The following is a 144,179-nucleotide window of genomic DNA, read 5'->3' as shown; positions in this document are numbered from 1 at the left end:
ACCTAGATATGGACGGATGACATGTTTGAATGCTGAACATGTTTGAGTATAGTGAGGGATAGTTTTTATAGGGAAAAACATGCTAAAAAGACAAAGCAATGTTTTGTGAAAATGGGGAATAAAATTAAAAGAAAGTTACTGAAAGAGAGAAAGCAATATATTATATTTTTTAATTTGAAAAAGAAAGTCATCTTACTTTATGTAAGAAATAGGTGCTATTATTTGTGTCGACAGCCTGACCATGCACACGGCATAAAACCGATCCACTATTAATGCTTCCAAATCTGGGTGTTTGATATACCTAGATATGGACGGATGATGTTTGATATACCTAGATATGGACGGATGACATGTTTGAATGCTGAACATGTTTGAGTATATTGAGGATAGTGTTTATAGACAAAAACATGCTAAAAAGACAAAGCAATATTTTGTTAAAATGTGGAATAAAATTAAAAGAAAGTTACTGAAAGAGAGAAAGAAATATATTATATATTTTTAATTTGAAAAAGAAAGTCATCTTACTTTATGTAAGAAATAGGTGCTATTATTTGTGTCGACAGCCTGACCATGCACACGGCATAAAACCGATCCACTATTAATGCTTCCAAATCTGGGTGTTTGATATACCTAGATATGGACGGATGATGTTTGATATACCTAGATATGGACGGATGACATGTTTGAATGCTGAACATGTTTGAGTATAGTGTTTATAGACAAAAACATGCTAAAAAGACAAAGCAATGTTTTGTTAAAATGTGGAATAAAATTAAAAGAAAGTTACTGAAAGAGAGAAAGAAATATATTATATTTTTTCATTTGAAAAAGAAAGTCATCTTACTTTATGTAAGAAATAGGTGCGATTATTTCTGTCGACAGCCTGACCATGCACACGGCATAAAACCGATCCACTATTAATGCTTCCAAATCTGGGTGTTTGATATACCTAGATATGGACGGATGATGTTTGATATACCTAGATATGGACGGATGACATGTTTGAATGCTGAACATGTTTGAGTATAGTGTTTATAGACAAAAACATGCTAAAAAGACAAAGCAATGTTTTGTTAAAATGTGGAATAAAATTAAAAGAAAATTACTGAAAGAGAGAAAGAAATATATTATATTTTTTCATTTGAAAAAGAAAGTCAACTTACTTTATGTAAGAAATAGGTGCGATTATTTCTGTCGACAGCCTGACCATGCACACGGCATAAAACCGATCCACTATTAATGCTTCCAAATCTGGGTGTTTGATATACCTAGATATGGACGGATGATGTTTGATATACCTAGATATGGACGGATGACATGTTTGAATGCTGAACATGTTTGAGTATAGTGTTTATAGACAAAAACATGCTAAAAAGACAAAGCAATGTTTTGTTAAAATGTGGAATAAAATTAAAAGAAAGTTACTGAAAGAGAGAAAGAAATATATTATATTTTTTCATTTGAAAAAGAAAGTCATCTTACTTTATGTAAGAAATAGGTGCGATTATTTCTGTCGACAGCCTGACCATGCACACGGCATAAAACCGATCCACTATTAATGCTTCCAAATCTGGGTGTTTGATATACCTAGATATGGACGGATGATGTTTGATATACCTAGATATGGACGGATGACATGTTTGAATGCTGAACATGTTTGAGTATAGTGTTTATAGACAAAAACATGCTAAAAAGACAAAGCAATGTTTTGTTAAAATGTGGAATAAAATTAAAAGAAAATTACTGAAAGAGAGAAAGAAATATATTATATTTTTTCATTTGAAAAAGAAAGTCAACTTACTTTATGTAAGAAATAGGTGCGATTATTTCTGTCGACAGCCTGACCATGCACACGGCATAAAACCGATCCACTATTAATGCTTCCAAATCTGGGTGTTTGATATACCTAGATATGGACGGATGATGTTTGATATACCTAGATATGGACGGATGACATGTTTGAATGCTGAACATGTTTGAGTATAGTGTTTATAGACAAAAAACATGCTAAAAAGACAAAGCAATGTTTTGTTAAAATGTGGAATAAAATTAAAAGAAAGTTACTGAAAGAGAGAAAGAAATATATTATATTTTTTCATTTGAAAAAGAAAGTCATCTTACTTTATGTAAGAAATAGGTGCGATTATTTCTGTCGACAGCCTGACCATGCACACGGCATAAAACCGATCCACTATTAATGCTTCCAAATCTGGGTGTTTGATATACCTAGATATGGACGGATGATGTTTGATATACCTAGATATGGACGGATGACATGTTTGAATGCTGAACATGTTTGAGTATATGGAGGGATAGTGTTTATAGACAAAAACATGCTAAAAAGACAAAGCAATGTTTTGTTAAAATGTGGAATAAAATTAAAAGAAAGTTACTGAAAGAGAGAAAGAAATATATTATATTTTTTTAATTTGAAAAAGAAAGTCATCTTACTTTATGTAAGAAATAGGTGCTATTATTTGTGTCGACAGCCTGACCATGCACACGGCATAAAACCGATCCACTATTATAAGTATTAATGCTTCAAAATCTGGGTGTTTGATATACCTAGATATGGACGGATGTTTGATATACCTAGATATGGACGGATAACATGTTTGAGTATATTGAGGGATAGTGTTTATAGACAAAAACATGCTAAAAAGACAAAGCAATATTTTGTTAAAATGTGGAATAAAATTAAAAGAAAGTTACTGAAAGAGAGAAAGAAATATATTATATTTTTTGATTTGAAAAAGAAAGTCATCTTACTTTATGTAAGAAATAGGTGCTATTATTTGTGTCGACAGCCTGACCATGCACACGGCATAAAACCGATCCACTATTAATGCTTCCAAATCTGGGTGTTTGATATACCTAGATATGGACGGATGATGTTTGATATACCTAGATATGGACGGATGACATGTTTGAATGCTGAACATGTTTGAGTATAGTGTTTATAGACAAAAACATGCTAAAAAGACAAAGCAATGTTTTGTTAAAATGTGGAATAAAATTAAAAGAAAGTTACTGAAAGAGAGAAAGAAATATATTATATTTTTTCATTTGAAAAAGAAAGTCATCTTACTTTATGTAAGAAATAGGTGCGATTATTTCTGTCGACAGCCTGACCATGCACACGGCATAAAACCGATCCACTATTAATGCTTCCAAATCTGGGTGTTTGATATACCTAGATATGGACGGATGATGTTTGATATACCTAGATATGGACGGATGACATGTTTGAATGCTGAACATGTTTGAGTATAGTGTTTATAGACAAAAACATGCTAAAAAGACAAAGCAATGTTTTGTTAAAATGTGGAATAAAATTAAAAGAAAATTACTGAAAGAGAGAAAGAAATATATTATATTTTTTGATTTGAAAAAGAAAGTCAACTTACTTTATGTAAGAAATAGGTGCGATTATTTCTGTCGACAGCCTGACCATGCACACGGCATAAAACCGATCCACTATTAATGCTTCCAAATCTGGGTGTTTGATATACCTAGATATGGACGGATGATGTTTGATATACCTAGATATGGACGGATGACATGTTTGAATGCTGAACATGTTTGAGTATAGTGTTTATAGACAAAAACATGCTAAAAAGACAAAGCAATGTTTTGTTAAAATGTGGAATAAAATTAAAAGAAAGTTACTGAAAGAGAGAAAGAAATATATTATATTTTTTCATTTGAAAAAGAAAGTCATCTTACTTTATGTAAGAAATAGGTGCGATTATTTCTGTCGACAGCCTGACCATGCACACGGCATAAAACCGATCCACTATTAATGCTTCCAAATCTGGGTGTTTGATATACCTAGATATGGACGGATGATGTTTGATATACCTAGATATGGACGGATGACATGTTTGAATGCTGAACATGTTTGAGTATAGTGTTTATAGACAAAAACATGCTAAAAAGACAAAGCAATGTTTTGTTAAAATGTGGAATAAAATTAAAAGAAAATTACTGAAAGAGAGAAAGAAATATATTATATTTTTCATTTGAAAAAGAAAGTCAACTTACTTTATGTAAGAAATAGGTGCGATTATTTCTGTCGACAGCCTGACCATGCACACGGCATAAAACCGATCCACTATTAATGCTTCCAAATCTGGGTGTTTGATATACCTAGATATGGACGGATGATGTTTGATATACCTAGATATGGACGGATGACATGTTTGAATGCTGAACATGTTTGAGTATAGTGTTTATAGACAAAAACATGCTAAAAAGACAAAGCAATGTTTTGTTAAAATGTGGAATAAAATTAAAAGAAAGTTACTGAAAGAGAGAAAGAAATATATTATATTTTTTCATTTGAAAAAGAAAGTCATCTTACTTTATGTAAGAAATAGGTGCGATTATTTCTGTCGACAGCCTGACCATGCACACGGCATAAAACCGATCCACTATTAATGCTTCCAAATCTGGGTGTTTGATATACCTAGATATGGACGGATGATGTTTGATATACCTAGATATGGACGGATGACATGTTTGAATGCTGAACATGTTTGAGTATATTGAGGGATAGTGTTTATAGACAAAAACATGCTAAAAAGACAAAGCAATGTTTTGTTAAAATGTGGAATAAAATTAAAAGAAAGTTACTGAAAGAGAGAAAGAAATATATTATATTTTTTAATTTGAAAAAGAAAGTCATCTTACTTTATGTAAGAAATAGGTGCTATTATTTGTGTCGACAGCCTGACCATGCACACGGCATAAAACCGATCCACTATTATAAGTATTAATGCTTCAAAATCTGGGTGTTTGATATACCTAGATATGGACGGATGTTTGATATACCTAGATATGGACGGATAACATGTTTGAGTATATTGAGGGATAGTGTTTATAGACAAAAACATGCTAAAAAGACCAAGCAATGTTTTGTTAAAATGTGGAATAAAATTAAAAGAAAGTTACTGAAAGAGAGAAAGAAATATATTATATTTTTAATTTGAAAAAGAAAGTCATCTTACTTTATTTAAGAAATAGGTGCTATTATTTGTGTCGACAGCCTGACCATGCACACGGCATAAAACCGATCCACTATTAATGCTTCAAAATCTGGGTGTTTGATATACCTAGATATGGACGGATGATGCTCTTTCACCCGAAGACCCTTATTTTTCCATTTGATCTGTCACCCAAAGACCCTTGCCAGTTCAATTTGAACAGCAACTTGGTTTATCACTGATTTTGCTGCTTATTTTGAAAAATGAAGACATTTGAAGCCATTTAGAACTAGAAATTCGATTCATTTCGAGGTTTCTGTGGCGCTGTTTCGGTTCTCACCCAGATTCCATTTAAAAAAGGTTATGTTCTCACCCAATGACCCCGATGATATTTTTTACATTTTGCTCTCACCGAATGCTTAAAACCATGCTCTCACCCAATGACCCCATATTTTTTACATTTTGCTCTCACCGAATGCCCCTTATATAGTGCGGAAGTGCCTACTCCTATATCCATTTCAAATTGAAGTGAATCCCCAGGATTCTTCCACTCCAATGTTCAGCTGATGACTATGAGTCGATCAGAGCCAATTGTTTCAGCTCACCCTATGACCGTTAAAGATGGTCAAGATCCTAAAATGGGTTCAGTATAGGGTCAGATGCTAAATATTGGGTCTTTTGGAGCAGAGTGTTGTAACAGTAGTGTATTGGGTGCAAAAATATGCATTTTTGGGAGGAATGGCAAGGCATTATGGGGTCGGGGATTGCATGAATCTCATAATATTAGAGCATTAATTGCCTTTTTGGAGGAGAACAAGAAAAATATGGTGCTGGGGAATCTTGGGAAGGCACTAGTAAAATATGAGGTCTCATACGGTGGGGTAAACGGGCCAAAAACAAAAAACATAGGCCTACATACAAAAAACAAAAACAAAAACAAAACAAAAACAGGGGGGTTTTAGGGGTGCGCATGTAAGCCTATTTATTGTGGTACAATAATGGGCTAAAATTATCAATTTGTCATTACAATGACATTCTGAAAAAGAAAGAAAGAAATACAGAACAAAGAAAGAGATCCGATCTATTTCTTGTGTCTATTTAAGTGCAAAGAGAACAAATATCTAGCTCATTTGACAAAGATTGTTTGCTCGTCCATCATGTCATTTTGTTTTCTCAAAAGTGACCAGCATACCCGCCAGCATACCAACTTCGGTCTGCAAAGGAAAGAGGCGCGATCTGATGACGCTTCAGTGTTAACAATGCACTATTTTGTTTGTACATACTTCTCAAATTCAGAAATCAAATATTTAGAGTTATATTATGCAGAAGAATGAAACTTGAAAGAGTGAAAGTCCGAAAATCTACATGCGAATTCCAAAACGACTGCAACGGAAGTCTATGAACAAATTAGGCAACGCGGTATTAAGGACATAGGCACGATCTGACGCCTCAATTCTGGTTAACAATGCATTATTTTGTTTGTATAAACTCCTTTCTTAAATTTCTCAAATTCGGAAATCAAATATTTCATCAAGGGTGGAATGACAAAAGACCGAAAAACCACATGCGAATTCCAAAACGACTGCAACGGAAGTCTATGAAAAAAAATAATTATGATAAAAATGATCGTTTTTTTTTTGTTTTTTTTTGTATGTTATTTTTGCATGTGTATAGGCTTATACAATGCTTCCAACATTCAATGTTTGAAATTAGATGCAATAAATTTTCTTAATGCCTACCGGTATTATTTATACTATGCCGGCAATGATACCAGTATTCATTTTTATGATAGGCCGATATCGTAAACACCAAAGAAAGCTTGGTCAAATCACACGTGTGAAATTTTAAACGACTACAACAGAAGTCTTATTGAACAAAAATTCAAATTAAAGTATCTTAAAGTTGAACTGAAAAATGCTCTGAAAACCATGAAAACTTTGCACCTAATTATTTTGAAATTTAATGTTTACTTGCGAGTCGCGATATGCTTTATTTAATACAGACCATTGATGGGGGCCATATCCGGGAGCAACGATCCGTTCGTGCACTTCCTCCTCTAAAATCAATAACCCATTGAATCTGCAATACTCTCATATCGATGATTTAGCCGATTTGAGAGACTCTCAAATCGATGATTTAGCCGATTTGAGAGACTCTCAGATTGATGTTTTAGCGCATCTGAGAGACTCTCAAATCAATGATTTGGCCTATTTGTGTGCTCTCTTCTTTACTCTCAGATCGTGGAATTCTACCTCGTTAGCTACCTGCCCAAACACCCGGGGGGGGCACTTCAATTTGAAATGGATATAGGTGTAGGGCTGACACTTTCGCACTATGGGGCATTCGGTGAGAGCAAAATGTAAAAAATATGGGGTCATTGGGTGAGAGCATGATTTTGGCATTCGGTGAGAGCAAAATGTAAAAAATATGGGGTCATTGGGTGAGAACATGACCTTTTTTAAATGGAATCTTTGGGTGAGAGCCGAAACAGCGCAAGAGAAACCTCGAAAATTGAATTTCTAGCTCTAAATGGCTTCAAATTTCTTTGTTTTATCAAAATAAGTGACAAAATCAGTGATAAATGAAAGTTGCTGTTAAAATTGAACAAGTAAGGGTCTTTGGGTGACAGATCAAATGAAAAAATAAGGGGTCTTCGGGTGACAGAACATGTGTTCGTAAAAAAATATGGGGTCTTTGGGTATTAGCGACGCTGAAAAGGGGGTCTTAACAGCCCTACATACGCGTCACCTCCAAAGTTGGAGTGCCCCCCCGGCCCAAACATTGACGCCTGTATATGGGTTTCTAACCAAAATAAACCCATAGTTGGTCATTTTAAAATAAAAAGTGCCAATTCCAGTTTTGTACTATATTTCACCAGTTTAGCTTCATTATGGCAAAAAATGTTGTACCATAAACTTATTTTGTCAGCAAAAGGTGCTGAATTCACTGGACTCCACCAAAGTATTTATGAACACTTCCTAACCCCTGCCTGGACTGCGCTGGGGCTTCGCCCCTGGGCCGCACCTGTTCAATATTCATACTCGCGCTCCGGCTCCGCGATCGCAGAAAATATTTCAAACAACAGTTCACGTTCCCAGAAAGGAAATTTTTTTTCGCTGCCCTGATCATGAGAAATATTTGGACTCAAAATAAAAAAAATATTTTGAGCTTAGAATGTGAGAGTGATCAAATTGTATTTATTATGCAAATAAACAATTCCAATGGGCCAGTAGCTAACCTTTTGTTGACCATTGAAGGTCGCGCATTTATACATGAATGAACATGAAAAGAGCTCTAGGCTCATGTGTTATCGTGAACATAGGGGAACGGCGGGTAATCCCACTCTTGATATTGGTTTATTCTATCTTACGTTGTTTTAATGTGTAGTAATAGGCTTCAATGAAAGGGTGTTCGGGATTACCCCACTCTCCCCTATAGTGTTCTCTTCATCTACTTACGTCATTCAGCCCAATGCCTTGAAAATGATTTCGCTTCGAACGGGGGAAGGACCCGTACAAACCGAACTTTGACAACACAATTTCTCTTTTTTCAGGAGAAATATTATAAAAAAATTGCAACAAGTGTCAACTTGTAATGTAAGAATTATTCTTGCAATAGATGCCCTTTTATAGAAATCATTGAAACACTGTTCTGATGTAAACAATGGTAAGATATTCAAGCAATTTTAACTATTAACAATAAATTATTTCCAAACTTTATCTGCTTTGATGACAAGCCAGTTAACACACAACTAAGAAAAATTGATCACCATCAAGTGCATTCAAGTACTAGTATGCGCTATTGTGACCGTGAAATTTCAAGTATACACTAATGTGATCGCGAAATAAACATATCTGGTAATCTCTCCGGTTGTGTACTTAAACCAACGTGAACCAGAGGCTGCTATACTCATGCATTCTTGAATATTCCTATAGCTATTACCTCTGAGAACCGCCCAGAATGGGCAGGCAACTGGCAATCAAGTTTTGATTTGATCCCTTAATATGAAACATATTCACAAAAATTAGATGATCAACTAGTATTTTTTTAGGTTATTTATTTTTTTGTTTATTTCATTCAGTTGAAACCAAAGCCCAATAGTGCTCAGAGGCAATTAATTTAAAGCAATAATGTGTGATTTGCATAAAGAATAGATTCCTAATTAAATGTTTGTTTTCACTGATCAAATTATGCACTTTTAATTTCGAGCCAAACAAATGAGGTATAACGAAGAAAATTGCGATGTCATTCCAGCGCCTACAATACGTGTACTACGCTTGTCGATCGTATTACATGTAATACTGCACGGAGCATTGCGCTCGATGTGTGTATACATAAGCTGACATCCACGGGACATGTTAGTAAGCACTCAACCGGTGAACTCTGAATAAAAGCGGGTTTCCCCGGTTTTAATATAAAAAGTTAAATTTTACTGTTATTAAAGCACTTCTTTTACGTGGTATTTTAGTACACCACTGGTCATTATAATTATGCAAAAAGTAGAAATCCGAGTAAAATTGAGAGCATCGCTGTGAAGCAAATCACACATTATGGCTTTAATTAAAGGCTCTGGTATAAGCGTTTGGGCAGTATTTTTTGTGGGACATGCGTGCACATCAGACATGTCGAATTGCATTCTGGATATGAAGAATGTCCTTCTGATATCAAATAATTTTGATTTTTTTGAAATTCAAAATGTAATACACATTTTTATGGCAAATGATTAAAAATTTATATTTTTGTATTTAACAGTCCTCGAAGTCAATGATAAATCTAATGATATGTACTTAAAGTGTATGTAGCTGGGATGAAAAGCTGATGATGACTTGAAAATATTGACCTTTCGTATTGAAGATATGGATTATTTTCCCCCAAACACCAAAACAAATTAGGTCTTTTTGGAAAAAAAAAATTGTATCTTCAATATGTAAGGTCAAAATTTTCAAGTCATCGGCTTTTCATCCCACCTACATACACTTTAAGTACATATCATTAGATTTATAAAATTTACTTTGAAGACTGTTATATATCAAATATTCAAATAATATCAAATTTGAATAATTTGTCATTATTTGTATTATATTACGAATTCCAACAAATCAAAATTATTTAATATCAGAAGGATATTCCTTGTATTCAGAATACAATTCAATATGCTCTCATGTCCCACACAAAAAATACTGTCCAAAAGCTCATACCAGAGCCCTTAAAGGGATGCCAACCAAATATTTTTGTTCACTTGAATGAATGTACTTACCAGACCTCGATTTAAGCCATATCATCACATATTGCACTGTAAAACTTTCCTGTTGCACTCCAACTAAAAGTTTGTTGCATATAGTTACGCCCCACAAATACTCAGTAGGTCCGATTAGTTTTGTTATTCAACAGCGCAGAGCTAAATCTTCCCAGCCAATCTGCTGTTCCATATATATAGCCCTCATAACACCAGCGGATTGATATCAACACCCTAATAATAGCCTGCATTCCTTAAACTGTATTTGTGATCTTCATCTTGCATGTACCGGTATGTAAAATTGAAAAAAGAATGTGTTTCAGATTCTGCATTATGCACAAATATTTGAACCAAATAGGACATTTATTGTAGAAAATTGAATGTAAGTTTACTTTTAATATACATAGTATTTATAGTTTTCCTGCCTTTTCACGCTGATCACGCGATTCACACATCATTACCTGCTGATCTGTATGTTTACTTCTTTATCTTTCCATAAAATGTTTGTGAATTCATTTAATCGAGATGGCCATGAACTTTGTTTTTAAAGGCACATACATCTTCCAGGGGTTCACTTTACATTATGTATAAATGTATTCAAAGATGCAAAAAAGATACCCCTAATTAAATGATTAAATAAAGAAAATGTTGATTAAGAACTTTTTTACGCATTTCAAATAAGGATGCTTTTTCATCAAATACTACTACTAGTACTACGGCATATTAAAGAGGATTCAAAAAATTTTAATGCATTTTGCCAGTGCTAGGCAAATTTGTAGGAGAGCGAGTTGGCGCAGCAGTTGTTCCCTCGCCTTGCTCCATTGAGGTCCTGGGTTAGGTATGCCCAAGGACTGTATATGTGTACTTAGTTATCCTGATTCATGCTCACTCTTGCCGGTTTTCTTTGGGATCTCTGGTTTCCTACTGCTTTCAAAATCGGTGATTAGTTGTTTGGTTATCAAAAACTTCCTTCACCCAATGGAATTTGGGGAGCTGCAGAGATAATTGGTGGATGTTACAATCTAAGTGAGGATAGGTTTGCAACCAGTCTAGTTGATGCGATCTGATTGTGATGATTTTAAAACATAATATTTAATTTCTGTCAAATTTAAATTTTGCCATTCTTTACCAACAAGTAATTTTAGTAATATTTGTCGGGAAGGTTTTCTGTCCATTTTAACCCCAAATAATGAGGTAAAATGAAAAAAACAAACACTATCTTGGCAGTTTCACTTGGAGCTCTGGGAATATAATGCCGTAATCGCAACAATAATGATGACATTCAAAATTGCTCTGCTGTTCCCAAACACAACAAATTTGACTGGTTCCAATAACAGTATGAGGGTTCAGAACCAGAAAGCCCTAACTTACTATGACCAGCTCATACAAAATGAGCTTCAAGTTGACTCCTTGATTTGGTCTTCAAAAATCAATATTTTTCCACAATGTCTTGTTTTCTATTGAATTTTGTCATGATTAAAGGACTGTATCTTCTATAGTGCCCTGACGACTTTGCGCTCATTTTGTGGGAGTAGGTGACTGTGAGTTGAGGTTTTCTGGTTCTCAACCCTCAAGCAGGAACAATGGAACATGTGTAAAATATTATACAAATGTGACAAAAAATGCATGTTCATTTTGAAAGATCATGCATTATGGCTTTAAAACAAAACCATGCTAAAATAAATAGAAATAAATAAAATGATCAATAAAAATAAATACAAACACAATTGTGCAAAGATTTTGTGCAAGTCTAAGTTAAGTCTAATTATCTTTAATTGTTTGACTTATTACGAATTGTGATATTTATTGATACAACCTATACACTCTGTAAACAAAGCAGTTTGTTGATGGATCAATGACCTCATCCTCAAGTCGTCCGCACTTTTTGTCAACCAAATGGAAATTTTGCATCAAAAATCCATATAAAAGTAAGCCAAAATCTTAAGTGGGTTAACCCATTTCTAAATCACATTTTTGATTCGCTTATAAGGGATTGAAATAACTGCATGAAACTCGGTATTAATTGGTGTTTCCACCACTTAGCCAAGTTGCAAATTCCTCCATCAAGCCGTAACCTTTCAGAAATGCTCCTGTCCAGTGTTGTTGAACAACAGAGGCAGACAATCCTGCTTTTGATTTGATTTATGGATAATCCAGGCAAACATACATACAAAAGCAGAAAAAAACCCAAATAAATAAATACAATTAATAGTCAACAGGTCCCTGGCGGATTCCCTAGTAGCAAACGAAATCACTTTAAAGTGGGTCTCCGATAACCCTGTTTTTAAACACATTGAAATTCCTCTCAAATCCTTCTTCTTCCGAGCATTTAAAAATAACATTTTGCATTAAATTGAACAATTTTGTAATAAAATCAATAGTGTCAATTATTGGAATGCATATTGTAAGTGGCAAGCTTGTCATGTGTGCTTGCAATTATTTTTTTTCGCATGTAGTGTGTCAATTGGGATAAATTATCAGCTTACGTAGGCCTATCTACTTAAGATGATTTGCCTGCCTGAAAATATTGGCTTATCACACATCTACAAAGTATTCAAAAATTGAAAAAATAGGAACATTTAGAAGACATTTAAAAATGTTCATAAAAATATTTTCCCCAAAGTAGATTTCAGAGGATTTTTGACTGTTACTGTGAAATTTTCTGCATCTTTTGATGTGAAAAAAAAAATGAATAAATTAATTAACCCTAACTGAACCAGATCTCACTAAATCTCACTAGGTATTATGGTCTCAGATTATAAAAACCACTGCTCATGCATGCATCCCATGTGACTTGATGATGCAATCAGCCTAAGTCATACCAGGGAATCACAGTGCCCGGGGTAGCATAACCTCCATGGCTACAGGTCGGTGATCTTCTGCGTGGCATGCGAGGGGTCCGAGGTTCGAATCCCGGGGTACCAAGTGATTTCTTTCTTCATCTTCTCTCCTTTTTCATTTCTTCTTTCCCTTCCGATAGCAAAAAAACCTTGTGTTTAGTTAGGGTTAACAGATCACTTAAGTAGTGATGAAATTAGACCATTGCCTTTCAAGTTTAAAATATCTCTTTTCTTTCATTTTTGTGTTTGTTCATATGACAGTTCTGGGCTACAGGGTACAAAATAAAAATCACTGAAAAAGTAGTTATGTATAATATGGGAGGGGCTTTAGGAATAATGAACTGTTAGTTTGTTTGTTTGATATGTGATGTTTACTTTTGCATCATATTTGTCATGCATGTTTTTCCATCAGGTGAAAATCCCCATGACCTTGTAACAATGTTTATCCATATTGTTATCAGGATATTTTTATTTTTATAAAAGTTATGTTCAGTCGGTCGCTGATAAAATTCTATTATCAACGTTGTATTTATAAACTTTGATGATAAGGTGGAAAAACAGTGGCGTGATCGATGGGAATTGTAAATAATAAACATAACTTTTCACCAGGTTCGCCATCGCAAATAATGAAGGAGGCAAGTAGAAAAAGTGATCCTGCCTGGGAATTAAACCCAGGACCTCAGGTTTATGTGACCTGTGCCTTAACCACTTGGCCATGGGAGCTTTGTGATTAGGCTGCTTGTAGTTCAAACCTATAAGTGGTCACTTAAACTTACCTCCTCCACGCAAGTAGCCCATAGTAGCAAGGGCTGTAAAGGTGAGAAATAAATTATTTTCAAATTATATGTAGCTTTTGTGTGTAGAAGACAAATTTCCCCAGACCTTTTATAAAATCACCATGCACAATTTAGGGCTTAGCCTACCAAATTCGGAAGAGTTACCAAAGTCTATGTTGCCTGTGCTGGCAACATGGTGCCTGGCCTGGCAATATTTCCTTGGCAGGCAGGCGGCAGTCGGACCAGACTGCTCATATTTGTAGAGGCTGGATAAGACAAGTTATATATATGAAACACCAGTGTTTAAAGTGGTCAAGTGCCCCTCAATCATGTCTCTCATGGTAATAATAATTTGATTTTACTAGGCAGGATAGGCCTATAACTCAAATAATGGTGTTACACTGGTCCATATTAATGTGACACTTTTATCAAAGACTTCAGACTTGCAAATCAGCATAGGAGTCTCTCTCCCCTTCCTCTCCCCTCCCTTTCTCTTTCCCTTTCCCCTCTCTCTCCTCTCATTTTCTTCTGTTTCTAATTTTTCTGTCTCTTCCCCACTCCTACTCTCACTTGTTCAGTCTGAAAGTGTTACTGATTTCTTTTTGTCTTTATTTCTTTTTGTCTTTATTATCTTAATTCTATTAGTGGTTGTATTGGTATTTTTAACCTCTTCTCTTCTCTCCTCTTCTCCCTCTACCACTGTTATGGGTTTTTTATGCCCCCACCGCGAGGCATACTGTTTTTGCAATGTCCGAGCTTCCGTCCGTCCGGAGGCTGTATCTCGGGCATGGATGGGCGGATTGACTTCAAATTTTCAAGATAGGTGGGTCATGGTCAAAAACTCTAGCTACTTTTTTTTGGGTGGGGTTCAAGGTTCAAATTCTTCACGCGCATTTGTATCATAAACTTATTCGGTCGCCAAAAGGTGGTGGATTCACTATACTTCAAGAATTTTTCCAACCCCATTCTCCCCCCAATGTCAAAAAGAAATCTACGCCACTGCACTCACCCTCTCGCCCATTTCATTAACATAATAAATCACATATAACCATTTTCTTGTGACATGAGCACCATTATGCCACTTCTTCTTGGCAACACTGGTTAGTATATTTCGATGCTAGACTTCTTTACAAGCAACTTCCGTCTTTACGGGAGTACACATTAGTCAGTGAAGGCGTTCAATTTCTTGCCAATTTAAGACTGTAAAATTTAGATACTTCTTTATCTAAATGAGCATGTACCCTCTCACATCGAGTTTTCAAATCAAGAAAGTTACACAAATTTACAGTTACTTCAACTTGACAGTGAGTGATAAAACGCTAAAATAAAAAGATTGGTAACACCAAGGAGACTAACACGTCAAAATTACAATGACATCAAAGTGTAAACGAAAACAAAAAGCAAATAAAAAAAAGATAAAAAGAACCACAGTGGTAAAACCACCGGTCAGAAGATCCAAAGGTTGCTGGTTCAAATCCGACTGAGTGCACTTTTTTAATCTCATTATGATGATTATGAAAACACCATATTAAATTTTTTCTTGTGTTTGTTCTTCAGATGCATGTTCAGATTTCTAGGAAAGGCTACCATTCATCAACATTATGCTATGTGTTGCAAGAGTATGTGCTTCATAAACAGGGTATGTATAGTTAGTACTTGTCAATGTTTCAGAAAAATGTTTTGCTTGAAAAAGGCAAGAAAAACATGACCACAATGCATGAATTATAAGTGTTGAATTACATGTGAAATCATTAGTGTAACCATAAGCTTTGCCTACCCTCTGCAGTGAGTGTTCTAACATTCTCAAATCAGAATGGTGTTTACAAACTCTTGGAAATGATTTCAGCCACATCTTATAATCACAGGCTCAGTAGGTTTAGCATTTAATGTCCATGATGTTTCACATTTTATTTTAATCCACACTTCAGTGATAAATACTTCATACATTTAAAAAGCATTTAACATTTTTATATTTCCCAAAACACAAGCAACACTCACTATCTACAATCAAAGAAATTAATGTTGGTACACTCGGGCATACTAAATGTAAATCGCCACCCCTCTCCCCCAGTTCAATGTTGATGAAAGCACTTTTTCCATTGGGCTCTCCAGTCTCCCCAACATTGATTGAGGGGAATGGGGAGGGAAGAGGAAAGGGAAGGTATGTACTTCTCATCAAACATAGTTATACTAATTTCACTTAACTCTCAGAGCGGCAATGAAGAGTTCCAACATATTGTCAAGGTGTACCAACTATTAAATTCCTTGATTGTCCGAGGCGAACGCAAAATATGACATCTAAAATTCGTTTTTGTCTCATAACTCAACAACAGAATATCGTATGAACTTCATATTGCACACGATGTAGGAGTGGACCATGTGCTTTAGAATGAGTATAAAATTGTTGATAAATAGATTGGTTTATTTAGGAAGTGGTCACTGAAAGCATCTCCTATGCTAAATTACGTCATATTTCGTATTAGGCTCTAAACGGCAAAATATGCATCTAAATTTCGTTTTGAACTCATAATTCTACAACGGAATGTCATATGAACTTCATATTGCACATGATATGGGAGTATACCATATGCTTTGGAATCTTAATAAAATTGTTGATAAAGAAATTGGCTTTTTTTAGGGAGCGGTCAGTGAAACAACCCATACCCTAACCTACACGAATTTCATGCTTAGTTCTCTAAGCTGTCGCGCGCAAAGTTAGTTTTTTGTGCTATATCTTAAAAACGGGAAGTCATATCAAACTGTTGTCACTCACAAGTTTTGGTAGATACTCTCCTATTGAAATGTGTTACAAAAATTTTGACGGCAAAGAAATTTGTTTGTTTAGGGAGTGGTTATTGAAAACATCCACAATGCTGAGTTTTATATAGGCCAAATAAACACGTTTTCTAACAATACGCGTATATTAACACGCTGTTGCATATTTCTTCTTAATTATCATAATTATTTTAGCACGAATTGCTGTATACGAATATTTGGTTGTCCTAATTCAACGCCTAATTATTGTTGAAAACAAATAATATAACAAAGTCAGGAATTGGTCATAAATCATTCATTACATAATTATGTATTAGTTATCTTCAGTAGACAGCATGATTCAATGCGTATACGTAACCATGGTAACCGCGTAATAAGAACTTGAACTGTTAAATGTGCATTATACGTTGACCTCATCTTGTTTTGTTCTTTCTTCATTTATTTCCATAAATGATTGTTAATATCATTCACCATTTTATCTTTAAAAATGTATATATTATAACTGTATTGATGAAAGAATAAAAGGTACAGTTTCCATCCATTTCAAACATTATGAACCGGTAATTTAAGTTATCAATAAGGAAACACTGGAAATATAAATAAATAAATCAAAAAGACAATTATATTAAATCAACGAAAAAAAATAACAACATTGTCATTCAGATAAGTTTGGCCAAATTAAAAATTAACAATTCCAATACAAGTAACCTTTTGAGTGGGAAACAAAAACAAATTGCGCCAAGGTTTGAACCGTGGACCTCTCGATTACGAAGCGACCTCTGCTACCATTAAGCTACACGGATCGATGTGAAAATGGTCTTTCATTTGAAGTCATAATGATTGTCATCATAAAGTTGCAGGGTCATTCAAGCAAACGGTATACCAAAACAAACGCTATTGAATTCAATAGCAATTGCACGGTAATCCATTATATCATTAGAAAAAGAATAGACAAGTTTTTTTTTGATGGATTATCGAGGCATATCGTCAGTTACTGAGCAACGTCATTATATTTTGAGCTGTTTCTGTACACAATATGAATATATATCGTGGATTACCGAGTCAATTTGCAAAACTTCATGCAAACTTAATGCATAATTTATTCAGTTTACACAATAGTTAGAGAAAAAAGTATTCAATACGCGTCATGGTTTAACATCTTTAACGTATTAGTACAATGATTCAAGTCTTTATCACAGTTGTACGTAATAGTCCAATGGTGTGGTATGTGGCCCATGATCTGGAGGTACCGGGTTCGAACCCCGGGAATTTTTTTTATCTCTTCTTGATAGAGTTCAACGCTATTCTCTCAATGAATAATACCATTAACAAAACCTTAGTATTTTGTTCGTAGTCATTTTTTCTGTGTTGTCAAACTCTTGTTTTGAGCTAAAATGCATAATTTCACCATTATGCAGCTTATTTGGCCTTCGTCGGTTTTCACATAGCTTTACATGGTGTGCTACATATTTGCATTGTGTTTCTCGTAATTGAGTGAATATCGTACTGTACATTTGATAGAAGTGGAAACATATCATCATAACAAAATGTGTAAAATTTGGTTGTAATACGTGCTTTTGTTTTAAAGATATAGACCAAAAACCAATTTTAGATGCAGTTTGCACCCATCACAAAATGTGTTTAATTTAGCATAGGGGAGGATTTCAATGACCACTCCCTAAATAAACCAATTTCTTTATTTACAAATTTATTATAATTCAAAGGCCTATAATCCACTCCCAAATTGTGTGAAATATGAAGCGCATGCGACATTCCGTTTTTGAGTTATGAGACAAAAACGAAATTTATATGAAATATTTTACATTCGCCTCGGACAATCAAAGAAATTAATGTTGGTACACTCAGGCATACTAAATGTAAATCGCCACCCTCTCCCCCAGTTCAATGTTGATGAAAGCACTTTTTCCATTGGGCTCTCCAGTCTCCCCAACATTGATTGAGGGGGAATGGGGGAGGGAAGAGGAAAGGGGAAGGTATGTACTTCTCATCAAACATAGTTATACTAATTTCACTTAACTCTCAGAGCGGCAATGAAGAGTTCCAACATATTGTCAAGGTGTACCAACTATTAAATTCCTTGATTGTAGCTTCTTATCTACTATAATATGAACACAGGCTTTAGACACGAAATAGTGAAAGAAATATATATATATTTCAGTATATTTTTGTATAAAAGGGTGTTCAAGAAGTGGGGAGGTTGAGAATCTGCAAGTGGACCCATCGCTATACCAATTGTCCACGGAATTTGGACCCATCACTATACCAAATGTTCAAATTTTTGGCAGAATTTAACACAAATTGCAAGAGTTTTTCCCCGGTGGGGGGAGTGTTTAGTACAAATAACCAACAATCTTGCAATGTACCCTACTACGATAACTGCCTTTGGTTTTTTTTTGTAATTTTGAGAATAAAAATGGTTCAAGCATGTAATAATGCATCAGTTTCAGTAGTCATCCTAATTATTTCTGATTATTCCCTTTGTTCTACTTATGCAAACAGTGGTGAATGAATATGTTTTTAAACATATTCATTAAAAAAAATGCTTGCTTGAACCATATTTTGTACTTTGTTCTTAAAATTACATAAAAAATTTACCCACTGTTCAAATAAAGCATACATTGGTTTACATACAATTATATTATCAGGCTGATGATATGCAATATAACATGTTTGTATACATATTAATTATAGGTTAATAAACACGTATCACTTGTTCGGAGTGAAATTGTACAAAATAATGCACGCGTACTGAGATGTTGATGCGTTAATGCACAAGCTTCCGAAGGGAGGAGTGCATTAAACGCATCAACATCTCAGTATAAGTGCATTATTTTGTAAAATTTCTCGAGCAACAAGTGATACGTATTTATTTACCTATTTCATACACGACCAAAAAGCATGTGATTTTTGCATTTTTTTATAACAAAATTGTCACTAAACATGTTGGAAAATGCAAACAAATATAAATGCATCCACCCGCAAGAAAAATGAACGCATCTGAAAGCACTGCGCGTGCTACATGGAGTGCCCTGCCCATGCAATTATACAATATTTATGCACGGCTAGTAATTTACTAACGCTTGCTCTGATTGGTTCTCGCTTTCTAGGAGTGTATGAATCAAAAATGAATAACATGTTTTTATAGTTATTGTAATCAGTTTACATTTTCCCATTTAAGCATTATCCAATTATTTATATCCATAAAAATATAAACTTGTGGCTTACAGTCACTACATTTAACTTGAAGTTGAATATAAGAAACTTATACAATTGGCAAATTATATGTACCTACTCAAATATGTAATGTTTATGAGCATGCATTGCAATACTTATCCAATTCTAACAAATGTGGTTTCCAACATTCTTACAGTAACTTTATTTGATATAGTGTACAATATTTTACAATCCTCCCTATTGCAAACATAATATAAATTATGTAATAGTTATCAACTCATTCATATCAATTGAACAAAATGCTTTCAATTTGGCCTAACCATTTTACCATCAAGACATGCATGTGTCCTCCTTCAATGCAGTTATTACGATTTATATATGTACATTATGGACCCTTCAATTTACATCATGTGATAACTAGTCAATAAAATGTGATATTTATATTACAGCGACAGCAATGTGCTTATAAACAATATTAAGGGACTGGTCAATCAATAATGCTTGAGAGAACTCTACATGACCATGCGCATATTTTTGGGGGGGTTTTGGGGGCGCCAGCCCCTGGGGTAAAAGCAAGGGGCGGCAAAAATGAAGGGGCGGCGGAAGAAGAAGAGGCTTTAAAAACAGGGGCGGCAAAAATGAAGGGGCGGCAAAAAGAAAAAGTAAATAAAAAAGGGCGGAAAAATTTGATAAAGCAATAAAAATTGTAGACTTGCTCAAGTCCTTTCGGACCTGAGGTCTGTGATATGATATCTTGTTCTTTTGTTTTGTTTATATGGCCCTGGTCACTCCATCGCCAAGCCACAGTTCTTAAACATGTCTAAAATAGGCCTACTAGAAGCTACTAGAATAGGCCTATATACATACCAAATTACTTAGTATTCTATCCATTGGTACTTGACATGTATTACCCAGCCAGTGTCCAAAGTCCCTGATCATGCTGGTTATACTATAATATTTGTTGTGTGCCAATAATCTCTAGCTATCTTTGCTAATTGCCCTAATCTCTTTTTTAAGTGCTGAAGATTATTAGGTGTGATATGTTCTCCCTCCCCTCCAGCTGTTTTATATAGTGACATGCCTTCAAGGAGTTCTTGCTGTTGTCCGAAAGTGCACATTTTAGCCAAAAAAGCATGTTAATCGCGCATTAGGTCTATACCCAAAACACGTGTTGTAGGCCTTTCTAGTTTTACCGCTAAATGCTCAATTTTTCTTTAAATGAAAGAAAGAAAGTCACATTAATAATTAATTGCAAGGGTCTAGTAGCTAAAAATTGTGTAATAATTACCCCCCCCCCTTCATAAAAACAAGTTTGGGAGAGTTTAAGGACCCGTGCAGATTTATAACCTTTGTCACATATTTTGACATTTTGTTCAACTTTGAAGCCCCCTAACGGAATTATATAAAGCACGATTTGCATCTTATTCGATTTAAAATTACACATTAACATCTGAAGTTGACCATAGATGACTTGTGGCTATATTATTTTTATATCATAAAAACCATGAAAACACTAGTAGTTCATGGATTTAACTGTGGCTTTTGTTTATCAGCATAATGACAAAATATCTCAGAGTAGTATCTGTGTAGAAACCACTATCTTAGAAGCACTTACGCCTTGAAATCAAGGCTATAAAATTTGTGAAAAAATGGCACTATACATCAAAATGTGCTGCTTTTTAGGGCGCTAGCGCCGGAAACCCTTTTTTTTTTTTCTTTTTTTTCAAACGACCGAGAAAAAGATTGGGTCAACCTTTTCGGGCTGTTGAGGAAGGGGCGGCAAAATTGAATTTTCTTCAGCCCCCCGGGGTTGGGGCGGCCACGGTACGCCACTGATGACCATGTCACAATTGAACAATGGTAAGGGACTGGTCTATCAGTAATATTTGAGAGAACTTCATATATAACCACATCAATATAATAACCACATCAATATAATAACCTTATTGCTCCTTATATAAGCATAAATCCTAAACACATAAATGTGTTCAGAACATTTTAAAAATTTCTTTAAACAGGAAGCCCCGCTTGGTCAGTTCTCCACAGAAGAACTTACAATACACCTGTTACTTTGATGACAGACAGAACAGAATTTACATGGATAAATTATAACCTTGACTAATTCCCCAAGGAACTTGAACCAAAAGTGGGGCTTTCACTTTTCAAAATTTGTAATAACATTTAAATGTTGGGTTATATAAAGGTTATAAAAACATTTAGTATTAAAAAATGTTCTTGCAGATGTTTTAGTCCAATATTTTGTCAACCCTTAAAAACAGTACATTATGTTGCAACATTTTGCAGCAACTTAAAAAACACATTTTTAAATACTATCAAGACGTATTATACCCAACATACGCCTATTATATAACCCGTCATTTAAATGTTTCCCGGCAACTTTTAGTAACCTTTTACAAAAACACTTTGTGTTTGCTGGGTTCAGAGCCAGATATAAATATACTACATGTGGTTCGAGTCTAACGATCAATTTCCCACAGCCTGTGATTGGTTAGTAGCATGTAAAAGGAAAGGTGATTAATGTGGTACCTTGATTGGAGAAAAGGAAATCATAGAAAATAGTGAAAAATGGCTATACTTTTACAAGGCAAAAAGCAACTTTTCTATACATTATTGATATATGCTGCATTTAGGAAAGAAAGCTTCTTATTTATATTAAGACCTACAGGGTGTCCCAGAAAAAATTACCGAGTGAATAAAATTGAACGTAAGTCAAGAAATAGACATTGGAATCAACCAATTTAAAATGTAGCGCATAGCCTATTTTATTGTGCATCACATACGAAAAGTTAATTTTTTTCAGTTGACGGGTTGCGAAGAAATTAACAATTACATAATGCGCGCATCAATGCAGTTCATTCCAAGTTTGATCAAAAGGCGCTTTTTTCATACTCGCTCACCGCTTCCTAACTTTTTGTGTATCTCATTAAATTTAGTACACATTATCTATTTTATAATCCAATCATGTTATGTTATTCATGCTTTCACTGATGTTGAATAAAAGATTGTCTGAAAAAACTTTGATTTCTGCAATTTGAAGCTGTCCAACTTTATTTAAGGTATGCAAATATGTTTCAACTTTCAAAAGAACATTTGAGCCAAGAATGACAATGATGAAGTGCTTACAGCTTTACGTGTGATTTTTGATACCATGCAACAATAATGTTGAAGTTTAAAAAAAATTAAACTTTATATTACAACAATGTTCCAAAAACATTAATGTGTGTAAGAAATTTTTTAAGCCAGCTGGAATTCTTTATGCAGTAATTCTTTATGCAACATTTATATCAACATTAACGAAAAAATTACCAGTACCTAGCATCATTTTACATGCAAACTTTCATTTTCAATATCGGGCAGGTTTTTAAATTTGAACAAAACCTAATTAAATGTTTTGCAATAAACAGATTATTTAAAATGAACGAAAAGGATTTCTGTGACAGTACAAAATATGAAACCCATTGACAGTTAACCACTAGTGCGCATTGTGTTGAATGATCTTTCTTTCAAACTTGGAACGAAGTGAATTGACGCATGCGTTATGTAATCGTTCATTTCTTTGCAATCAGTCAACTGATTCCAGTAAAATTAGCATATAAGATAAGAATAAGATGGGCTATACGCTGATTTTTAGATTTTTCGAATCTGATGTCTATTTGTCGACTTTCGTCCAAATTCATTCGCCCGGTAATTTTTTCTCGGACACCCTGTATAACTTTGGAGATGTTTGAAGGTGCAAAATTAACCAAATGGCACACTGTTTTACCATGTTGCATTCAGAAATTTCATAATCATCATAAGAAATTGTTTGATTGACAGGTGATGTCAGATGCAAACTAGTCTTTTTAATTCAGTCTCAGATTATAACAATGACCCTCAGCCTCACATTAGAAAATTTCTTCTTTCGACGAAGATAAGTTAATCTTGATTAATTAATTAAGCATGCATACATATTACGCTGAACGAAGACCAAACGAAGACATTGCGCACTGTACACATTTCATGAAAATTAACAAAGCTCGAACGAAGCTATTAACGCCTGGCTATTATTTAAGCCGGCAAGGTCACTTGTCACATGATCACTTTCCTTCGTTGAACGAAGCGAGCATACACATTACAAAATTAGCTTCGTCAAACAAAGTATTCCTTCGTTGAAACAACCTTTTTAGCTTCGTTGAACAAAGCAATTTTAATCTTCGTCGAATGAAGAAAAGTGCATACAGGATTGACAAAATCTTCGTTCGAGGTTCGTCGAAAGAAGAAAATTTTCTAATGTGATCAGGGTCAATGTTGTGACTTCCTAGAGTTTTAATACTTTGTTCATTTATACATTATACAAAGCATGTGTAATACCAATAATAATAATATATTATCTATCTTACTTCTTCTATTCATCTACTGTATTTGATACATGACATTGTGCTATTCTTTTTGAAAACCACACTCCCTTTGTGGCAGATTTTAGAATTCCAACCAAATTCAGCTGTTCATATTATTCCACATCCAACCATTTTTATCAATAAAAAGTGGAAATGGTGTGTAAGATTTTGAAATTCCACACAAAATTGTCTAAATTTAGGTTAAATTGTGCAAACTTCAACTGGATTTTATAAATTTATAGCATTTTATTTAATACTCTGTAATTTTGATTGTGATTTTCTGTCTCAACATTTCATAGTGAACATCTACAACTATTTATCACATCATATCTACTGCTGACAGCAATTCATTTTTTCCACAGACCAATACTCTGGAACGTAGATCAAGATATCATTGCCACAAGACCTTCAGAGACATGAGAACAGAAATTAGTAAACCTCTCCAGCAACCTCATAGCCAAGTTCCTAAGAGAAAGATGCAGGAGTGACACCAGCAAAGTAAGTATAGTATACTCACTTTACCTTTGACAAGTTACTGAGTACATGTAGCTTAGTGATATACCGATAGTGAAATAAATTTATTCTATTAGACAGAAGAGACATCATCTGCATATTTAAACAGGTAGGTTTAAGATTTTCTTTGAAAGTGTCATTGAATTACAACTGCAATGTTCAAATGGCAAATTAATCCATAGTTCAGGTGAAGCAGCATGAAAAACCCAATCACCATTATGAAGTCTGTGAAGTAGTACGTGAGATGAAGTTTGTCTGTTGATTGAGAAGAATGTGTGGGTGTGTATGGAGAAAGAAAATCGCAAGATAATCTGGAGACATTTTATGTAGAGATTTCAATGTCAGTGAAAGGATTTGAAGTGAATTTGTTGACAAACCGGCAACCAGTAGAGTTCTTGAATTTGTTGGCTTTAGTAAGTATGTGTGCGGTGGCATTTTTGAGTGAGTTGAAGTTTGTGAATACTTGCAAAACATGAACATGCAAAATGAAATGCAAGACCATTATAATTCCAAGTATATCATGCCAGAAGGCCGTACTGGGTTGTCATTTAGTGGGTTTAAAAATTATATAAAATAATAAAAGAAAACAAATAAAAGAGAAGTCATTGAAATATAAATATATTTGTCAATATTAAATTGTTAATATTATTTACTTATTCACCTCAGAAATTTCATGAAAGTTAATCGGTGAATCAATTAAACATTGTCTCAACATATAATCTAAAGAATTTTTTTTTGAAAATGATCATGTTTGAAAACTAAAGAAATCACTAATTTCTACATAGAATTTTTATTGAAACAAAATGAAATGTTTATTTACAAAACAATAGCATTATCTATTACATAGATAATTTAGATCATGTGTTGTTGACATGTATATGGGCTTAAATATGTTTCAAAGTGTTCCAACCAGTTTCCAAATTGTACAAGTTCGTTCACTGTCCTTAATGTTGTAACCAGTTTCAAAATTGGACATGTTTGGTTAATTTTCTTAATCTTCCAACCATGCCATGAAATTTTCTACTTGCTGAGAGAGGTCAGGTACATGTTCAGTGCCAGAATATTTCCATCTCCATCCTTAGTTGAGAACTTGCGGCGGCATATGGGACATTTGGCCTGTGACAATGTTCCTGTGAACTCAGTAACATTTGAAGCCTGGCGGCACAAAGGGCAAGTGAACGTTGCCACTTGTAGAGCTTTCAGTGACCTCATCAGTTTCTCAGCGACTTCTGATCCATGCTTATGATAATAATCTTTCTCTCGCTGGCTCAAATCATCTAATGTCCAGAAAACATCAATGAACTCTAGACCAAGCACATCAGCATTTTCAACTCTGAAGAATCCCATATCTGCCCAGTGGTCTCCCCATGAATTCATCAGACGGAAGCATTCACTGTTGAAACTTGTCAACACGACTGCATGTCCACTGGTGTGGGCATTTGGTCTCCTTTTACTGATGTCGAGATCGCACTTTTTCAAAATGCCAGTTGGATGATGGTGGTAGAATCTTCCGAATGTGGTCCATTCATCATCGGTGAGTAGAAACTTTGCCACAACTGGACGCTTTCTTGTAATGGCCTCCATGGCTCCATTGACATCCACTTCTAGACTTTGTAATCTATACTGCGGACAGACTCTCCGTAAAATGCGGAAAGTGTTAGCACCTTCTATGCCATACCGTTTTATCAGGTCATCTCGAAGCTCATCAAAGTCTGGATAGCCATCGTCCCGGCCAAGAATTCTGATCATAGAGAGATGAAGAACTGCTGCTGAAGCGTTTGCATAACAGGTCCCACCCACCTGTTCATGTGCTCTGATGCCAGAATTCTTTTGGTTGATGTAGACATCAAGATCGACAGACACAAGTAAATCAGACAATGTGTCCTGGCAACAGACAGCGTTTCGAGCCAGATTGCAGACATCTTTCAAGTTGTCAGGGTGATTTACATGCAAAAATAGCTTTGTATCATTGTTAGTTATATCAATCTGCCATCCATGTTTGATGAAAATTGCCCTAGTGACCAACTCTGTCGGTATCTTGGAGCTCAAGTTGAACAGGAATCTTGCCCCTTCCTCCCAGCCTGTATCAGCAATGCTGTAAAGTCTTCTTGGTTGGACCTTTGATGATCTGTAGATGTAGCAACTCACTATGGTGACCATGGCATCTCTTAGCTCAGACTGAATGAAATTAATATTGCCGTCATCTGTTGGGTCTCCGTCAGAGAGGACAAATAGTAATCTGTGATGATTTGGGTATGTAGATATTGATCCCAGCAATAAGTCTGATGCTGTTCTCAATGCTGAATATAATGGTGTCCTACCATAGATATATGGCTCGACAATCTTCAGTAATTCCCGCGCCCTTTGGGTTGTGAGCTCTTTTTCATCGACACATCCATGAATAATATCAGCCGCATCTTGTACACCAAATACAGACCTCTCACTCACATCTTTCATCAAATTTTCATTAACTTCATTTACATCTATGGATGTCATGGCCTTTCGGACAACCTCTTCGACATCTTTAGTAGTTGCCTGCCGGAATTCACTTGCCTTGGATGCATAATTCTCTTGTATTTCATCTTTAAATGTGGCACCGAGACCTGTACCAACAGCTGCAACAGCTCCAGCAGCAATAAGGCCTACCGGACCAAACAACGCTCCACCTACTATAGCCACTCCTGTACCCACACCCATGCCTCCCCCAACAACTGCACCTGTGTCCCAGTCCTTGCAGGCCTTGGGTAAATACTCGTCTACAAACTTTCTTGTAAACGCCCGGTCTGACCTCAGTTTTTTTAGGATTAACTGAGCTTCATTTTCAGACACTGCCTGTCGTACGGTATCCTTCGTTGCCCATTTTCTTATTGTTTTTGCACCATTTTGCTCCAGTATTTGGAAACTCTCTTCAATGGTCTGGTATTCAGCAGGGGCCCTATCAGCACTCTGATGCCTCTGGACTTCTTGGATTGTCCCTAGAGTGTCAAATATTTCATTCCCTTCACCTTTGCTTGCTCCAACACCAATTGTGAAAATGTGATTTGTCTTTGAGACATCATGTTTAACAAGATCATCGATCACTGTGAATACTGAGCGTGCCCACGTTCCTCCCTCTTCATCCACTCCGTCACCAATGCTGCTTTCCATGGAGCGAGAGACATCTAGCAGGGCTCCGATAAAGGTAGACATTGTGCCCAATCCTGAAATTAAAATATGCTGATTGGTTAATGGACTTAATGATTAATATGAACATCACCTAAATCAAATTATATAATGCATAAAAATACTCATTTGATTGGTGGATACTACATCACCTGACATGACATATTTATACTATTTCCCCGATATTTCACAGCAGGGAAAAAGGTTTCCATAAAAAAGTACTATTGACCAGTTATGACATCACAGCTGGTCAATAAGCACACCCACATCAACTTGTTGGCTATGTGTCCAACCAATCTCAGCCCACATGTGAGATTGGCTGGACACATCTGTATGGTGTTCACGATGCCATTGTGTTGTGCACTTGGGCAAGGTGCATGCCTCACTTGCCTCTCTCTACCCTGGGGTGAAATATGGAGCTGTTACTCTTAGGAATATTGTCCATTGAGCACTGCCCAAAGGTATGAGCATGCCATGGACATTGTATGGCAGCTGACATATTGTAGCAACAGCGGAATAAATGTAAAGCGCTTTGATACATGTGAAATGCGTTGTATAAATACCAGCATTTAATAATACTTTTGAATGGGTTTTCCCTGCATCGCATATCTGCTGCATTGGCATTGTCATACCACGATGTCCCCATCACCTCAGATAAGTATATTTTGCACCATTTCCCTCATGAGCAGTTGATATTTTTACACTATGACAGAGGGATATAGTGATTTGTAAGGATCTGTGCAATAAATGTGAGCCCTACTGGAGGATAAAATTGGGGGTGGGGAGAACATTTTGGAAGGAGAGGAAGCAATTAAATAAGGTGGGAAGTGATTCATCAAATGGAACACCTTTTCAGTATTATATGCTCTAAAAAGGCATCGAAAACAGTACAACCATGACAACAGCATTTGCACAAAATTCCCCACATGCTATATGCTCACATCATATCATAATAGCTCATTCAAGAGTTGAAATGGGTTACTCAAAAGTTGACATGTGCTGAAAGGGGAGGGGGTAAGCAGTTTTTGGGACACCAAGTGGGACAACAAAAACTTTTGGCAAAACGTTTGGAAATTTTAACCTCCCCAGTGCTCATAATTATTGCACAGCCCTGACATGGCTTTGGCTGTGCTATGTTCCTAAGGCCAACTTTTGCTTGCAATCAATTTTTGGTTAGGTTGAGAGACCCACAGAAATTCTGCACTCTGCAAAAAAATAAATCCTAACCATAACTTAAACCAGTGTGGCAGATATTCTACCAATGCGTGTTATGTTATGGTACATGAATGTACTTACCAAATAATAAGTGTACAGGATGTACAAATTATGCTTGCTGAGTGTCAAAGTGAACTACATCCCACAATTCGGCCTGGTTTAAGTTGATATCCTGTAAGGTAGAGTAAAGTGATAGTCAACGAAACAATATATGTTTTATACTATACTATACTATACTATACTATACTATATTATATACCTCATATATAGATTCCTCTCATCTGATTGGTTGAATGTGCAGTCATTGAATTAACTATGCCCTCTGCCTATAATCTTAACCATGTCCCGAATGAAGCAGTCAATATTTGTTTTATATACCGAATGGATATGTGGATGTTGCGATTGCACAGTTTGATCGGGACGCATGTGACCGGTCCATAGTTCATTTCCATGGACCGGTCCATAGTTCATTTTGAGGGCATAGTTAATTCAATGACTGCACATTCAACCAATCAGATGACAGGAATCTATATATGAGGTATATAAACTATATTATATACCTCACCTAAAGATTCCCGCCATCTGATTGGTTAAAAGAGCGGGCATAGTTTTGACTATGCCCGCAAAAGTAACTATTCCCCGGGCATAGTTCTGCGTGTGCGTTTTTCCCACCGTAAAATGTTATTACGCACGCGCTAATATTTGCGCGCGCTATAATTACGCGGAAATAGCAGATTGTAATCTGTGCCGTTCGCAATGAAACTATTAATTTCTCTTTCCAAAATCGATGCTTTTAACCAAACAGATGACAAGAATCTTTAGATTTGGTATATAAAACAAATATTGACTGCTTTTTATTCGGGGTATGGTTAAAATTATAGGCCCAAGTGATCTCAAAACCATGACTATGCCCGAGGCGTGGCCGAGGGCATAGTCATGGTTTGAGATCACCTTTGGGCCTATAATTTTAACCATGCCCCTCAGTCAATATTTGTATAATATATTATATACCTCATATATAGATTCCTGTCATCTGATTGGTTAAAAGTGCAGTCATTGAATTAGCTATGCCCTCCTTTTTAACTATTCCCCGGGCATAGTCATTTTCACACGTGTGTTCGCATTACGCTCGCGGCGCCAACGCGCTGCCTGCCAGTTGTGGTGACGCGATCGGTGCATAACGAAAAACTTTCTTTGTAAATTTTACCATGGCCTAACATGAACAATAAAATAGGCCTTTTAACCAATCAGATGACAAAATTCTATATTAATGAGATATATAAAACAAATATTGACTGCTTTATTCGGGTCATGGTTAAAATTATAGGCCCAAGGTGATCTCAAAACCATGCTATGACCCGAGGCGCAACTAACAACATTGTAATTAATTTCATAGAATTTGTACACATAATATATTTTACATTTAACATGTATAGTCAGATACATACCCTACTCATACATTGTACTGTATCAGTTTACACTTTAAAGGAGGACCATGAAGCAATAAACACTAATTGAGTAGGGCAATTAAAGTAATGTTGAAACATTTTTTTAGAATAGATTTGAATTTTTTCCCACAAAAGTTTTCAATTTCAGAAATGTTGCATTTTAATTCTGAGCCCCCAAAATGTTGATCAAAATGTTTGTAACATATTCTATGAATGTATCTATAGCGGACCTCTAATTTGCATATTTGGATAATTAATAATCATTTAGGCAAATTAGTTTATTTATTAGGCAAATTAGAGTGCAGCTAGACAATAATTTATTAGAACACATTAGAAACACTTTGACCAAGTTTCAAAGCCATTTTCTGACAAGTTCCTATGACCCCAATGTGAACCTATTTCTGAATTGAGAGTTAAAAGTTGAATGAAACAAAAAGATATGAACAGTGGTGGATCCGGGAATTTGGGAAAGGGGGTACACTCAAAGTTTTTACTGTCAACTTTTGAATGGCCGCGAAGCGCCATCGCATCGCATGATGCCGGGGGTGTCTGAGGGGAATGTGCCCCCTGAGAATTGGAAACTTGGTGGTCAAAATAAAGGCCTAATTGAAGCTATTTTGGGGACCATTTCTGTCATCATTACTTAAAGGGGCATTTCGTGATCCACAGCCTCATCCCCCACTTTTCTCAAAAAAAGTTGAGATTTTTATATCACTGGAAACCTCTGGCTACATAATGTTTATGTACAAAATATTTCTTGCAGATTAATTCGTTTTGCAAAGATATCGTGAAATTTGAATTTCGTTCTGGTGCACCAGAACGAAATTACAACGCATTGTCTATGGAGCAGTGTAATACACATAATCATGCATAACTCGCAAACGCAAAATCGGAATCAACTGAAATTTTGGGAATATGCTTTTTTCGTGGATATGTACTGAAAAATGTCATAAAAAGAGGATGCTAGGATCACTAAATACTCCTTTAAAACAAAAACTGTATGGTGTCCAAAAAGAAGCCATGACGTATCTATACGTAGGGGGGTGTCTGATAAATTGGAAAAATTGCAAAATAAAGGCTCAATTGAAGCCATTTCTTGGAGCATTTTGACACTGATGTTGTTATCATTGCTTAAAACTATAAGTGTATACAAGTGTCCACTTTATCCATATGCAGGGGGGTGTCAGAGGGGAGATGTACCCCTGAAAAAAAATTTGGGAAAAAAAGGCCCAATTGAAACCATGTCATGGACCATTTTGACACTATTATGTTATCATTTAAATACTTTTAAGTATACAATAAGTGTACAGTTGTTCAAAACAGGAGCCAAAACGGACACTTCTTTATCCATAATTTTCAAAATAAAGGCCCAATTGAAAATATTTTGTAGACCATTTTGACACTATTATTGTTATCTTTACTTTAAAAATAAGTGTACAGGTGTCTAAAACAGAAACCAAAATGGACATTTCTTTATCCATACGCAAGGGAGAGTGTCTGTGCCAAAAAATTATGTGGAAAAAGTATGTGGAAAAAAATATAAAAAAAAGCCCAATTGACGCCAATTTGTGGACCATTTTGACGCTATAGTTAACCATCTCCACGCGGGTGTCGAATCGACTTCAGACGGCAAGTTTAAAAACAAATTAAAAAAAATTTCGGAACTGTAAATTTTCATGACCATATTTGGAATCAGCATGAAAAATGCATTGAAATGAGTACAAGCAAGCCTAGTATTGGTTCAGTGGTTCTTGAGATAGCTCTTGATATTTTGAGAAAATCTCAAAACTTGGAATTTCTATGCGGAATGCAATGGTCAACACACAGAGCATTAAGTTGTTGTCATTGCTTAAAACAAAAAGTTTATCCATACGGGATTACGGGGGGAGGGTGTCAGTGCCATAAAAGCCCAATTGACGCCAATTTGTGGACCATTTTGACACTATAGTTGTTATCAATATCATTGCTTAAAACAAAAAGTTTACGGATTTCCAAAACAGAAACCAAAGTGGCCACTTCTTTATCCATATGCGGAGGGACGATGTCTGGAGAAGATGCGCCGTCTCAGTATTTAGAAAAAAAATTCAAATAAATGCGGAATTGAAGCCATTTCGTGGACCATTTTTACACTATTATTATGGGATGTGAATGTTCAGTACCAGTCGGAGTTTTTTTTCACAGAAGCTTCTTTTTTTACATGAGAGGGGGGCATGGGCTGGGTGTGCCTGGATCCACCACTGGCATGGGAGGTTGTTGATCATGATCAAAATGCGATGTAATTTTAATTTTCTATGGAAGATATGAAAATATCTTCCATAGAAAATGTAAAAATGAAAAGCAAAATAAAGGTTGTTTTCCCAACAAAAATGAATTTTTTTTAATGGGGGGGGGGGGCACAGGCCTGATGTGCCAATGCCTGGATCCATGCCTGGGTATAAAGGAGAACTACTAAAACCCCTTGACATACTTATTGTGTCTGTTGAAGGCTCGCCATATATCTAAGGATTGCAATTTCACTAAATATGAAATTAAGTTAACTACATGTAGGATTACAGTTGAGGTTAGGGTTATTAGGTTAAATTTAATACAGATCACCTTATTTCAAATTCGACATAACAAGCCTTGTTTTGGATTTAACAAACCTTCAACATAGCGACTTTAGCGAGCTATGTTGCTTATAAGTATACTTACCAAACAAGTGTGCAGATCAAAAAAACAAATGACGTAGGCCTACATGTATAACTGTTGACAAATTACTAGGACAACGTTCTGAACCTCACAAACACACAATGGCACACTGGTCACATGCACCTACTGACACCATACATGCCATAGCGCTGTTGAATATGTTTCCATGAATGTGTCAGTTTCTGCAGTCATAAAAACTCTTGGGGATGATGTTCATATAATTTCAGCATCCAAAAATAGATCAAGTGATAAAGTCTATCAAATACTGTAAGCATAGTAGATAGACTGATAATAAATATTTTATAGCCTGGGAATTCCCACCTACTTGCACCCTGTCCAGGGGTGTTTATGTATATAGCATTTCATTGCTTGGGATTTCCCCACAATTCAAATGGTCATGAACTTTGTGTTAAAGGTGCATTAACTAATTGTTTTGTTCTTCTATATACTACATTATAGTATCATAATAATATAGCAAAAATATTTCAAATTTAAATGAAACATAATAGAAAGCAACTTCATTATTATATTTGGTTGATCTTTTGAAGACCAAACTTAAAATTTAATATGCTAAGAAAGTATGAAAAGACACTGTGCAACCCATTAGGCCCTTCGCACTTGATTATTAGTTTCCTGTTTACCGCCCGCGTCCAAAATTGAAAATCTCAAAATAATTAATTATTTTATTTTTATTTCTAATTTTCTCCTTTAAAATAACTTTCAACTAATTCTACTTGCATTTTCTGACTTTAAATAATATCAACAATATTGTGAATGAACAAAGAGTACAACTCCACCTTCACTTATTTATAAAATCAAATATTGTTGTGAAATAATTAAATGCCCGCTCTAGTCAAAATGAGTCAATAGTTGCATGTAATAGTTCAAACTAAATAAAGAAACTAAAAGATAATTAATAATTAATAATTAAAAGTCACCTTGTCCCTTTTTCAAAATCTTTAACAGGAAACTAATAATCAAGTGCGAAGGGCCTTACAAAGAATATATTTTTTTTACAGTACTAACAATTAGAGTCATGCAACTGGCAGATTTTGATTAAATCTAACTAAAAGTATTGTTGTTTGTGTATAATAGATTAGATTGCGATATTACTGATAATTATTAGGGGCTGTGCAATAATTATGAGCCCCCCCTCGCCCACCAAAAATCGCTTGCCCCCCCACCTCTCGGACCGCCAAAAATTTTTTGTCCCCCCCCCTTGAACATGCCAAAATTTTGTGATCCCAATTTGCAAACCTAAGATGGTCTAGATGCATGTTGCGAGCGCAGTGAGCAGGAAAATTTGCATATTTAAGCGTTTCCGTACTGTTTTCCTAAGCCTTTTAGAGTGTTTTATTAAAAGGCGCCTTGAATGTGTGCCAAAATCGCTTGCCCCCCTTGGCTTGCCAAAATTGCTTGCCCTCCTTTCGGCTCACCAAAATTTCTTGCCCCCCCCAATTTTACCCTTCCCCAGGGCTCATAATTATTGCACAGCCCTTAGCATTCTGTAATTGGATTCTAGGCAAACAGTTATTTTTGCTGCAAATATAAATACACATATGTTCATTTCAAGCTATTTCAGGTGTTGTGTAATAATGTGTATAGGCCCTACCCACAGGGTGTTGAACTTGATTCTTAAAATGGTATGTCAAAAATTGCTTATCCACCTGGCTGTGCCAAAAATCTTTGCTCCCCCCTTTTGATGTGCCAAAAAACCTGTTCCCCCTTTTTGATGTACTAAAAAATCTCTGCCTCCCCCTTTACACATGCAAGATTGTGGGGAACTCAAATTTAAAACCTTATATTGTCTTATCATATAATGCAAGGGAAGTGAGCACAAATGTGTCCCCAGTTGCCCCCCCCCAATAAAAACCCAAAATTACAATATATTTGAATTTCCCTATTGAAATTAACTTTGCCCCCCCCCCCCTCCAAAACAATTCCTGGCACCACACTGCATGTCACTATGATATCAGTATTAAATATAGCCGTATCAGTACTCAATACAACGAAGTCTGCAATTATTTCTTTTTTCACATATTCAAGAGGATTTTGCAAACAAACTAACCAATGCAATTATGCAGTTGTAGCTGCCTTTATGTTCAAGTTAATTAAATACAAAGGAAATGGTGTGAAAGCATAGTTCATGGCCATTTGGATTTAAGTATGAGATGTCCTGGGGAATTCCCAAAGACTCATTTTTATGCCCATTCTATACAAAGACCCATTTCCGGCCAATATGGATTATTTACTTTGATCAGTATCATACAGAGAAGATATCATACTTTTCCCATAATGCATCTCTCTCATTTCAATCTTCTGTATGCCTACTGATTTGCTATCTATAGTGCAACATGGGTCAATAGTGACAAAATGTAAATGAGCAGAGTACATCCAGATCTTGCAAATTATGTTTATTTCTTGACTTAAACCCATGTTTAGCCAGTCTATTCAGGGGCAGTACAAGTAATCATGTGTAACCCCAGGGTAGTCAATTCTCAAAATGTTCTGCCAAAAAAACCCTTTGACCATGCAAAAAAATCTTTTACCCCCCCCCTTGATGTACCAAAATCTTTGCCCCCTTTTTACACATGCAAGATTTTGGGGAATCCAAATTTAAAACCTTAAATTGTCTTATCATATATATGTGAGTTCAGCAAGCAGGAAATTTGGCACATTAAAACATGCTCCTAATATTTTCCTACACCTTTTTAGGGCATAATATTGAAACAGTGCCCAAAACATCTGTGCCAAAAATCGTCCCCCCCCCCCCCCATTGACCTGCCAAAAAATACTTGCCCCCCCTTTCGACCTGCCAAAATGCTTTAATTGCCCCCACCCATATGGCCTGCCAAAAAATCTTTTCCCCACCATCGGGAGGGGGGGTACACATGCGCTAGGATTTGTTAGGGCTGGAGGGGGACAAAGTGTATATCAGGGGTGACAAAATCAACAAATTTTGAATGGATATTTTTACAATTTTGGGTTTTTACTTTGGGAAACTGGGGGGAAGAGTTCTGACTGGAGGGTCAAAAGGCCAAAGGCCAAAAACAAATTGTTTGGTTGCCCTTCCAAAACAAAAATTTGGAGGGTCGATCGTTAGGTCGATCCTTTTATTATTTTTTTTTTCATGGACTCTTCCTCGAATTTTCCTCCATTTTGAAAAGGCTAGTAATTGACAAATGCTAAGATCATTTTATGGCAAAAAAATTGTGTGTTTTTGGACTGGATTTAAATGGAAATACTACTTTTGCAAAGGATCTTGGGAAGGGTAATAGAAAAAAAATTGGCATCAATTGATCACGTGCACTGTGCCGTCAATAGGGGAATTCCCAGACTTAAACAGCTTTATTACGCCTATGCCGGGCACCTATGAAAAGTAAACCCAGTACTTTTCAACATATTATACATGCCTACCCATTTTATTTTGTTCAAGTAAGAAAGATATGTGACTATTTTGCATAAACTGGCATTTGGGTCACTAATATACATGTACATAATGATTCTGAATTCTGAATATACATGCATGATTCTGAATTTTACATGGCCATATACCATGTGCATGAAAAATTGATTAAATATCAAGCCGCATACCACAGTGTTTATGCTGGAGCAGGCCGGATTGTTACAATTGGGACTGATCACTCGACATTGGATACACCTGCTTGATTATAAAGACAACTTTCAAAATCAAGCACAGTAACCTTATTATTTTTCAGCTCATAGGCTATACTTCAACTCAACTGGTATATAATTTGTGGGTTCTTCCTCAGCACTTGTATGTCGTTTGGTAAGTACATTGTATATTTATTTATTTATATATGGGATTGACAAAACATGTGCCAGTCATAAGATATGGTTTTTGAGATTTGGATACTGATATGTATTTTAAAGGGAGTGTTACTTTTTATCGAGTTTCGAGTTTCGAGTATCGAGTTTCGAGTTTCGAGTTACAATTTTCGAGTTTCGAGTTTCGAGTTCGAGTTTCGAGTTTCGAGTTCGAGTTTCGAGTTTCAAGTTCGAGTTTCGAGTTCGAGTTTCGAGTTTCGAGTTCGAGTTTCGAGTTCGAGTTCGAGTTTCGAGTTCGAGTTTCGAGTTCGAGTTACAATTTTCGAGTTTCGAGTTTCGAGTTTCAAGTTCGAGTTCGAGTTTCGAGTTTCAAGTTCGAGTTTCGAGTTCGAGTTTCGAGTTTCGAGTTCGAGTTCGAGTTCGAGTTTCGAGTTCGAGTTTCGAGTTCGAGTGACAATTTTCGAGTTTCGAGTTTCGAGTTCGAGTTTCGAGTTTCAAGTTCGAGTTTCGAGTTCGAGTTTCGAGTTTCAAGTTCGAGTTTCGAGTTCGAGTTTCGAGTTCGAGTTTCGAGTTCGAGTTTCGAGTTCGAGTTTCGAGTTGCAACCTCAGTATCAACATTGGGATCATAAATATTATCATTATCATCATTCTCATTATCATCATTCTCATTACAAGAAACAAACCTTCTTTTCTAAGCCTTATTGCTTCATAATAACGTTAATGTTTCATAATAATGGTTTATAAAAAGTACGTCTTATGATAGCTTGATTGTTATAATACAATTTTATTTACTGTGTTTATTTGCATTTCAATGTGCCCAGTCCCGCTTTTGTGACGTTCTTTCTTCCTTTCTTGCTTCTTTTCCCTTTGTTTCTTTCTTTCGCCCCTCCTCTTTCTTTCTTTCTTTCTTTCTCTCCCCTTCTTTGAATCTCTCTCTCTCTGTTTTCCTCTTTCTTTCTTTCTCTCTTTTCTTTCTTTCTTTCTTTCTTTCTTTCTTTCTTTCTTTCTTTCTTTCTTTCTTTCTTTCATTCTTTCTCTATTTATTCATTTAATTCTTTCATTCTGTTTCCTTCCTACTGTTTCTTTCTTTGATGATTCAATCTTTCTTTCTTTCTTTCTTTCTTTCATCCTTTCTTTGATGATCATTTCACACACTTTCTTTCACAATGTTCAAGAAAGAAGGAAAGAATTTCGAGTTTGACATTGTGAAAGAACGAGAAAAAAGGAAGAAAGAAAGAAAGAACAAAAGAACGAAAAAAACGGCATTGATGGCGACTAATGGCTTTAGGGAGTTTATTCCATTCCCTTGGGCCAGAGACAGAGAATGTATACCAGCTGCTCTACATGCCCTAGGCTGACTAAGCAGAGTCTTATCGGAAGAAGATCTCAATCCTTCTCTTCCGGAGCACAGGCTGAAAGAAGCTCACAATTAGGGGCACGGCCCTGAGAGCACTTGAAAACATAAAGCAGAAGTTTAAAAAGAACAATTCGGTTCTGGATTGGAAACCAATGCAATTGAATGAGAAGGTTGGAGGTCTAGGTACCAGTTGAGCGAGGGACAGAGAATATCAAACGCACCTTGAGTGATACCATAGAGGATTGCATTACCATAAGATGTAGCAAGGCGAGATGTTAATAAATAAACATTTGTACATAAATTAACACGGAATAAAGCTAAATTAACTTTGAAATATGATTTTCTCAAAATCAATTGATTTTACAAATGATCTACCACAAAAAAAAAAATGTCGAATGATACCAGCCTCTTTCGTCACGCCTAATAATGAAATTGCTGTTGAAATATTAATTTAACCATTTTTACACTCAAACGGTACTCATCGTAGGCCTATGCATGGTTATAAATAAAAATATGTAGGCCTAGGTCTAGGTATAATCATTTTCAAATAAACGCAATCTACAGCTGCTATAATAAGTTCTCAAGAAAGTTTTTATATTTTTTTGCTTACGTTACTTGAATTCAATGTTGTTTATTACTAATTACCCACAAATTTATTTTAACATACGTCAAGTATATTCAAATAATTTACCTTTTTTATTTTGATAATTTCATAATAGTTTAAATCATAACAAACTGACAAAAACAGTTATGTTTTATCATTTCAAACCTTTACACCGCGCGCTACTTGACATGTACATACGGAAGTAAATAAGGGCCATGTGGGTTCGCTTTGTAGCGCAAGAAGTCAGGATCTTGTGATCACAAATCCCGACTTCTTGCGTTCCTGACTTAGCCAGTTTGAAATAAAGAGATAGTAAAGATATAAAAATAAAGAAATAGTTAAGACAACTCAGGATCTCAAGAACTCATGAAATCTGTTCAACTTTCACGGCGTTAGTATTTTAATTGTAAGCCCATCCACTTTAGTTATCTCGAGATCCTATTTTCATGACTTAAAGACAGGAACTCGTGAACTCAAGCCGCGCTTGAGTTCCTGACTTGACTTCAAGTCAGACTTCGTGACTTTAAAGAACATGCTGTTCGAAGAAAATCGAAACTTATTTAGGCCTATATATTTGTTGTTGTTTTTATATAAATATTGAGAACATCCAAAAGTACAAAAAGTTACTACTACAAATTTGGGCAATTTCGACCGTAGCCCTCACCCAGTGTTGCGATTCTCTCATTTCTTCTTCCCCTCAAAAAAAGGCGTACGTGTAACATCTACACAAACAGGCCTATAGGCAGGATTTTGGATATTTTGAACAGCTCAAATTAGCACGAAGAGCTGTCCTTTGTGAAATCTTCTTTTTACTTGGGATCTTCTTTGATATTTTACCCCCCCCTCCATCACCCCTTTTTGGTGGATTTTCGCCCAGTATAAAATTAAAGATAGTTTGTTGAGTATAAATTTCACTGTGCATGTGTTTGAATATAGTTGGGGTTTTTGAAAATTTTACCCATTCATATTTTGACAACTAACCATGCAATGCACAGTGTAAATTGAATCTGTCATCACTGCTCAGCAGGTAGGCCTTATTCCTAATTATTTTGAACATGGAGTTTTAACTCGAAATTTGAACAAACTGAATATCGAGTTTAAACTCGAAATTTGAAAAAATTGAATATCGAGTTTCGAGTTCGAGTTTCGAGTTCGAGTTTCGAGTTCGAGTTTCGAGTTCGAGTTTCGAGTTCGAGTTTCGAGTTCGAGTATCGAGTTCGAGTTTCGAGTTTTATACAAAAATACAAATATCAACTTTAGATGATAAACAACTTTATCATCTAAATCAACTTTAAATGGACGGGTGTGTGCCTACCGGCGTCGAGAAGTAGGGACCTATCGGTATTAAATTATGTTTTTAAAAAAGGGGGTTATATTGGGTACAACAAAAGAATAAAAAATACATTCATACATAAAGATATTTATAAAGCGTCTTTAATATTTATCAAAGCGCTGAACAACGAGAGAAAAGATGTGAAAAAGAAACACAGATGAAGCTAACTGAAAATAGGGGGTGGAATTATTTTACAAAATAACAGGTTTTATTTTTCTGCAGTGCTTAAAATATGTACAGACCCTAGATAATAAACTATCAAAAAGAAAAAAATCAAATCAATAAACTAACCCCCCTGTACATACCCCTGAAGATTTGAAATTAAGGTTGCCGAATTCGGAAGACTTGCACTGTACAAAAGTATAGGGAATTTGTGACCTTCGGAATAAAATTGTTCAAATACAATTTATTTGCACAAATGTGGTTAATTTAAGGGTCTATAATTGTTTGGCATACATAAAAACATATATTGTATGATATTTTGCATTTAATATTCAGTCAACAGAGGGGGGGGGGGGCACATACCCCAGCATGTATTCATTCACACAGATCTCAGTTCATTGAGCTAAGTACTCACTAAAGTCGAAGTTTCTCTGTTTTATATTGTAACTATCCTACTTGGTAAGTAGAACACCAACAGCAGCATTAAAATCACCAATGCTTACTTCAGCCTTCAGATAAACATTCAAGTTGTTGGCAAAGGTAATTAATGGCAGGTTCTTGTAATCCCTTTTCAGTCTACATAATCACTACTTTTTGGTATTGACAGAGCAGTATCCGGGCTTATCGTACTTCAAGAAAAAGTCTTGACACCTTTTCCTCTTCTTCTATTTCACTATCTAGGTTCTGGTCTACCGCATCTGCAGTTGTGAAAGGCCCACCGGGATCTTTCAGTTTCTGAAGATCCTTATTTATGACTGGAATCTAAAACAGGAAGCACTTACCAAGGAAGGTCTAAATGTCAAAGAAATTGCAAATGTTAGGGTGGATAGAAGAAATAAGGATCTTCAGAAACTGAAAGATCTAGGTGGGCCTTTCACAATGATGCAGATGAGGTAGCCTTGATCAAGGCTTCCTCCTTACTTTTTCTCTATTCATGCTCTTCATTGGATCCATGTATAATCAGTGGTAGAAGTAGGCCTATCATATACTGGACTCTCTAACATTTTTAGTCAGGTCAGATTTTTGTGTAGGCATGAGCTAGGGAGGAAGTGTGCCTTGTGGGGTGGGCGTGGTGGCATTTTGCTCAAACACTACCCCTGCAGTGCACAGTATGCCTGGAGTAAAGTAAGATAAGAAAGTCCACTATCTGGCCTCAACAATTCAAATGTCAAATAAATTTTTACAAAGTTATGATGCTAAATAATTATTTCTAAAGAATAACTTTTGAAACAGAAATTTTTGTGGCAAAGCTTCCATGAATTTTACATTCACTAACTATGGACGCCAAAGGACTTGAAACAAGTCTACAGATGAGGTAGACCGACCCGGGGGCATTTCAATATGAAATGTATCATAGATAGTGAAGTCTCCTTCACTATCTATGAATGGATAGGTGTGGGGCTGGCACTTTCACACCAAGTGGCATTCGGTGAGAGCAAAATATAAAAAATATGGGGTCATTGGGTGAGAGTGTGTTTTTTGGCATTCGGTAAGAGCAAAATTTACAAAATATGGGGTTATTGGGTGAGAGACGGACCATTTCGATCTAAATTAGGGAGGCATTGGGTGAGAATATGACCTTTTTTAATGGGGTCGTTGAGTGAGAGCCAAAAGAAGCCTCGAAAATTGATTTTTTTTTTAGTTCTAGGCCTAAATGGCTTCAAATGGCTTGTTATTTCCAAAGAAGTAACAAAATCAGTGATAGATGATGTATTGCTGTCCAAATGGAAATATAAGGGTCTTTGGGTGACAGATCGAAAGGAAATATGGGGTCTTTGGGTGACAGAGCATGTGCTCATAAAAATATGGGATGGGCTGAAAAGGGATTACAAGAACCTGCCATTAATCACCTATGCCAAAATCTTGAAGGTTTATTTGAACAATGTTACATCAAAGGCTGAAGCAAGCATAATTTGGTGATTTTAATGCTGTGATGTTCTACTTTACCAAGTAAGTTAGTTACAAATACAATATAAAACAGAGAAACTTTGACTTTAGTGAGTACTTAGCTCAATGAACTGAGAGTATCTGTGTGAATGTATACATACTGGGGTGTGTGCCCCCCCCCCCGGTTGTTTGAATATTATCATACAATATGTTTTTATGTCTGCCAAACAATTATAGACTCTTAAATTACAACATTAGTGGTAATAAATTGTATTTGCACAATGTTATCCCGAAGGTCACAAATTCCCTATACCTTTGTACAGTGCAAGTCTTCCGAATTCGGCAACCTTAATTTCAAATCTTCAGGGGGTATGTACAGGGGAGTTAGAATTATTTGATTTCAAAATCAAGTTGATTTATATGTTAAGATAGGTCAGCTACATATTTTAAGAGGTGCAGAAAAAAAAGTTGGTGCTAATTCCACCCCCTACTGAAAAGGTGAGTTTTCAGTTTCTTTCTCAAAACTGGCATTGATGGCGACTCACTAATGGCTTTAGGGAGTTTATTCCATTCCCTGAGGAAGGGGGGTGAAGGGGGGTAGCAGAACGTCCAGCCAAACTGATGAAAGTCCAAATCGGTATTTTGCCTCTCTATCCCATAAAAGAGTGTAACGTAGGCCTACCCGTAGGTTATATACATTAAAAACTCTATATTCCGGTTTATTAGTACAAAGCAGTAATATAGATGGATGTGCTTGAAGATTCGGTCATATTGTTCTCCTTTTTTGTATGTCGTATACATGCAGAAATTTCAAATGTTAATTTCATAGAAATTAAAGAAAAAAGTGTAGTTGTCATCCTTGTTGGGTTTTGGTTATGATGCTGCATCTCTGACCATTTTGTGAGAGGTATGTGCACGTATTTCGCGTATGGTGCGTATAGACGCAATCCAGCGTGCATGCACGCTAGTGTCGGAGACGGAGATAACACGTAGTAATTAACTATGATAGGTAGCTCCGAAATAGAAGAGACGCATAGGATTAGAAATCCCCGTCATTTGAGTTTTTTTATAAGAGACTTCATGTTATGGGGAGATCTTCGGTTTCTGTGTCCACTTGATGATTAAGACAAGGTGGGTCGCATGTACTGAGACATGTGACCGGAGTATAGCTGGATACTACGACTCTCAGGCTCCGTTTTGGAGTCTGAAAACTGTTACTCAGTGAAGCATGAATTATATGTGATTCACTAGGGGTTGTTACCTTGTAACATTTAACAGGGTCGAGTCCAGGCTATATAGCAGCTTGCTAGACACGTGTTTCTGGACCATGTAAACGGAATACGATGGTCCTTCATCAGTAGCTTGCTGGAGGCCCTATTTCTTTGGAACCTCTTTGGAGAGCTTGTCTATTCCTGGTTTAGGTGGATGCTTGGGTGACTTTGTGTTTGGTATAGGTCCGTAGGCCTATATCTGTTGCCTCTTCCCTGTGTATATTCGAAGATCTTCGTGAAGTTATAGGCTATCTATTTTGTTGGTGGTGGAGTCATGTTGTCACCTAACAAGGCGTTGCGTAGGCCTATATGTCTTCGTGCATATTTTCTTAATGTTTACAATTAAGAAGAGTTGCTGGATACCTCGTCTCTTCAAAATCTTCAGATTGAGATATCTATTGTATGTTGGTGGATTCAGTATCTGAATCCTCGATGGCTACAAATTTGTTGAAACCCCTACTCTCTGTTTCCAGTTCTTGAAGTTGTTGTAAGGTGGGTGAGGCGGGAGGGTGCCCTCGTACCCCATGAAGTCCTCATAAGTGTGATCATCTTCTTCTGGAGATGGAAGTTTGGCCTTTACTAGTGAGTCCCGCAGGTTCTCAGCTCTGCTGTAGGCTATCATTGGTGGTTTGGGGAATGTTATTTTCAGCTTCTGATTGTTGCTGATAATATTCCAATGTTTCTGTATAGCCTGTTTTATGCGCTTGCCCGCGAAATGCGGGGCATATTTGGTTTTGAAAACCAAAGGTATTTCTCGAGATTTTGGTTTCTCCTCGAGGAATAAATCGCGGTCTTCAAAGTTGATTGAGGAACCCGCCTTGAGAAGTTCAGCTTCGCTGTAGCCTCTGGTGGAAAGTTTCTCCATGAAGAAATCTTTCTTTTCCAAGAATGTTTCATAGTTGTTATTATTTCTTGCGTATCGCATGACTTCAGCGCGTACGAAACCATCGAAAACTGGCTGTGGGTGGCATGATGATCTATGTAAGAATTGTCCTGTCTCTGTTTTCTTTGTATGACATTTGATGTCCAGGATACCTTTCTCTTTAAAGCGTTTGCCTTTGTATATGACCAGGTCTAGGAATTGGATGGTGTCCTCGGAAGCTTCATATGTAAACTTCAGAGTGTCGTGGAAGGTGTTCACCTGCTGGACGAAAGTTTGTAGGTCTTCTAAACTTCCCGTCCAGAAAACTAACGTGTCATCCATATACCTGTATAAGGTGTGGATGTGTGTAGTCGATTGTAAGATCTTGTTTTCCAATTCATGGACTACAAGGTTACATATGCTACCTGATGATCTTTGGCCCATAGGTACCCCTGAGGTTTGTAGGAAGTATTCGTCATTGAATTCAAAAGAATTCCTGTATAACACCAGGCGTAGGAGTTCTGCCATGTATTTCATATCTGGAATGATTGGGTCGTAATCAAAAGGGTCCAGATTTGCGAGTGTCTCCAAAGTAACTCGAAAAGCTTGATCTTGTGGGACCGATGTGAACATCGAAACCACATCCAGACTGGCTAAAATGATGCCTTGAGGTAGAGTCAAGTTTTCGATCTTCCTGATGGTGTCCCCTGTATCCTTCAGGTAAGTGGGTTGGGATCTCACCACTGGTAGAAGGTAGAAGTCTATGAGTTCTGAGGCCCTCTCCAGTGGAGAGGAGCAGTTGGAGACAACTGGTCTTCTTACAAATCGTACTCCTGGTGGAGGGGTTTTGTGGACTTTAGGTAGCATGAAGAAAACCGGGGTTCTCATTTGCCCATTAAATGGGTCCAGGTAGTCTGTCAAAGCTATGTCGATTTGTTTTTCAACATACATTTCGCAGGCTAGACTGTGTAGCATGTCTGCTGTAGCCTTTGTTGGGTTATAATCTAGTTTTAGGTACTGGTCATTTCTACTTAGTTGTCGGTATCCCTCTTCTAGGTAGTGTTGCTTAGATATTACTGCTATACCTCTACCTTTGTCGTAGGGTTTGAGTATTATCTGAGTGTTTTTCTTCAGAGTTTCCCATGCCCTTTTCTCATTTGGGTTATAGTTGGGTTTGACTTTCTTGGTTGGGATTTCGGACAGTTCCACTTTAAGATTCTCGAAAAAATCTTCCAGGTCATTGCACATGGTGGGACCTGGTTGCCATTGCGATGGAAGTCTGAACTTGTGTCTTTCAGGCCATTTACTGAGTGAGGCGTGGTACCTTATTCTCATAATTCTTATGAGGTCATTACAATCACGCATGATGGCGTTTTTGCTCGGTTTGTCGGGAGTAGGGATGAACCCAAGACCTTTGGATAGAGCTAGGATTTGGTCGTCCGAAAGCTCATAGTCCGATAGGTTAGTAATGAAAGCCGAGGCTCTCTCTATTTCTTGATGTTTTTCTTTAATTTCTGCGTGTTCTTGTGGTTTAGTCTTGAGCACCGTGATGTTTTCTTAATTTTCCTTTGGTGGAGGGTGCGTTTGACTCTGTTGTTCCTCGCCATGTGAGAAAAGCCGCTATCTTTCTGTATAGCAAAGGCCCTGATCCTGATAATTGATTAATTTGTTAAAGAAAAAAAGTTTTTAAACTTATTTTTAAAACAAATTAGTTAATTGATTAACTTTTGAGTCCGTGGACTACAAAATCAATCTTTTTTACGTGTCTTGTTGCTCTAGTAATTTAATATAGTGAGGGAAGGGTGATGGTGATATGTACGCTTCCGTTAGAAACCTCCGTTCTGAGGAAGGGGGGTGAAGGGGGGTAGCAGAACGTCCAGCCAAACTGATGAAAGTCCAAATCGGTATTTTGCCTCTCTATCCCATAAAAGAGTGTAACGTAGGCCTACCCGTAGGTTATATACATTAAAAACTCTATTTTCCGGTTTATTAGTACAAAGCAGTAATATAGATGGATGTGCTTGAAGATTCGGTCATATTGTTCTCCTTTTTGTGTCGTATGTCGTATGTTATATATTATGGGCCCCAGGGCCCCAAATGTTAAAACAAGGGGCAACAGATTGACAAGGCTAGCTATAAAACTACAAGGGCACTAGAGCTCATATGTGGCACATGTATGGGCCCTAAGTTGAAAATTGCCTTTTGCCCATTTTTTTGGCCCCAGATGTTCAATTAAGTCTAGGGGCCCCAGAGGCCCAAATGTTAAATCAAAGGGCCGGTCGTTTCTCAGCAAATAAAGGAGCTACAGGGTTCAGATTTGGTACACTAATAGGTCTTTAGCATTATATTGTTATATGTATATATGAGACCCCATGCGTCACATAATATGGGCCCCAGGGCCCCAAAAGCTAAAACATAGGGCCGGTCGTTATTCAATAAAGAAAGCAGCTACAATGTCCAGCTTGAGTCTGCTGATAGCACTTGAGAATTATATTTCAACATACGCACATGAGCCCCATAAGTCAAATATTATGGGCCCCGGGCCCCAAATGTTAAAGCAAAGGCCCGGCCGTTTTTCATCAAATAAAGCAACTTTAGAACTCAGAGTTTGTTCACAGATTACACCTGAGAATTATATTGTTATATGTACATATGAGCCCCATATGTCACACCATTGGCCCCAGGGCCCAAAATGCTAAAACATACGGCCAGCCGTTACTCAGTAAATAAAGCAGCTACAGTGCCCAGCTTGAGTCTACTGATAGCACTTGAGAATTATACTTCAACATATGTACATGAGCCTCATAAGTCAAATATTATGGGCCCCAGGGACCCAAATGTTAAAAAAGGGCCGTCCGTTTATCATCAAATAAAGCAGCTTCAGGGCTCAGAGTTTGTACACAGATTGCACCTGAGAATTATATTGTTAATAACACCCATCCCATCCCACCCCATACACGTAGACTAAACAGATTCACAGACAATAGCGTAATTATAATATAGATAACATAAACGTTACGGCTGTTCCAGTTAAATTACATACCCATTGGCTGTTCTATTTAATTTACATACTCCCTCTGGAACGGCCACAAAATAGGCTGTTCCATTTAATTTACATACTCCCTCTGAAATGGCTTTCCCCTAATCAAATTGCATATTGTGAATTTCAATAGCGTATTATAATAATTATATATGGTGATTGGAAATACTATGTGTGAAGCGTTAAGACTGTTCCATTTAAATTACATACCTTTGGCTGTTCCATTTAATTTACATACTCTCTCTGAAATGGTCCCAAAATAGCTGTTCCATTAGATTTACATACTCCCTCTGAAATGGCTGTTCCATTTAATTTACACACTCCCTCTGGAATAGCTTTCCCCTAATCAAATTGCGTATTGGCATTCGGTGAGAGCAAATATAAAAAATATGGGGTCATTGGGTGAGAACATGACCTTTTTAAAATGGAATCTTTGGGTGAGAGCCGAAATAGCGCAACAGAAACCTTAAAAATCGAATTTCTAGTTCTAAATGGCTTCAAATTTCTTTGTTTTTTCAAAATAAGTAACAAAATCAGTGATAAATGAGTTGCTGTTCAAATTGAACTAGCAAGGGTCTTTGGGTGACAGATCATATGAAAAAATAGGTGGTCTTCGGGTGACAGAGCATGTGTTCGTTAAAAAATATGGGGTCTTTGGGTGACAGCGACGCTGAAAAGGGGGTCTTAACAGCCCTACATACGCGTCACCTCCAATGTTGGAGCTCCCCCCGGGTCAGGGCCGTGTCACTAATTGTGAGCTTCCTTCAGCCTGTTCTCCCGGAAGAGAAGGATCAAGATCTTCTTCCGATAAGACTCTGCTTAGTCAGCCTAGGGCACGTAGAGCAGCTGGTATACCTTCTCTGTGTCTGGCCCGAGGGAATGGAATAAACTCCCTAAAGCCATTAGTGAGTCGCCATCAATGCCAGTTTTCAGAAAGAAACTGAAAACTCACCTTTTCAGTTAGCTTCTTCTGTGTTTCTTTTTCACATCTTTTCTCTCGTTGTTCAGCGCTTTGATAAATATTAAAGACGCTTTATAAATATCTTTATGTTTGAATGTATTTTTTATTCTTTTGTTGTACCCAATATAACCCCCTTTTTTAAAAACATAATTTAATACCGATAGGTCCCTACTTCTCGACGCCGGTAGGCACACACCCGTCCATTTAAAGTTGATTTAGATGATAAAGTTGTTTATCATCTAAAGTTGATATTTGTACTTTTGTTTAAAACTCGAAACTCGAACTCGAAACTCGAACTCGAAACTCGAACTCGAAACTCGAACTCGAAACTCGATATTCAATTTGTTCAAATTTCGAGTTTAAACTCGATATTCAGTTTGTTCAAATTTCGAGTTAAAACTCCATGTTCAAAATAATTAGGAATAAGGCCTACCTGCTGAGCAGTGATGACAGATTCAATTTACACTGTGCATTGCATGGTTAGTTGTCAAAATATGAATGGGTAAAATTTTCAAAAACCCAAACTATATTCAAACACATGCACAGTGAAATTTGTACTCAACAAACTATCTTTAATTTTATACTGGGCGAAAATCCACCAAAAAGGGGTGATGGAGGGGGGGGGGGGGTAAAATATCAAAGAAGATCCCAAGTAAAAAAAGATTTCACAAAGGACTGCTCTTCGTGCTAATTTGAGCTGTTCAAAATATCCAAAATCCTGCCTACAGGCTTGTTTGTGTAGATGTTACACGTACGCCTTTTTTTGAGGGCTACGGTCGAAATTGCCCAAATTTGTAGTAGTAACTTTTTGTACTTTTGGATGTTCTCAATATTTATATAAAAACAACAACAAATATATAGGCCTAAATAAGTTTCGATTTTCTTCGAACAGCATGTTCTTTAAAGTCATGAAGTCTGACTTGAAGTCAAGTCAGGAACTCAAGCGCGGCTTGAGTTCACGAGTTCCTGACTTTAAGTCATGAAAATAGGATCTCGAGATAAATAAAGTGGATGGGCTTACAATTAAAATACTAACACCGTGAAAGTTGAACAGATTTCATAAGTTCTTGAGATCCTGAGTTGTCTTAACTATTTCTTTATTTTTATATCTTTACTATATCTTTATTTCAAACTGGCTAAGTCAGGAACGCAAGAAGTCGGGATTTGTGATCACAAGATCCTGACTTCTTGCAATACAAAGCGAACCCACATGGCCCTTATTTACTTCCGTATGTACATGTCAAGTGGCGCGCGGTGTATAGGTTTGAAAAGATAAAACATAACTGTTTTTGTCAGTTTGTTATGATTTAAACTATTCTGAAATTATCAAAATAAAAAAGGTAAATTATTTGAATATACTTGACGTATGTTAAAATAAATTTGTGGGTAATTAGTAATAAACAACATTGAATTCAAGTAACGTAAGCAAAAAATATAAAAACTTTCTTGAGAACTTATTATAGCAGCTGTAGATTGCGTTTATTTGAAAATGATTATACCTAGACCTAGGCCTACATATTTTTATTTATAACCATGCATAGGCCTACGATGAGTACCGTTTGAGTGTAAAAATGGTTAAATTAATATTTCAACAGCAGTTTCATTATTAGGCGTGACGAAAGAGGCTGGTATTATTCGACATTTTTTCGTTTGTGGTAGATCATTTGTAAAATCAATTGATTTTGAGAAAATCATATTTCAAAGTTAATTTAGCTTTATTCCGTGTTAATTTATGTACAAATGTTTATTCATTAACATCTCGCCTTGCTACATCGTATGGTAATGCAATCCTCTATGGTATCACTCAAGGTGCGTTTGATATTCTCTGTCCCTCGCTCAACTGGTACCTCCAACCTTCTCATTCAATTGCATTGGTTTCCAATCCAGAACCGAATTATTCTTTTTAAACTTCTGCTTTATGTTTTCAAGTGCTCTCAGGGCCGTGCCCCTAATTGTGAGCTTCTTTCAGCCTGTGTGCTCCCGGAAGAGAAGGATTGAGATCTTCTTCCGATAAGACTCTGCTTAGTCAGCCTAGGGCATGTAGAGCAGCTGGTATACCTTCTCTGTCTCTGGCCCAAGGGAATGGAATAAACTCCCTAAAGCCATTAGTGAGTCGCCATCAATGCCATTTTTTTCGTTCTTTTGTTCTTTTGTTCTTTTGTTCTTTCTTTCTTTCTTTCTTTCTTTCTTTTTCTTTCGTTCTTTCACAATGTCAAACTCGAAATTCTTTCCTTCTTTCTTGAACATTGTGAAAGAAAGTGTGTGAAATGATCATCAAAGAAAGGATGAAAGAAAAAAAGAAAGATTGAATCATCAAAGAAAGAAATAGTAGGAAGGAAACAGAATGAAAGAATTAAATGAATAAATAGAGAAAGAAAGAAAGAAAGAAAGAAAGAAAGAAAGAAAGAAAGAAAGAAAGAAAGAAAGAAAAAGGAGGGCGAAAGAAAGAAACAAAGAGAAAAGAAGCAAGAAAGGAAGAAAGAACGTCACAAAAGCGGGACTGGGCACATTGAAATGCAAATAAACACAGTAAATAAAATTGTATTATAACAATCAAGCTATCATAAGACGTACTTTTCATGAACCATTATTATGAAACATTAACGTTATTATGAAGCAATAAGGCTTAGAAAAGAAGGTTTGTTTCTTGTAATGAGAATGATGATAATGACAATGATGATAATGATAATATTTATGATCCAATGTTGATACTGAGGTTGCAACTCGAAACTCGAACTCGAAACTCGAAACTCGAACTCGAAACTCGAACTCGAAACTCGAACTCGAAACTCGAACTCGAAACTCGAACTCGAAACTCGAACTCGAAACTCGAACTCGAACTCGAAACTCGAACTCGAAACTCGAACTCGAAACTCGAACTCGAAACTCGAAACTCGAACTCGGAACTCGAACTTGAAACTCGAAACTCGAACTCGAAACTCAAACTTGAAACTCGAAACTCGAACTCGAAACTCGAACTTGAAACTCGAAACTCGAACTCGAAACTCGAAACTCGAAAATTGTAACTCGAAACTCGATACTCGAAACTCGATAAAAAGTAACACTCTTTTAAAGGAGACTTCACTGATTGATTTATTATTATTTTCCTCATTTTACTGCATCTATGTCCCAGATCTAGGTGTGTTGTCATGGTCATTGAAACTGATTTAATTTCCAGAATGTTTTGTGCAGAAATTTAAATGGTCCAGACATCTTACCAATTTCATAGAAGCTGCTTCAAAATTAAAATTAAAATATGCAAATGATAATTTATCTCAACATTTTTTCACAGCAATTTTTAGAAAATTGTATTCTCATATCAAATTAGCTTACGATTTACAGTATAAAAAATTAATTGCTAACAGATTGTTAAGAGGATTATGTTCTCATGCATTTTACAATTTTAGATCTATAATATGGTTTATGTTTTAAATATTGGAAGTGAATTACATTAAAATACAGACAACTGAATTAGGGTACCCATTATTGTTACTCCTGTATATCCTAAACAAAGACATGTACATTGGCACAGTATACATCACCGATAGTTGTGGTATTTGTTCTGTTGGCATTATTAGCTAATTGAAGTAGTACAACATTGTTTTCCGAGAATATTTTTCATCATTTTTGATAAATTTAAGTTAATTTCTATCTTCAATTGACTGTTTTACTTCATTTGTAATGCTTCTACACCTTTTGGATTCAATTAAACACCTCTATGATGTCATTTTATCTGTTGCTAAAAATAATTTTCAAGGTGCAGAAATCAACAGGTTTTTCCCCATGATTTTACCAAATTTTTTATTTGAAATTTTCTCATCTGAAAACATGTTTTGATTTTTGAGACATAGTATTATTATTTTAGCCTAGTATGTAGCTGTATAAATCATTAACTTATGATGGTGGTGATGATGATGATATGACGATGATGAAAACTTATCATGGTACAGTGACATATATGTGACACAGTACAAGTGAAAAAAAATATACAAATTTCAAACACAATTTAACACAGAATGATACAACGGCATCTTATACATAGCACAATTCCAAGAAATTTGAACATGGAATGCAATTTACAAAAATATGAATATTTTAGGCCTATGTCAGGAAACTTCCCAGTTTACATTGACCAAGGAAGGTCAATGTTTAAAGGAGGAAAAATCAAACCTGTCATTGTACATAAATTTTCATGCATAAAATATATTCTAATTTATATTTATAAGTATAAAATATATTTAAATTGTGCAAAGGACCGGGGCAAAGGAGAGGAGATCTTTAAAAAAAACATTTGTAAATACTTTCTTCTCAAAATAGCAATACAACAATTAATACTTTTGGTTCTACATGATGATGTACGTGCAGGAATAGAGACCTGCATATTTTTAGTATTTAGGGAAATCCCATCTGATTTCTAGTTTGGGAATCCCCACTTCAGTGTCTACGTGGCAAGACTGACGGTGCCATATGTCACCACTCAAATATATGCACATTGAGACTGAATGTTTGAACAAGTGCATTCGAGATCGATACAGAATAAAGAGTATATGCCAGACACAATTGTATATAGATTATTCAAATAGATTATTTTCTAGTTTATGGGTAATTTTTCTAAACTTCCGTATTTATATATTGGTGTGGGTGCAACCCCGGGGTGCAACTGCGATTTCCCACAGTCAGATTTTTATTTCAACTTATTCAATTATTAAAAATAACCCTTGATATATAGAAGAAAAACAGTTGGAGATGTCCTACTCACAGTTCATTAGCATAGCTACAAGAGGCCAGTCGAATGCAGATCTGTCGGAACATGCTTTTCAATACGGAATAAATGCTAACCTCATCGTGACATCATCCAAGCAGCAAAGTTCATTTCCCATTGAAAAAGCGTTATCTGACTGATCTGCAGTCGACCATTCTGATAAAGGTGTTTTTTTTTGGGGGGGGGAGGGTGTACTTCCATGTTGAAGTATATGGCCCATTCTCAGTGAATGGGGTCAATTGCATACAAATTTAAGTAACATTGTAGAAACTTGTCTTAAAATTTGGAAGCAGTGCGATCAGATCTATGCAAAAAATAATTATGTTACCATTTTTACAAAGTCTTTTAAAGGAAACTGGGAAGTGCCTTCAGGAAATGTTTGTATTGCTATATGGTTCAATAGCAGGGGCGTATACAGAACTTCAGCAACCGGGGGGGCACAAATTTCTTTTTGAGCTAAAAAGGAAACATGTAAATATAACATATTGAAGCTTAAATTGCCAAATATGGTTTAAATTGGTTCAAATTCACACAAAGCGCACCTAAATTTTTTTTTTAAAGCTGAATTGTCAATATATGAGATCAATTTGGTCAAAATTTACATGCAGACAGGCGTTTCTCCAGTCTTTTTTTCTCCAATTTCTCTGCTCTTTTTTTTTGTTTTTGATGGGGGGTGCATGCCTGTTTACAAAGGGTTGTATGCACCACTGAATAGTGAACTAAAATAAGCAATCAATACTATACATATTCTATGTCAGTAATATTTTCGGTGGGTACAGACATCGCTAAGTTATGGTAATCTAAATTATTGAGGATGAAATAGGCCTAGATCCTGACTTCAACAAATTATGGAAAAGAAAATGCTGACAAATCTTTCATAATAAGATGACACAGATCATGTCTTTTTATATATATGTATTTAAAGATAATGGATATCTAACTTATTTTCAGTGTTGGGAAAAATCACAGTGAACATTGTGTTCTTTTTACTTTTTCTTGCTTCAAACGTTGCAGGTAATGTGTTATAATATTACTCTATAACAGGAATAGACAAATGATATATATCATTTTGTTGTTTCTCTTCAAGAATGGAGTGTCATATTGTCTAATATGATCAACAATTCATACACTCCTATTATACTATTATACTATAGGCCATGTCTTTCTAGGGCCCTTGGTTTTCCACTTTCGTAATCCCCTCTTGGACAGAACATGAAAACACAACAAAGTAAAGATATGTCTGAATTAATATCCAAAAAGTTCACACATTTTACTTTCCACATTTATGAGTTATTTAGGGTTAAAAATGTGTTTTTTCTATTGTAGATGACTTAATATTATGGTTCTTTAATGTTAAGCTATTTCAAGATCCACTAGTATGCCCACTACCGGGGTAGTAGCAATTTTATCTATTTCAATGCAGAAAAATGTGGAAAGAAAAAAGGGTAGATGCCTCATTTAAGACATCACGATATGGTAATGACATGTAAATGAGGTAATCATTACCATATCGTGATCCCTTAAATGAGGCATCTACCGAAAAAAGCAAGGTACACCAACTTGATGTGGGAAAACAAGTAAAATGCAGACTAGACCGTGTGCAGGGGGACAAAAACAGCAAATGTGGGCATAAGAAGTAGGCAAAGTTTGATAGCCAAAAATTACCAGTTCCAAGGCCCACAGAAGTACTAAACCTGCAAAAACAATAAGGATCAATGGGAATACAAAAGTGCACTAGAATGAGTGATGAAAATCATGGTGCATAAACAGGCACGCTAAGCCAAACAACCAGTGTAGGCACAAAAACAGGCAAAGTTCGATGGCCAAAAATTGCCAATTCCAGAGCCCGCAAAAGTGTCAGGAAAACAGTACAAATGTACACTGGAAGTGACGAAAATCACTGTGCACATAGCATTCAAACAAAACCACACAGACATACAAAACCAAACAGACAAAAAAAAAAACCCAGAAAAATGTGACTAAAATGATTTTATTTTTACTGCATTGAAATTAGTCAAATTGACTAAGATAATTGCTGCTGCCATGGAAACCAAGCTACCAATGGATCTACAAATAGTTTAAAATGAAAGTACTGTAATATATCCATAATATTAATGAAGTTCCCACTTTCCAGATACTAAAAAGTTTAGCCTAATAATTATTGGAAAATGACAAGATCATGCATATTTCAGTCCACCTGTGATCATTAAAAGGCCCAATAGATCAAAAACTGTAGCTCACAAACATTCATTGTCATTAACTTTTTTGTTCCAAAACAACTAGGTTGACATAATGACACACTTTTTAAGTCAATAAGATATATATTTACTTTGTCCCCATGCAAATATTACTTTTTAGGTCAAAAATAGCCAAAATAGAAAACAATATGATTTTTGTCAGTTTGTAATGAGTTGTACTGTGACATTTTTATTCACCAGCGTTGGGAATCCATGTGACATGTAACATCTACAAATACATTAGAAATGAAATTTCTACTCAATTTATTTATATTAAAGTTATAGGTGTAGCTATTTTAATATTTGACATTTTTGGGCAAAAATGGTCAAAAAATTTGGATATTAATTCAGACATATCTTTACTCTTGATTTGTTATGTTTTCATGTTTCATTTTGAGGGGACAAAATTTCCAAAATACTCCAGACACTTGATTGATACATAAAAGTGGTTTTAAGGCCGAAATTCGGCCAAATAACGAAGTTCAAAATTTTTAAATTTTTGGGCCAAAATTTTTGAAGGTGCAAAAATGGTCTGAAATTACTCTAGTACCCTTGATGCAGAAAAACATATTATTCAACGTTATAACGAATTGTCTAATTTCTAATCTCGAGCCGACCTCACCATGCTGTCCTAAATGTTATCCTGGCCAAGGACACTGATTAATGTAAATTCAACCCATAGTTATTTTATCTACTTTTGCCAGCATTCAACCTGTTCAATGTGATTTATGCCTATTTTTAATCAAATTCCGAAATAAGGGAATATCCCCCTCAGACCCCCCCCCCCTGCATATACATAACAAGTGGTCGCTTTCGCTTCTGTTTATGATACACTTTATGTTTTAAGCCTATAAAACAGTATTATAATAGTCAATAATAGTTTACGAATGGCTTCAACTTGTTCTAACTAACATTTTACACAATGGCCCTAATAGTGTCAAATTCATACACCAAATGGCTTCAATTGGGCCTTCATTTGCAAAATTTTCCAACTTCTAGGGGGGAACAACCCACCTAAGACACCCCCCCCTCCTTGGGTATCATTAAGAAGTTGCCCTTTTCGCTAACTGCTTTGGACAACCGGCACTTCATACAATAATAATTAATAGTGAAGCACAAATGGCTTCAATTAGGCCATCATTTTCACAAATTTTTGGCTTTTTCAAACTAAAATTGTACACAATAATAGTGCCAAAATGGTCCACCAAATGGCTTCAATTAGGTCTTCATTTTGTAAAAGTTTCTCAGACACCCCTACGTTGCGAAGGCGCAACATGCGGTGCTGTCGCGCCAAAGTATCAATGACTAATAATTCAGTGTCATTGTGTCCCCCCACATTCAAAAATGGATTTATGCCCCCCATACAAAAACACCATAGCTACGCTAATGAACTGTGAGTAGCACATCTCCAACTGTTTTTCTTCTATATATCAAGGGTTATTTTTAATAATTCAATAAGTTTAAATAAAAATATGACTGTCGAAAATCGCAGTTACACCCCGTGGTTGCACCCACACCAATATATAAATACAGGAATTTAAAAAAATTACCCATGAACTGGAAAATGTACAATTGTGTCTGGCATACTCTTTATTCTGTATCAATCTCGAATGCACTTGTTCAAACATTCAATCTCAATGTACATGTATATGTGACATGATCTGGTCCATGGGGGCCAAAGTAGGCATTTTTGAAAATTGAGTTACGATAATTATCACCTTATACAGACATTAGGCTATCATATAATGAAAACACCAAAGGTCTAGCATACTTGGTTCATAAGTTATGAAGTTTTATGATGTGTATTTTCTTATGTATTTTATTGTTTTTTACTCCATATTTTTGCCTTTATCTCAATTTCAAATTTGCCGCCTTTGGCCCCCATGGACCAGATCATGTCACATATATTTACATGTATTTGAGTCGTGACATGGCACCGCCAGTCTTGCCACATGGACACCGAAGTGGGGAATCCCAAACTAGAAATCAGATGGGATTTCCCTAAATACTAAAATATGCAGGTCTCTATTCCTGCACATACATCATGTTGAACCAAAAGTATTAATTGTTTTATTGCTATTTTGAGAAGAAGGTATTTCCAAATGTTTTTTTTTAAAGATCGATCTCCTCTCATTTGTACAATTTAAATATATTGTATACTTAATATAAATATAAATTAAAATATAAACCTTCCATTGTCAATGTAAACTTGGAAGTTTTCTGACATTGGCCTATTCATGTAAAATATTCATATTTTTGTAAATTGCATTCCATGTTCAAATTTTTTGGAATTGTGCTATGTATAAAATGCTGTTATATGCGGTGAAACTTTTGCAAAATGAAGACCCAATTGAAGCCATTTGGTGGACCATTTTGGCACTATTATTGTGTAACATTTTATATAGTTTGAAAAAGCCGAAAATATCAAATTTGCAAAATGACAGGCCAATTGAAGCCACTTTTTTCATTATTGTATGAATTATTGGTTTAAACATCAAGTGGTGGGTGCTAAATAAAGACGCAAAAACGGGCAGTTGTTTGTATACGCAAGTTTGGAAAATTTAAAAAAATGAAGGTCCAATTGAAGCCATTTGGTGCATCATTTTTACACTATATATCATTGCTTTTTAAAACAAAAAAGGGCCCAAACTCAATTTGTAAAATTTTAAATGTTACACTGGCACTTTATAGGCCTAAGACTTGAGATTCCAATTAAAGCATGCATGGATCGATGTTGAATTGAAGCCAGCACGGAGTCCGTCTTAATAGGCCTACTGACTTTGGTGACAAAATGTGACGGGCCCTGCATATCGGCGGGTAGACTTCTCCGTAGTCCACTTGCCCATTTTGCATACTCTGACTATTACATTTAAGCATAAAACTAAAACTAAATATTATATTGATTTGTGTGCAACTGATAGATTTTCACATCTGTATCTGATCTTTTCAGTCACAGCACTCCCTCTGTTTGTTAGCTTCCCAAGTGGACTACTGACTTTGCCTTGCGGTTAAGATTTTTAACACGGGACTCTATGGAGAGTTAGGCCAATTTCTGGCCAAACATATCTTTACTCTTGATCTTTCAAGAGGGGACTACAAAAGTGAAAGATAAAATGTCCATGTCTCATGATCTATGCCCTGGGGGTCACTCACCACTTGACTTGCTACGCACCCATGCCCAAGAAAAACATCTAAAGGGTATGTTTTTCACTACACATCGTCATCAACATCTTTTTGAAGAAGGGGTACTTTTTTCGAAAGGCGCATTGCCATTTAGGGGTCCTTTTTCAGCCAAATCCTTAGACATTTAGGATTAGTAATATGTGACATGATCTGGTCCATGGGGGCCAAAGGAGGCATTTTTGAAAATTGAGTTTCTGTAATTATTACATTATACATTTACTGAAAACACCAAAGGCCTATAGCATACTTCGTGCTAAAGTTATGACATTTTTGATGTATAATTTCTTAGGCCAAAAAAATGGTTTGTCTCAAAGCTCACAAGTGGTTTTTTTTATTCCCAACAGGTGACGTTGGCCCAGCCAACGATTCCCTGGGTATATATGACTTGGTCTGATTGCGTCATCAAGTCCCGTTATGCATGCACGCAGAGCGTTTTTAATAGTGAGCTTTTAGTGAGTCCTAGTAGTTGGGTTAGGGTTAAGCAAAAGAACAACAAAATTAACCAAGATTAAAATAAAAAAAATGATCAATGAACTTCATTGCCGATTCATCGGTTACGGCCCTCTGGTGCATTGCAGTGTTCCAAAGCAAATTGATGGAGAAGAATATCATTTTGGAACAATGCATCAGAAGTCGAGACTCAATGGGCCAGCAATATAGTTTTGTAACGTGACAAAAAAAAAGGGGCAATCACTCGGCTGTTTCATTAACGATGCCCTCGCTACACACAATGCAAAGATTTAAGGTGGCTAAAAATGTGACCCATTTATGTGGCATTTATATATATATATATATATATATATATATATATTCCTTTTCGGCACTTTTTGGATGCTGGTGCGTAGCAAGTCGCATATAGTGTGTTTCTATTGGTCCATTCCGGCATATACCCGCAAAGAGATTAATTTTGCCCAATAGAAACTGACGTTCTCCGGTGTTCTCTGGATAATAGTGGCGAGAGTTTTCCCAGGATATATCCTTCTTGCAGAAGGATATGGTGGAGAAATTATCTGGATAACGCCAATGGAAACTGACATCGTTCCGACAGACTACGCATGCAGGGGAAAACCGGATATTGACACTGTCACATGAGTGAAAACATTGAAAAAAATTGGTATAATATTTGTTTTGTTCTGTTTTCCAGTTCTGTGATCAATGACATCATCATGTCAAATACAAACACAAGTGAAACTGATCAACAGACAGATGATGCAACTAGCATCGTGGCAAGAGACCAAACTAATGTGCAAGGAGGACAACGCATTTTCCATGGCGATCAGAACAATTATAATGGAAATGTGACAATGTATTTCCATGGTGGACTTAAGGACCATGGTCTGAACCCATTGCACATGGAATGTAAGTAATTTGATTATTTGTTCTTTTTGCAGATGATGTTGTTATCTCAGCACTGATTATATTCATTCATAAATAAATCTAAGTAAGGTAAATCATCCACAGTAAAGTGCTCAACCAAGAAGGGAACTGGAATTCACTGGAAACTGATTACAATGCCCCGATTTCTAGCGCGGAGCACTCACGCCGCGAAGTGGTGATGGCGAGCGCGAAGTACAGGACCGAGCATGAAGCATGCGGGGCTAGTGCTTGATATTTAGACAGTTCAATTGGCATAAATCTACAGTTAAAAATGGTTACATAACATTATATAGGCAGGCAATTCAAGTTCATGATGGCAGTCAATTATACTTAACATTGATCAGTTGTAGTTGATCAGGAGATGCTTCTTCCTGTGTCAAGTGTTTATTAGTTCATTTCTTTTGTTCAGTGACGAGAGATGAGGCGCTTAAATATGATGAAATATTTTCCCTCTAGACAAAGTCTGCATAGTTTATTCCAATAGACAATCTTCTCTTTTTTGGCCTTAAGTATACTACACCCCTTGATAAATTTGTGACTATTTTTGCATTTTTCTCAAAAAATAATAACACACTGGTATATTATAGAGGCAATTAAGGAACCCATTTACTACAAGTGGCGTAGATTTCTTTTTGACATTGGGGGGATGGGGTTGGAAAAAATTTCTTGATTTAAATGCGGCAAAATAAGTTTATGTTACAAATGCGCATGAAGCATGCGAAAATTTTTGTCATATTGAAGCAAAACTGGTAAAATATGGTTCAAAAGATGAATATATGTGTGTGAAGCGTGCAAAATTTGGCACTTTGGGGGCTAAAATGGCTAAATATAAGGTTAATTTGGTCAAAAACTCACATACAAGCATCAGCATTGGGGGGATGAGTGTATATGGACCATCACCTCCTTGCAAAATATTTATCCCCCCATCACCCCCGATCTACGCCTACACTATATCTACTATACACTGGAATTTCAGTGACTCAAGACTAGAACTAGCCCCGTTCCACAAACTGCGACACCTCTCGAATAGCGAGTGTAGCGAGCACCGAGCATGCAAGACAAGTGGTACGTTATTTATGATAAGAAAAGAGGTACCGCTAGAATGTACCTCATTTCTATTAACATATATAATGAATCACTTGTCTTGAATCACAGAAATTTCAGTGAAGTAATAGGATTCCTTGCCCCTATAAGCTCCTATAATATAAATAACTTTTGATACCAGTTCAATGTTCGTAATTGTTCATTACAGCCATTCATCAGATCTCAGATGAAGACATCACTGATATCATCAGCCTGCTGGGACGTGATGATTTACACAAGCTGTTCTATGCTCTAGAACTTCCAAGCACAGACATAGACAAAGCAGAAATTAAAGCAGGTACATTGGATGTAGACTTGAAGGCAAGGAAAGTCTTTGAAACATGGCGTCAGAGGAATGGTCAGCAAGCTACACAAGAAAGAATTCTTTGTGCTTTGGAGGAGTGTGGGAACAATGATGCAAAGGAGAAGTTAGAAGATAAATGGAAGTTGAAAGGTAAAAATAAAAATGGTAAATGAACCTTAAGATTTTGCAGTGTCTCCCACTGCCCCTCATAGAATCAAAGTATACAAATTGTTGGTATACCACCATGGGGGATGAGGCTGCTACTTTTTTGTTCAAATATTAATATTGTACTTGGGTTATGATGTTAACATATCTCAATTTTTAAAAGATTTAATTAGAAAGGGTACAGTCAATCGGGTCATGCACCCCTTAAATCCAACAGACTAGCATTCAACTAATCTGCATATAGATTTTTCCCCAATCTGATAGATCGAAATTAAAATTCATTTGATTGAATTCTAATCTCAATTTGCATTATACTATGGTCAGCTTGTAATAGGGGGACTCATAACATGGTGTATTGATGTAAAATGATGTACGCACAGTTGGCGCTCTACATATTTATGTGTGCAGTAACAAAAAAATGAATAATTCTTGCCTATTATGAGCTGATTATAGTATAGTCTTGGATTAGTCTTTATTTAAATCCAAGAATAACCAAAATGAAGACTTTTAACATACACTCTCTAAATGTAAACCAATTGGAAAGAGTGGAAAAGAGAGAGAGAGAGAGAGAGAGAGAGAGAGAGAGAGAAATGAAGGACAACCCCTTTTGAGTGGAAAATTTTCACTTGAAAAAAGTAGTACTCTCAAAAGACATTCTTTCATTTTAGAGTGTTTCCACTCACAAACAGGTTGTCCTTTGTTCAACTCCTTGAAAGAGTGGAAATTCACTCTTTTACATTTAGAGAGTGCAGCACTCGAATCAGTGGGCTCTATAAAGAGGGGTTTACATGAGTCTTTACTTCTAATCACAAGATACATGAACAAATCTGGATATATGGGTGTTTAATGCACGTGATATTCATTTTTATCGTAATTCAGACTCAAGCCAAGATGCAAAACCAGGCGTTAGCGATGTTTTTAATGACCACCTCCTAAATTAACAAATACATTTTTCTATTTTTTTTAAAATTTATCATAAAGCCCTATCTCTTATATGTTTTTGTGTGAAATATGAAGTTAATACAACATTCCGTTGCAAAGTTATTGAGTAAAAACGGAAAACAGATGCAATATTTAGGATTTGACTCGGACAATCCACGAAAAAAAAGGTTGGCACACTATTGTAATTGTAGTTATTGTACAAAAATATTCTTCTGATTTGATTTGGTTCACACCTTTATAAGCTACAATCCACGAAAAAAAGGTTGGCACACTTTGCCTGTCTTTTGGTATATCTCTGCCCCCGCTCCCCCCAATTCAATGTTGGACCAAGCCATGTTGTGAACATGTCCGTGAGACACTCCAACATTGAATGATGGGGAGTGGGGAAGGGTGAGATACAGGGGGGAGTCTGTGCGTCACATATATCGCATGCATGTGTTATTATCCTCTCCAATTGTGATAGGGCACGTATTTCAATTAATTAGTACAGGTGTGCCAACTATTATTTTTGCGGATTGTCCGAATCAATTCTAAAAATATACATCCAATTTCATATTTTGGCTTATAAAAATAAAACCATAAAAGGTATGGCCACCAAATTTTCAGGAAATAATCCTCACATTCATATCAATATATAAAATTCATATTAATATAAAATATTGTGAAATAAGGGATAAGTCAAAGGAATATTATATAATTGCTGATTATTTTCGTAGTTTAAAGCTATCATAATTCGTCCAAAAATATGCATCTAACGTATTCATATTTTGGTTTATCAAATAAAAACCATAAAAGGTATGACCACCAAATTTTCAGGGAGTAATTCTCACATTCATATCAAAATGTAAAATTCATATTAATAAAAAATGTTGTAAAATAAGGGATAAGTCAAAAGAATATTATATGATTGCCGATTATTTTGGTAGTTTAAAGCTATGATAATTCTTCCAAAAATGCATCTAATTTCATATTTTGGCTTATAAAATATAAACCATCATGGCCATCATGGCCACCAAATTTACAGGGATTAATCCTCATATTCATGTCAATATACAAAAATTAAAATTGATCACAAATATTATCGATATTATCGAAAATAATAACTATAAAGAAAAGAAAAACTAGATATATTGCATCCTCAGAAGGCTGCGAAGTCCAGCCGTGACCTTGAAGTGACCTCTTATGACCTTGAAAAGATTTGGAACACAATTGCCTTTTCGTAAAAAATGTTGGCATTACGTTTGATAACAATCTACCTAATAAAATAATTTGACCTTTGTTGACCTCTGATGACCTTGAAGTGACCTCCATTTTGTTTTAAATCATATCAATATTACATATTCTAATTTAAATTTAAATTGGACGATTTTTAGAATTTGACCCATTTTGACCTTTGGTTGACCTTTGGTGACCTTGAAATGACCTCCATCTTATTTTGAATGCTACCGTGATTACATATACTAATTTTCATTTGAATTGGGCAAATTTCAAAATTTTACCCCTTTTGACCCCAAAACAGAACCCTCTCCATGCTCAAGCCAAATCTGATTATAACCCTATATGCACCCAATGCTATAGTCATTTTGGCATTATTCTGATGATCACAGCACTTAATATGCAGGAAAAAGTGAACTTTAAGGTGATTTTCAGTAATCAACCCTATTTTACCTCTTCATGACCTTGAACTCAAAATCCGTGTTTACCCTATAGACACCAGCTAATGTCAGTGCATATGTGTCAATCTCATCTCTGTACTATGTAATCTGTAGGAAAGGAAGCATTTTGAAAGTATTTGGTTATGTGAAGAAAAAATCCCCTTAATGACCTTTGACCCCAAATCTGTGTTTACCCCATAGACCCCAACTATAGTCCATGCCGATGACCAAGTCTCATTGCGCTACCATGTAATCTGTAAAACAAGAAGCATTTTTGGTAAAAATCGCATTTTTAGCCAAAATTACTCATGCGTGACATTTGACCCCAAATGGGTCATGTCAAATGTAAAGGCTGGGGTAGTGGAGCTTTTGCCCAAGTTTGGTTATAATCCGTCAAATAATGAAGGAGCTAGAGCCAATTATGTCAAGGTTGACAGAAGAAAGAAAGAAGCAGAAACTGACCAAAAACAAAAGTCCAGCCGCCGCTCGGCTGGACTAAGAAATCTAAATATATTCAGGGGCTCGAACCCGTGCTTCACTGCGCCTGTTTACAGTGGTAGATGCCGTAACCATTGCGCTACAGAGCTGTGTAACTTCAACAGGCTTAAACTATAATATAATGCTATTCAAGATGCATGTATATAAATATACGCTCTACAGACGATATACAGTCAAACAAATCACACTTTTACGGCATTTGTTCATTATTAAACTGAATATTTATCATATAGCAGGTGTTGGCTGACATTATGCTCCACATTTATTTCAGTTTTGGGCCGGGGTGAAATGACTTCGGGACAAAAACGAACGATATACACGTTTGTAAAAATAAAAAAGAAAGTAGTATTATATTAAAATCCTTTACTCTTCAAAGATGTGTATATACCGTCCGATTTTGTCCCATAGTCATTTATCCAGGACAAAAACTGAACTAAATGTGGAACACAATGTCATGCAGCCAAAACCTGGTATATGATAAATATTCAGTTAATGACATAATTGCCGTAAAAATGTGATTTTCTTGGGTGTATATCGTCTGTAGAGCGTATATTTATATAAACTCATCCCAAAAAGAAAGTATCCAGTTTGATTTTATTCCATAAGTCACAGATGTGGCCTTAAATCAAAACCTACCAAAAGTATGTTACAGATAAATTTATTCCGCACAGGTTGATACCTCATGTGTTCAAATCAATGCAGAATTGATGACACAGTGACCATTTGAATGCACGGTTGTTTGATGTGATCATTTGTTAGTTTTTCAAACAAAACATCATGTACAACTCAATTTTAGGCTTAAACAGTTTAAAGCGGTATTATACTAATGTTTACAGATGCTTTTGAGTCATTTTAAACTTTAATTGCCCCTTATTTACAACATTATTCACTTTCACAGCATTTTTTCAAGCTTTTTCGGATATAAAATGCATCTATTTATGACAAGATTGGTGGCGCTATTTAGATACTGGAAATTACACTTTCAGGTTTTTAATACAAATAATTCCTGTTATTTTTTGATGAAATATGTTTATAAAATTTCTCTGTTGCTTATTTCACCTATTCTACCTGTTTAAATGGCAGTATTGATTACCTAACCCTTGCAAATTAAGAAATGTGATTTATGATAAATAGCGCCACCTATAGTTTGCATTTACTTAATAATGAAGCCAATTCCATATACATCAAACAACCGTGAATGCAATCACCTCCATTTAAAAAGTTGCAGTAATTCCTATTGATTTGGTCCTGCTACTCAATTATGGGCAGCGATAGATCAAGGGCGCATCAGACGTCTCACTGAGAGCATGCGCAGCAGCTGTGTGGCAGTCATTGGTGCAGCAGGAGAAGATGTGAAGATTAGCTAAGATTGAAGGGCAAAACATTAAGGAAGGAGTAAAAGAGTATCTGTATTCAAGTCAAACAGTCTTCATTCGTCTCTGTTATTGTGTACCTTTATGACGAATCTTGAGAAGCAGGAAAACCACATCAATAGGAATTACTGCAACGTTTAAAATTGAGGTTGTTGCGTTTAAAAGGTCGCTGTGTCATCAATTCCGCATCGATTTGGACAAATGAGGTATCAAACTGTGTGGAATAAATTTATCTGTAACATACTTTTGGTAGGTCTTGATTTCAGACCCCATCTTTGACTTATGAACCAAAATCAAACTGGATACTTTCTTTTTGGGATGAGTTTACATGCATCTTGAAAAGCATTATATTATAGTTTAACACGGAATGTCTGGTAGAAGCAGACAGACCGAGGAAAACAAGGGTAGGCAGATTTCTTTCATGTTTTGATGGTTGAGCAAGTGTCCCAAGTTATGCACACTGGTGACATTAAAAAAATCTCACGACCCCTCTGGTACGAGATACAAGACCCCCCTAAAATGACCCCCTGCATCCCCCTTTCCAACAACAAAAAAGCTACAAAATGGGTATTTTCAAGATGATCAAATATATACAATGATATAGAAAACCATTCACAATCAAAAATATACTCTGCAGGTATTAAGTTGACATATTAATCTTAGCGGATATGAAAGAAAAAGTAAAAAATCTAATTGGGTTGTTCCATTTTTTAGGAGGGGTGTTTTCCTATTTTTCACTTTTTGAGAAAAATTGAAAAATGCGTTTTTTACCCACTTTTTGATGCAAAAATAAAAACCTGCATACCTTTTAATTTTTTTATTTTCACATGTAAACTAGTTTCATGCAAGACTAATTAAATAAAGAAATAAAAATCATGGAGAGTATTTCAGTTTATGAGATAGAAGCCCCGGAAGTGGACTACTTTTTCCATATTCTAGCATGCAGATGTTGTAAAGATATTGAGTTTAATTGGTTTTTTGAAGTCTTGATTGTGTATTTTTAATAAAAAGAAATGGTTTCTCCTTTATAATGTCTAAGATGACAATCAAAGGTATTTTGAAGCCTGGACTATTCCATTATAATGCAGAGGTATCACTCTAGAACATCTCAAGTTTGCTTATAATGGGCCAATATCATCATCTAAAAAGCTAGAAAATGAGTATTTTCACGATGATCAAAGATATACCATTCAGTATAAAAAAATATACTCTGTAGGTATTAGGTTGATTCATTACCCTTAACAGATATGAAAGAAAACGTAAAAATCTAATTGGTTTGTTCCATTTTTAGGAGGGGTGTTTTCCTATTTTTCACTTTTTGAAAAAAAGTGAAAAAATGCGTTTCTTACCCACTTTTTGACGCAAAAAATAAAAACCTTCGTATCTTTTAATTTCTTTTATTTTCACAGGTAAACTAGTTTTATTCCAGACTAATTAAATCAAAAAATAAAAATCATGGAGAGTATTTCAGTTTATCGGATACAAGCCCCGAAAGTGGACTACTTTTTCCTTATGCTAGATTGCAGATGTTGTAAATATACTAATTTAAATGGTTATTTGAAATCTTGATTTTGGTTTTAATAAAAAATAATTTGTTTCTCCTTTATATTGTCTAATATGACAATCAAAGGTATTTTGATGTGTGGGTTAATCCATTATAATACAGAGGTGTCACTCAAGAAAGATAGCTTATAATGGTCCAATAACATCAACAAAGGTAGAAAATTGGTATTTTCACGATGAACAAAGATATAGAAAACCCTTCTCAATCAAAAATATTATAATCTGCATGTGTTAAAAGGGCATTTCGTGATCCACAGCCTCATTCACCCACTTTTCTTTAAAAAATTGAGATTTCTATACCACTGGATAATTTTCAATTGGTCGTTTGGCTTTTCATCCCAGCTACATAGGCCTACAAATGAAGTACATATCGTTAGATTGATAAAGTTTACTTCGAGGACTGTTAAATATCAAATTTTAATAATTTGCCATCAAATTTGTATTATATCGTAAATTTCAAAAATCAAAATTATTTGAAATAATGGACTAACCCTTGCTAATATCGCATGTTTGTGTCACCATAGTCATGTGGTATGGAGTAATGAACAAAGTGTTGCAGTTTTGAATTGAAGTCATCACCATATGCAGTTCCTAAAATTAGGAAGAACTAAGGCATTTTGAACATTTTGAACATGGAGACCTGGATATTTAAAAAAAAACATTTTTAAGGGGGTACTACACCCTGTGGTAAATTATGACTATTTTGTATTTTCTCAAAAATAATAACACACTGGTAACAAAAGTTATGTATATTATTGGGGCAAGGAATCCAATTACTACACTGAAATTTCAGTGAACCAAGACAAGCGGTTCAGTAAATATGATAGGAAATGGGGTACATCCTAGTGGTACCTCATTTTCTATCACAAGTATCGAACCGCTTGTCTTGGGTCACTGAAATTTCAGTGTAGTAATTGGATTCCTTGCCCCTATAATATACATAACTTTTGTTACCAGGGTGTTATTAGTTTTTGAGAAAAATGCAAAAATAGTCACTAATTTATTGAGGGGTGTAGTACCCCCTTAAGTCTTTTGTTTTTATTGTTAACCATATTTGTCAGGTTTAACCAAGTTAAAACGAATCTCCTAATTTAATGGCATCATATTGTGGAGATATGAGCATTTAGCATACCGTACAGATATTATCTGCTCAATATCAGCCATTTTACACAGTGGAATATAGCAAAAACCATGACACCCCAGTTTTCTACAAAGACCCCTTTGAAATAATAGACTAACCCTTGTTAATATCACATGTTTGTGTCACCTTAGTCATGTGGTATGGAGTGATAAACAAAATGTTGCAGTTTTGAATTGAAATCATCACCATATGCAGTGATATGGAAGTAGAAGTGTAAGTAACACAAATGCCTCATTTGACTAATTGTTAAAAGTGCCCTGAATTGGTGGATATGTAAGTAAAATACTAAAGAAGTTTCCATGATTTAGAATGCATTTTTGTAAACATCAATAGTGGGGTAATTTATGACAAAAAAATAAAAAATAACAAAAAGGCATTTTCAACATTTAAAAAATACAAGAATATAGTCTCACCTCTCATGATGAAAATGGAACATTCCAAAAAATTTTAAAGCTTGCTGTGCATTTTTATATTGTAAAAATATGTAATATTACATGACAGAAAAAATAAAGTGATAAACCATTGTGTTATATTCAAACAAGTCATCTGAAATGTGTACAAAATTCAATATTTTCAAATTTGTCAGGGGTTAGCAGAAGCCAATTTTGGGGCGGTTTTAGAGGGGTCTTGTATCTTGCTCAGGGGGATATGAGAATTTTTCATCACCATTTTCATGAATACTTTAGGGAACCTAATGAAACTTCAAAATATGAGTAATAAAAAAACCCTTTAAAAGGGTTAAGCAGCATCAAAGGAAATCTTTGAAATTTTGGAATCTGTGATGAATTTTTTTGTAAGGGGGGGGGGGTAGATGTTTTACTGTTGTATTTTATTACTTTTTAAACAATTTTGGAACTCAACATTTCCGATGTTTAGGATCTTTTAAATACTGTCATATGATTATTCTTTGTGTTTATGTGTTAACTTCATGTTTGCTTTGGTGTTTAGGTGTCTTTTACACTTAGTGTGAATTGGACAGGCCTAAATAAACACTTTTCAGTGTTAAAAAGTGTTACAAGTACATTGAATGAAGATTGAATGCTATAATCGCCCCTTGCCAATCGATAAACCAAGTTTTATAGTTTTTTGGACTCGTTACCAGTCTCCGCGCGTACCTATGTACTAGTATATTTCGGACACGCAATTTTCCTGTATGCAAATAATAACGATCTGAATTGCCCTTGTCAAACTAGATAAACCAAGTTATATAGACTCTTTACCAGTCTCCGCGGCGTACCTATGTATATTTCGGACATGTATACTATTTCTCCCGTATGGAAATATAATATAACGATCTTGTCATTTGACAAATATTATTTTTGCAAAGACGTTATTGCCAAAACACAATGTGCAGAATATTTTGTAAGAAAAATGTACTCCTTAAACATACTAATAGTAATAACATGCATGTAGATCGTGCCCAGGAGATCGTGCTCAAAGTCGGGCTACAGAAATGTAGATCGTGCCCGGGAGATCAACAACTATCATTACAAGTTGTCAACTGATAAATTGAACATGATAATGTGATTATGTAGACATATCATCAGTTTATGTAGGCCTATCATAGTTTCCGTAACTTTGAGTAAGAGCCTTAAATCAAATAATAATGACCCCCGTTTTTTTAGTGTAATTATTAAAACGTGATTTTGATTTAACTTTTAATCCAAAGACAAGGAATTAATTCATAATTTCCGAGGGTAATTTATGACAAAAAAATAAAAAATAACAAAAAGATATGAAGGTTTTTTTTTTTCCTCAAAGATTGGGGAAAATTAGGCATTTTCAACATTTAAAAAATACAAGAATATAGTCTCACCCCTCATGATGAAAATGGAACATTCCAAAAAATTTTAAAGCTTGCTGTGCATTTTTATATTGTAAAAATATGTAATATTACATGACAGAAAAAATAAAGTGATAAACCATTGTGTTATATTCAAACAAGTCATCTGAAATGTGTACAAAATTCAATATTTTCAAATTTGTCAGGGGTTAGCAGAAGCCAATTTTAGGGCGGTTTTATGGGGGTCTTGTATCTTGCTCAGGGGGGATATAAGAATTTTTCATCACCATTTTCATGAATACTTTAGGGAACCTAATGAAACTTCAAAATATGAGTAATAAAAAAACCCTTTAAAAGGGTTAAGCAGCGTCAAAGGAAATCTTTGAAATTTTGGAATCTGTGATGAATTTTTTTGTAAGGGGGGGGTAGATGTTTTACTGTTGTATTTTATTACTTTTTAAACAATTTTGGAACTCAACATGTCCGATGTTTAGGATCTTTTAAATACTGTCATATGATTATTCTTTGTGTTTATGTGTTAACTTCATGTTTGCTTTGGTGTTTAGGTGTCTTTTACACTTAGTGTGAATTGGACAGGCCTAAATAAACACTTTTCAGTGTTAAAAAGTGTTACAAGTACATTGAATGAAGATTGAATGCTATAATCGCCCCTTGCCAATCGATAAACCAAGTTTTATAGATTTTTTGGACTCGTTATCAGTCTCCGCGCGTACCTATGTACTAGTATATTTCGGACACGCAATTTTCCTGTATGCAAATAATAACGATCTGAATTGCCCTTGTCAAACTAGATAAACCAAGTTATATAGACTCTTTACCAGTCTCCGTGGCGTACCTATGTATATTTCGGACATACTATTTCTCCCGTATGGAAATATAATATAACGATCTTGTCATTTGACAAATATTATTTTTGCAAAGACGTTATTGCCAAAACACAATGTGCAGAATATTTTGTAAGAAAAATGTACTCCTTAAACATACTAATAGTACTAACATGCATGTAGATCGTGCCCGGGAGATCGTGCTCAAAGTTGGGCTACAGAAATGTAGATCGTGCCCGGGAGATCAACAACTATCATTACAAGTTGTCAACTGATAAATTGAACATGATAATGTGATTATGTAGACATATCATCAGTTTATGTAGGCCTATCATAGTTTCCGTAACTTTGAGTAAGAGCCTTAAATCAAATAATAATGACCCCCGTTTTTTTAGTGTAATTAAAACGTGATTTTGATTTAACTTTTAATCCAAAGACAAGGAATCAATTCATAATTTCCGATGGTAATTTTCATTAGCGAGCGAGTGGTTAGTGAGTGATGAGTGAGTGAATTCTTTATAATGAATCAAAAGTATGTAGGCCTATAATGTAGGCCTATAATAATTATAGTACTCCTAACTTTCATTAGCGAGTGAGTGCTTAGTGAGTGATGAGTGAGTGAGTGAGTTCGTTATATTTGAATCAAAAGTTTAAATCAAACTCATAATTTATATATTCCAATAGAGATGAACTTTCAGGAACGTATTTACAACGTGTCACAAATGATCATTAGTTAAATTTTGTATCATCAATCACGACAAGTTGTCAACTCATGAACTGAGCATGGCCAGGTATATATTTTCAACCAAGTTCTTGCCTGATATCTCCATGAAACTACAGGACAATCATCAACTCATGAACTGAGCATGATATATCTATTTCCAACGAAGTTCTCGCCTGATATCTACAGGACAACCATGATAATTGTGTTGTATTGAGGACGAGGTTCTAGAAATTATCAAGTTATAGGACTGAGATCGAGTGTCAAAAATGTTAAAGACCATGCTAAGGGGTGGTGCAATAATTATGTGTACCCCCCGGGGGGTGAATTATAGGGGGGGCAAAGATTTTTTGGCAGGCCAAAAGGGGGGGGCAAGCATTTTTGGCAGGTCAAAAGGGAGGGGTCAAGCGATTTTGGCAGGTCGAAAGGGGGGGCAAGCAATTTTTGGCACAGATATTTTGGGCACCGTTTCTATATTCCGCCAAAAGGCTTCGGAAAACGTTAGGAACACGTTCAAATATGCAAAATTTCCTGCTCGCTGCGCTCGCACTATATGATAAGACAATTTAAGGTTTTAAATTCGGGTTCCCCAAAATCTTGCATGTGTAGGGGGGGGGGGGCAAAGATTTTTTGGCACGTCGAAAGGGGGGGGGGCGAAGATTTTTGGCACGGCCAGAGGAGGGGGGGGGCAAGCGATTTTTGGCAGACTATTTTGAGAATTCACCCCCCCCCCCCCCGGGGTACACATAATTATTGCACCACCCCTAATCGATAACCAAGGAGTTCAGGTTTGTTTACAAGTACATTGAATGCTATAATCGCGTAGCGTATCGTATCGTAGCGTATCGTATCGTAGCGTATCGTAGCGTAGCGTATCGTAGCGTAGCGTAGCGTAGCGTATCGTATCGTAGCGTAGCGTATCGGCTACCATGACTATCCTACAGTTGGAAAATCATCATACAGGTGGTCTCACCTTAGTTAACCTCTACTTACACTGTCAATACATACTACAAACCGGCTAACCCTTGCACAGACTGTTAAAAAGACAAACTATGCTTATTCTCTTTCTCAGTCATGTACTGCCAAGCAAATCAAACTCATAACAAAATACAGCATGTGCATGCGCCTAACCTGTAATATTCTAGGCTCATTTGAGCTCGATTATCGTAATGTATTTTGAATGGTGTATCAACGAAAGTTGAGGAATATCACCTAATCGTATGCAAACCATTTCAGTGAAATTAAATAGGGAAGCATCGCCTGCGGGCGCTGCTTCAAAAAATGCTGACCCCTCTTTTCCTAGATTTTGCTATATTGAACTGTTTTCTGAGATATGTAGTTACACAGCTCTGTGGCGCAATGGTTAATTACGGCATCTACCACAGGCGCAGTGAAACACGGGTTCGAGGCCCTGAATATATTTAGATTTCCTTTCCTTTTTTTAAAATTATTATTTTACAATATCCTTCATCATATTATATTTGTCATTCTATTAATCTTTGCCAATGTCCATCTTTTTTCTGTATATCTACCTATATTTTACGGCACTGTACAAATATCATCGTAATTGCCGCACTGATGATGTTTTTATATAGACATACATTAAATTGCCCTATCTATGATACGGGTGTAATTATATTAATTTGAAGTAATAATAGCTGATTAAAAATTGCCCATTCCGTTCTTTTTATTTATAATTTGCATTAGAAGCAATTAGATGTAATACTACATTTAAAAATCATTCTTTCTTTTTTTGCCAAAAAGTTCTCGCGTAATTCAGACTCAAGCCAAGACGCAAAACCAGGCATTAGCGATGTTTTTAATGACCACCTCCTAAATTAACAAATACATTTTTCTATTTTAAAAAAAAATTTATCATAAAGCCCTATCTCTTATATGTTTTTGTGTGAAATATGAAGTTAATACAACATTCCGTTGCAAAAATATTGAGTAAAAACGGAAAACAGATGCAATATTTAGGATTTGACTCGGACAATCCACGAAAAAAAGGTTGGCACACTTTGCCTGTCTTTTGGTATATCTCTGCCCCCGCTCCCCCAATTCAATGTTGGACCAAGCTAGCGGGCACTTTCGGATAACTCTGGAAAAGGTACCCGAAAGGTTTCTGATGGGTTTTCATTGGGTGGTCACCGGGAAACTTTTCTTTTTGCTATGGGCGATTACCATCAGTATGCTGATGACTCGCAATATTGTATGTTGCTTTTAACCCGCGTAATCCTGACGACATCATCAAGGCATTAAGGGAGCACACCACTAAATCAATGCGCCATTTGTGCAACCCTACTGAGTTCCGGTAAAATTCAGAAAGTTTTTGAGGTATTATGGGCTGCTCTTTGGACTAATAATCAGAAAGAGTAGCGAATTGTAGCTTAAATGAAAGTGTAAAGCCTGTGCATGAATTTGAAGCACTAAAAAGTCGCATTTTTATAATTATCGAGAAAATAGGTCCGCGTATTAAAAAATGGGCAGAAACGGGTTTACAGTCATGAGAGCATGTCAAAAACAGTGAGGGCGCTGTTTAGCGGCTCCTACCGGGAAAACGAGGTGGAAGACTACCCATACATTGAAACATATGTTAAACTTTCATCGATTTGCAATCGACTGGTTATCATTAAAATTCTCAGAAAGCGCCGAAAAGGCCTCAAAACGAATAAATAAAACTAGTGTTTTTACACGTATTTCAATGGGACGATTATTTAGTGGTGTGCGCCCTTCGAAGGGCCTAGGAGTAAAACCGTGCTTTTCAGAGATTCAGCCCAAATTGAAATGGCTGTTGATTAAATTGCAGTTTTTTCGATTTAAATAGATGGTTTACATGTTAGTGAATATATTTAATGCGTTTTAGATGCAAGTCGTGCTAAGATTATTCCCTCAGAGGCCTTCAAAGTTCAAGAAATTGCCACAAATTGTGTGAAAACAAGATTTCTTGGATTTTAAGCAATTTGGGCTTAAGGTGACAAAACGGTGCATGCCCTTTAAAGCTGCAAATCTTGGTTTTCTAGGGGGCGGGGGGGGGGATTGTTATAAAATCATTAACAGTAGACCCTTGCAATTATTAAACGTAATTTACTCTTATTTAAAACCGAATTTTATCAGAAAGACGGTCAAAAACTATCTAGAGAATTGGAATTCAATGCAAATTTAGAAGAATAAGCATGAATGGTCAAAATGTTGAAAATTTGCCTATTTTCGGAATCCACCATAGAACTTTGAAAGGCTAGTTCTCTTGATGTGAATGTCACAGAGCACTTAAATTTAAAGTGTTTTACTCAAAACATTTTATATTTCAAGAAAAAGATAAAAGAACTCAATTTTATGAACATCAAAAACCCTTGAAGGGAGCACACCACTAAATCAATGCGCCATTTGTGCAACCCTACTGAGTTCCGGTAAAATTCAGAAAGTTTTTGAGGTATTATGGGCTGCTCTTTGGACTAATAATCAGAAAGAGTAGCGAATTGTAGCTTAAATGAAAGTGTAAAGCCTGTGCATGAATTTGAATCACTAAAAAGTCGCATTTTATAATTATCGAGAAAATAGGTCCGCGTATTAAAAATGGGCAGAAACGGGTTTACAGTCATGAGAGCATGTCAAAACAGTGAGGGCGCTGTTTAGCGGCTCCTACCGGGAAAACGAGGTGGAAGACTACCCATACATTGAAACATATGTTAAACTTTCATCGATTTGCAATCGACTGGTTATCATTAAAATTCTCAGAAAGCGCCGAAAAGGCCTCAAAACGAATAAATAAAACTAGTGTTTTTACACGTATTTCAATGGGACGATTATTTAGTGGTGTGCGCCCTTCGAAGGGCCTAGGAGTAAAACCGTGCTTTTCAGAGATTCAGCCCAAATTGAAATGGCTGTTGATTAAATTGCAGTTTTTTCGATTTAAATAGATGGTTTACATGTTAGTGAATATATTTAATGCGTTTTAGATGCAAGTCGCGCTAAGATTATTCCCTCAGAGGCCTTCAAAGTTCAAGAAATTGCCACAAATTGTGTGAAAACAAGATTTCTTGGATTTTAAGCAATTTGGGCTTAAGGTGACAAAACGGTGCATGCCCTTTAAAGCTGCAAATCTTGGTTTTCTAGGGGCGGGGGGGTGATTGTTATAAAATCATTAACAGTAGACCCTTGCAATTATTAAACGTAATTTACTCTTATTTAAAACCGAATTTTATCAGAAAGACGGTCAAAAACTATCTAGAGAATTGGAATTCAATGCAAATTTAGAAGAATAAGCATGAATGGTCAAAATGTTGAAAATTTGCCTATTTTCGAATCCACCATAGAACTTTGAAAGGCTAGTTCTCTTGATGTGAATGTCACAGAGCACTTAAATTTAAAGTGTTTTACTCAAAACATTTTATATTTCAAGAAAAGATAAAAGAACTCAATTTTATGAACATCAAAAACCCTTGAAGGGAGCACACCACTAAATCAATGCGCCATTTGTGCAACCCTACTGAGTTCCGGTAAAATTCAGAAAGTTTTTGAGGTATTATGGGCTGCTCTTTGGACTAATAATCAGAAAGAGTAGCGAATTGTAGCTTAAATGAAAGTGTAAAGCCTGTGCATGAATTTGAATCACTAAAAAAGTCGCATTTTTATAATTATCGAGATAATAGGTCCGCGTAAAAAAAAATGGACAGAAACGGGTTTACAGTCATGAGAGCATGTCAAAAACAGTGAGGGCGCTGTTTAGCGGCTCCTACCGGGAAAACGAGGTGGAAGACTACCCATACATTGAAACATATGTTAAACTTTCATCGATTTGCAATCGACTGGTTATCATTAAAATTCTCAGAAAGCGCCGAAAAGGCCTCAAAACGAATAAATAAAACTAGTGTTTTTACACGTATTTCAATGGGACGATTATTTAGTGGTGTGCGCCCTTCGAAGGGCCCAGGAGTAAAACCGTGCTTTTCAGAGATTCAGCCCAAATTGAAATGGCTGTTGATTAAATTGCAGTTTTTTCGATTTAAATAGATGGTTTACATGTTAGTGAATATATTTAATGCGTTTTAGATGCAAGTCGCGCTAAGATTATTCCCTCAGAGGCCTTCAAAGTTCAAGAAATTGCCACAAATTGTGTGAAAACAAGATTTCTTGGATTTTAAGCAATTTGGGCTTAAGGTGACAAAACGGTGCATGCCCTTTAAAGCTGCAAATCTTGGTTTTCTAGGGGGCGGGGGGGGGAGGTGATTGTTATAAAATCATTAACAGTAGACCCTTGCAATTATTAAACGTAATTTACTCTTATTTAAAACCGAATTTTATCAGAAAGACGGTCAAAAACTATCTAGAGAATTGGAATTCAATGCAAATTTAGAAGAATAAGCATGAATGGTCAAAATGTTGAAAATTTGCCTATTTTCGGAATCCACCATAGAATTTTGAAAGGCTAGTTCTCTTGATGTGAATGTCACAGAGCACTTAAATTTAAAGTGTTTTACTCAAAACATTTTATATTTCAAGAAAAAGATAAAAGAACTCAATTTTATGAACATCAAAAAACCCTTGAAGGGCCTAGGAGTAAAACCGTGCTTTTCAGAGATTCAGCCCAAATTGAAATGGCTGTTGATTAAATTGCAGTTTTTTCGATTTAAATAGATGGTTTACATGTTAGTGAATATATTTAATGCGTTTTAGATGCAAGTCGCGCTAAGATTATTCCCTCAGAGGCCTTCAAAGTTCAAGAAATTGCCACAAATTGTGTGAAAACAAGATTTCTTGGATTTTAAGCAATTTGGGCTTAAGGTGACAAAACGGTGCATGCCCTTTAAAGCTGCAAATCTTGGTTTTCTAGGGGGCGGGGGGGGGAGGTGATTGTTATAAAATCATTAACAGTAGACCCTTGCAATTATTAAACGTAATTTACTCTTATTTAAAACCGAATTTTATCAGAAAGACGGTCAAAAACTATCTAGAGAATTGGAATTCAATGCAAATTTAGAAGAATAAGCATGAATGGTCAAAATGTTGAAAATTTGCCTATTTTCGGAATCCACCATAGAACTTTGAAAGGCTAGTTCTCTTGATGTGAATGTCACAGAGCACTTAAATTTAAAGTGTTTTACTCAAAACATTTTATATTTCAAGAAAAAGATAAAAGAACTCAATTTTATGAACATCATTAACCCTTGAAGGGAGCACACCACTAAATCAATGCGCCATTTGTGCAACCCTACTGAGTTCCGGTAAAATTCAGAAAGTTTTTGAGGTATTATGGGCTGCTCTTTGGACTAATAATCAGAAAGAGTAGCGAATTGTAGCTTAAATGAAAGTGTAAAGCCTGTGCATGAATTTGAATCACTAAAAAGTCGCATTTTTATAATTATCGAGAAAATAGGTCCGCGTATTAAAAAATGGGCAGAAACGGGTTTACAGTCATGAGAGCATGTCAAAAACAGTGAGGGCGCTGTTTAGCGGCTCCTACCGGGAAAACGAGGTGGAAGACTACCCATACATTGAAACATATGTTAAACTTTCATCGATTTGCAATCGACTGGTTATCATTAAAATTCTCAGAAAGCGCCGAAAAGGCCTCAAAACGAATAAATAAAACTAGTGTTTTTACACGTATTTCAATGGGACGATTATTTAGTGGTGTGCGCCCTTAAACAAGATATCATGCTGCATTGCTGACATAAAATCTTGCCTCACCGCCAACTATCTGAAACTCAATAACTCCAAGATTGAGGTTTTCATTGCAGCATCAAATCATTATCTCAAGCTCTTGGACATACAGAACATTCAACTCACCATCGGCGACTCCACTATCAATCTGTCTTCTGTCATTCGCAACCTGGGTTGTCACGTGTCAACGTGTCTCTTACTGCTCATGTTAACATTCTCCGCAGAAATACGCTCTTCCAGATAAAGAAATTGTGGCGTATCCGGTGTTACATCAATCAAGATACCTGCCATCATGAAGTAAGAGCACTGATACTCTCCAGGCTCGACTATTGTAACGCACTCTTCCTTCAGCTCTCTGCAAAAGACATAAGCCGCCTTCAAAGACATCAGAACTCCACCGCGTGTGTCATCTTTGCTGTTGGTCGTCGAGTCGAAGCTCACCCATTAGTCTCATCTCTCAACTGGCTCAGCATTGATAAACGCATCACTTTCAAAATTCTTCTGCATATCTACAAGTCTCTCAATAACCTTGCTCCGAAGTACATCACCAACAAACTGACTCCTACTTATATTCCACAAAGGACTCTCAGATCAAGTAATGACACCACTCGTCTCCTGGCTGATAGATCCATCAGTGTCGCCGGCGATCGTCGTTACCCTGTAGCTGGTGGAACTCATTACCAACAGAAATCAGACTTTCGCCATCGGTCACTCTTTTCAAACAGAGACTCAAAACTTATTTATTCTGAACTGTTTTCTTTTTTCATCACTGGTTTTCTTCTGTATTTGTTTTTTATTGTAAGCGCAACGATGCTTTCTTTGCGAATTGCGCCCTAAGAACTTTGTAGTAGTAGTAGTAGTAGTAGTAGTAGTAGTAGTAGTATGTCCCCTTTTAATTTTGAGCCGAACAAGTGAGGTATAATATGGCTTTAATGAGCTAATATGACTTGAAAGTGCTCATTAATATGTAATTATGTATAAGGCTTGTAACGTGTCAAAGAGATCTTGAAGTTTTTGTAAATAATAATACTACCATAATGTGTGCCCTCAGAGACTGAAATGATTTTTGCATGCATTCTTGTCAAACATTTATTGTTGAGAAATAATGCTTAAAAGGGCATTTCGTGATCCACAGCATCATCCCACCATCTTTCTCAAAAAAAGATTTTTATACGTCACTGTTAAACCTCTGGCTAAATAATGTCTATTTACAAAAAATTACAACACATTGTCTATGAAGCAGTGTAATACACATATTCATGCATAACTTGCAAACGCAATATCAGAATCAACTGAAATTTTGGAGCAAGCTTTTTTTGTGGATATATCTACTGAAAATTTTCATAAAAAAGAGGGTGATAGGATCACACAATACTCCTTTAGAACTTATAAAATCATTTATTGTTGTTTGGTGATTATTTATTGAATTGTTATGTATTTTATGTGTGTTACAGAAACTGACATTGCCCAACAAGGACAAGATATCATGCTGGCATCAACATCGACTGACCAAGACATGTCTACAAATAGAGAAAAGACCACAGATGGAAGTCAGAGGCGCACAAGGCATGACCACAAGAGGGTTTGCCTCATACATTGTAAGTACATTGTATGTTCACAACAGTTAGTTATAGACCTGGTTCAAAATTTATAATAAGTAGCAGGACATGTATATACTTACTAAAAACATAAAGATTATTTTCATGTTAAGGCCAGAGTAATGGAAGACACATTCGTCCACGACCGAATTTGAGATTTTTTGATATTTATCAACACTAAGATGTATTCTTTCACTCGAAACTGATAAAATACTACTTGCTAATATTTATTCGTACTTTTGCTTGATTTATTTCACTCTTTTCAACTCTAAAAAGTCACATGGCTCATGACAGCTTAGTGAATTGGCGCGAAATAATGAGTCAGAAATGCGCGAATGCGAAATATTGTGATTACGCGCGCTATTCGCGTCGCGTGACGCGGCGCAACTCTGCGCGTATGTCTAACGCAGTCAAGGCGCATTCGGTATGGTGTTAACGTCCCCAGACAAACAAATTCCTAGACCTAGAACTTTGGTTCGCGTAGTGAAGCCGACACTGCTTAGCAACGACTTTGACAAAGACGCATACCCGGACGCAAGCAAGCAGATTTGTTCGCGTGTATGGAACATGTTGCTTTTGACGCGAGCGATAATGGCGCAACAATCACGCAAACGAGCCCAGACAAACGAGAACCTAGACCAATGACTTTTACTCACGTAGTGAAGCCCACACTGCTTAGCAACGAATTTGACAAGAACGCATACCCGGACGCAAACAAGCAGACATGTTCGCGTCTATGGAACATGTTGCATTTGACGCGGCGATAACGGCGCAGTAATCACGCAAACGAGCGCGTCAAACATGTATGCGATATTTCTCCGCGCCTAGTAACCCCGTCAATTCGTCAATATCACCTTGGATACGGGGCTTCACCTCCCGCTGTGGTAAAGGATTGGCAGTAATAGGTCTAGGTGGTATGTCTATGCAAACGAGCACGTTTTTCTCTCCAGACATGAACGCTTATTTCTCCGCGTCCGACCACCCGACAAAAATCACCTTGGATACGAGGCTTCACCTACTGCCATGGTTAGTGATGGGCAGTCATAGGTCTAGGTGATATGTCTATGTTAACGTCAGCAAAACAAAAATTTGCAGTCAAAATGCCACTTAGATTTTTTAATTATTTTGAATTTTGGCGCACTGAAAGCAGACATTATAGGTTCATTGGTGCAAAAAGATGCATATTAAGACCATGCACCAGATACAGCTTTTACAAGTGTGAAAGTCTTGCCGTTTTAAAATATCAGGACGTTTTGTGCATAATTTTGACATTTTTTTACTAAAACGTCGATTTCTCAGAGTTCACTTTTGACAATATTGCGCGATTTTTGTGACAAGATAACTCGAAAAATATGCAAGCAAAGGGTAAACTTTTTGCACTATCCTTTAGAGTACATCAAAGTTTAGGGAAGGTTTTCTCAATTTTTCAAATAATTTTTTTAAACAAAAATATACATCATTATGTGCAATTTTTAGCTTAATAGAGTGACAAAATGGTTTTTTTCACATACTTTTTTTCAATATTTCGAAAAAAAGAGACGAATTTCAAAAAAATAAAAAAACCTTCCCTAAGTTCACTTCTCTTCCTCATGAAAAGCTAACTGAATTTTTTTTACTCCGAACGGATTTTTGTCACAAAAAAATTGGGGTAAAAAGTGAATTTTTGTAATTTTTTCAAAAACTCGAGATTTTTGAACAAATCTGACGTCACCATGGGATTCCTTGACTCATTTCCTTTCCAAAAATGTATAGTTTTATATACTTTGGACATACAATTCAGAAAAAATGATGCTCGAAAAGGTCCACGTTCTGTACCATTACTCTGGCCTTAAGGGAAGTAAAGATCATTTCATTATTTTATAAAAAAGATTTGTGTTTAAAATAATATTTAACTGACCAAAATTGAGAGTAAATATCGTAGTGTGTGTCGGCATCCACTACTACAAAATATTGGACTTGCTTATCGCCAAAAACATCATCATGATAGAGGAAAGAAAAAACAAAATTGCCTATCTCTAGTTACCCACCTGGAATTCCAACTGGAATTAGGGTGGTGCAATAACTATTTGTATACCAGGTGATTATGGCGGACGGGGCAAAGATATTTTAGCAGGTCAAAAGGGGGAACCACTTTTTGGCAACTTGAAATATGGGTATAATTTGGGCATCATTTCGATGCTATGTACGTCCTTGAAAGATGTAGAAACATGTTCAAGTGTGCAAAACGTCCTGCTTGCTAAACTCGCATTATGCCTAGAACATTTTCTTTGTTAAAGGGGGCGACTTCCTCTGGCCTTATTGGCCTTCTGGTCATCCCCTCCATAATTCGTTTGTTTGATATTGCCTTTGTTTATTTGTTTTTTAAAATTCATACTTGTGTGATTTCATGTGAATTATGGGAAAATAAAATAAATAAAAAAAAAAATCTAAGATAATCTAAGGTGCTAAATTTGGGTCCCCCAAAATCTGGCATGTATAAAGAAATGTTGAAAGTGGGGCAAAGAATTTTTGGCACAAGTAAGGGTGGCAAGCAATTTTTGGCAGACCATTATGACCAATTTATTCCAGCAACAGTAAAGAAAAGGAAGAACTCATCAAATAGAAGTAAAAGCAAAGAAAGCAGAACTGGCGAGACAACAGGCTGTATACCAATGCGGGCAGCCTACACATGCTTGAAACTAAACATCGATAGAAAAATGAAGAAAGGTGACTTGCAATTTATGAAAAAGGCATCTGCAGAAGGTAAGAATTATATTAAAATCTGTGTCAATGACTGCAATTTTTCCTCACAAACTATCCAAAGAAATGAAAAGGAAGTTCATGTTTCCATTAAACAACTAAATTTGTTGTAACAAAAGTTTATTCATAATTCAAGGATTCTTATTTATTCATCAGCAGTATGAAAAGACATTTCTTCTTTTATATCATGCATTTTTCTTGACAATAGCAAGCTGTGGACACTAACCAAAAAAGGACAATAAAATATTGATGTATGTCAGTGATCAGTGTGCAGAAGAGAGCTAAATATCAAATGGAAAGACCATGAAATCCGGAGTAAAAATCAACTTTGTACATTCTAATTTTCGGTCATGCAAGGTGTTCAGTAGAACAGATGTCACAAGTCATTATTGGGAAGTTAAAAATGTGTTCATTTTAAACATAACAAAATAACTTGGTTTACAGATCTGAAGAATTATGGGATCCCATTGGCAGATATGGGATCTGTTAAGACATCGGATGATTTCTTCAGTTGCCTAGAAAAGAAAAACATGATGAGTGAGGATAACTTATACTTCCTTCAGTTTCTTCTGCACCAGTGTGGAAACCGCAGTGCTTTCAACCTTGTTGATGAATATGCTAAAGGAAGATCAAAACTAAAGCTGAAACCACTTATTCTTGAGAGAATCAAGAGAAGAAAGTCAGGTAAATAATTATCATATTGCTAGTGGAAACAACAAATCCAGCAATGAATATACATTTTCTATATAATTCCACATTGGGTGCTTTATTTAGGAATTGGACAACACAACATCTTTCAGGATTGCTTGTAAATAGTGTCACATGTAGATATATATTTGATAACTTTCTGTAATTGTTTGAACCTTCTATTAATTCAGTTCATAGAGAAAAATGGTTAAATAATTGTTTAAAAGTTTAAGCAAATATGTGAATGTAATGTAGCAATGTAAAACCTGAAGCTAAATGTAGTCATGTCAACCCTGAAGCTAAATGTAATAATGTCAACTCTGAAATATTTTGTGAGTATAAACAAGATCGAAACATCATGGCCAGTTAAAGGTAATTTGTGAATCAGGAAAATAATATTCGCTACCTGGTATCTTATTGAAGTTGAAACAACTTTATTTGCATTATTGTTCAGTGGATATTTTGAACTTATCAGGGATTACAATTTCAAATTGGCTCGCTCATTGTTGTTTTTTGTCTATATATAGTGGCTTGGACACTTGCTTCAATACCTATTGGTCTCAGATTTGAATCCTAGCTTGGCCTTATTTAGAAACAAATACAGTTTGATATTTGTAACAGTTTTTTTTTTTTCTTTTCGTCACCATATGTCTGTAATAAACGCACCCATGAGGCCATGACCATTATTGTATATAAAAAAAATCAGAAATTTTTAGGAATTACTAGAGCTATTTCCATTCCTAAAATGAGGATATGTGTCTTTCTGTTTTGTGCTTAAATATTTTCCATCCAGCATATTAACAAGTGATACATTTTACTTACAGGTAAAGGCAGGAAAAAAGTTGAATTTCGCATAAAAGGTGATTTTAAACATGCCAATAGGGCCGATGCCAGCAAGTTCAAGAAATTAGTTTCTGAAAGTCTTGGTATTCCAAGACGACATATCAATCTTGTAGGCATTGGTAGAGGAAGCATCATTCTAGTGTTTCAGATACCTGATATAGGTATTGAAAGACTGCGACAGGCAGTAAACAAGAAACGTTCATGGCTTTATGAAAATTCAGTGCTTGATGTGCACATTGAAGGAGAAGGATGCATGTGGATACAAGATGACAGTATGGTTACAGGTATTTATTCACATTCGTATTATTTTCATAACATATCTCTTTCTTTATGTTTTCGTCTTTGCTTCTCTTGGCCATGTTCTCTTTCTTATAAAGTTTCTCTCTCTCTCTTTCTTTCTTTCTTTCTTTCTTTCTTTCTTTCTTTCTTTCTTTCTTTCTTTCTTTCTTTCTTTCTTTCTTTCTTTCTTTCTTTCTTTCTTTCTTTCTTTCTTTCTTTCTTTTTCATTCTTTCTTTTCTATGCCTGCCTGCTTGTATGCCTGCCTGGCTGTCTATCTGTATGTCTTTCCTTTCATTCCCTTCCTCTATTTCTTTCTAAATAGGCCTATGTATTATAAGTTGTTTTATTTTTGATATCATATCTATTGTCTTTCACCTTTCAGGCAATGTAAAGACATGTGATCCAACCCACAAGGACAGTGATGTAAAAGAGGAAGATTCAATTAGATATAATCAGCTTAAAAGTAAGAAACTTTAGCATTTTCTTAACCTTTCATATCTTATACCAATTTGAGCAGGGAAGATACATCAAAACTGAAAGTAATGATGTAACTTTTGATATCAGAAGAATGCTGTTTTGATAACATTGCTCTGTATAGCACACTTTATTTGTAGATTTGATTTGATTAATATTAATGTACAGGGTCAGCCTCCTCTACCATGGAAGATGTTTATCCAAAATGCCAGAGAAAGAGACCAGTTATAGATGGACTTCAAACACCTCAAGAGCCTAACATAACTTATCTTCAGCATTGGCAACAGCAGCACGAGAATCAACAGCAGCATAAACAAGATTTTCACGCAGCAGACACTTGCCCAAAAGTAGCTCCATCTAGTAAAAGTAAGTCTTTTGGTCAAAAAAATGAAAATTGTTGGGTTGCCCTCTATAAATGGGGGGGGGTTCTGATTTTTTGGTGGACTTTTTTATTGATTAGCTATCCAAAAGTCATTTTCTAAAGCTTTAGTTCCATCAAATTCAATATTCTACATGCATAAAAGCATATTAAAGTTAGTCTTAAACAACAAGCAGAATGAAACGATTTTTTTTCTGACTGCTGACAAAATTCTACGCAAAATTTAAAACACATATTTGTTGGTGTTGAAATAATGTATAATAGTTTGAAGATCTTTCAAAGGGAAAATATAGGTGGAAACTAACATTTCAGAAGGTTACAAGTTTGACTATCCAAATATTATAAATAGATTACCGAATTCAGAACCATTAGCATCGCTCCAGTGAATATAGTAATGGCAATAAAAAGTTAGTAATGGCAATAAATAAACTTTTGCATGTCTGTTTTTGTTTTTCTGTAAACACAAATAGAATGTGAAGCTGAGGTCATTCATGTAGAACAACAAACTAACATGGATACCAGTAAGAACACAAACCCCCATCAGCAGACCTGCATGGACACCATCAAGACCAACAAATTCCAAAAACCCAGTATGGACATCAGCAAGAACACAGACTCCCAACATCAGCCCAGCACAAACACCAACATGGATGCAGATGCCCAGCAGTCCAGCCATTTTTTAGAGATGGATCCTGGTATGTAATTACTTTCAAAAATCAGGAATTGCACAATGTGGATTGCATAACCCCAACTGTTGTATACCAGTCATGGAATTGTGCACACACACATTAAAGGGAATTGCAGGCATTTATATCATTTCCCATTCAGTTTGGTTTTATTGAAACATCTTTCATACTCTATGAAAAAGCTATATTATGGAAACATTTGTTATTATCTGTTACAACAAAAGGGTATCAGAGAGAAGATGAAGCAAATCATATAAGCTCATTTTAAAACACAACCTTGGTGACAGCCAATGAAAAGAAAATACTTGTCAAATGAGGAATTTATATGTTGAAGAATACCGGTAATAATATGAAACATTGGATTATACTGTAAAGGTCTTTAAAATATTGGCTGAACATACATGTATGATCCCATATTTGTGAATTCATGTATTTGTAGCTTAAAGAAATGGAGTTTTAAACTGTTTAATACAAATTTTGCCAAGAACAATATGTTTGTCTTGTCACTACAAATGTGACAGGTTATTTTGCATGTAACATAAATTTGACAATTGTTTTATATGCCATTCCTGACTTAATTGACACATATAAAATTGTTGTTTCTAGGTCGTATTGATGGAAAAGGAGAAAAACACCTTTCGACACAAGAGGACAACATTCTTGTTGAAGAAGGAAATGAGACATCAAAAGGTCATTGTACAGACACGTTTTCAAGTAATTTGTAATTCTTTTGTTTTCTTAATCAAAAAGCATGACACTTTGTTGGCTTCATATACCATGGCCCATACCATACTCAATATCGTATTGTACACCCATTGTGAGTTCTTTTGTCAATATTCATTGTTAACTTGCTTTCATTATTAGTTCATTCTTAGTCAGTGGGAGTGGTCTATTAGTAGACACATAATCTGATTGGACAATCGCATGATTTTGGGTGTCGCTATCAGGCTGTAGACGACCCCACGCCATCATGAGTGTTGATAACGCCAGTAACACGCTCATAGAGGTGCGCGTATGTATCGCGTTGCATGCGTAGACGCAGTGCGGAATACCCGCACGCGCTAGCAGTACGCGCAACAAAAGATGTGAAGTTGTAAACAAGTTTCGTTCATTTTAGAAAAGGGGGAGTTTTTATGACGGTAACTTTAAAAAATAGTTTACTGTTACTAAAATAATATTTAACTGACTAAGAATGAGAATAAACGATAGGAATTTTTATTTTGCCTATCCTCTACCTATGATAGACGACAGGCAGGTCCAATATTTTTATCGTAGTGGATACCGGCTGCGCCGGCATCCACTACTCAAAATATTGAACCTGCCTGTCGTCTATCACACGGTAGAGGATAGGCAAAATAAAAATTCTTATCGTTTATTCTCTAATTAATTTTACCCATATTTTAGCTCTCTTTAATAATGAATTATGTATTAAATATTGATACAAAGTTCCCATGATTGGAAGCACAGTTTAAGGGCACTATCGAGTCAGGAAACAGAAAATCTTAACAGAATCTAGTTCAGAAATTTTATTTCAAAAGGAAAGCTGAAATTAAAGTTGTTTAAATTTAAATTAGAGAATCTCGTAATTAAAACTTACTACACATATATGTCAAGTTCAATTAATTTTTGCATTTGATACATTATGATCATGCACAAATCGATCCAAACTGCCTATTCCCAAGTTATTTGACTTCAGGATTTTATTATAGTGTAACTCTGTGTGAAATCTGATTTCTATAGGATAATGATACATGTACGTTCCGTACCCAGCCATTTTTGTTTTAATGGCTATAGATCTTTATAAGCTTATTAATTATACGTTCCACCCCAGGATTCCACTCCATTCATATATTCATGTTTTAAGATGCTCTTCTGATTTTCACAGGTTCCCATCAGCAGACCAGCATGGACACCAACAAGAGCACAGATGTCCATCAGCAAACTTGCAGAGAAACCAACAAGTGCAAAGTCTCCCATCAGCAGATCAATATGGACACCAGTAAGAGCACAGACATCCATCAGCAAACTTGCAGAGAAACCAACAAGACCGACTCCCATCAGCAGACCTGTATGGACACCAACAAGAGTACATACTGCCATCAGCAGACCAACATGGACACCAGCAAGAACACATACTCACATCACCAGCCCAGCACAAACACCAACATGGATGCAGAAGCCCAGCAGTCCAGCCATTTTTTAGAGATGGATCCTGGTATGTAATTACTTTCAAAATCAGAAATTGTGTATTTTGCCATCACTGTTATATTTGGAATTATGAAAAGGGTAGTGTGCACAAATGGGATTGCATGCCTCACCCCCACTTGTGGTTACCAGTTGGGGAATCATGCACACACAATAAAGGGAATTTGAGGCGTTTACATCATTTTCTATCCAGTTTGGTTTTATTGGGACATCATTCGGACAAATGTGTGCATGAAAAAGCTATATTATGGAAAAGGCTGCATATTATTTTTTACAGCAAAAGGGTATCAGAGAGGAATTAGGAATAATATTAGCGCATGTACCACAACCTAGGTGACAGCCAATGAAAATAAAATAAATTTACCATACAAGCTGGTCAAATGAGGAATTTACATGCAGAAGACTATGAAACATTGGATTGAACTGTTCGATCTTTAGAATATCAGCTGAAAATATATATATGATCCCGTATTTGTGAATTCATGCATTTGTAGCACAAAGAAATGGAGGTAAATGAAAATTTTGCCAAGAACAATATGTTTGTCTTCTTACTTCTACAAATGTGGGGTTTATTTGTATGACTTTCCCATTTTCATTTTACATAAATTGGAAATTATTTTGTGTGTTATTAACTTCATTGATACATGTTTGTTGTTTTCAGGATATATTGATGGAAAGGGGGAAAAACACCAGAAGAAATCAATCCAAGAGGACAACATTCTTGTGGAAGAAGGAGCAAATGAAACATCAGAAGTCCATTCTACAGAAATGTTTTCAAGTAAATATTTTGTAATCATTTTGTTTTTAAACCAAAAGTCACAATCACTTTAAAGCCTTAATGTACGATCTTTTTAAATTTTTAGATTTTTCTTTTTTTCTTCTAAAATGATAATATGCAATCATTATGAAAGTTCCCAATACATTTGGACGCGAAAAACATTGGGAATTTGCAAAGAAACAACATCATAAACTTCACCTCTATCACTCGAAACATCTCGCACTATTTGGATTAGGACAGCGAGTACGGCCTCAGAGTTAGTCTCCTACGCGGCCAGTTTGGTTACGCTCCCTCCACATGTGGAAAGAGCGTAACCAAGCTAGTTTTGTAGGAGACTACGGTTTGCGATCGTGGCCGACATAAAGTCATAATCTAAAATTATGACTTTATGTCGGACCAACAGAAAATCGTCCCGTTTTACTACAAATAGGACGAATTTGACAGTTTGCTCATAGATTTAAGTTAGAACATGTGTAAGTATTACAAAAATGCCAAAAATCGGTTTTGAAAAAATAAAGGTAAATTCTGAAAAAGATCGTACATTATGACTTTAAAGCCTTAATGTACGATCTTTTTAAATTTTTAGATTTTTCTTTTTTCTTCTAAAATGATAATATGCAATCATTATGAAAGTTCCCAATACATTTGGACGCGAAAAACATTGGGAATTTGCAAAGAAACAACATCATAAACTTCACCTCTATCACTCGAAACATATCGCACTATTTGGATCAGGACGGCGAGTGCGGCCTCAGAGTTAGTCTCCTACGCGGCCAGTTTGGTTACGCTCCCTCCACATGTGGAGGGAGCGTAACCAAGCTAGTTTTGTACGAGACTACGGTTTGCGATCGTGGCCGACATAAAGTCATAATCTAAAAAAATTATGACTTTATGTCGGACCAACAGAATCGTCCTGTTTTACTACAGATAGGACAAATTTGACAGTTTGCTCATAGATTTAAGTTATAACATGTGTAAGTATTACAAATATGCCAAAAAATCGGTTTTGAAAAAAATAAAGGTAAATTCTGAAAAAAGATCGTACATTATGACTTTAATTTGTTGGTTTCATTTACCATGGTACTAATCTTTAATTTTGCACACCCATTGTGATTTTTTTTCCTGCAATATTAATGTTTGGCTCCCACACATATGTGGGGCTTGTCATCTAGATACCTGCCTGTCCGCCTGGTTGTTTGTTTCGCTGCCTGTCCAGGCGAAAGCAAATTCGTTAATCCACTGTGCAGCTCCACCGCAATAACCGATCAACTTCAAACTTGGAATGGTGATAGGATATGCTGGCCTGATGTACTGTATAGTTTTGTGTCATGTTATTGGCATATTTCTGAATATTAATGAGCTTTTTTGCAGCTTAAATGCAATAACCGGTTAACTTCAAACTTGGTATTGTGAATGTGTATGGTGGCCTGATGTGCTGCATAGTTTTGTGTCATGTTATTTGCATATTTCATAATATTAATGAGCTTATTTGCATATTGCATATTATTTGTATTTACAGACCTTTGTTATTTATACACCTTTGTGTGGGGGCCACCTTACTTTACGAACCGCATAATTCTAGTTAATCTTGGTCACATTATTCGAAAATTTTACTGCTAGCTGTTTTATTAGTGTTTCCTGTTGTTCTCTCTTTAATAAAATGAACTATTCAATATTGATACAGTTCGCATTATTGAAAGCACAGTTTGGAATACATGCCAGTCTTTTTTGTAGAGCACCCATTAAAACGATAAAATGAAAGTCAAAGTTAGGAATTTACTTACATAAACATTAAAAATAGAGTTTATCTGCATGATGTTTTACATTTAAAAAACAGTACTATTTTATCTGATGTTCAAATTATTGTAATCAATTGTAAGTCATAAATTTAAAACAGCATTAAGCTGTATACATGCATTCAGAAGGGGGTGCTTTATAAAGGCAGTTGTCACTTGGAAAAATGTGTTGGTAGATGGGCACTAATCATAGGTAAAATATATTGTTTATCTAATATAATGCATCATACCTGAAACCCCCTATCTTCATCAGTTTTACAGTTGGTAAAAGGCCTGATAAGATGATGTTAGATTTTGGGACATTTCATTCAACTTTGTGGTTGATGATATAACACAGGGTGAAGATTCTGTTAGATTGCATTTAGAGAATAAATGATAGGAATTTTTATTTTGCCTATCCTCTACCGTGTGATAGACGACAGGCAGGTCCAATATTTTGAGAAGTGGATGCCAGTGCAGCTGGTATCCACTACGATAAAAATATTGGACCTGCCTGTCGTCTATCATAGGTAGAGGACAGGCAAAATAAAAATTCCTATCGTTTATTCTCATTCTTAGTCAGTTACATATTATTTTAATAACTGTAAACAATTTTTTAAAAGCAAAAACTAAGTTACCGTCATAAAACTCCCCTCATTAAAATGAACTTGTTTACAACTTCACATATTCTGTTGCGAGTACTGCTAGCGTGTTCGCGTCTACGCATCCAGCGCGATACATACGCGCACCTCTACACGGCACCCGAAATCATGAGATTGTCCAATCAGAAATGTGTCTACGAACTAGACCACTCCCACTGACTAAGAATCAACAATAAACCAGTTTTGTAGGCTTGCAGATATTATCTCTAACATATTCATTTTATTGAATTGATTCATGAATCAAATGTCTCTTGCACTTAATGCCGTTAATAATATTCTTCTGTCAAATTATTGCTAATGCAACTTAGATGCATTATTGTCTGTCCAATTAACTTAGACACCCAGTTTTTGTTACTTATTTGAAAAAATATCCACTTTCAAGGAAAGTCATGAAAGAAAAGTGTTAACATTCGCTGAGACCTAACGGGATTTTTGTGTTTCCAAAGCATTGAGTAAGAGTTTACCAGAAATTCTATTGAAATTGGAAGGTTTTTCTCAACATTTTAAAAATAATCCGGTAGAAGTTGGGTACCATTATCTTGGAAGGTCTCATTATACAGATTTGTAGGTATTGTGATTTTGGATAGTGAATGGATGAATAGTAAATTAATTATACTCCTCACCAAAAACATTTGATAAAAATGAAAAATATAATTCAGTTCATAAAATGCAGACAGTGTTTCTTATTGGTATATTTATTTTTAGTGTATTAATGCAGTGATCCCAGTTGTCCCTCAACCAATTACAACAATTCGGCGCGGTATGAATGTTCTGATGTTATTGGTGAGGAGTATAATTCACAATACACTCCAGACACACAGTAACTTGCGCTATCATTTGTTATAATGCACCAACTGTGACATCTTTTGAGTTATAGAGGTTGTGCATGAAATTATTGATTGGCTCCAAACAAAGGATTTGAACCGGTGTCCTTCACCGAAATCCACAGTCCATTCAATCAAATATTATCATCAACCTATTTGATCGTAGTGTATTTGTTATGCGTGTGAGACGACCTCTCGCGGTGATTGCAAACATGCTTTTGTTGAATGCATTTGAGTAGACCGCCATTATTGTGAATTAGTAAAAGGATCAAAGAAAAAGGGTGTCATCACTGATCAATATGCATGACTACAATGTTCAAACACCCCTTACTGTAAATAGATTATCCCATCAAAAGTTTCAAGTCATTAGGAATATTCGGCTGGACCCAGATATCTTGCTGTAAATCGGTCAAAATTGAATAAAAGTAGACAAGGAAGAATATTTTTTCATCGGTTTACTAATAATTTCTGTTAGGTCTGACCGTGTTTAGCAACTTTTCTTTCACGACTTTTTGCTAAAGTGAAAACTTTTTTAAATATATCCTAAAACCGGGTGTCTAAGTTATTTGGACAGACAATAACTGTGCTTTCTACCTGTAGAGAATATCTGCCATTGAAGGTTTTAAAATAATTTGAATCAAAAATATCTTCAGTTTAGTTTCTTTAAGTTGATAAAAAGTGAGATAAAAGGCTATTAATGAATTCTAAAACCCTGCAAAAAACATTACTCTTTGAAACTTTGTCAAATCACAAAAGCACAGAAACATGCTTTCATAAAAGATGTTGTTTCTTTTGTTCACACAGAGGACTCCAATGAATTTCGATTCATTGTTACAGGTGAAACTGGTTCTGGAAAGAGTGCGACCGCCAACAGCATTCTACACCAGTGTGGCCTGTTTAAATCATCAATGAGTGCATCGGCCATCACTAAAACTTGCATGATAGAAAAGGCAGAAATGAAGGATAGGGTCATCTCCATTGTAGACACACCAGGATTATTTGATGCAGATATGAACCAACATAGTCTAGTGCAGGAAATGACAAAGTGTTTCATGATGACTGTCCCTGGTCCGCACGCCATTATTCTTGTCACTCGAATTGGACAAATGTCGCAAAAAGTCCAGGAAACAGTCAGACTCTTTCGTGAATTATTTGGTGAAAAGTGTATGGAGTGCTTGGTGGTAGTTTTCACTGGGGGGGATTCACTTTCTGAGGTCGGTACCACTATTGAAGAGTATCTTGGTACTATAGAGGGAGATGTTGCTGATATATTGAGGGATTGTAACAATCGCTATGTAGTTTTTGACAATACGGTTGGTCCAGATTCGCAAGAAAATAATGATCAAGTAGATCAATTGCTCGCAATCATCGATGATATGGTGCGGACCAATGGTGGAAGGCACTACACAAATGATATGTTAGAAGAAGCAGGCGGAAAGGTAGATGAAAGAGAATGTGAGCTTCATCAGGAGTTTAAAGAGATACAAGCAGGTGAGTATGAAGAAGAACTGAGAAAAATAGAGCAAGAATTAAGCTACCCAAGCTATGTATATAATCTAATGAAGTGTGATAAATTTGATTGGTGAAATGTTTATTGAGATCATTAATTCAAGAAAAAAATTGGCGACATGAAGTATAAAAAGATAGCTCACTTTGGGACAGATTTCTGGATGCAGTGCCAACATGCTCAAATATTAGCTCTACAGTTTTTCATTTTTTTAATGTTGGTTCTTTTCAAACAGGCTCTTTCACAAGAGATATGCCATGTTAGTCCTATTTCCAGTAGCAATTTATTTAAACATTTTTAAGTGTCATTCTCATTTATGCAATCTATATATGCTTGTGAGCTACTTTGGATTTTTGTCTGTCATTCTGTTTGTCTGTAAGTACAATCGATCAAAGATGGACTCCTATCAATTCCAGCCGCTAATAAGACCATCCATTCAAGTCATGATTTTCTCAATTTCACATCCAAAATAGATCACGTCCAGACAACGTCAAACCAAAAGGGAACATGGATGGCACCAGAAATATTTCAAGGAGAAGTATTCTCAAAACCAACAGATACCTTTTCATGTGGGATGATGGTATACGAGTGTCAAACTGGGATTGAGTGTCAAACTGATAGCTTTAAAATCAAAGCTTTGGAAGACAGTGGAAGGAGAGATCTTAAGGAGGAGTTACTGGAAAAAGCTGGTAAGCAAGGGTTAGAAATTGATTTACACAAAATGAAGGCTAAGGAAATATTGATCATAGCCCTAGCTGCCCGCCTAGCTGTAAATGTTACAGTTTAATTACAAAGCCGACAGCCTGCTTTCACTCTTTTTAAGGAAGGATACTGGAAGTGTGTGTCATCGAAGTTTTTAATAGTGAACAAGAAGTCTATACATTACTGTCCAGGTGGATATAACCTAGGTTTGCTGCAGAGGCGGATTTAAGGAAAAGGGCCCTGTCAGCAAAATATCCTGGGGGCCCAATGGTACCTGAATTTTTGTCGGGAGGAGAGTAAGAACAAAATTTGATAGTGATCATTAGTTCGGCCCAATGTTATGAGATACGTGCGCGTAGTGCGCAAACATTCATTCCATTTCATACTATTTGAAGTAAAAGTTGATGTAGGTCTATATTATTTCGGTACATTTCGGTAAATTTCACACTATTCTATACCCAATTCGAGGGTTTATCAGGTTTGTGAGTGTTTAAACGGTACTAAAGAACAAGGAATGTTTGCTTTTCTGTTTTGCGTGATAGTCAAGAAGCAAGCAAAATCCCAGATTAATGGTCATAATCTGATCTCAAGGAATACGAAGCCAATATGTGATGCGATCAAGCAAAATCAGTCGGAACTCGGAAATATTGATTTTGAGATATAGCCAAACAAAGTGAACATTTCCTTTTGTTTTCTATTGTTTTGGGAACTCTATAATCGCTCATTATCTTTGGACCTGGCTGTTCAATTTCAATGGGGTTTTCTGCAAAATGCAGCTTTGTAAATGCTTTTTACTATCCTATAAAAACTGAAAATTTAATATTTTCGAGTTCCGACTGATTTTGCTTGATCGCATCACATATGTTGGTACGCGTGAATTGTGACAGTAGGGGGGATGGGGTTGGAAAAAACTTAAATCCAGGACTTTTTGGCGACAAATTAAGTTTATGACACAAATGCGTGCGAAGCGCGCGAAAAATGTTGCCATTTTGAAACTAAACTGTTAAAATATGGTGCAAAAGGGGCGATGTATCCCCGGATCTACGCCTATGCACCTTAGGGCCGGATTTGCCGTATTATTTGCAGATGATTAATATATACCCTCGGCCAGAAAAAAATCAAAATTAAATTTTTTGACATTGGACACATTCATGCATAAAGAACAATGCATCACCTTTTATTTCTTAATTCATACTTAAATTCACAAATGCTGATGAAAAAACAAAACAGAGTCTTACTTTTCCCTTGCTAATTCTTTATATGTTTACATTCAAAGCTGATGGCGTGAGACAGGATCTTAACACCGACACATTGACAGAAAACTTAGCTAAGCTTGATCTGTCAGGAAGTAACACTCGAGGAGATAGACTGCAACAAAGAACTGACTCATTTACTGATGGATGTCCACAGGTAAATAATTGTTCAACTCTTGCCAATCAGGTCTTCCAGTGGCGTAACCAGACCTGACCTTCCGGGGGAGATTTGAAAATTTCCCAATTTCTGATCAAAAGTTGTAATATTTTTGTGCGAGCCTAAGTGTTTGCCTATTCTTCCCTATTTTTTGCTCTTCTTCCCAGTTTTTGTGTGTCGGGGGGGGCAAACTGCTTCCTCCCACTGGTTACACCACTAAGGTCTTGAATCAGGGTTAATCCCAGAACAAACAAATTATATTTGTCAGATGAAAAACAGGTGAATGGTAATCCTCTAGTTTGACCTAACTGGGAATAAAAGGTAAAATTCCAAATTCAAACAAAAAAGGCTAATCCGACCCTTGCATGCTTTCTTATAACAATAACAAAATAAAATTGCATTCTATAATTTATATTTCTAGTTGGGTCAAACTTAAGGGGGTACTACACCCCTGGTCAATTTTGTGCCTATTTTAGCATTTTTCTCAAATATTATAGCACATTGGTGACAAGTAAGAATGTATATTATAGGGGCAAGGACTACAACTACTGTACTGAAAATTCAGAAACTCAAAACAAGTAGTTATTGATTTATAGATCAAATATTGGTTTTCCCTAATTTTTGATTGTTACTCCACAACTGTTGTCTTTGCTGAAATAAAATTTCCGGTGCAGTAGTTGTAGTCCTTGCCCCTGTAATATACATATCTTACTTGTCCCTAATGCGCTATAATTTTTGAGAAAACTGCAAAAATAGGCACAAAATTGGGCAGGGGTGTAGTACCTCCTTAAGGATTAAGATCAAGCTATTTTGTATGGGGCACATTTTTTTTCAATTTAGTACAAAAATTACGGTAGTTCTGTAATTTTCTGGGATCGTGAATTATAGGTCTGATCAGTGTCCCCGATGTGTGCTTTTTAGCTGGGTGTCCCCGATGTGTGCTTTTTAGCTGGGTGTCCCCGATGTGTGCTTTTCAGCTGGAGCTATGTGATCTGCTTCCTGGGGTACTTTTTCATATCTGTGTGATATTTGTTCTTACAATGCAAGGCTTGTTGCCATTACACTATTATTTGGTTAGAAACCTGGTATGTTTTGTCAGCCAACCTTACTAATAGATTTTTCTTTCTCGACAAATCTTCATTAGTCTACAATTTGGTAACATTCTAGACCTAAGTCTGTTGTTATTGTACCTCCAAATTAACTTTTTGAACTTGCGCATTTTCACAAAATTGTTTATGTCTTGTATTTCAGAATGCAGACGATGTTAAAATGAGCAGCACCTTGAAGCAGGAAGATGTCAGTGTAATTTATTTATTGGCTGCTAATTGGCAGAAATGGTAAGAACTTACTTGTACAGTGTGGATTTCATTTCATTTTACAATGTTGCATTGACTTGTATGGGATCGTACGATGTAAGAAAAAAGCTTTACAACATGTTGAAAATGAAATAAAATTGAACATGAAAAGAACGATCAAATTGAATACATATTTGCGTGGTTCTTACTAATTAAATTTTTGTAGTATTGAAATTTGCAAAAGAATTTAAGCTTAATTTGAACATGTGTATTTGCTGTTGTCACTTTAACTCCTAAAACAATTGTAATAAAGCTTAACATGTAAGCATGGAGAATATCTGCATTTTTTCACTCTTTCTTAATACATTTTGAACAGTAATTTGCAGTTCAATGGAACTGCATGTTATATAATTCTGATACCTAAAACGAAAGTTCTTTCCAGGATTAAAACTACAAATTGTTATTTTGACAGTTCATCAAGTGAAGACCATGTTAAGGAAGGCATTGATGTGTGTACTGATGGAAATGTTGAGAATATGCAGAACTTTTTTGAAGATCCAGAGTCTCCTTCTGAATTTGTGAAGGAGGGACTTGATCTGTGTCTACCACAACTGACAACAACTATACTAAACAGCAGTGAAAACCAGGATTCTAATGTCTTCATATCAGAAATGCAAGACCGTACCAAGGAACATACCCATCCCTGTCATCCTGCTGGAATCATACTACAAAGATCTGGATACTATACTATTCCTTCTCTGGAAGAACTGGCCAAGATGACAGATGATGATGGGATATGCGAGGTGAAGGGTTTGACAATTGGAAGAGAAGGCTATGGAAGTGTCTTCTACCCAGGAGAAACCAAACTTACAGGAATGAATTTGGATGAAATAGGTAACAACTTACAAATTATACACTTTGCAATGAGTTGGTTTTGAAAGTGATATTGTAGGATATCATTTTTATTTGAGAACAATGTTACAGTAGTATGATGGTAGTAAACAAGTTATAGTATAGATTTATATTTGGTGATCAATCTACTACAGAGCATAATAGCAGAGGTCCGATGATACTCAAAGATAAGGAGCTATTTTTGGTTTGATATGTATAAATTATGCACCTGTCGCCTCATGATGTGGCTTACAGCTTAGGTAAGTCTTTTATGCAAGAATAATCTTATTCACCAATCCAACCAGAGTGAACAAGCGACAGTGACAAATAGCAAAAGTTCTCAGAAATGCAACATATTTGCCTTGTAAATCAGTTTAAAATTCTAAACATGTCTATCATTTCTGGTTCCGTGTTTAAAATAGCGCAGGGCCTCAGACCAATAGCCTGTGAAAATCACTGTAGAACTGCAATACGCCACCCGGAGAGACCCCAGGGTGCATGAACATTTGTCATCAAAGTCCGTAACACAGAGACCAGTCTAACTTAAAAATTTTGCAATAATATTTTTCTGATAAATAATGTTTATTTTGTTTTCTACTCTTCCATAATTAGTCCACTTTAATGACAAAGAAATTAGCATCTATCCAGATGAGAGTGTCAAACCCCCTGTTGGTCAGTGGCTCAATAAGGAAGCAGTTGTTACTCTTCATAACATATGGCCATCAGACAAGACAACCAAGCAACCAATCACTGATCTGGAAGTCTTAAAAGACATGGAGTATTCTGAAAGGCTAGAGAAGGCCACAGAGAGACAAGGAGCAGCATTTGTGGATTACAAGCCAGAAACAGGATCATGCATCTTCAAGGTAAGTATCAAATGTGACCCAACACGCACGGTTGTTTGATGTGATCATTTATTAATTTTTCTAACAAAACATTATAATGTTCAATTCTACATCTTGACAATACCAACAGCTATCACACTAACATTCACATATATTTTCAGCTATTTTTAACATAGTTTTTTGTATCTTCATCAGTTATTCATCTTGTTCTGCTTTTTTGTGGTAATTTGTATTCTATAAACTGTATATGGTCAATTCCAGCCAAAGCGGGCCAAAATTCTCTCTGGGGGCCATTTTGGAAATGTTTTCCTTTTCAATTCTAGACTTATCAAATGAGACGATCATGTCTAGTGAATCATCAGGTGGAAGTGCCATCGGATTGAAAAATAACTTTTCTTGCTAGACCAAATAAAGTGTTAAATGCGCATATGCATGTTACCCACGAATTCAAGCATTTTTCACCTGTTGTACGCCATAAAATTTCACTTTCTTTAATATCTTTCAATATTTTATGTGTGACTCATATACACTAGAAATCGGTGAAGACTTTGAACGTAAAATAGAATTTTATTACATATATCTATACAGAAATATTTTGGTTATTACAAATTTTAAGAAAGAACCAGGTGTACAGTTAAGATTGTGTCAATTCTTCGAACTCTTTCCAAAGTGGCTGTCATTTAACATTACTGTATTATTTCGAAAGACTAGCGATCACCCGTCTTGCGCGGTCAGAGTCTTTCGCGGTTTGTAAATTTTTTATATACTTTTTAGCCCATTTTGGACAAATTTGTTGTACCTTTTGGCCATTTTGTACCATTTTTGTCCAAGTTTTAAGTTGTCCCCCACCTTGAAATGTACCTTGCTGCCCCCTGCAAAAGTCCTGGCTACATCATTGAGCGGATGAACACAATTTTATTCAATTCCCTCTTGGCCCCTTGTGGTATGCTAAAAGGACATTTCATCCTTTTGAGTAAATGTTGACTTTATTGATGTGTGACTAATTAGGTGTTCATACACAGTCCCTGGTATTATATAATACTGTGTGATTGTATAATAGGTAATTCAATTACCATCCAGACTACAGGCATAGTATCTTCACACCAATGCCAAAACAGAAGGCCAATTTCAGGCTATTTTAGGCTATGTCAACATTAGTGTATTGTGTTGGTGTGAAAAGTTTTAGGATGCAGCGCGCTGCCACTGCCTTTGCCCTGCCTTTGAAACTAATTAACATAATTTGACACCCTTAACGTAAACAAAAACAAAATTGGACGTTTTATTGGGGTGCGGACAACTTTACTCTACGCAACGCAAAAATCCGTTTTCCGAAATAATGCAAAACGTAGAAGTTTTTAGCCTTACCAATTCGAAAAACTCAGTAATTTATTATAGATTAGAATAAATGCTTCATATAAATATAAAGTTAGATTTTGTATCTCGTCGCAGGATGAGGATCTCGGATGGATTCGTGGGTAACAGCGTCTGGAAAATAGCAATTCCTATTAATTTTTTTAATAAAAATAAAAATACTTTTCCGTATGTCAATAATTCAGGCTGCAATGGCACTAAAATGAATTTTAATCAAAATACAGACTACATGGAATATTTAGAATGGATCATTATGGCATTTTGGGTATAAAAATTGTGAGAATAATGAAGTTGCCAAATTCAAATAGACAGAGCAAACAGTTTTATATTATTATTTTAGTAAAATCATTCCATATTTTCATGCAGCAATATTCTATTAACTCGTGTTTGACAGTTCCTATGAACTAAAACACTATCAATACATTGTTAACTATAATTTAAGTAGGGATTCGTGGGTAACCAAAATGTTCGTGGGTAACACATATGTGAAGGTATGTATTGGTAAGCGGCAAAATAGAAAATATTACAGAAGGTTGGAAACCACCATGCGGTTATTCCTCCATTGTGTTTCAATGATTCCCGTTTCTCTAACCAATTGCATTTACCCAAAAATGGTAATTTAGGATAATCAATCAAAACTTCATGATGCAGCTTCAGTATACCTTCAAGAGGACGCTATTAAACAGGACTGTTTTGGAACCTATTTCGCATGTTTTCAAAATGTTAAGATGCATAAGAAACATATAATTTACGAGTAAATCCTTGGATTCGTGGGTAACGCCGAATTCGTGGGTAAAGCTATAAGTACTATAGTACCGTTTGGGGTTTGCGTTTCTTAGGTGCATAAACTGTAAGTACTGTCAAAATTATAGCATACCCATGGCTTGAATATGTGCTGATTTAAACTTAAAATAAACAATCTCCTTATTTTTCAAGGTTAGCATCTATTCGGGATTCGTGGGTAACACAAGTTTAAACCGTCGTAGATTCTTTTTGAAAGCGGTGAACGTATTTTTACGATTTACAATTTTAAGCGCTTGTCAAACTAAATTCAGTGTCCAAAGTCATTAAATGTTAATTTAAGTTATGGCAATTATATTTGCTGGACTCGTGGGTAACAGTTGATACGTGGGTAACGTCAAATTTGATTTTATGGAATTTTATGGGTAAAACGTATTTGCATAAAATAATCACTTGGACCTCAGAATTATAGAACGAAACTTCGTTTCATGATATAGTCATTTATGGCATATTCACTTAACATTTTTCAGAACGGTCATTTTATTTTTGATACGCGGGTAACAAAATTATTAGCCAAATTGACTTAATGGCCTCTAGAGTCCACAAACTTTAGTGGAATTCAATCGTTTTACATATAATGAGAGATCATGCAAACGTCTTTCTAACGGTAATAATTTCATTTTGATTGAAGGACATTCAATGACATATATGGTGCTTTATCTTTGAATTCGTGGGTAACGCCAATTCATTTAAGCTATCATAACTTGTCCCCTGGTATGACTTGCTAGTAAAGGCCTATATGCACAAAGAGAGCACATTGGACGTGACATGATATGCTCCATCAATAACGTGATTTCCTTTATTAATGACATTTTAAAGTGGAAAGTTAACATAGAGAATTTTGTCCCGCTTTCGCTGGAATTGACCATATATATATGTGTGCAAATTGAGAGCGCTATTTTAAATTTAATTTAGCCAAATAATATAAGTTATTCCTTACATTTCGTGATAAAAAGGTTTTTGAAAATTTATTTGTTACTCTTTTTCTGAAGTTTTAATAGCATTATACCAGTGTCTACTCCTTGTAAAGATGAAAACAAGATTTAAGATAAATAGCGCCATCAGTGTTCACCTTTTCTTAAAAATGACTACATTTTACATGCCATCAAACAACCACGCACGAGTAAAAGAGACCGGTGTCAGGAAATTAAAAAAATGAAGTTTACATTTGTACATAGTATAACGCCGGTCGTGCGGGGCTCACAACTGGGTTACGGGAGAATTAATTGCAAAACACAATTAATATAGACAAAAATACACGCAAGTATTTTACGTTAATACCAAGCTCCTTTTAATGTTGTAACTCTTAAGTGTCGGCACGCAGGCCTATGCAGTACGTTTTCTCTAAGTATTACTGATATTCACCTGAATATCATGAATCGGTAAGGCTATCGAGAGCTACTCTCTCGATCAAGACCAACGGTCTGAATCCAGTCTAGGATCTGACTGCCTCTTCTTGAGTTTGGGACCTCTATTTATCTGTTTTTGGAGGCTGCCACGTCAGCAGAAATGTTGGTTACGAAATCATTACTCAGCAGAAATTATGGTTATGAAATTTGATGACGTAGAGCTTGTAAATTAAGTATGTTCAAAACAATTTAATACATTTTCATAATTAACATTAACGTGTCATTTAGTGCCAGGGGGAACTTGTTTACCAAATTGTGAATATTCGTCTGTCATAACAAGTTATATAAATTCATGAATAGACCGATTCCTGATATCACACGTGGATTATCTTGTTAAATTGTATGAACCATAATCATAATTAGTAATCTTAACACACATTAACATGGCTTATCCGTTTGAATTGCCCTAAATCAGGTTACTATCATAATAGTCTTTGTTGCTCCATTATTATGAACACGGAAAGTCTGGTAGAAAATATGTACCTATTGTTAGGTGTTTTTTTACCAAAGTTGTAAACATCTATTTCCGTGATAAAATACATGATCTAAATGAAAATAACTCGGAACTGAAGAATTTGTTGGCCTAATTTGTTTTATGATAAATTATGATAAATTTAACGAACTGGCAATGAACTTCCCGTTACACACCCCCCTGCCAAGTTCGATTCTCCGAATCGTAAAATGAAACATAATATATCTAGATAATTTTTTACGGAGTATTGTATCACGAACATTCCATATTGCCTCATCAACGTGGACATGGGATATTTTCATCGAAAGGTTTAGGAGTGTCTTGGGTCTTACGTCCACTTTCCATGAAAACAACCATGTCACATCAAACTACCATATTCATTTTCATTATATAAGTTGAACCAAATAACTTTTTTTCTAAATACATCTATAACCTTATCTTTATAATAAGCACCCGTGTTAGTGCACCTGTACCCATATAACGGTATGCAAATCCCTTTAATCGCCTTACTGTTAACTGTTAACATGCCCCTTTTACAATCTAAAATAAATCCTTCTCCTTTATAGGCTTAAAAGATGTGTGTAGTCGATGGACTATTCAGCGTTGTCCGTTATATTCTTAGTCATTCATGCGTTAAGGTCACCAGAGGTAACATATACACATGACATGACGTGGTTTCGCCTAACGCTGTATGTAAATACAGTTTTGGTGTGGTATCCCTGGTCAATCTGTCCCTGTCTTCTCCGTCTTCTCGTCTGTTTCCTAGTGTAGGATACACAGCGGTTTCCAATCCCACTCGTTGTGTACAGCTCGGTAGGACAACCTTCGCCTAGACATCCTCTCATCTGCCCGCACCTTTGAACTTGAATTCTTCAAGCAGTGTGACAACCAGTCCTGATTGGCTTGGTGAGCTTCAGAGTCTTCACCGTCAGCTTTCAGCGGCGGCGCCGTCTTCCCATCAGACTGGAAGTATCGCCCAGCACCTTTGCTCAGCCTTCTGAAGTTACCTGTTGACACCTTACTGGTTTTCTCCGGTATACATCGGCTCTTTTTCTTCGGCACCTCCATAGTGTTTATACTACCATCTTCTGTTTTCGTCATTGGATTACCAGCACGTTTCGGTATTCTTCTACCAGCACAATAAGGACTAGTTCTGTCCCCTTTGCACGTCTTTTGATCAGCTGCAGCTGTTCCTATCTGCTTAAGTTCAGTCTCATGACTTGATGAGATCCACTCCATCGTTTTACCATCCTCAACATCATTGCCACCATGCATGACGCAGGTGCCATTATCTTCACCTAGAAGATCGATGATCACCTTCCCTGCTAGATCTCTACTTCTCGGCCTCAGTGACGATGTTTCCTCATCTTCAGCTGCCGATGATACCCCGTGTCTCTTCTCCACCTGTTCAACCGCCGCAGCCTCTGGATCACCATGCTCGTGTGTCTCCACCACAGGTTCGGCATTTCCCGCCTGAAACTCCTGCGTCGCTCTCCAAGGTTTTACCGCCCGCCTTGCTGGTGCATAACGCTCTGGAACCTTTACCACCAATTCAGTCTTCTCCGTAGGAAGTTCGTCCGTCAATTCTTCACTTTTCATAGCATTGCTTGCTAATCCCTCTAGCACAGCTTCAATATCCCCTTGAAGTTGTAGCGTCCGTGGCAACCTTACCTGCGTTGCCGTTGTATAATCTTGCGGTAGCATCTCCGTGACCTCAGCTTGTGTAACTTGTATTGGTTCCTTATCAGGCAACGGTTCTTCCAGCACTTCAACATGTCTAATGTTAGACAAATCGGATGTTTCCCAAAGTTGATATCTTCTGACTTCACCGCTTGGTATTTTCTCCGGTCGAATCACGCCACTATGATGTCCATACGCAACTGCTTTCTCCAATACTGATGACTCTGCATACCATGCAGCCACCTCTGCTGAACGTTCCGCCTCCGGGTCCTCCTCTGCAACGTGACACGGAAGCATGAAGTGCCCCTGCCTTGTCTTGGGTCTGCTGTCCGTTATCCCGTTACTACTGCAAGCCCTGTATTCAGTTGTGTTCTGAATACCAGTGGTTGCGTGAGTCGCCGCCATGGCTTTCTCTTCACTGGTACTGGTAGACCGTCGTCTATTCTGCAACCATGTGTCTGTTTCTTTTAACTGCTCAGTTGTTTTGCATCGCCTACACCATCGTTGGTTTACTTCTGAGAGATCACTCTTCATCACTAACTGCATTGCCACCATCGCTGCTTGATCTAGTGACTCGGGTCTGGTTTGCTTCACTTCCCATCCCAGTTTCCAATCTATAGCGTAGAAGAAGCTCTGCTTTTCCAATACATCTCTCACCTCACTGGGTACTGCGGGGTAAGTCTGCAACACATGCAGACGAATTTCGTTTGCAAGTTCAAATATCATCTCACCATATTCATTCTTGTTCACACCACCGTCGTTGCTTGTAGAAGTAAACTCTGATGCCAGCACTTTCACCAAATTCGTATACTTCAGTTTCCCGTTGATAACGTCTGGTAGGTGTAGCTCACTAGACACAAACGAGAGCACATTACCGTCCAAACAGGCCACCAAATACAACGCCTTTTCCCTCGGCATCCACCCATTTACAGCCGCCACTGTCTCAAAATGAATTCTGTAGACTTGCCAACAGCTCGTCCCGTCATACTGGTCTGGTAATATGTGTCTGCTGTCGTCAACACCTAACTCATACACGTACTCTTCTTGGTTTTCTGATAATCGTCGATCACGGTCCCCCGGGTCTCGCCTGTAACTGCTGCCGACTCTCTGTTGGTTAGATGCCCGGTATGCGTACTGCACACCATCACGCATCGTCCCCAACATCGTGTTCTTGCCCCGTAGGTTCTTTCTAGAATTTCATCGTTGTTCCGCATTCAGTAGAAACGTACCAGTTACGTAAACGTTCAGGAAAGACGTACCAGTTACGTCTTCATGATGAAATCCCACCGCTCGCTGCCACCAATATAACGCCGGTCGTGCGGGGCTCACAACTGGGTTACGGGAGAATTAATTGCAAAACACACTTAATATAGACAAAAATACACGCAAGTATTTTACGTTAATACCAAGCTCCTTTTAATGTTGTAACTCTTAAGTTTCGGCACGCAGGCCTATGCAGTACGTGTTCTCTAAGTATTACTGATATTCACCTGAATATCATGAATCGGTAAGGCTATCGAGAGCTACTCTCTCGATCAAGACCAACGGTCTGAATCCAGTCTAGGATCTGACTGCCTCTTCTTGAGTTTGGGACCTCTATTTATCTGTTTTTGGAGGCTGCCACGTCAGCAGAAATGTTGGTTACGAAACCATTACTCAGCAGAAATTATGGTTATGAAATTTGATGACGTGGAGCTTATAAATTAAGTATGTTCAAAACAATTTAATACATTTTCATAATTAACATTAACGTGTCATTTAGTGCCAGGGGGAACTTGTTTACCAAATTGTGAATATTCGTCTTTCATAACAAGTTATATAAATTCATGAATAGACCGATTCCTGATATCACACGTGGATTATCTTGTTAAATTGTATGAACCATAATCATAATTAGTAATCTTAACACACATTAACATGGCTTATCCGTTTGAATTGCCCTAAATCGGGTTACTATCATAATAGTCTTTGTTGCTCCATTATTATGAACACGGAAAGTCTGGTAGAAAATATGTACCTATTGTTAGGTGTTTTTTTACCAAAGTTGTAAACATCTATTTCCGTGATAAAATACATGATCTAAATGAAAATAACTCGGAACTGAAGAATTTGTTGGCCTAATTTGTTTTATGATAAATTATGATAAATTAAACGAACTGGCAATGAACTTCCCGTTACAATAGATACAGTAGAGTAAATTGCACCTTAATCATATCTGAAGAGTTTACAGGTAAAAAAATGTCACACTAATCTGACACAAGAAATGAGCAGGTATAATAATTGTCCATACTTTTACATTATTCCTACCATAACTCAATTTGTTTGGGGGAAAAACCTAAAAGAGTTTACCAAATAAAATAAATGAATCAACATTAAAGGAATATTTAGCAACACGACAAGGGTTGGACAGATTGCCCAGTCACTTCTCACAGCAGCTGATAGGAGTATCCTTGCGGTACCATAATCAAACTTAACCCTAATGCCCCAGGGGCTTTTTGGCGACGGGAAGGGAAAGAAGGAAGGAATAAAGAGAGAAAACAAAGAAAGAAGTTGTTTGCTCTGGGTGAGATTCGAACCCGGACCCCTCGCATGCCAAGCACTGGGTCGGCGACACTTTGCCACAGGTCTTGGGCTTCGCTGGCCAGCGAAACCGTGTATATAACACCCCACCTACTATATCAAGTAGTATTTTGTAGTATGGCCGTGTTAGGGTTAATGTGCCTTTGAACTTTCAATTACTCCCTCAAATCAGGGGTGCTTAGACTTGTGTTTAAAAAAGGGCCCTTAAAGTATTGTGAAACTATAGTCTCATTATTTAAGCGGCTCTTCCTTATTTTGGTATACATTTGCTATGGAGCAAGCAGGTACACTGCAATGCATGATGGGATAGTCTCGTCAGCTGCTGTGGTCACTTCTACTGCTTTTTTTGCAATTGTTAGAATAAAGCTAGTCAAACAGCCTCATAGTGCCCTTGCATACATGGCATACATGTAGCATTAAAGATTGGTATAATTGCTCAAATGATGACAAAAGTGGATAGATCTTTTGCACAATACAAAATTTATCGAGTTGGTATATCAGTTTCAAAAATATTAGGTTTGACTTTCGTCTTGCCAAATATTTGTTAAACTCGCAGCTAGACCAATAAATGTTTGTATTGTACTCAATCCATGCAACCAGTAGAATTTTCAGCTCATCTTGCCAAATTGCTTAAAAACCTGGTCATCGTGTCAAACGGCTTCTTACGGTGACCAGGACCTTTTCAGTACCCCCTAGGCTATGGAACAAACCATTCGTTCTACTCAGAACATTTTAAATATCAATTCAGAACTCCCCTATTTAACTAATGCTGTTTTACTTGACTTGCATATTATTTTTTGTATCTCAAGTGTATTGTTTTGGTGTTGTGCTTACAAACTTTTAAGTATTTTGCGCATTATAAATGTTATGTATTATTATTGTGCATTTTTTGTCAAAATTCATACTTAATTAACAAAATATGAACAATGTTTACTTTCTAGGTGGAGCACTTTTCAAAATATGGCCTGGCAGTGGAAGTTAAAAATCTAACTGGTATGTACACATTTAATATAAAATGGCCTTTTTGTATTAAACGTTTGTGCAGTAATGATTACTTTATTTTAATAAGAGTTTTATCTATGAGTGTTTTCTTCTTGAAACAGGCTCTGGGGTCTGGTAATTGTAAATTATTGAAAGTTTTAATTGACAAAACCTGGGACAAAACCTAGATAAAGCTTACTGTTTTGCTAGATAGGAGGTGGGGGAGACAAAACAGTCAACAGAGACATCGGGAGTTACTCTCCACACCATGTATAACGATCCATTAATAAGAACTAAGCCAACGAGGGATGCGAAAATACTGATAAAATGGTCAAAATACCAATGTATGTTTTGGTAAAACATGCATTTCGCACCTTTACATTCACTATTTTCATGCAAACAGACATTTTTATAAAATTGTCTCATATGCTAAACATAGGGAATTATGTTTTAAGTCACATCAAAGATTTCAAAACATTTGAAAAATCAAATGTTGATAAAAATGGTACAAAACATGATTTTTTCCCACATTTGGTATTTTTAACACTAAAAGTGCTTCATATGAAAAAGGTTACAAATTGATTGTCATGAACATGGTGATGTGACACCAAAAAGACATCAATAGCTCACCAAATACTGATAAAATTGTCACAATACAGATTTTTAGCATTTTCATTTTTTTTAAATTAGTTTTATGAAAAAAGACATGTTTAATATCAGAAAAATATTTCCCTAACATTATGTTTAAAGTCACATTAAAGACTTTCAGGCACATTCTCCGATAAAGTGTTCAAAATGCCAAATATGTGTCGCCCATAGTTTCAAGTCTTATTCAGACTTGTTTCGTCAGAAAGAAATGACTTTTATTAATATAACTTATACTTAGGAGTTGCTTTTTAAAATGTGTGAGGCTAGAGGTTGCAACATGCCTAGAAAGTATAAAACAATAAAGCTGATTATGCATGTCCATTGTTTTCCTCCATGTCGCCAGCCAAGGTGTGTTCCGTATAATGTGTCCCTGCTCTCTAAACATGCGCGCATATAATAGATTATAGGTACTTTTCATTAGCTGGTATCATGTCCTAGTTATAAAGTATAAATCATCACAACACAGATTATTAAATTTTTCCAACAGGTCTTTCAGACTATGTCGCCAATATTGTTCACAGATACGTTACCATATTTCTAATGGATAACAATCTGTGAAAATAATTGGCTAGATGATTGTTCTGATATGTGATGGATCAAGCAGGCTTCATAGTTATATTATATATATGGAACATAACACAATGGTTTCAAAGTAAAAAAATAGGTCTATTAATGGCAAAAGTGCTGACGTTACGTTCATGCCGTCACAGGTACGTTACCTAAATTCTATACTCCTCGGAAAGAACGCTGTGATAAATGAAGCCAAATACCATACCAGACTTTAGTACATTGGGTGATGACTGATCAAGTATGGGTATTAAGTCGGTCAGTTATTACACTTGCACGATTAAGACAAAGATGGGAAAGGGTTTCACAGATACGTTACCACTGATACGTTACCCCCAATACGTACAAGTAATATTGCTCAAAAATGAAGTATTGTTGAAAAATCACCCATGCATTGTTTTGTGTTCTTAAACTATTATAGTTTACGATTCTGAATGAATTTTATGAATTCTTTGTGGTTGGCATTTTGTCATTCCGGAGACCAAACTTGGACGCTTTATCGGAGAATGGGCCTTCAAGACATTTGAAAAACCAATAATTAATAAAAATGGTAAAAAACCCATGATTTTTGCCCAAATTTTGTCTTTTTTCAACAGCAAAAGAACTTCATATGAAAAAGATTTCACATTGATTGTCATGGACAGTCGTGGCTTTAAATAACACCCAAAATGAAGCTTACCAAATGCTGATGAAATGATCAAAATACTAATTTTTGAGAATTTTCTGTTTCAAATAGAGGTTTTTAGTAGAAAAGTGACATTTTCACCCATGACCAGCGCTTTGGCGAGTAAGAAATGGATTGTTTGAATTTTACGGAAATTCTGAATAAGATAGACCCTGTCAGAATTTTTTTGGAACAAGACATGTGATTAAATCGATGCTAGCTGATGATGGACTATATCTTTATTTCATCTTTATTTTTCGTAGACTCCAAAGTGGTTATTGTCGGCCGTACAGGATCAGGAAAAAGTGCCTGCGGAAACAGTATTATGTCAATGTCAACAGCGACAGGAGACATCGTACGACTGGTGGATACACCCGGCCTATTTGATACTCGACCTCAATATGATAACAAAATGACCTTGATGGAACAAAGAAAGTGTATTCTGTACACGTCACCCGGACCCTATGCCTTCCTTATTGTTATCAATGCTACCAAGAGAGCTACAGACGATGTTCAAGAATCACTGAAGATACTGAAGCAGGCATTTGGCGACAAAATTGGTAAAATTCAAAAGTTTGTTCAATTTGAATAAAAATTAGTGTATGGGGTGTTGATCCAAAACATGGTCTTACAAGACCGCAGCATATCTAAACACATCAAAAGAAGTAAGTCCCCCTCTGAACATGTCGTCATAACATTGTAAAGTTTCGTTTTGTACCAATAAAACTAACTTTGAAATAATTATATGACTGTTAACTATTAAGTGCTGTGTGAAAATGAGAGATTTCCATGACTTCAGGGCTGAATGAGCCTAAATTGAAGGCAAAAACTGCCCTTTCAAAAGTCACAAAGTAGGCCTATGCTTGTCACAAAAGTTGATTCATGGCTTGTTACTAATGGAAAACCCTATGTGTTTGAGTGCAGTTTAAAGTCCTCACCAAGTGAACATTTACTGTAATGTGTATCGATTCTTGATCATTCAGCCATGCAAATCCCCTTGGTGCAGAGTTCAGCACAGTGAGTTGTATGGCCAGTTCCATTCCTTGTACCAATACGCTTTGCAGTTAACAAGCATAGGCATACTTTGTGACTTTTGGAAAGGGCAGTTTTTGTCTTCAATTTGGGTTCATTCAGCCATGAAGTCATGGACATCTTTCATTTTCACAAAATACTTAGTAAACAATCATATAATTATTTCTAAGTAAGTTTTATTGGTACAAAGTTTTATTTTACGATGTTATGACGAAATTTTCAGAGGGGGACTTATTTCTTTTGATGTGTTTAATTCTTCTTCTTCTTCTTCTTCTTCTTCTTCTCTTGTATTTCAGCAGTTACTTCAGGTTTCTTTCAACATTTGATATAATAAATTTTGCTCTAGCTCCATCATTATTTGACCGATTACGACCGATTACTACATTGGAATATCAGTGACTCAAGACAAGCGGTACGTTATTTATGATAAGAAAAGCGATACCGCTAGAATGTACCTCATTTCTTAACATATATAATGAATCACTTGTCTTGAATCACTGAAATTTCAGTGAAGTAATTTGATTCCTTGCCCCTATAATATACATAACTTTTGTTACCAGTGTGTAGTTATTGTTTGAGAAAAATGCAAAATTAGTCACAAAATTTATCAGGGGTGTAGTACCACCTTAATTGATCATAAAACCATGATAATAGTAATAATCCACTCCATCATCAATTGGAAGATATGAAACAATTCATCAATCTAGTATTGCATATCTTTGGTGTCTTTCACCCAATGTGTAAAGGATTCAGAAGGAAAATGGTAGGCCCTACATCTTTGTCATGTGGACAAAATCTCATTCAGTATAAAAGTTGTAAGCATCCGTGTGAATTGACTTTTAAAAATGACACTAAGCTAGGATGTCGAAAATTTGTCAAACTAACCCTAAACAAGGATTTTACTAAAATAAAAACACCATAAGCGAGGAATTGGTTTGAAATGTACATAGACAATATAAAAACACCCTAAGTGAGGAATTGGTTTGCAATTTGCCCCTAAACAAGGATAGACATTGTGTGTTTCACCACTAATGTCCCTTAATTAGGTAATTTTAAAGAAGAGGATCGACCTTACCCTTCTTTCAGTAAAATGAGTGTTTTGAGACCCTAATCGCGGATCAGTACGGATCCTCGTTTTGCTTTTCAAAACCACCCTAAATCCGTGTTTTCTTTCACACGGATGCTTACAACTTTCATATATGAGTGGCCTCCCGGGATTCAGTATAGCCTAAAGTCAGAACCACAAGACCTACAGGACTGCACATGCAATATTTGAATATCTTGACTGATTATTCATACATGTAAGATTTCTTGAAAATATAAATTCACAACTTTATCAAGAAGCAAAGGAGCTGATTTTATAATCCTATGCAAGTAACACTGAAGTTTTAAGAAATTAAAAAAACTAGTAGATCGCCCGTCTAAATGCACAGAGTTTGGATATGATGATTGCTATTAAAAAGTTTGACATGAAATCTTTGCTTGCTGTGGTCATTGGATGCTGAAGGTGTTAGGAGAGTAAGGCCCCTGGGGTTTATGGGACATCTGCCTCAACCACTTGGCCCCGGGAGCTTCATAATTAGGTTGAAATTCGAAAACAAAATGTCCATGTTAATGATATCTTATAAAATTCCTGAAACACAAGTTTAACCATCCGATATTGAAATGTGTTTGTAACCCATCCACTGTGTAACCCATCATTAACTATGTGGATAAATATTTGCAAGATGCCATCCAACAAAACCATTTTTGTTATTGTTAATAAATGAAAAGTGCTATTAAAATTTATTTATTAAGGTTACACGAAAAGACGTATAAAAGACGTATAAAGTTGTTCTCTAAAACAGAGTTTTCTCAGTAATCAAATATCGCAGCAAGTGAAATGTTGGTGCATTGGATGTAGCTTAACATTTTTCTTGTGGATTTATGCAAATTTTTAGAATAACTTTGAAAATCCTTCGTTTAAAGCCGTTTTACGCACCATGTTCACAAGATCAAAAACGCGTTCCATGACGTTTTTTTCAAATGTGCGCCCCGTATAAAACCACGCCAAGTGATTGTTTTCCTCTTTTTTGTATTGTACTACAAATCGATTAAAGAAATAATGTTGCCATGGGGAAGAACCAAATACAGTACCGATTAAATTTTAAAAGCCCGTTTTTGGGGAACATTTTCGAGAATCTTGCCCGAGAAAAAACTGTTTTGTGAAATTATCGATATCTTGATTACGGGACGTTAATTTAGACATCTGAATAGCTACATTATTTCTCAACATTCTGCCAATTGCTATTCCATTTGATTTTCACTCCAAATTGAAGCTGGTATTGCAAAAAACGAGGTTTTTCCTCCATCAGTTCGTTCAAAATTTCAGCGCCGAGATGCGTGTTTATTCTAAGAGCCATTGTGCGGACGCGATTGTAATCAAGTAATTGCATCCAATTATAGTAATATATCCGCTTCGAGAATAAGCAATTGCGTAAGCTGATGTGTGGTCGAGTGGATAGAGCGTTGGACTGGGAATCTGTTATGAACTATTTTTGTGGGTTCGAGTCCCCGTGTACGTGTGGCTGAATTTTCTTTTTATTCTTTTTTCTCATTTTTACTTCCTTTCTTTCCTCTTTCCTTTCTCCTTTTCTTTTTCATTTTCTTTCTTTCTTTCTTTCTTTCTTTTTCGTTCTTTTTCTTTCTCTCTCTTTCTCTTTTTCACCATTTCTTTATTCTTTCTTGCTCCTTTCTTTTTAGTTTTATTTGATTGATTCGCTGACTGCAGTGAATCGTGATTGATTGTTTTTCACTTTATATAATTCAGAAATTTGTAGGCCTGCTAAGTCTGTCTTGTTGAATATTCTTCCCAAATTCGATTTGCAAATGCTTTTTGATAATGTTGTTGATGTTATTGTTGTACCCTATTACATTGTAATCATGGGAATAGCAGCATTGATTTATTTCAGCAAAGATATCAAGGCTATAAATTCAAAATCAACACATTTTCCAGGGCGTAGCTTGACGAAGTGCCCCAATCAATTTTAAAATTTATAAAATCCTTATGAAAATTGCCGAAAACGGCTTGTGCCCCCCCCCGGCATCTGACCCGGCATGCCGCCCCTCATGACACCCCCCCCCGACTCACGAGCTCCGGGCACGAGCTAAGCCAAGTTTCATGTCTTGACCGTGGATCGATATTCTATTGTAAGTAGGCCTTCGTCCCGGTACGCTTGTTCATTTTCTGCATGGCTGTTTCTGTTATGAACTTACGCCCCTCTGAAATCCAGCGCATGAAAAACTCTCGGCTAACCTTAAATGAGTGTATATACCGGGAGTCTGAAAACGTAACATAAATTGAAAAAATATTAAAAATATATATTTCCACAATACCATTTATTCACATGTAGTTAGGGGTGGTGCAATAATTATGTGTACCCCCGGTCTGGTGAATTATAGGGGGGGGCAAAGATTTTTTGGCAGGCCAAAAGGGGGGGGGGCAAGCATTTTTTGGCATGAAGAAAGTGGGGTCAAGCAATTTTGGCAGGTCGAAAGGGGGGCCAAGTGATTTTTGGCACAGATATTTTGGGCACCATTTCTATATTACGCCCTAAAAAGGTGCAGGAAAACGTTAGGAACACATTCAAATATGCAAAATTTCCTGGGGGGGCAAAGGTTTTTTGGCACGTCAAAAGGAGGGCGGGTAAAGATTTTTTGGCATGGCCATAGGGGGGGGCAAGCGATTTTGGCAGACCATTGAATTATTGCACAGCCCATTTTCTACGGAAGGGGGTGGGTCCCAAATATACTGGGGGTCATAAATTTTTGGAAAGAAAAATAGGGGGGGGGGGCATAACATTTTTGATGACCAAAATGTAGGGAGTCACAAGATAGTGTGTTTATTTTATTCAAAAAGACTGATTTCAATACAATTTTAGCCTGTTTAGGGGGTAAGGTGTATCGGTGGTGGGGGTAGCAATTTTATTACTTTTTGTAAATTAGGGACCCCCTTTCGAAGAAAATGCCAGCCCCCTTAGCAGCCTCATTTCTTCAGTCTTCAGTGGTTATACTCCTCTTACAGTCTTGTAGACTAAACTAGGAGTGGTGGTGGCCAATGACCTATCAGCTGGTGCGGTGAAACTCAAGGTGCCACAAACGAAATCACGCAGTGCCATAAAGTGGAGAAGTATATACAAGGTGCTGGTGCTGGTGCTACAATAGATTGGTTTAAAGACATCTGAGGCTGGGCGGTGGACGCAGATCCCTGATGACTGGGAGTACTGTCGACCAGAACGCTGAAATTGATGGTGCATTCATTGCAGAAGCAGGAAGTTTATTCCAGATCCTTATCGCCGTGGGTGGAATGAATAGCCGTATGCATCTACGCTTGAGTTGTTGATACCGATAATCATGTTGGTTACATGTGGATGATGTTGCCAAATGAAGGTATGATGGAAAAGTGATGTTGACTAACTGGAATTGAATCTTATAAAACATGGTGGCTTGGTTCTCTACGGTAGTCTTGGTGGACGAAGCGAACGGCTTGACGCTGCACTTGTTCAAGAGCCTGTATGTCCTGGTGTATGTGTGGGTTCCATATTTCGCCACTATATTCTAGTTGGGGACGCACCAAGGACAAATAAGCCTTCGCTTTCACATCTTTGTTGCAAGGTGATAAGGTCCTCCTCAACATACCCAACGTACGACTGGCTTTGGCGATCGCTTTCTTGCAATGAGTTGACCATTTTAGGTCGTCTGAAATTGTTACACCCAGGTAGTCATGCTGTTTTACTCTTTGAAGAGCTTCTCCTTGAATGTTATATGTATGGAGGCTGATCTTTCTTTTCAGGGTGATAGACATGACTGCACATTTTGCAACGTTAAAACTCATGAGCCAGGTGTCTGCCCAGGATGCATGTGTATCCAAGTCGTTCTGCAATACAGCATGGTCAGTAGGGTCATTTATTTCCATATACAAGATGCTGTCGTCAGTGAAGAGACGAATGTTAGACTTTGTGTGTTGATTGATATCATTAATGTAGACTAAGAAAAGAGCTGGACCCAAAACAGATCCTTGTGGAACTCCTGAGGTTACTTCTTTCCAGCTGGAGTGGCTTCCATTAACAGACACTGCCTGCATGCTTGCGATCGCTGAGGAATGATTTGATCCATCCCAACGTGGGACCGTTTATGCCGTAGTATTCTAATTTAACAGCCAGTCTTTGGTGAGGCACTTTATCAAAAGCCTTGCTGAAATCCAGCAAGACTAAATCAGTTTGACCATGGCGATTAAGGTCATAGCCCAATCATGTGTTGATGATAAAAGTTGGGTAACTGTGGATAGTTTTTCTCTAAAACCATGCTGGTTGTCAAGCAAGATCTTCTGGCTAGAGAAGTGTTTGGCTATGTGACTCAGCACAACATGTTCCATTCTTTTCATGTATGGACTTTGTATTCTGCACAGTAGCTCTCCAACCTTCCCAATCAATATCACCAAAGTTATAATCTCCTCCAATAACAAGATTAATATGTTGGCGAGGGTGTTTTGAGAGAAGATTGGCAAGTGAGTAGTTTAAATCCTCGAGGGATGATGCCTTAGCTTTGGGCTGTCTGTAATAACTTTCTAGGAACAAGGATTTGCTATTTGCAAAGTGTAGATTTGCCCAAATGATTTCGCTGTTTGAATCAAGCTCAGGCATTTCAGTAACAATGAGTGTATTTTTGAAGCCAAGGAACACTCCTCCACCGTCTGAGTCTCTATCTTTTCTAAGGATATTGTAGTTTTGTGAGAACACAGAATACTAGTATGTAGCGATGGACTGGTCAATTTTTGATTCACAGCCCATTATTATATCTGGCTCATGAGTTGCAATTAGAGCTCGAAAGGCTGCTTGGTTGTCCTTGCCTTTGATCCCATTGCAATTTATAATGAGAGCTTTAATTAAGTTTGTGTCTTTTGTTTTTGGGGTTTGTTTGAGTATGACGATGACTTGCACTCTTGATAGGAGTTGAAGTGCGAGGGTAAGGGCCTTGAGAGGAATTTTCAATAGAAAATTCAAGGTTTTCACACTAATCTACTAAAGCATACTAAAGCTGTTATCATTTCCAAAGGTTGATTTGCGGAAAAAGGAGCAAGTTGAGCTAAAATTAGGGAGCCCACATCTGTAGCAGATCCATGACAGGTTCTCACTAGGCATGACCTTATAAGTTATAGTACATGTGATCGGAAACACCAGCGCAATTTGGGTGGTACCAAACATGGCATTGGTCGCAGAAAATACCAATGTGGTCACCTCTGTGCTACAAATACCACAGAGCGCAGAAGCATCATGATCCCTGTAGCAAACACCACATAGATCTGCTGGTGGGAGGTCTTGATTTTGCTGGACATAATTTGAGCCTGGGTTAAGTTCAACCTGACCACTTAAAGGAGGATTTCGTGATCCTAGCATCCTCTTTTTATGACATGTTTCAGTACATATCCACGAAAAAAGCCTATTCCCAAAATTTCAGTTGATTCCGATTTTGCGTTTGCGAGTTATGCATGATTATGTGTATTCACTGCTCCATAGACAATTTGTTGTAATTTCGTTCTGGTGCACCAGAACCCGGGACCAGAACGAAATTCAAATTTCACGATATCTTAGCTAAACGAATTAATCTGCAAGAGATATTTTGTACATAAACATTATGTAGCCAGAGGTTTCCAGCGATATAAAAATCTCAACTTTTTTTGAGAAACTTGGGGAATGAGGCTGTGGATCACGAAATGCCCCTTTAATAAGATGGTCATCAGCAAGTGCGGTATCTTGGAAGATTTTGTTAAGGACCACACTTGGGGCTGATGTTGTTGTTTTTGGCTGGAAATTGTGGAAAGGGCTATACTCCATTCACCAGAGTTTTCATTCAAATGCTCAAGTGGGGAATTGCTAAAGAGCATACACGAAGATGGATTTTCATACTTTAAATTCATCATGGTCTTGTTGGCAGAAATTTGCATAAGATGCATACAATGCAATGCATGAAAGTAGTATGTTAATTAACTAACAAGTCCAAGTGTAAAGTACCGTAAACGTTCGCCTAATGGCGCTTTTGGATTCTTAGAAATGTGAGAGCGCCATCCTTGTAAAATCTCAACAGCATTAAGGATACGTGTATGTTAAATTGAGCAACCTGGACATAATGCCTCAGAAAAAATATCGTGACATGACCCAATACTTTAGGTCACTAGGTTAGTTGCTAGAGCAGCAAATGTTTTGGGGTTTCTTCAGGTATTCTTTCTCAAAGTGCCATTGGACTTAATTTGTAAATCGATTCATACGTTATACCTAACTCATTTTGGTAAATCTTTTTATAACATTGTAATTTCTTCATATTTTTTTTATATTCTTCAGTTCAAAATTACACCTTTCTATTGTCTGACCCGTTAGCTCAGTCGGTAGAGGGTGCGCCTTGAATGGTGAATGGTACTTGTTCGAATCTTGATTTCTGCCCCCACTTTTATGTGAAGAAGATTTTGTCCCCATTTTACAAACGAATATTGTGATTTTTTTTTTTAAATTTAATTTTAATTTTCTTATTTTTTTAGATAAATAGGCACTGCGAACAAACGGCAACAAAAACCGCTGACAAAATTTGCTCCACCTGCTACCTATCAATGCGTGATATATTCCACTACATTTAACAGTTAAATGACCTTTGAAAAATAGAACGGCCTCAATGTTTCAAATTGTGTAACTACATTACTTTATTCATTTATGCTTTATAAATGATCAGCTATTTTTTCTTTTCTTAAAAGGATCGAACCCAAGTAGATCAGACCATTGATCATATAACTATCAGACCACGAAGTAGTTACGTAACTCCGTAATGGTATCGGAACCAAGCACTGTTTGTATGGCGATCATTACGATCACGCTATTTTGGTATGCCTTTTTTTGTACTGATTGTTTCGATCGTGGTTCATTACTTAAGCGCGTGATCCCGTTGACATAGTAACATTACGTAACTTCGATACCGGGCTTCGATACTGAATAGTTGTTGAGTGCACATAATATGGAAAGCCATTGGGGTATTGTGTGCCTTCCAAAGCGCCTTATAACATGTTCTCATTGTGTTGTGGAATATTCAATGATAGCTATAGAGGCCTTGCGTTTATCAATTGGCTCCAAACAAAGGATTTGAACCGGTTTCTTCCCCGTAATCATGGCGCAGTGCAGTCCATTCAATCAAATGTTGTCATCAACCTATTTGATCGTAGTGGATTTTGTTATGTGTGTGAGACGAACTGTCGCGGTAGATGCAATCATGCTTTTGTTGAATGCATTTGAGTAGTCCGCCATATATACGGGATGATACGTCATATGCACAGCCTCTATTCAGTTGGTCGTTGTATGATTTTGTTCGTTCACTCATTCAAATTTTATTTATATCATTTGAAGACTGAGCCTATTATGATACATCATCTGTGGAACAGTTTCAAACAAATATAGCTAGGGATTATTGGGGCAAAGGTTATCTTTTGAATCCTCTTAGAGGGCTATCATTTTTTTTTTTTTTTTTTTCGGAAGGGGGGTCCCAAATTTACAAAAAGTCTGCGTCAATAAAATTGCGCACCCCCTATTTCGGCAACAAAAATTTTATGATCCCAAACCCCAAAATTGTATTGAAATCAGTCTTTTTGAATAAAATAACACACTTTCTGTGGTCATCGTGTGACTCCCTACATTTTGGTCATAAAACATTTTATGACCCCCTCCTATTATTCTTTCCAAGACTTTATGACACCCGTATATTTGGGACCCCCCTTTCGAATAAAATGATATACCTCTTATGACCACTGGTGCATAGGCAAGGACACTCGCAGCGAATTGAACAATCAAATAGGTTCATTACAACATTTGATTGAATGGATTGAGTTACTCTAAAATGAAACGATAAAAACAAAGAATCATGAAAAAAGATACATACAAGATAAAATAATAATATAAACAATGTTAAAGATAAAATCAAGAAAATAGAGAATAAAATTTCCTCAAATCAGAAAAAAAAACATTGACAGACATCATAATCTGTCAGAAATTACTGCATGAGATTCGAACCATCAATCTTCTCCACAAGTTCTCTTTATCCTCGCACTATAGTCTAATGCTCTGCTCACTGGGCCACAACGTATCAGGTGAATGATTACCGCATTATCATGAACAAGTTTGTTCGATCTAGTTCATAATTGTATGTGTCGATAGGTTTCACCCTTTAACTACACGTACCCTTAATGATCAGTGATAATAGTCGGCTTTTACAGGATGGCGCTCTCTCATTTCCATGAACTCCATAGCGCCATTAGGCGAACGTTTACGGTATGGCAGCTTTGACAAAGGTTAGCACGGCAAGCCATACTGACGGTTTAAACATGTCATAGAATAACAATCAACAATATAAAGTCTTGTCTGTAATACCAGTATGCATACTATTACAAATACAGTTAGTCAGCTACATGAACGATTCAATAATTTCACATAAATGGTTATGTTTTACATGTAAGCCCATGAGCTTAGAATATGGTGACTGCAGTGGCTAATACAAGAGATGGCGCAAGAAAAGTACAGCGACAAATCAAGCACTGCAAGTGCAAGTACTACTACTAGTTTGCATGTTTGAAGTACAATTGCAAGCAAAAAATTAATAACAAGTTTGATGCTGCGTAACTTTGGTTGTTTGGTAACAAATGGATAAGTGGCAATGCATGCAGGTAATACACTACTCACACACTTCATGGACAAGGTTATGCACAAAGTAGAAAGCAGGTGATGTGTAGAACAATACAGTTCCAATGCGAAGACAACCGTGGTCGCCGCGGCAGAAATTCAAGATGGTGTCCTGTGTAAGCTTTAAGGTACACACAACCAAGGATCAAATTGAAGACCAAAATTTCAAATACAGCAATTAATAGAAATGAGCGATAAAGTGGTGATGATAAAATAATAAATCATGTAGATGGCACAAGATTGTAAAATAAATTTCGGGAGAAGACCAGGAGATCGACTGCACCGGAGGGTGTTTAAAAAACCTGACCACCTTTTCTGACTACCTTTTCTGACCATCTTTTTTGACCTTCTTATTGGATGAAGGTTTCATGGAGATATTGTCAATTTAAAAAAAGGCTCCAAATTCAAAGTGGTCCAGGACTCGGGCGATGATTCAGGTGACTATAGGCAAGAAACTTCAAAATTCCTCTGTCTTGTTACTGAATTAAGCATATGTTTATATTTTACTTATATGTGGAAGAACTTCATTTATTATCAAAGTGTTTAAAGATTATAATTATTATGTTAATATTTTAAGTGTATGAAGTGCAAAATACATTTCAGCACAGGACTATGATATTGAAAGAAATTCACAAATTATACTCAACATGCTCAAACTAGAACTTCAACTTTCTTTGGTTTTAAACAAACCAATGTGTATACTTAACGTTGAAAAATATACAAAAGTAATAACATTGTAATATTGTGACTGCTTATAGGGAACAAAACAAAGGCTTGATGACGACTCGGGCTATTTTAACGTGCCTCCTGGCACGTTTATGCAGTGATATTAGAATTCCGTGCAGTGAGAATTAAAAATCAGTGCTTAAAATATTTCTATGCATTTCGACAAACTCAATAGGGATGCTTTTCTGATAATACACTGAGGACAAATACACTAGAAATCCTGCTCAACTTCAATTTATTTTCGGGTTGACACCACTCGGGGTCATACCTTGACCCCGAAAGATATGAATGAGTTTAATGTGTATGTAGTCAGATCCCTCGCTCCAAAAAGGGGACATTTTTGACCAAGAAAGCATAAAGAACATAATTTTTTCTTTTCTTTTTGACTGAAAGAAGCATAAAAACATGTTGTTTTCACTCGCTACGCTCGCAAAGTGGACCGTTTTGGTCTTTGATGATTAGGGGGTGGGGCATATCCCTACCTACGCCCCTGCCTCCAACGCCGCCTCCCCGCAAGCTTGCCACCAATGATTGATCACCAAGACTTTACATCGCCAACGTGCAGTGACTTTATTGTCCTAAAATAGCCCCTGGATGACGTCCTATAAACGAAAGTACTTTCGTTAGGAGTCTGATTCCTCCCTCCCTGAAACATAAGTGTGAAATGCTAAATATGCCAATCCAAAAGATCAGTGTTGACTAATATTTTAACTAATTTTTTCGTATGTGAATAGAGTAAGTATTGAATTTGACCAATGTTTTAATAGAATTTTAGAAACGTAGTCGGACAACTCATAGAACTTTTGGTTTGAACTTAGGGGCTGTGCAATAATTATGAACCCCCTAAAATTTCAAAACGACTCGCCAACAATGGCTGGGATCCCAATTTGCAAACCTTAAATTGTCTACATACATGTTGCGAGCGCAGCGAGCAGGAAAATTTGCATATTTAAGAGTTTCCGTACGGTTTTCATAAGCCTTTTTAGAGCGTTTTATTTAAAAGGTGCCCCAAGAATGTGTGCCAAAAATCACTTGCCCCCCTCTCGGCTTGCCAAAAATTGCTTGCCTCCCCCATTTCGGTTCGCCAAAAATTTCTTGCCCCCCCCCCAATTTTACCCTCTCCCCAGGGCTCATAATTATTGCACAGCCCCTTATTGGAACAATGATTATATAAACTAATCTTATGCAAAAGACAACCATATGATGATGTCAAAGCCTTTATGTGTTATGTAAATAAAATGCCCAGTTGGATATATTTCACACCTGCCTAACACAAGTCGTCCAATTTCGGAAACTGGACGCTGATTGTAATCTTATGAATATTGATTAGCAATATTTTCCAATATGTCTGCACTCTAATCGGTCATATTAGATGGATATACGCTGCAGTCCGTTGCATGTAACATACAAAGATACATACTCATGTTGGGGGCCTCTCGCTATTCCGAAGGTCCGCCATTCCGAAGTTTCGCTATTCCGAAGGTTCGCTTTTCCGAACGTGTAATTTTACCATTCGCTATTCCGAATGTAATTAAAGGTTCGCTATTCCGAAAAAAACGGTTCTCTATTCCGAAAATTCCCAAAACACAAACAGGTTCTCTATTCTGAAAACAGAAAGGTTCTCTATTCCGAATATGAAAAAAGGTTCTCTATTCTGAATATTCAAATATGGGTTCTCTATTCCGAAAACGAATAAAGGTTCTTTATTCCGAAACAAGTCACCGTGTTCTCTACTCCGAATATGAAAAAAGGTTCTCTATTCCGAATATGATATATGCAGTGGAATTCGTAACATCATGGCTAACCGAAAAACTTTATTTGGTTTCTTTTAGGGCCTTTTCCTCCGTCATCAAACACATCATTCTGTCAAGGCTAGCGCTAAAACTACAAAGGCCCCAGAGCCCATATGTGGTACACTAACGGGCCCTACCCCATAGATTTATCCTTTGCCCATCTTGGCCCCAGAGGTCAGAGTTCACAGGCCCCAGATTTCAGAATGGAGAACCCTTTTTTCATATTCGGAATAGAGAACCTTTTTTCATTTTCGGAGTAGAGAACACGGTGGCTTATATCGGAATAAAGAACCTTTCGTTTTCGGAATAGCGAACCCATTTTTTCATATTCGGAACTAGAGAACCCTTTTTCATATTCGGAATAGAGAACCTTTTCTGTTTTCGGAATAGAGAACCTTCGTAATAGAGAACCTTTTTAATTTTCGGAATAGTGAACCTTCGGAATAGTGAACCTTCGGAATAGCGAACCTTCGGAATAGCGAAGTTCGCCCCTCATGTTGTGCTCTTCAATTATGGAATCTGGACTGAATGGAATTTAGACTTTGTTTAAAATGACATGTCCCCTGATCAAAAGTGTGTTATCGCACTCTGTAAATTTCATAAAAGCGAAAACATTCCTCTGTATCACTAATATAAATTTGGTATGAAACCAGTTTTACAATTTAAGAAAAAAAAATGTTTTTATGTTAATGTTTTCTTTTTATGTTAAAACACCCTTTAACAAATAACCATGTTGTTTGTTACAGATGAAATACCTTGCCAACAAGCAACCAAGACACAATATAGAACAAGTATGTATTTAACCAAATCTACTATACATAAAGAATCAGCCTTTATAATTATGTTTCTAATATACATAAAGTATAATATACCCAGTTCTTCATACCTTTCTTACACATACAAAACGATAACATGTCTTGATTTGCATTTATTTCGAGTTACATGTATTTGTAATATATCTATATGGTAGCTATGACATTTGTAACTGTTATGGGAAGAAATATACAAATGTGTGTCAGTGTACGAATTCTGATTTTATTTAAATGTGTGCTGTAAGTTCACCCGTTTGTAGAATTGTGTGCCTCTTGATCTGCCATTAATGTTTTCCTTACAGATGTGATTTAGGTGTACTCCTTATATGATGCTGGATGTTGCTCTATAATACTAAAAACGAAATGTTCTAATTTTCTGTTATCAGTCTGATTTATAATATTTACTGAGGACGATGCCCTCAGATTTTTAAAATTCTCATTTTCACACAATTGTAATACACTTTAAATACCAAAATACCCTGTGAAAAGCCAGGCTGAAGATGCTGTATTGTGACAAATCAAAGATCTTTAATAAAATCATGGGATCCCAAGATTTAGTTCAACCAATCAGATTTGCCAGTACAAACACAATCTAGGCACTGAAATGAACGTTCTTTCATTTGTTGGGTCCAAAATTAAAAGGACAAAACTGACATTTTGTGGAGAAAATATCTACTTTTTTTTTAAAGAAATCTTACAATATTGATTTTAATCTGTTTGGGTCACTAATTTATTAATACTAGCGGTCACCCGTCTTTCGCGGTCAGAGTCTTTCGCGGTTGGTAAATTTTGTATATTTTGTGTACATGTAAATGTTTTATTTAATGTGATTAAAGGTATGAGAGGAGATTATCATTTAGAACTTAGAAGTATAATATTTAGTATCTTTACCATATAAATCAATGGCTTGAAATTGCAATTAGATCATGATCGAAGCAAGTCTTCTTGCCACCATATCATATCCACTGTGAGAAGTCTTGCCCCTGTGGGATGCTGGCGGCTCTGATATTTAAGATTTTTATGCATTTGTTTCTACAGTACTTTTGAGGCCATTTTGGACAAATTTGTTGTACCTTTTAGCTCATTTTTTATCATTTTCATCCAAGTTTGTCCCACACCTTGAAATGTACCTTGCTGCCCCCGCCTCCTGCAAAAGTCCTGGCTACATCACTGAGCAGATGAACACAATTTTATTCACATCCCTCTTGGCCCCCTGCTGGGTGATCTGATATTTTAGATTTCTATGCATTTGTTGTACTTTTTATTTGTTAGCCCATTCTGGATAAATTTGTCGTACTCTTACCACTGTGCAGCTGTGTTTTTCTTAACCATGATCTGTTCATATGGGAAGCCTCAGTGAAATTGTTCAAAAGTCACCCATTTGGGTTACCAACAGGTTTGGCAACCCTGATTAATTTGTCCTTCAAAAGTTTCACTTACAAACTAATTCAATAAACAAACACTCTACTGTTGACTATAGGTTCTCCATAAAAACACAGAATACATGCTAATGTTGATAAATTAGTTGAATAAACAATAGATGTTAATTGAGTTTCTACTGTGTCATGTAATAGTTGAGACTACAGGCATACTTCTACTGTGTCATGTAATAGTTGAGACTACAGGCATAATATCCTCACACCGCAGGCTATGTCAACATTAGTGTATTGTGTTGGCGTGAAAAGATTTAGCATGCAGGTGCTCTGGTAGTGGCTTTGAAACTAATTAACATAATTTGACACCCTTAACGTAAACAAAAACAAAATTGGACGTTTTATTGGGGTGCGGACAACTTTACTCTACGCAACGCAAAAATCCGTTTTCCGAAATAATGTAAAACGTAGAAGTTTTTAGCCTTACCAAGTCGCCAAACTCAGTAATTTATTATAGATGCTTCATTAAAGCCATATTATAACATTTGCTGAGGAAGACGCCCTCACTGAATTTTTAAAATTCCTTTTTACACGATTAAATTGTACTTTATTAAACCAATATACCCTGCAAAAATCAAGACTCTAGGTGCTGTAATTTTGTCAAAATCCGAGATTTTGAATAAAACGCCGGAACCGGCGCTTTATTATTACGATGGAATTATTAGTCGAACGCATACACAATGTTCCTAAACACACAGTACGTGATATACACAACAAAGGGTCGTACCACAACATGACCGAAGGAGTGGTACGTATTGGCGACATGTGCGCTAGTAGTAAATTCCAATTTTCTTTGCTTTGCCGTAGTTGTTCGGCTCAAAAATAAAAGGGATATATCTGACAGTAAAAGCTAACATTTTATGGCAAAGAAATGCTAATCTATTTCGTTTGGAAATGTTATAATATGGCTTTAATTTCCAAATACACATTTTTTATCAACATATACTCACAAAGGAAAATAAAGTTGAAGTGAGCAATTTTCTTATTGTGGGGCTTTGCTCCCTCACAAATGATGAGCTGATGTTGGTTTGCTAATTACCCAAATGCTCTGACTTAGCCTTAAATATAAAGAGTTAAAGGGCAACTATCTACAAGATGGTGCAGAATATGTTTGGAAAATTAGTTGATAAAGCAAACATACAATCAATTTGAAGTTTTTGTTTTTCATACATTTGTTGCTGTTCTTAATCCAACCTTTATGGAAAATCTTCCCTCCAAGTGACGTTAGAACATTTTAATTATCACATTCCAAAACTGGGACATTTTTATTAGAGAAAGACTATTGTTTTGTTTTGTTTTTTAGTTGCTGATCATATTCATATACTTAATTAGTAACAATGTTTTTTGTTACAGAAACAAGACAATGTCAAGATACATACATTCCACTACCAAAGCCTGGGTCTTCTGCGGTTTCCATAGACAGAGGAGGTCTCAGAAATGACACGGATGTGCATGGGAACATAGAACGATCAAAATCAAGGTTGATATATTTCACGAGGTCAGAGTTAGGAACAGAGATGCCTATGTGTTCTGAAGTTCCCATAGACAGTGGTGGTCTCAGAAGAGACACGGATGTGCATGGGAACAGAGAACAATCGATATCAAGGGTGGTACATTTCACGAGTTCAGAGTTAGGAACAGAGATGTCTATGGGTTCTGAAGTTTCCATAGACAGAGGCAGTCTCAGAAGTGACAAGGACACAGATTCCAGCTACGATGCCATGTGCATGCATATGCGGATTCCAGCTAGGATATGGCATGTGCATAATGCATATGCTCTGAATCATCAGGGTCGAGTAACCATCCAAACAAATGGCACATATTTCAGCTACAATGCCATGTATATGCCAGATGATATGCGGATTCCAGCTAGGATATGGCCAAGTTAACACACAAGTATGTTTTTCATTAGAAACAAATTTTGTGTTTTTCCATATCATGTGGTAATCCTGGTAATATGTGGTGATGTCATATACATTTGTTGTAGTAGTATATGTATGCTATGATATACCGTAGTTGTCGGTGAAATATAATTGTGACATAACAGCTATCTTGTGACATATGGGTTTATAGTTGTGTATAAATGACAATTTCCTTATGATTTATTTTTAATTTTATATTTTTACTTGAATTTTAAAGAAAATTACTAAAAATGTGAACAAGATGGCGGCGTGATTACACATCTTCATCACGGCTCCGTCAAAAAATATCATCGTTCATAGCATTACGCGGCAGATTTGATTATAATCTCGTAATGTGTGTTTAGTTATTGTTGTGTGATGCCTTTGTAACCAGAATGCCTCATACTAAAGATAGAAAAGGTAGCAAAACCCGGAATATGAGCAGACAAGAGAAGGCAAAATCTTCAACTGATGACGCCGCTGTTATGGCGTTGAATTCGGCAGACTTACCCGTATTTGTAACAAGCGAACTTGCTGCATCGGCGGTGCTTGCTAGCTCGAGATACTCTAGCTAAAATACAGGTTTACATTTACTATCTTACATTATCTTGCTGTATTTCAGCTAGAGCTCCAAACGACAAGCTATCGGGTTTTTTTGGAGAACAATACTGTTACGTAAGATGAAGAAGAAACCCGCCTCGGAGCCCGCCCTACTCATTATTTCATTGTACTTATTGCAATTTGCCTCCACACATTACGTAATCAACACAAAGCTTTTGTGAGGATTAGTGAGTGGATAAGAAATTGACAGTGGAGGATACGAAGGACACGCCGATTGTTAGGGCTTTTGACTAACACATGCGTCGCGTCACGTCACGTCACGTCACGTCACGTCGCGTCACGTCGCGTCACGTCACGTTGATATCTTCTTAAAAGTTACAAACAAACCTTGACCTCTATCAAGCTGGGGGGGCATTGGGTGAATGCACCCGAGGTGGGCCACATAACACCCCGCCCAACGAACTGCAATCCCCGAAATATGTCTTGAAACATTAAAGCGTCTTTAGGGGAAAATAAGTCCCCCCACTCCCCCGTGCAATGTTGAAACGTGCAAATGTGTTTAGCGTGTCTCCAAAGTGTCGCAACATTGAATGATGGGGGTGGGGAAAAGTGTTAATTGATGGCCCAGCTTTCTTCTAATTCCAAATATTGAACATTTTTATCCACATTAAAAATACACTTTTGATTTCATTCAAGATGCCTAAAGCGTTTCAAGGACATTTTTCGGGGATTGTGGGTACCGTTGGGTCCCTCAATTCTCTGTTTTCAACTCCTATTTTCCTATTTTATTTTTATTTGATAAAAACTTTCCCGGAAACTTTTTTCCCTTCGCCACTTAGTTTGTATTTCTTTTGCCAATTGAGAATGCTTGACAACCACCTGTATTTACTGCCTTTTTGACAACCCGATCCAATCACCCAAAACAAGCCAGAACTCAACATGACCCTTGTTTGCACCCCAATCAATGTTTCGCTTAGCACATACCATGAACATGCACTAGGAACTTCCATTGATCATCTTCTCTGCATTGAAAAGACCCGATATGAATGCATGGGATACGCGTGGCTATTTTTAAACTGTGGAAAATACCCCGGGCCGTATTCTCGCAAAGGGGCTAACACCCGTCCCAGGACACACCCCGGCCCTGCAGAACAAGAAATGTCTTTAAAAAGACAATGCCTCCAAGATACCAGTGGGCACCTTTTGTTATTAGTTAAGGAGACACTTATAATGCTAGCTTTAAGGTAACGCTATTGGATATAGATTTTGTCTGATTGAAATATGTGAGTCCATTCTCTCCTGATTACAAGACTGAAAATTTTATTTTAATCGGATATTCGGTTACCAAAATATATGGCCTGTCAAAATGGCGCGAAACCAAGAAGTTGGCAACAAATTTCTTTTATTTTTGTTATGCAATGATGTCAGGTAGGCCTTATTTTCTAATTATATATGCAAAATTGTACAAAGTAGAATGTTCAGATCGGCTACAAAATAAGATATAAAACCCATGAATGCCTTTTCCATGCAAATTTCCATTTGCATAATTAATTAGGGCCCTAATCAACTTTTCTAATAGGCCTAAGTGGCCCAAATTAATTATGCAAATTGAAATTTGCCAAAACGCAACCGTAATTTTGTAGTAGGTCTACAGTGTGTGTTCTACCCATGTACCATGCCTCAGTAGGCCTACTATAGCTCTTTTAATTGTAGGCCTATCTGAAATCTTTACTTTGCATAATTCATACATGTAATTAGAAAATCATCTGGCAACTGGACTTGTCAAAATATAGAAAATAAAAAGAAAGTTGTTGCCAATTTTTTGTTTTGGGTTCGCACCATTTTGACAGGCCATATCTCAAGAACCGAATGTAATCTACAGGGCATAAGCTTTATCATATTATTTAAATAGCAAGAAAATCTAAATTTGTGCATTAGCCAATAGGACCACGGTCACCTAAAGCCATCTTGCAATCTTGCAGATAATTCTGATGTATGAAATAAGACCTTCAAACTTTCAGATATGAAGAGTTCCAGATGCAGGCAGCCGTTTCTGTTTTTTAAATGCATATATGCCCAAGTTGTATCAAGAGTCATTTCTCGTGGATTTTTTGACTGAAAATTACGATTGTAACGTTTCAGAGTAACAAATTTTCGTATCAGATTTTTTTCATGCTTGTTTATTATATTTTGTATTCAGGACTAAAATAATATTAATATTATTATATTTAGGGGGGTCTTTTTATAGGCCATTACTCTTTTGTATGTGTAATTGAATAAAAAATTAAAAACATTATTGTTTTGTTTTGTTTCCTTCATTTGTGCTTTGTCTTGCATCGAAAGGGCCAACAAAGTATTGTGTGGGGAAAGATGATTATTTTATTTTTATTTTTATCTTAACAAACAAAAAGCAAATTTCTCAGTCAAAGTCTTGAAACGGTCATGGGTATGCATGCAAAAATATTGCAACAGTACTCAGTAGAACATAAAACACAACCACGCATGGGAATTTGGGAAGCAAATACTTTAAAACGAATTATTCCGAATTATATCAACGCAATACAATTGCAATACGTTAGTACATGTATTTGAACAGCAATGCCCGGGCAGCAATGAAGCCGGCCATAGGCGCGGCTAGGCGTATCATACCATACATTGCAGTTCAAATGCATCGGATCATGATTGTGGCCTAGTCGAGCCTAGCATGCATGCCAGTCGGTCTGCTGACTCGCCGCGGCACAAAAATACCTCCAATTTTGCACAAAACAATCCATGATGTCAAATTATCATATCCAAAGTGTCGCCATGAACGTCAGCTTCAACTTCTCCAGCCAAAGTTTTTGCATTAATAATCAGGTTTCATGTAATCATGAAATTAAACCTTGTTTGATGTGTATTCCCATTGCCACAGCATAACGGTTTTCCAACTTGTCTTCAACGATAAAGCTGCTGATCACACCGAAGGCGTGGTGTGGCTGCTGATGAGCGCTGAGGTTACAACCTATAATTAAAGACCGAATTTAAAAAAGACTAGTTTGCGTCTGACGTCATGACAAAGGCGCGCCGTGATTGGTTGCTGACCTGCGCAGTATGGCATTTTTGGTTTGGTTTACAGGACGGCATACGCAAGCTAGTCTTTTTAATTCGGTCTTCAATTATACAACATATGAGTTTGAAAATATTCTAATGCATAATTCATTAACTTGATAGACCCACGCCATTGGCACCACGTGCTATGTGTTTCTAGAATCCCTATAGAATAAGATTAATTTTAATGCTAATTTATTGCACATGTTGAGGAAGCGTGATTACCTTTTTGAACATTCGGAAATGGCGATAGGCGAATTTATGTATGGCGCAGAGAGGTGGGGGATATATATTGGGCTCTCAATATTGGGCGGAAATTAGAGTACTTGTCAGAATATAAATTTGTATAATCGGCCTACATGCCGCGCAATGTGCGGCATTTTAGGTGTCAATTTCAAAGCAAACTACCTCCTGCGGAGGCAGAAAAACCCGCAGACGCCACGAAAAATGAACAACACAACCGCGCAATAACATGACCCAGCCCACCCCACTTGACATGGCCAAAGAGCCTCCCAGGCCTAAGGTTGACCCGTCTTCAAGAATACGACCTCAGAGTTTTCAATGGAAAATTCCATACAGCTGTGTTTGTTTTACTTGGTCACGTTGTTGCACACGTGTTTTCCATGGCCTGCTCTATTGCATATGATACACACATGCTGATATCGACAGCGAACGAACTTGCACCCGCTGGGCCTGTTGAAATCAAAACAAATCTTTGCCGGGGGTCCACTCTTGCAGTAGATGGGGCACTTGGGGTTCTTTTTAGACGGTATTGGGAGCCTCCGTGAGGGTAATTTGTGGAGTTTCCTGGGCCTGATTGAGTGGGATTTTTGAACCCAGAGAACCCATTAAATGGGGTCGGATTTGACATGAACATTACTGCAAGAGTGGACCCCCGGCAAAGATTTGTTTTGATTTCAACAGGCCCAGCGGGTGCAAGTTCGTTCGCTCATGAAGATATCAACGTGACGTGACGTGACGTGACGCGACGTGACGTGACGCGACGTGACGTGACGCGACGCGTGTGTTAGTCAAAAGCCATTGTTAGTTGTCAATCATGAATTGCCGCAACGTATATTTTACTGCATGGCATTCCGCAAACACCAAGACAAATTATGCCTTTTTTTTTTTATTATCATCTCATATGAAGTAACCTGAATGCGATCTGTACTTTTGTAACATTCCGATCGCTTTTGATCACCTATTATCGGCGAATTTGCTTGAAAACACGTGAGTTCATGTTGTGTAAACATAATTAGCATAGACACAAATGAAATTACGATGCAATACAATGCAATTTGAATGCGCAGCAGATCTATAGAAATAACGTTGTCCGGTTTTATGCAGAATTAGACCCTGTCTGGTGCTTGCCACACCATCACCTGTTGGCGATGCCACCACTTTGAAACAGCTACAAAGCCATGTATAGAGCTCCATCAGTGACTTTCAGAAACAAGTCCAGAAAACCTTGGATGCACTGTTTAAAGGTATGAAGAAGCTTGAAACTGAACTTAATAAATCCATAGAGTTCCAAACTTCTCGCATCGACAGCCTAGAGTCTCAGGTAGGCCCCCTTGAAGCAGAAAATAAACATCTAAGGGATGAAATCGACGATTTGAAACAGCAGGTGAAGTTACATGACGTCCTGATTAATAAGCAGGAGAAATTCTCCAGAAGGAACAATTTCAGAATATATAGTAGGGGTTCCAGCAACGCAAGATGAGGATTGCATCGAGATAGCCGATTCCATTCTGGCTACGCACTTTGAAATGGACAATACCACCATAGAGCGAGCCCATAGAGACGGCGCGGCAGCAATAACAAGTCGCCTCACATTCTAGTAAAGGTGCTATCTTATCGCGATAAGATCAGAGTCATACAGAACGCAAAATCATCATTAAAGCATCAGAACTGTTATATTGTTGATGACCTAACAAGAGCGGATCTACTGGAAAAAAGAAGATGGGCTACACAGGTGAAATAACTATACAACAACGGTGTAAAGCTCAGTTTCTACGCCGGCAACTGGCGGAAAAATGGACAACCATACCAGTTCAGTAGTAACACATCGGCACCCGCGTCAAACGTGAGTTCACGGTAATAATAACATTCAGTGTGATTGAATAACATTTTATTTTCTTTAACATTGTTATAATTTTCGGCAGTTCGGCACTGCACTGATCACTGCTGTTGATCTCATGAACTTCACCGCATTCTGTTAACATTGTTTTGATCATTATACTTTGATCTATATAAGGCACAAGAGCACAAACTGGCTGCACTATAGCGCAGCCGGCTGCACTCTGGCTGCACTCTAATCTTTGCGGGGCCAGGCGAGGCCAACTCAAGGTTGGCCCCGCTACCTGCGGCCGGCTGCGCTAGTAATAGTTTTCTGTTATCACCTACCTTGCGACCCATATCCAAGACACAGTGAATTGGATCTAAGGCATAAAAGGCTTATTGTGTAATAGTAAATAGCCCAGAGAAACCACAAATCCTTATTGCTACAAAGTGGACAAAAGGAAATCAAGAGACTATAAACATTAAGATGACTGTTTAAAAAAGGACACATTAAAAGGTCACAACCCATGTAGGTTAGATTACCGTAATTTAATGTCACTTAAAAAAGTTACTAGTATGACTTTGTAAAAATTATATCTCGCTTTTCGTTATAATATTATGAACTGTCACTTATTGGGCCTATTTGCATTAGGCCTACTTGAGTTGATTAATCTATATTGATAAGTTCTAATGGTATTGACCTTGGTTATAATCATATTTACCATATTTATATAATATTAATTGTATTAATAATCTTAGATTGTATTTGTAAATATTGTTATATTTTGTAGGTTTGCATTTTTAACTATGTTGTATGATAATATTCTGTATTGCCTATGTTTTCTGATAACGTTGAATATAACTGATGAATGAATAATTTTAGGTGGCCTTGTTTTTATAATTTTATGTATTTCACATAGGCCTAATTATTACATGTACTATGCATTTGACATAAAGATATGCAGTAAGAATACAAAACATATAAAAATAGCATACCAGTGTGTTATGGTAAATGGTAATATGAAGATATAACAATAGGAATAATGGTATATTGTACAGCAAACCACATTATTTATCCAAGCAGATAATCCTCATGCGACCTAACACCATATGGCCGCACTCTGGCTGCAACTTTCAAAATACATTGACCACCTATGTTGCAGCCTACCTTGTAACTGTTGCAGCAAGACAGTGCAGCCAGAATTAAAAAGAATAGTGGGGCCAAAGCGCAGCCGGCTGCGCTAGAGTGCAGCCGATTTTCGCTCGCATCCCTAAGTTTTATCATGATTTATTTATTCAGTTTGTTGACTTCGTATCTTCACTATACAATGTTGTTTTTTTTTTATTTAAATATTAATTTATGAGTTTAAAGCATGGTGATATCCAAATTGTATCACTTTCTGTGACTTCATGACACAAGTTCAGTTTACTTCGTGTGTCATTGTCCATCCTCCTCTGCTTGAACTTCAAATTGAAGAAGCAGATAGTGTTCTTAATTTTTTTTAGTTAATTATGGTGTATATTATCCTCCATGCTCTGTGCTGTTTATGTTTCTGATTTTGAACACCATACTTGCTTTAAATTCACATTTATTTCATCAGTTTTGCTGAGCAAGGTCACCATGGTTTCTTTCATTCAATTTCTAAATTTATAGTCAAGCTTTGTCTTTAATTTGCTTTGACACTCATGCCCATGTATTTATTTCTTGTTGCCTATAATTCAAGTTATTTTTCATGAGTTTCTTTCATGAAATTGTAAAGTTACTTTCATTTTGTAAATTGTATATAGTGATGTGACTCTTATGCATTTTGTGCATACATTGAACTGATACCGCATTTAGCTAAGTCTCATTGACTCAATGGTTTGATTAAAGGTTAAAGGTTTGATGCTCTCCTTTTCTAGGTTCTTGTACTTTGCTCATGTATATCAGTCACATCATTACTATGAAAAGAAAGTTGTTCAGTTTAGTTTTTGTCTTGTTTTTTGATACAATATTATTTTCATTACATTTTAGTATAAGTGAACACCTCTGTTAGTTGAATGAATTTTATATTCAGGCTTTTTGATTTGAATTGATCACAGTGAAAATGATTGGTTTATTTTTTGTTGGTTATATTTTTCCACTACTCACTGCGCCAGTTTCTACTATATTTGTTTATTTTTTGTTGGTTTTGAGTACTAAAGTTACTTTCATTTTGTATTTAATTGATATGACTTTTATGCATTTCATTGAACTGTCACCACATTCAGCTAAGTCTTCTTGACTAGATGCTTTTGTCTCTTTTTCATGTGGTTTGATGCTCACCTTTTCTAGTTTCATGTGTTTTGCTCATCAGTCATATCATGATTATCAAAAGAAAGTTGTTAAATTACACAGGGTTCTTTTGTTGTTGTTGATACATTTTAATGTTCATCACAATTTAATAGCAGTAAACACTTCCCTGGTTATGTGGTGTGAATGAATGTGCTATTGATTTGTTTTGATTTGATTACAGTGGAATTGACTTATTGGTTGTTCACTCCCAGATCCTTCCACAATACACTGCCCAGTTTGTTTTGAATTCTGCCAGCTGATTTATCATTGTTTGTTGCTTGTATCATGCATGATTGACTGATTCCATCTAATTTATGTTCATTGACTGAGCAGACACTGTACGTACAGGTCTATATGTCCTTTTATGCTCTTTATGCTGGTAATACATCTGCTGGCACTTACTTGACCTGTCTGCTTGAGTCAATGACTTGTCCTTATTTCTTATTTTGTTGAACAGCACGATCATTAACTTCCCATATTTTTTTCTTTGGGTACTAATGTTGTTCTCATGTTTTTCTCATGTTTATTTGGGTATCAATAGCTATTTTAATACTTAAAAGTAGTTGTGTTAAAAATTTTCATTTTATACATGCATGCTACCTCTGTTATATTATATTGGTATTTAGCTTTCAGTGATAATCCATAATAGTAATTGTTTGGATATCAGTAACTACTGTTGTTCTACTTTTCATTTAATTAACATTTTTACATGTTTCTTTGTTATAATGGTACCCCTGTTTCAATACAGTTTTCAATAAAAGCGCGGATGACCGAAGCGTTGTCATTCCGTGGAAACATTTTGCTTCACTGCATGTGCTACAAAGTAGTTCACTTTGGTTATGATCCCATCATCATCTCCTTTTGGTTTTGCATCCTAATTTAACCTTTGGAGTACAGTGCTGCAATCTCATATTCCCTTCCCCTCACTTCTTATTTTTTTATGCTGTTTGCATATTGCTAAGTATATTGTGTATTTTCATTTAACATGCATACTTACCTTACAAAATTTTGTTTTAATCTGAATTATATTTTGTTTTGCAATATGATATGTAATTACCATCAATACACATACCAAAGTCGTTATTTGTCAAATAACTTAATCCAATGCTACTGGTGTCTTGTGTAATAAGCTCATAATTAGTTATTCTATGATTGGATATCTTGTTTTGCTTTTGTCATCTGAGCTGAAGTCTGAAAAACATCATTTTAACTTTATAACTCAGTGACCTGGATTGGATTTTGAATGACCTCTTTACAACTGAAATCAATTGCTCTCTGTTTATCATTTTTTATTTGTTGTTACTTATTTAATTTCCTGATACTTACTTTACCCATATTGAGTTACCATACTTTTGTGTTTTAGTTCATTCTTGGTTAATTATTATTGTTTAAATTATAATTTGCTTGTCGGAGACAAAAAAAAAGATGTCTCCACAAAATTTACTTTTTGTTGTACTTTAATATTGATTGGTGTATTATTTTTTTGTAACATTTTTGGTGAAACAATAGTATCTGTATATTTATTTTTTTTCTTATGACAAGTGCACACAATTCTTGTATTATTTGTTCCAACTGTGTTAATATAAATGATGTGAGTTTTTCTTGTATAATATGTAACTGCTTTGCGCATGATGTATGTATAAGAAGTGGTAGCCAAGGCTTTGCTTCAAATAATTGGAATTGTAGGGAATGTATCATTCGAGCAAGCTTCCCATTCAATCATTTCAATAATGATGATGACTTCAATAATGCTATTCAAGGCTTTGATTCAATTGGTGAACATGATCAAGTGGATATTGATATCACTAATAGTTTTGATCACCTCTGCTTTAATCCACTTCGTCAAGATGATGATTTTAATGCGGCTAGTTGTGATATAGATTATGTTTGTAAGTACTTTACATCTGACAGCTTTAACACAAATGTAAATAACAACTTGGTTAATAATGGTTTATCAATGTTCCAGTTGAACATCAATAGCATGAACAAAAATTTTGATGAATTGAAATCTCTATTGCAAGTATGTAAACATCGTTTCTCAATAATTGCTGTGACTGAAACATACTTTAAATGTACCCCACCTGAATACTATAAGCTTCCTGGTTATCAATTTGTTTATAAAAACAGAGAAGGTATGCGCAAAGGCGGTGTAGGTATGTATGTGAGCAATGATATCAAATATAAGATCAGATCTGATTTAAATGAGATTCATTCATCATCATTTGAATCATTCTTTGTTGAAATTGAAAATGAAAAGAGTAAAAACATCATTGTGGGAGTAATCTATAGACCTCCAACATCAGGAAATAGTATTGAGCTTTTTAACTCTGAGTTTGATTATGTTCTAAACAAATTACAAACTCAGCTCAGCTGAGAACAAAATCAGCTATCTCTTGGGTGATTATAATATTGATTTGCTTAAAGAAAAGAGCAATAAACATATTAGTGATTACTTGAGTACAATGGTTTTTACCCAACTATTGATAAACCGACTCGTATTACCAGAACATCTGCAACTATTATTGACAATATTATTACGAATAATTGTTGTGCCAATCACCAATCTGGAATCTTTGTAGTAGATATCAGTGATCATTTTCCCATTTTTACTAACACTAATATAAAAATAGATGGAAATAATGCTACACCTAGTAAAACTCAAACTGAATATAAAAGACAAGTTACGGATGATAATATAAATTTGTTATTAAAAAGACTTTCATTAGTTAATTGGAATGACGTTCTAACTGAAGAGGTGGATACAATGTACACTAATTTCATATCTAAATTCAATGACTTGTATGATGAATGCGTACCTAATAAAAAAATTAATCGTAAAAATAATCAAGAACCACATTCTCCATGGATAACAAAAGGACTCTTAAAATCAATTAACCATAAAAATATATTGTATAAATCTTTTCTGAAACATCGTACGACTGCCAAGCAAGATCGGTATAAAATATACAGAAATAAATTAAATTCACTCCTCAGGAAAGCCAAAAAAGTTACTTCACAAATAAACTAAATAAATACAGAAACAATATGAGGAACACCTGGAAAATACTTAAAAATATACTGAATAAAAACAAAAGTTCAAACTTCACCACCAAATTTCGTGATAATAATAAAGTTTACACAGATCCAAATGACATTGCAAATGGCTTCAATAATTACTTTGTTAACATAGGTCCAAATTTGGCCTCCTCAATTCCAGGTATTGATTACTCGCATTATCTGTCAAAGAGTAAAATCAGTCATAACAACAGCATGTTTTTTACACCTATCACTGAGCACGAAATCCTAAAAATAATCAATGGATTGGACTCCAACAAAAGTCCAGGGTATGATGAACTTGGTTCATTTATAATAAAAAAAAGTTGCTCCAATGATAGTAAAACCACTTCAGATAATTTTTAACGAGTCTATTTGTACTGGTAAAATACCTGACAGTTTTAAAGTAGCGAAGGTAATTCCACTGTATAAGAAGGATGATAATGATTTGTTTTCGAATTATCGCCCAGTATCTGTTTTACCAATTTTCTCAAAGATTCTGGAACGACTTGTATTTAACAGATGCATGTCATTTTTAGATCACCATCGCATTTTATATAAACGTCAGTATGGTTTTAGAAAAAACCACAGCACATATATGGCAGTGATTGACTTGGTTAACAAAATTACTGAAGCTGTTGACAATGACAATTTTACAGCAGGTGTGTTTTTAGATTTATCAAAAGCATTTGATACTATAGACCATACTATATTGCTTGATAACTCTATCACTATGGTTTTAGAGGTATTACACACAGATGGTTTGAAGATTATTTGAGTAATAGAAAACAATATGTTTATTATAATGGTGTTCCATCTTAACAGCAAAAACTTACTTGCGGTGTGCCTCAAGGTTCAATACTGGGTCCACTGCTTTTCATTATATACGTTAACGATATTCACTTAATTACTGAGTCACTTGATGTGATTTCATTTGCTGATGACACCAATTTATTTTACTCTCACAATCAGTTTAATGTTATTGAGGAGGTCTTCAACAAAGAACTTATTAATGTGAATAGATGGTTCCAGGTAAATAAATTATCTGTCAATGCTAAAAAAACTAATTATATGTTACTCGGTACCAAGAAGAACACAAAACCCGAGTACAATTTGCAATTGTTTCTTGACTCTGACAGGCACTCAAGAACACCGCTTGAAAAAGTGCCAAGCACTAAGTTTCTAGGTCTACAAATTGACCAGAATATCACTTGGAAAGAACATATTGATAATATTGTAAAAACATGTTCAAGAAATGTCGGTATCATTAATAAATTAAAAAACTTCCTCTCACATGAGGCGTTATATACATTGTATTGCTCTTTGATATTACCATATATCAATTATGGTATCTTAGCTTGGGGATGTGCATGTTCATCATACATAAATGATCTTTTTAAAATTCAAAAGAGGGCACTTCGTATTATAAGTGCAAGTGATTATAGAAGTAGCACTAATCCCTTACTGATTAGGTATAATACTTTAAGTGTCAGGGATATGTATACATTTGAACTTGGTTTATTTATGTACAAACATGATAATGGACTTTTACCGAGTGTTTTTGATGATTTATTTGTAAAACAGTCTAAGATCCATGACTTAAACACCAGATATAAAGATCGTCTGAGGCTTCCATTTATCAAAAGAGCTTTCTGTGAAAAATCTATTAAATATGCAGCTACTAAGTTATGGAATAATGTTGATATCAGCATTAAAAGTTCCTCATCGATTAATCAATTCCGCCATGTATTTAAAAAACATCTTATGCAAAGTTACTATTAATTGTGTGATTCGTAGGAGTATCCGTAGGAAATCACATAAGCGATCCGACCAGGTGCATGTTTGTTCGCGCTGAACCGGCCTAACTAGCTGGTTGTATATTCTATAATTTTCCTGGTGTGTTAACTGTGCTTACATCTAGACACCAGTTTATTATTTTTTTGAACGGGACCCTAATTTAATGAGAAAAACGCCGAAAAAAAATAAATTCGGCACTGCACACAATTGCGTACAATTAGCCCAAATCTGGAATTTTCCTATCCAAATAGGCCTACACCCATTCTGGCGTGATAACAATAGCATATAGTTGGTGCATTACCTGCATACCGCACTTTCATAATAAGGTCAGTTAGATCAGTCATGACACGAGTGGCTTTTTACGCATTATTATTTGGTTTTCAAAACACGGCTTCTCAAATCGAAATTGGAAGGGTTTAGGCTATTTTGGGCGCCTGTTTGGGGCAGCTTATATTTATCGTTTAGGGGTTCTGGCAATTTATAGTAAACACAATTACCACTTGATAAAGTTTATAATGTTTGCGCTGGGTTAAGGGTGCATGAATGTTAATGTGTATTACACAAACAAACAGAAAATCTGGAAAGAAGTGTCGAGTGATGCAACAGTTATGCAGGCCTACCCTTAAAAACATTTTGTCTATTCACAAATCCAAACAAATCCATGACTCACGCTGTTGTTAATAGCGTTGGTAAATATGATAAGGCCGAGTAAAAAATAAAAATGTATTTTTATTGTTTTTAATACCTACCAGAAGAATACAAAAACTGTTTCCTTTTTTGAGGCCGCTTTAAATTTATTCTTATTTTTTTAAATACCTACCAGAAGACTGCAATAAAAAAGTCCTTTCGCACCCATTTTTCGATGAAAAACTAAAATCCTCTTTTTTAAATCCAATATGACTCACACCGTTTGTTATTGTAAAAGCATTAGTTGATATGATAAGGCCGAATAAAAAAATAAAACATGTTACTCGTCCCCTTCCGCTTCCTTTTTTGAGGCCGCTTCAAATTCAGTTACAACTTTATTTCTATTTATTAAAATTTTGAAAAAAGATGTCGAGGAAGCTGAGATAAAATTAAAAAACGTACGCTAAATACAGGGTCTAATAGGGCATGGGTATTTGCACCAATATTTTGCGATACAACGTTTTAAACAAAAATATTAAAAACCTTATCCTCTTTTCTTTTTCTGTTTTTTTTTTAAAAACCTGGACGAGAAACATGTTTTTATATTAATAATTGGTCCAAGAGTTGTGTTCTTCAAAAGTTATGAAGTTGTTTTCTTACAGGATTAGGCCTAAGTTGTAAAGGACTGCCGACTCTACGGGGATAAACCTGACTTCAGTTGGTCACTGACCCGGGGGGAAGGGGGTAGGGGTGTGCCACCGCCAGTTTCGAACTTGAGGTCTAAGGAACTAATTGGCCAGGCAAAAAGGGGGGTCTAGGGAGCTGATCGGCCGACCCAAAAAAAAGGGGGGAGGGGGTCAGCCGCCAAAATCTTAAAATGGGGGTCTCGGCAACTAATAACCATACAGCCGCCAAAATCTTAAAATGGGGGTCTCGGCAACTAATAACCATGCAGGGGTCAATTTCGTTGCGTACTTTGCCACAGACTTTTGAAGGAATCGATTTTAGTTTGAATTGTGCATCAAATTATTAAATCAGGAAAACCATCAATGTAAAAATGGGTCTGGGGTGGCCTCCCACCAAACACAAAAACGTTTTAAATGAGTTATATTTTGGGTTTTGGTTTAGGTAAAAACGTTTTAATAACATTAAAATGTCGGGTTATATAAAGGTCATGAAATCGTTTTAAAAACGTTTTGTATGAAAACACACTACAAAAATATTTTTAAAATGTTTTCGAAATGTCATTGTAAACTATTTTTGCAAACAGTTTTGGCCAAATATTTTGTTAACATTTAAGTAACATTATGTTAAAATATTTGCACCCAGCAAACACAGAAATGTTCTTAAAATGTTTTTTACAAAACGTTTTAATAACATTTAAATGTCTGGTTATATAAAGGGCATGAAAACATTTTAAAAAAGTTATTATATTGTAAATATTTTGGGCAAACATTTTTTGCAAAATCTTTTTTCAACCCCAAAATAACATTCTGTTTAGAATGATTTGCACCAAGTTTTCAAAAATGTTTTTGGAATGTTATTAAAACGTTTTATACCATTTATATAACCCCACATTTGAATGTTTTCTGTAAAACATTTGTATTTGCTGTGCAGTAAATTACCAACAAATGTTTTTAGTGTTATGAAAACGTTTTATACCATTAATGTACCCTTTATATAACCCGACATTTAAACGTTTTCTGACAACCTTTTATAACCTTTTGCGAATGATGTCGAAAACGTTTTGTGTTTGCTGGGCTATAACGATGGAAACTTCAGCAAAGCAAAACAGCATTTCGGATCAAAATTACTAGACCCTGCAGACATACCTATAGCATGTATAGCCTACTGATAATTATAGCAGCAGCCAGCAGCATTACATAAGCCCACCATAAAAACAAACCCACAAAAATATTTTTTTTTCAGTGCCGTAAAGAAAAACATTTAGGCTACATTGAGCTGCCATGCCATGCCATACATGAGATGAGTGGGTAAAGTATGCAGAATTTGACAGCCATTCCACTAGACCTGTAGATCGTACATTACCTTTTCATTCACAGTTATGGCCAGCTGCAAGGATGTGTACATAATTATTTGAGGTACTTTTCATCATATTTGGCAATTTTATTGCCAAAAGAGATCTTAAAATCATTTATTTATAGCAAAATGAGCTGAAGGCGTCGGCACTCGGCAGTGCTGAAATCACTGTTTATAAACAACCAACCAGTGTTGCCACTACTAAAAGGAACCCAAAAAGTTCACCTTATTCCAATACAATGTGTTTCAATTACACACTAGAAAAGGCAATTACCGAGGTATTGACAGTAGCCTTAGTCGGGATGTCCCTCGGCTCATTATGTGTCTGAAAGGTCGGAACAAAATGGCCATGCGTGGCTGTGGATTCAACCTACCATGGCGATTTCTGCCATGAAGATATCGGGGCGATGACACTGTGCGTTACTGTCATCTTCAAATCGAACTATATGATGTTTCTTGCATTAGTTATTCCAATTGCACAGGCAGACAAACATATAGGGCCTATATATGTATTTAAAACACATCAAATACCACAAAGAAAACAATACACATTCGAATCACACAAGGTTCTGAACAGAAACGACACATACGGGCCAAAACAGCCCAAAGGCATAAACCAATCAATAAAACACACCATCCAGGATCACA

At 36.1% G+C, this 144,179-nt stretch overlaps 3 protein-coding genes across 3 annotated transcripts; all 3 read left to right on the top strand.

Moving 5' to 3' along the window:
• The first annotated feature begins 36,914 nt into the window (after window positions 1-36,914).
• LOC140172174 (uncharacterized) lies at window positions 36,915-80,487 on the top strand. The gene is made up of 4 exons (XM_072195500.1): window positions 36,915-37,020; window positions 59,823-60,037; window positions 61,308-61,607; window positions 80,246-80,487. The coding sequence occupies exons 2-4, from the start codon at window positions 59,845-59,847 to the stop codon at window positions 80,443-80,445; spliced, it is 693 nt and encodes a 230-aa protein (XP_072051601.1). The 5' UTR covers window positions 36,915-37,020; window positions 59,823-59,844; the 3' UTR covers window positions 80,446-80,487.
• A 2,598-nt stretch (window positions 80,488-83,085) lies between these two features.
• LOC140170837 (uncharacterized) lies at window positions 83,086-110,511 on the top strand. Its single transcript, XM_072194052.1, has 17 exons — window positions 83,086-83,131; window positions 83,573-83,812; window positions 84,640-84,942; window positions 85,321-85,401; window positions 85,581-85,778; window positions 86,262-86,486; window positions 87,084-87,191; window positions 88,363-88,692; window positions 89,344-89,460; window positions 93,526-94,212; window positions 94,702-94,917; window positions 96,207-96,340; window positions 97,592-97,677; window positions 98,108-98,529; window positions 99,139-99,392; window positions 108,626-108,677; window positions 110,477-110,511. The coding sequence occupies exons 1-17, from the start codon at window positions 83,086-83,088 to the stop codon at window positions 110,509-110,511; spliced, it is 3,534 nt and encodes a 1,177-aa protein (XP_072050153.1).
• A 303-nt stretch (window positions 110,512-110,814) lies between these two features.
• Window positions 110,815-128,064, top strand: LOC140171445 (uncharacterized). The gene is made up of 3 exons (XM_072194707.1): window positions 110,815-111,104; window positions 124,591-124,635; window positions 127,443-128,064. Exons 1-3 carry the CDS (start codon window positions 110,870-110,872, stop codon window positions 127,976-127,978), a joined length of 816 nt encoding a protein of 271 aa, XP_072050808.1. The 5' UTR covers window positions 110,815-110,869; the 3' UTR covers window positions 127,979-128,064.
• The last annotated feature ends 16,115 nt before the right edge of the window (window positions 128,065-144,179 follow it).

Source organism: Amphiura filiformis, chromosome 15, assembly GCF_039555335.1.
Source record: "Amphiura filiformis chromosome 15, Afil_fr2py, whole genome shotgun sequence".
Taxonomy (NCBI): domain Eukaryota; kingdom Metazoa; phylum Echinodermata; class Ophiuroidea; order Amphilepidida; family Amphiuridae; genus Amphiura; species Amphiura filiformis.
Note: the sequence above shows the minus strand (reverse complement) of the source record. Positions and strands in the feature narration are given on the sequence as shown.

Bases quoted from the DNA above. Each gene is read 5' to 3' on its own strand.
- LOC140172174 (XM_072195500.1), top strand. From the start codon at position 59,845: ATGTCAAATACAAACACAAGTGAAACTGATCAACAGACAGATGATGCA. The intron at 60,038-61,307 runs GTAAGTAATTTG...TGTTCATTACAG, and splicing joins GAACCCATTGCACATGGAAT to CCATTCATCAGATCTCAGAT. The intron at 61,608-80,245 runs GTAAATGAACCT...TGTGTGTTACAG, and splicing joins GAAAGGTAAAAATAAAAATG to AAACTGACATTGCCCAACAA.
- LOC140170837 (XM_072194052.1), top strand. From the start codon at position 83,086: ATGAAGAAAGGTGACTTGCAATTTATGAAAAAGGCATCTGCAGAAG. The intron at 84,943-85,320 runs GTATTTATTCAC...TTCACCTTTCAG, and splicing joins AGATGACAGTATGGTTACAG to GCAATGTAAAGACATGTGAT. The intron at 99,393-108,625 runs GTAAGTATCAAA...TTTACTTTCTAG, and splicing joins CAGGATCATGCATCTTCAAG to GTGGAGCACTTTTCAAAATA.
- LOC140171445 (XM_072194707.1), top strand. From the start codon at position 110,870: ATGTCAATGTCAACAGCGACAGGAGACATCGTACGACTGGTGGATACA. The intron at 111,105-124,590 runs GTAAAATTCAAA...TGTTTGTTACAG, and splicing joins GGCATTTGGCGACAAAATTG to ATGAAATACCTTGCCAACAA. The intron at 124,636-127,442 runs GTATGTATTTAA...TTTTTGTTACAG, and splicing joins CAAGACACAATATAGAACAA to AAACAAGACAATGTCAAGAT.